This window comes from Gobius niger, assembly GCF_951799975.1.
Source record: "Gobius niger genome assembly, chromosome: 7".
NCBI classification, from domain to species: Eukaryota; Metazoa; Chordata; class Actinopteri; order Gobiiformes; family Gobiidae; genus Gobius; species Gobius niger.
In genome coordinates this window covers 18,577,817-18,704,235 of record NC_136858.1, presented here as the reverse complement: position 1 = coordinate 18,704,235, position 126,419 = coordinate 18,577,817, and the positions used below count along the sequence as shown (strand labels likewise).

The window sequence follows — 126,419 nt, the reverse complement described above, 5'->3', positions numbered from 1 at the left end:
GCTCTGCTCGAGAAGCTTCTGCTCTTGGTCCTGTAGCTGCTTCTGCTGCTCCAGCTGCTTGACTCTGATCTCCTGCATTTCTCTACGCAGAACAGTCATCGATGCTCCATTCACCTTAACCTGCTGCTGTACCTTGGTCATCTCTGAGCGAGAGGGGGTGTTTTTGGCCAGAAGCGACATGGTGGTCAGAGACGTGGAGGGACCAGCCACTGAAACAATAACTTTATTAGAATGACCTAAAATTCAACACAGAATTTTAAGAGATTAGCAGATTGAGAGAAACGTTATTGATCCATAAATTCATGCCAAATTATTTTATTACTGGACTCTACCTTTATGTAATTTTTCACTTACCTTGCACAGTGCCAATTATGCGCCCAGTGAGTTCAGCGCCTGGTAGCTTTTTCTTTAAAATGGGAACAATTTTCTCATCAAAATACTCCATGGCCATGGAGGAGATGTCTCGCAGCTCTTGTAGGACTTCATGTGCCCGCTGAGGAGCACGAGTGGAGTTAACGTACCTCAGCACTCGATAAATCTCATCTATGACCTGTTGGTAAGTTACAGAAAAAGATGAAACATTATGGAAACAAACCAAGAACAACTAATAGTTTCCTTATTACACTATGATAGCACTTGAATGATTTGTTGTATTGTACATGTTTAAATAAGACCTTAATTACGCGGGATAAAAGACTGCATGCAATGCAATTATGTTTTAAGTAAATCAGCAGTGTGCCAGAGCAGTAATGCCCCTTTACGGGTCTTGGCCTATCTATAGCCTGTCTCTCAATTGGAGTCAGATTTCACCCAAGCTGATCTGGTTGTCTTAAAGGTTTCCGTTTTCTCCCACTGGGTTGTTGAGTTTTTTCTTGCAGGAGATGGAAATATCCATCTGCTGCTTCACTGCAGACTGTTCATTTGGACAATACATTTGTTTGTCTCTCACTCTCACAGTTTGATGTCTGTGTTATAACTGGTTTCCAAATTGGTGCCATTTGCAAATTAGAAATATTTGTGCTGCTCTATGAAGTACTGCTGTTGTGGTATTTGTTTGTGGTCTTTAAAGGGTCTATTCTTAAGGTGCTTTTATTTATCTAGATTTGAACATTCACTATTTATGTCAATGTGTTTGATGACAACTAAATCCTATTCTGCACATCTTTTTGTTTGTGTGTTCTTGCTTTATGCAAGAAAACACTGAAAAACTTAAAGTATGTCTCTCATTAAAGGGTCTAGCTGCAAGTTGGCCATTGTATACTCACTACTGCCATCTCAGGTCATACTTGCAACTGCAACTTTTATATTAAGCTCGTGCACTGTGGCAATTTGGACCCGAAGTAACCAGTTTTAGAGTGACAGTGCAGGATTTTAGAGGCAGTTGTGGTGAACAGGTCTGGGTTCATACTGCACCTTAGGACATGGCAGGAACATGTAGGGGGAGGAAAATACTTAGTTTAAACATTTTTAAACCCTGTATAGTCCCTTTAAACATGGTCAATGGGTTCTGATCAAATACCACACTGTTACTTTAATTATTCTATCAATATTAGAAACTAGAATGTAAGAACTGTTGGGTCTAATAATGTCTTAATTACAGAAAATGTCTTTATTTGTTATTTATAATATAATTTTTATCAGTCCATCATTCAGAACCTAAATGCTCCAAATGCAAACAGAACACTAACCTTTCCAGGTATGAAGCAACAGAGGTTGGAGTCCACATATTTCATAAAGGTCATGTTGAGAAGAGAGAGCCGAGTCTCCACAGCGGCCAGGATGTCTGCATGACGCGCCAAAGAGTGATTCCTTCTCTCTGACTCCCGTCTGCATAAATCAAAATCCGTCTGATTATCAAGATGTGTTGATTATTATTGTAGTACAATCCAGTTGTTGTCAACCTGGGGGTCAGACCCCACGTGGATCAGCAGATTATATGGGAGGCATATTCAAATTCACATTTTGCATTAGCGATTACATTAGCGATCTCGGGGGCGGTGCTGTGGCGATTATTGATTTGAACGTCTCAAAAAATGTTGGACCTCTCCAATAATGTTTTTAATTGCCCTTAGACCGCTTCTAACACCTAGAAGAGGAGATTTGAATTGGGCCTGAAATGTATTAAAATAGATGACTCAAGGCCAGGCTTCTTAATCAGGGTTGTACAACAGCATGTTTAAAGCAAGCAGGGACAGACCCACTAGTAAAACTACCATTGATAATGTCAAGAACAAATGGTGCTATAAGGCTTCTTAAAGAAGTCGAGGTGGGATTGCATCAGATGGTGAACCAGAGGGTTCCATAGGACTCGCTAATTCACTCAAAAAGGGCAGACTATAAACACACATATATTATATATATATACATTGCTTCCAAATTTTTTAACCGTTTATTGCATCCATTCTTCCCTACACCCATGAAATAATCTCTGGCTGCTATACTACTGCAAAGCATGATCGTTCCATCCCCATGTTCAACAGTAGATAGACTAACATAAGTGTTTTCATGAAATTCTGTGCCCTTGTGGTGGGAAAAAAGCGTATGTTTGACAGAAAAAATAAATCATGTTCGCTTTGTAAACACTGGTGTGTCTACCTAGCCATGAGTTCTTTGAGGCAATTGGACAAATACCTTCAAGTTCCATTTCTGTCCTGAAAATGGTTCCATGATGATAAACTAAAATGACATAGTTCAGTGTTGGGCTCACTTATCTCTGATTGGATTATTAGCTCTAGAAGTAAAGCTAAAGTGTAAATGCAAACACATTTACTGAATGAATACATTCATAAATCAGCAAAATCAATGTTTTATTTGACTAGATTTACTTCAAATGCTCCACGAGTGCTTGACGTGGGTAATGTTACATTTTTGTTGCCCATGAGCAATACAAATTGTACAAATTGTTAATTGGGAAGATTAAAGATGCATCATTCATAAGTCTTTATTTTCAACACTGTCCACTTACCGGGGCAACTGGGCTTTGACCTGCCTCTGGCACAGACTGTGGTATCTCTCCACCTTCAAGAAGCCCTGGTTCAGCACGCGCTGACAGATCATGTCCAAGCGTTTACACACCTAGCCAATGGACACGCAACAAAACTGTCACAAACTATTGCACAGAAATAGATTCACTTCCTAAAACTAGAACTGCAGCAGATAGTTAACATGATTGCGTATGTTGCATAGTACACACACGTCGCACACATAATATTATTGGCAATTTGGCATAATCTTTGTAGGTCAAAATAGAGATGACACGTAACAGTAAAATCCATCTCAATATTGCACCGACAGCTTTGGGTAACGTTGAGCGCAGAACATGACCCCCCCCTGGACTAAAACTGTGAGGCACATATTTCCAACCAACACCGTAACCCTCACATAATAAGCAAGGGCTATATTTCAACCCGAGCAGCATCAAAATGCACCGGTGCCAAGTACTCTGCCACATATCTTACTGTCCCGGGCGCATAAACTAATGTAAGTGTCTGTAATTAGCATTAGCTTTGTTCCCTGCAGCTTGTTGTGTCTCTTACCGAGCGCAGAAGGCTGATTTCATCGTAAGACAGGAAGTTGAGAATCGTCTCTATGGCCACAATAGGCAACCCTAACAGTGGGTTATTTTGGTGAGATGAATCCGCGGGAGAACCGCACTGTCTGGTCGAAACCGAGTTCGAGTCCAACGACCCAACACATCCATCAACCCTATCCACCATGGCAGCCATCTTGGTTTGCTAAGGAGGAGGCGGAAGTGACGTTAAGGGAGCTGCAGTCCTCTGTAGCAAGCAGGCAACAAGGTGTGCAGATGTTGCATTAAAATATATTCTCTGCTATTTTTGAAGATAGCTCAACCATAAATCATTTCATATATAGTATTTTTTTTCCCATTAAATATTTATTTACAAGTAAAAGTTTCTGAAGTCACCATTGCATTTCTACCTTTTTTTTTAAGTCATGTCAAACGTGTAATAAACTCACTGTCACATGTAATGGATGGACAGGCAGTCTGGAGTTTGGATGCGGCAGCCAGGGCGAGCAAGGGAGCAATGTAACTTAAATATTTGTCAAAGAAAACAACTCAACTTCAACATAACCAAACGTAGGACTCAAAATAACTCAAAATAATCACTAATACACATGGGTTTGTGGTAAGCAGTAGTTTTTTTTAATCCGAGTATGCAAACAAACAAGACAGCCGCAGAGGAACCCCTATCCAACAGGGACTGGTCAAGAACTGAAGCTCCAACAAGGACTGGATGCTTTACACAGTCTTGCCCTGTCTGCAGAGGGACGCCCATCATACCTGCCTGTCCTGTCCGTCCATGGGAGTGGATCGCTCCTCCTTTGTTTCTCCCCGAGGTCTCTCTTCTCTCCCACTCGATTTTTGAGTTTTTACTTGCCGTGTAGGTCCTGTGAGGTAACTCCTGTTGTGATATAGAGCTGAACAAAGCAATTGATTGATTGATATGAGGCCTACTTGCTGCCTCTCCTGCTCTACTGGTAAAAAAAAACAACATAGGTCCACCCAGGTGCGCACTGTGCTCCCTGCACCACTTCCCCATATCCCTTAGGTGCCCAACGGTCTACATCCATGGCTACTCTACAGAACAAGTACACCATTGATTTCAAGCTAATAACAATAAAATGCTTCACCTTCATTTATGGAGGCACATCACTTTCATATATTCCGGGAATGTCCCTCACTGCAACATTTAATGAGGTGTTTAAGGTCGAAATCATGAATGACCACAAGTCTACTTGGGTTTAGCTACAAACTTGGTTAGGAGGGGGGGATATACGGCTGTTGAAGGCACTTTTAGCAGCCAGCAAGAAATCCATAACTAGGAGATGGCTGAATTTCACTCCACTGTCACTTGATTGGTATGGAACAATTCTGGAAATATTAAAAATGGAAAAATTAACACATTCTTTAAGAACACAAATAGATACATTTGCCTGTTTCCTCCGGGTACTCCGATTTCCCATTCTACTAAAAACATGTTCAATAGGCCAGGATGAATGATGTGTGAATGAATGATAGTGGTAAGAGAGACCGTTGGCGCAGATGTGTGCAGTCGCAACAGCGCTTCAGTCAGCCTCCCCCGGGGGAAACTGAACACCACAATGTGTGGCGTGAATGTAAAATTGTCTCATCTGTGAAAGGCGCTATACAAATAAAGTTATTCTTCTTCTTCTACAATTTTGTAATATTGTAATCCTTTTCCAATGAAAGTATTAAGTAAAAAATGTTTCATCCCTGGAACCCACCAAGTGCTAGCATAACCTGGAGTCTTCCATTTCTGATCATAGACATCAGATTTGCTGCAGCGTCAATTAACGTTTATCTGCTCAGCCTGCATTACCGGGAGACGCCACTTTAAAATACTACGTTTGAGCTGACAGTGATTGTTAGTATCTAAATACAGTAGTAGAAATAAAAAAATAAAAAGGTTCAGCGATGTATTCTATTATAAATGGAAATTAATAGGCGAGGCGATTGTAAACTGTTGAGATAGCACTATATTGTTTGGAGCATACATTTGGAAAACAGAATATATATAAAAAAGCATAATTTAGTTTTGTGCAGATTTAATGTTAAGTATTAGGACATAAGAAATACACTTAAATAAAGGAACTGTCTCTATATTTGATATTGTTTTTAACAATGGTAACCTCTTGACAAATAAGGCTTTCAAGAGCCTTTTGATATGGTAATGTTCTCATCCATTTGTGGCTCATGACTATGGGCCGCTTGAGGACTGTAGCATGCCCCAGTAGAGGGCGAGGACCCTTCGAGCCACTGACCAAACTTGACTGAAAGAGGAGTGCGGGGAACCCAGAACTTTTCATTTTGTTGATTTAGTCCATATCTGTAGAGTCCAGCTCACTGAGAAATCTTTGGCATTTGCTCATGAGCACTTTAATGGCCTCGGTCACCAGGACGTCCGGTTGTAGGATGCCAGTTGACTCAACTGTAACTGCAAAACAGAATATGAATGACTTTATTATACAGCCTAATTCTTGCTTTAGTGATGCATTTATTTTTTGGTGTTTTCCTGCTTTACACATTAACACCAAGTCACTTTCCTCCAATTTTGATCTATTTTAGATCAGCCTGATTTTATCTCGATTTAGGCCTTGTGGCACTTGGGAGATCAAATAGTCTGAGATGAAAGTTTGTGTGAAAGAGTTGAGAACCACTGCTTAATTCATGCATGACCTCCTCAGGACTTCATAAATTAATAAATCATAAATTCATGTGAGGTGATAAGACTTCATGGTCCCCAGGACCAAAAGTAAGCAGTGGGGTGATCGTTCCTTCTCAGTGGCTGGTCCGAGGCTCTGGAACTCTCTGCCTGTTGAGTTACGAGCCATCACTGACCTGACACTGTTTAAAGCGAGGCTGAAAACATACTTGTTTAAAGCCGCTTTTGACTGCTAATTGCACATGCGTAATGTATATGTATTTTCTTAAATATTTTGTGCTAAAATTGTTTTTATTATATTGCACTTATGGAAAGCACTTTGGTTCAGCGGGTGCTGTTGTAAAGCGCAATACAAATAAAGGTTGATTGATTGATTCATGATGAAATACTCATGAATTAAAATGGTTAATTCAAGTTATTAATGATAATGAGTAATACATCACGATCGCTGCACTTTGTGCAGAAGAAACAGTGGCAAGGCCAAACTTTGGATAAACTTGTTACTAAAAGAGTTCTTCTTATTATTATTCATCATGAGTTCATTACGAATGTGCCCCTTAAACTGAAGCGTTGGAACTTTGGTAACTTAACTTGCATAAACTTACTAGTTACTAATTCATGTACCCTCATTATAAACGTTGAGTGCACATGCTCTTGAGCATCCTGGTTATTATCAGGGTTTTAAGTATCTTGGTTTTGGTGTCTATGTAATACAATATCCTGATTTCAGTGTCCTGAATAAGTCAGTAGGTTATGAGAAACCAAGATACATTCCCTGGAATATTCCGACAGAGCACTCAGGTCACTGTGCCATTTAACGCAGTATCCTGATTGTGATTGTGGTTTCTCTGAGAGCATGTTAACATAATATCCAGCATATTGTCATAACCGAGACTATAAGTCATTCCGGAGTATACGGTAACTACCCGGATACGTACATTCATACGCATGCAAACACACTCAGTATTTATATTTTGCCAGTGTAGAAACACCCATTCATAGATAATGTCATGTGGTAAGATACGTACAGATAAAGTGGTCTCGTATTCGTCCAAGTTTCACCAAGTTCTTCAAATCATCATGTCGAAGCACCTCTCTGCTGCATGTGTCCAGGCGGCTGTTTACAACTTTGGCGACCTTTTGTCCTTTTTGGATAAAAATATACAAACAAAGTTAAAATCAATTTATTTTACTCCAACTTTCCCCCAAAAAAGTCAAAAAAGAAATGTAAAGAAATCAAATGCAGACCTCTGTCTTACCATTGTGCTCCTCAAGCTCTATGACACCTCTGGGAAAGCAGCGCTGAATTCGCTCAGCCTTCTCCCCTTCTACTTGTTCCAGTAATGTAACCTCTGGAAGCAGTCTGTAGCTGGCTGTGGCCACAGGAGAGAACTTGGCGTGGTCTTTACCTGCACATCATCACATGTTCTAGGACTATGTAGAAGTGCAAATGTTTACATTTTTACAGACAGTGAAGGGTACTTTCCACACATTTTGTTATGTTACAGCGTCATTACACATTGTTCATATTTGTTCTTTTCTCATCAATCTACACGCAATACCCCATAATGACAGTGAAAAAAGTTTTCTAGAAATCTTACAAATTTATGAAAAATAAAACTGAAATATTGCATGTGCTGAAGTATTGTGCTGAAGTATTTACACCGTTTGCTCTGACACTCTGGAGCATCCTTTTTCCAATGATCGTCCTTGAGATGCTTCCACAAACTGACCAGAGTCCACCTGTACTAAAATAAATGGATTGGACTTGATTTGTAAAGACACACATCTCTGTAAAGTCCCACAGCTGACAGAGCATGTCAGAGCCCTGAAGTCAAAGGAACTGTCTGACTAAGAGACAGGTTTGTATCGAGGCAAAGATCTGGGGAAGGTACAGAAAAAATGTTGAAGCATTGAGGGTCCCGAAGAGCGCAGCAGCCTCCATCATTAATGGAAGAAGTTCAGAACCACCAGGACTCTTCCTAGAGCTGGGCTCGTCCAAATGGAGCCGTTGGGGGAGGAGGGCCTTGGTCAGGGAGGTGACCAAGAACCCGGTTGTCACTCTGACAGAGTTCCAGCGTTATTCTGAGGAAATGGGAGAACCTACAGACTGTCCAGCTTAACCAGGAGAAAACTGAAATGTTAATCATTGGCCCTGAGGTCCAGAGAGAGAGACTTTTGCCCAACTACAGTCACGGTCAATTAGTCCTTCCTCACAGGTGAAGAACCTGGGTGTGATTTTTGACTCTGAGCTGGCATTTATTCCACACATTAAGAATATCACAAAGATAGGTTTTTTCCATCTAAAGAACATAGCCAGAGTCCGCCCCATTCTCTCTCGGGCCAACACGGAGACGCTCATGCATGCTTTTATCACCAGTCGTATAGACTACTGTAATGCCCTGCTTTCTGGTCTTTCCAAAAAGAATATCTCAGGTTTACAGCTTTCACAAAATTCAGCAGCTCGTGTCCTGTCGAAGACCAGGAGGCGGGACCACATTACACCGGTTTTAGAATCGCTGCATTGGTTCCCCGTGTGTTTCAGGATCGATTTTAAAGTTCTTTTAATGGTTTTTAAATCTCTTAATGGTGTTGGTCCTTCTTATCTTTCAGAACTGCTTTTACCCTACGAACCTTCACGGCCCCTTCGCTCCTCCGGCAGGGGTCTCCTAGTTATTCCTAAAGTCAACAAAAAGACTCATGGTGAGGCGTCTTTCCAATATTACGGCCCTCGCCTCTGGAACGACCTGCCGGAGGAGCGAAGGGCTGCAGAGAACGTTCATGTTTTTAAGAGCAGGCTCAAGACCCACCTTTTTAGCTTAGCCTTTAACTGACTAATCTATTTATTTAATCCTAATATATAAAATGTATATATATGGGAGGTTGTCCCAGGTACATTGTTTTAAATGTTGTAATCTGTAAACCACTTTGTGATACCTTACGGTATGAAAAGCACTTTATAAATAAAGTTTGATTGATTGATTGATTGATTGATTGATTGATTGACCCATCTCTGCAGCACTTTACCACGGAGATGGCCTCATTCCAAAATGTATTAAAATTGCTTTTTTTTCCCTCATGAATCTACACATAGCGTCCAATTAATTTAATGTAGCACTGGTGGACTCCAGGAGAGTTGAAGAAACATCTCAAGGATGATCAGTGGAAAAAGGAGGCTCCAAAGCTCAGTTTGAGTGTCATTGTAAAGAAGATATATATACTTATGCACACGCAATATTTCTATTTTTTTTAATAGTCTATTTTTTTAATACATTTGTAAAACATTCTAAAAAACCTTTTTCACTTTGACATTATGGCATAATGTGTGTAGACCGAAAGAGAAAAATGCCAAATTCAATCAATTTTGGAAAGAACAAAATGTGGGGAAAAGTTGGGGTGTGTAGACTTTCACCATCTGTATGAGCCTCTCACCAATGCCTTTGACACAGTGCATGACAATGTCCAGCTCCTGGCCTGGCCTCAGCTGGGCAATCAGGATATCATCATCTACTGGCCCAATCCCTGCATCTGCAAAGACATCTGCCTGGTTCCCGATGGGCACCCACTTCAAGTCTCTGGAATAAACTGAGAGGAAAAGAGTCATGTTTGTGGAAGTTGAATGATGTGCTATTAACAGCCTGTATGCAATCTTCTGTCAGAAAATAATACATTTTGAATGTGTCATGCATGCATGGCCCAGCAGAGGGCACAGCGTCATACATTGCAATTGGCGGCACAGTGGCAGTGATACAGTCTGTGCTCCACAGCAAGACTGTACAATAGGCCAGGATGAATGATGTGTATGTGTGCCTGTGCGTGTGTTTCTGTTAGTCTATCCCAGGGGAGACAGTGGCTACATACAGGTACTGTAAACTCATTAAAATATATCATTAAAAAATGCATTTCTGTTGTTCAACTTAAACTGTGAAACTAATATATGATGGACTCAGTACATGCAAAGTGAGATATGTATAGCCTTTATTAGTTATAATTTTGATTATTATGGCTCAGCTTGTAAAAGCCCCAAATTAAAAATTAGAATATTTTGAAAAATGGACTGTAAGCCACAATCATCAAACATATAACAAACACAGGCTTGACATATGTCACTTTGCATGTCATGAGTCTATATCATATACTAATGATAAATAAATTAACTTTTGAACTAATTTTCACCTGTTCGTAGCTCACAACTACTGTGTATGGAGTGAATGAAGTACAAATCCCCTAAAACAGTGTGAAGCGCTTTGGGTGACTTGTGTCATGTCATTTGCTGTACAAATAAGTTTCCATTCCAACTATTTTCAGAAGTAAACATGGTTTGAAACACAGCAGTCAACGGGATAGACACAAAAACCTAACTATTTTAAGAAGGAAATTAGCCGGTTTTAAGGGTGATGGACTTTTATGGAGCAGTGATGTCTTTACAGAGAAATGGGCCCCGTGGAGTCCAGCGGTGAACACTGAGGAGTAGCTTCATTCACACCGACTTCAAAACACATGCACATGTTGTTTTCATCCCTGTTCCCATCTACTTAAATGCAGAATGACATTTGTAGAGCATCGATGACGTGTTAGTCGCATACGACCTGGCCGTTACGTCTGAAGTCACACTACAAAACATCAGATCGATACCTATCCGGTTTAAGACCACAGATCCAAAGGGTCTGGGTCGCATTTGAAAATAAGAAAGACCTGTGTTGTTAAGTCGGTTTTGGGTCACTGCAGTCTGAACTTAGACCCCTGGACGGGTCTCTTACCGTTTTATTTGCATTCCCTTATAATTTGACTATATTGATAATTTATATTTCATGTTACCATGACACTAAAGAAAATTACAAGCTTCCCTCGGACCTATTCAGATTAAATTATGTTGCCCTTCTCTACGGTTAGATGTACTCCCAATGCCCCCACGTACCCATGTGGTGCAGGTAGAGCTCGCGGGGATCCGAAGAGTCTTTGCTGGCCCTGGGGTTGCGGCTGCATTTCACCTTTAGCTGAAGCTGGATTGTGTCAATCTCAGAGCCCTCTTCTGCGGCAGTCTCTTCACCTAAATATAATTTAACTTACTCAGCATCAACTACATAATTTAAAAATGTTATGGGCAATAACAAAGTTATCAAATCATACGTTTATTGGAACTTACCTGAGTTCCTGAACTCAAACAGCCGTGGGTCAGCTCTGATGGGAATCAGCCCAAGTCTGTGAGCCAGGACCTCATCCTGGACAATGGACGTGTTATTGTAGATGAACACCTTCTCTATAGCCATAGTTGGGACCTGACAACCCAGTGACTCAAGTCAATACAGCAAGTACTTGTGATGTGATACAGTGTGGTATAATCATAGTTAAAAGCAAGACCTCTGCCAGGAGGATTCTTCTGAATGCGTTCGCGATGGCTGCATCAATGCCCACCATATCAAACTCCATATTGTTCTTATCCAGTTGAACGACATCAATGCTGAAGTTCTGCACAGAAGCAAATGTTGTTGTTTTTTGTCACACACAAAACCCTTTTTTTATTCTATACATTGTGACTGTATCAATATTACCTTTTTGAATCTGCCCAAGTTCCAAGTATCATCGTAGCCGGGATAGTTGCCCGGAAAATCCGTTGTGTGTACCTTAAGCCAATGCAAACACACACATTTAACAAAACCTAAAGCTCAACTATCTGACAACACGAGTGTTGTCAGATGCAGTGTACTGCATAGTATCATATACGGTTGCTAAAAGGGACTACGGATATTTTCTGACAAGCATGTACAGTTGTACTTTCCTTAGATACTGGTGTCGCACACTTCACTATATTCACTTACATTTTTTACCCCAAATTCCTCTAAAATCACCCGACTTCGGATTTCTTCCACGTTCTTCGTAGAGGCCGCCATGACACTTGAAGCCCCGCCCACAGCGTTTAACTTCTTCTTTCGTTTATTGGCGGGTGGCCACCAAATGCTTAGGTGCATACCGCCATCTACCGCCAGAGAGGGAGAGAGGGAGGGAGGGAGGGAGGGAGAGAGAGAGAGAGGGAGGGAGAGAGAGAGAGAAGAGAGACAGACCAAGATACCATTCAACCTTTTCCTTCCTGCCTTTCCTTTTAAAGCCTTCCATCCTGACAGATTTTTTAATACTACACTAATGTCTCCCTTTCCTGTCTGAGTCTGCCATGCACGTTGAGCTGCTTGCCTCTCCTTTACCCACTGGAGTCCTCATCGGGTAACTTTACAGGTCTTCACTTCCACTTCCACTTTAGATTATTACACATTTTTCTAACAGTCTAAAATGTTATGTTATTTTATGGTAATTTTTCTTTGATGGGATCAAGTGATGGGACCGACCCAGTGATTGGAGAGACTAACCTTCAAGAATCATCCCAAAACTGCTGCTGTAAATGAGCAACTTTAAGACTGGCACATAGTTGAATGATGAATGGCCAGCTCCTTTCAGAGCTGCACAAATAATGAGGTCAACATTAGGAATGCGGTGACAACATAAAAGTAATACTTTTAATATTCATAGTTTATATGTTTGCGTGTACACATTTGCACACAGCCCTTTTTGTACTTAGCCTACAAACAACACCTAACATGGCACAGTTTTTATCTAGCCAATGGAGCCGATGAAAGTTGAACTCCCAGACGCACATTCACAAGGAACTTACTTCACACAAGTCTTTTATAAGTATTATTAGAATGGACCCAAACTCTAGCAGCGGGCATCAACCCATACTCTGATGTAATCAATACACTTTTTTGAAGAAAAAAAGAAAACACTCAAAAGAAAAACAATGTAATTAAGAGAAAAATACAAAGTCCTGAAATGTAGGTGCTTCATACATTTTTACACAATCAAGGGGGAAAAACACACACATTTTCAAAAAATGTGACCTCGCTGGGCTGCACATTCAAGTAGAGGCTTTGACAGGCTGGCATGGGGCTAGTCATTCACAGTGTTTGGAGATACATCAGTCCACAGCAGTAGTGGTACGGACACAGCAGGCTGGGGGCCGCAGGGAGCTAAGCATTCTCTTCCTTCTCTGACAGGACACACTCTGTCTGGACGTGTTTGTGTTCTGCCGGGACAGTTTTGCTGCGCGACTGGCCGTCTCTTTGATCTGCAGTTCCAGGTGCTTCTGGATTGCCACGCCCAGCTCCTCAGGGTCCACAGAAGCTCCATACACCTCCCATGTCATACCCTCCGCATCCCACTTCACCTCTTTAACAGGGGACTTGGAGCCAGCCTTTTGTGCAGGGTCTTGACTCGTCTTCTTTGACTCGTGGCAGATCTCCTCGGAGAGACATACCTGGGGGAATACATGACAATTGCTCCCCTCTGTCTGCACAGCCACATCCCTCTGGCTGCTGCTGGTAGTAAGGGTTCCTACATCACGGGTTCGGGCCATCAGATCACACGTCATGTGGGACTGGGGCAATGCACTTGTCCAAGAGTAACCCAGCTGGCAGCAGCAGGACAAATGTTTAGCATTCAACCCTGTGTCGCTTAAGGATGACATAAGGTGAGGAAGGTTCAGGTGGATTGGTCCCTCAGGCCCTGTCAGTGGGGGCAGTATCTGGGAGGGGGCTGGGATTGGTTGTGGGTGGCAGTAAGCTGCAAAGGTGTCCTCTAAATTAGGAGGATGGAAATGAGAGGCATAACACTGGGCACTATCACATAGAGAGCCTTCGGTGACTGCGATCTCAGGCCCCTGAAACAGCTGGGGTGCAGTGCCATCTGAGCATAAAGGACCTCGGCAAACAGTAGTGACCATATTACACTGCTGCAGCTGCATGGGCCTTTTACAAACCAGCAGTGGCGACTGAGCACTGCCATCTACAAGTGTGCATGAACTCTGAACTAATGTACACGTGACAGGGGCAGGTGTGCCAGAGTCAGAAACCCGTGTGCTTGTGTCCCCTCCTGAACGGCCTTTAGGCAAGCACAGTGAAGGACTTCTGGTAACTGGCAGAGAGGTTTCTCTTAGACCCTGGTCTGTCCTGCAGCATGGGGCATCATCACTGGGACTCTGGGTCTCAGGTTCTTTGCGACCTTCCTCGGGTGACTCCTCTTTGGTTGTACAGCAGTTTTGATGAAGGCTCTCACAGACTGAACTCAGCTCTGGTGATGGAGCCTGGGACAGACATCCCTCTGCACCATAAGCCCTTCCCTGAGACTCAGTGGTACTGTTATCAGCCATGGGTCACCTGGAAACACACACATCACAGCACACAACAAGGCTTCAGGTTTACAAGATTATTCTTTGTTACATGCATTAGGAAGCTATTTTTTGCTTGCATTTAAAATAAAAATCCTCCCCTCATAAAAGTATGTTGCAATAGTCATTTGTGAAACTTGTGCCATATTATATTTGTTGATGTTGTGTATGTTCAACCTAAATACTCGATATGTGACAAAGGTAAACCCTTTGATAAAAAATAGCTATCATCCCTTTAGCAAGTAACATTTTGAGATCTAATCCCTCTTTCTAAGCATGACCTGGCCATACTGATGATACGTAGGTGCCATTTCAAACAGAGGCAAAATGTAAAAACTTACAGACAATTTTATGACAAATGTTGGGGGGAAATATGTTTGGACAGGCATAGCAGGCCTAAACCAGATGATGATGATGATGAAGAGGAGGAGGAGGAGGAGGATGATGATGATGATGATGATGATGATGATGATGATGATGATGATGAAGATGATGATGAAGATGGCAGCTACAGGTGATTTCCATGGATTTAGCCTATCAGCTCTCTTGGCTATATAGCACAAATTGGACGTCATGTCAAAAAGACAAAACTCTCTATGAAAAGAGAGGAACTACAAAATTAAATAGGCCAAAAATATAAAGGTCCAAATGCTTCCAACTCCTGCTCGTTTGGTTGCAGAGTGTCTGACCGTAAAGGCCTACCTTAGAGAGGACTTCCAGTCGGTTTAGTGCGCTCTTCACGGGACTGTCCACAGGTTAGAGCCGTTGTCCGCTACCAAATGAAGCGCCCGATCCCATTCCTGATGCCTACAGCCACGAAGCAAAACACAAGATGGACGAGGCCGTGAGATAATCCGCTGCATGTGATTACAGTCACTTCTTCAAATCCCTGCCCGGAGCAGTGGAGCAGAGCGGCAGAGATGCTCAGCAGCTGGAGAGGAGGAAGAGGAGGAAGAGGGGGCAGACGGGGGCTAGCATCGCCTGAACACAGGCATTGTGTGCGATTTACAAAAAGTGGTGATCAGTGTCTCTAGCATTCACTGATTCTTTCACTGCTTCTTTTCACCTATTAGCATTAATCTATTGAGTCAATAGATCAAATCACGCTCAGCACTGCGGCCCCGCCCACACTCACATCAGCCCGGTTTCTATAGCAACAGCCTTCCACAGGCCATGGAGATGAGTTCAGTGCATGGGCCTGTCATGAGGGCTGGAGAGAGAGAGTGAGTGGGTGTGAACCACAGCCACTGTGTTTTCCTTTCAAGTTCAACATTACATAAATTATAATCTAAGGATCTGCCCAGTCTAATCTGTTTCTTCCCTCGGTTCCCAGATGTTACCCCCCAGCACACCACATGCATTCCACTGTTTGCCTAATCCCTGAATCATTGTTTTGCTCAAAATAGAGGCGGGTTTTGAAAAGCTGAAGTCTCTTCAGTCTTGGACTTTAGGTGAAGATAAATTGGAAAATTGTCGTTGTTTACGTCAAGTTTGGTCTTGAACTGACACTTCAATTTGTGTTCTAATACTTCTGTAATGCACAGACCGTAGGCCTATAACCATAGTCATAGACATTTACATTAAATATTTGATTTTATCACAGTAAATATAGGCTAGTTTGTGTGTTACTGCTGACGAAACACGGGTTTCCTTTGCATCAAGAAAGTGTAGTAGCCCATGTAGCCTGCAAGTATCTATTAAGAGTAAGACAATTCTTCCCTTTACTTGCCAAGCTCCTGATGAATAGCAGGAATGGACTGGTATCAGAACTTGCCCGTGTAACAACCACTTTCCCAAGTTAATACATGCAGCTGATTTGGAAGAAATCTGCTTTTAAAAATGAGCCAGCATATCAAAATGTTTGAATCTGAGTAACCATGAGCATATTCAAGGATTTAACCCTGACCCTATCAAAGCAGCCTAATGCTCATCTTATATACTTCTGAATTGAGATAAGGTCAATAGGTTGCATTCACATGGCATCACAACCGGACATTCGACAGAGCCGATAGTTTAAAATTGAGGTGGAGCAACTGCAAATTCCAAGATGGTAACTATGGTAACTGTCGAAAGGCAAAAGATTTTGTCTTACATTTTGGTAATATGTCCGTCATCCCTGGGAGGATCCACATGAAACAAAAACTGTCTCAAAGTTCACTGTCTTCTCTGTCAGCACAAATAAATTGACATCCAATTATTTTCTCCAAAATGTGTCCAAAAGAGGTGACAATATTTACAAAAATGAGCATGATGTTTGCCAGAAGAAAGGCCTTTCAGCCCTAAAAATAATGTGGATGAGTGAATCCAATCACTACCAAATAATTTGTTTCAATGTTTGTCAATTTTCTTTTTGGAGATTTCCTACAAAAAACGGTGTCTCTCTCAGAGTTGTATTGTACTCTGCCCTCCATGTGAAATTATGACATCACATTGTGTGACTTGAACACAACCGATTATACATACACAAAAATCAGGAGAGAACAAGGCCAGACTCTTGAGATCAAAGGAAGCCCTTTTTCAGCAGCAACAGATGTCATCAGCTGTTTATTGTGTGGTTCACTGATGTAAAACAATAGTGGTGCATTTTAAAAATGTGAAATTAAAAGTATAAAAGCTCAAGAACTCCATGAACATGTGTATTACATCAACCCTCGCGCTGTACAGATGAGGCTAATACCGTTGTACAACTCGTATTTACATCCACATGTGGCTCAGCTCCCCATCCCATGTTTGAAACTGCTGTCCAGACCCGTTTCCACCAAGTACTGTATATGAGAATCACAGCCAGCAAAATGTGGAAATTCTTTTCCATCTTGAGGTGATTGTTCACATATTTTCTGCAAGATTTGTTTTTTGGTGATTCTAACAGCCACAATGGGATAAAACAAAAATGTTAAGACACAGTAAGAGGTCTCCAGAGAGCTTCCTCTTCTGATGACAGTAGTACGATTTGTATATCTAGCCTGCGTCTACACTTGGTAGAAACTAGGCTTAACTGGGGGCTTAACCTTTTCCAACTCAAGCTTCCTATTGGTTTATCACAGTCAAAGCTCCTTGAATGAGTCCAGTAACAGCAGTCGTAATCTTGACGAGGCCTTGGTCCTGATCTTTTCTCTATAGGACATAAATTACTGTCGATCGTGTGACGTGGACAGACGTAGAAAGGTTCACAACACCGGCAGCGCCCACCAGGGGTCACTCTTCACACATCTCATAGGAGACAGTCTTAACCCTTGCCCTTTCCCAAGTCCTTTGTCATGCTGCTGTGAACACCATGTTGCTCTTGTCCACATTGTGGCGCAAGAGCGCAGTTTCATGCTCTAGTCTGTGCGAGGGGCGCTCTCAGCTCCAGCTCGTGCTCTGCAGGTCTTGGCGGAGCCAGGAGGGCAGCGGCTGACCCAGTCGGTTCAACAGACGAAGTAACTCCACATTATGTTCACGGTAGTATTCTGTGAGATAGGCACGAGTCTGCAAAAACAAAACAGAATGCAATTATGTGTTTCTCCCTCAATAACACAACAGCTAAAGGTCAAACCATACAAACACACAAAAAACTGCAATCATTTTTTTGTAAGGTCAAGGTGAATTTTATTGTCCCCGTAGGGAAATTTGTCCTCTGCATTTGGCCCATCCTTTAATGCCACTGGGGCAACTCGTCAGGAAGTGGGCCACCTCTAGATGAAGAGCCAGGCAGACCTGGCTGGAGGAGGGCATGTTCATGTATAGTGCATGTTTATGGTTAATTGGGGAAACCAGAGGAAACCCATCCAGACATGGTGAGAGAACCATGCAAACTCCACACAGCACTAACGGGTCAGCTACCGTGCCAGTTCCTGGATAAAGTCTAAATACAAATCTGCCCTCTTCACGGTCAAGATCTGGTTTTAGGGTTGGAATTGGGTTTAGGGTTCTTTGTCGCTTTGTGCAACAAGCTAAAAGCCAAATATCAATATATAGTACCCAAACAAACCAGATTTTAAATGTTTTGAGCCTGAAACTATTATACATGCGGTCGGGTGATCGGGGAAAAGCTTAGAAACCCACTCACTCACACACTACAAAAAAGAAATCAAGCCCGACCCGAGCCCGAGTAATTAAAGGGACTATACAGCGTTTAAAAGTGTTAAAATTAAGTATCTTCCTCCCCCTACATCACCACAACTGCCTCGAACATCCTGCACCATCCCTCAAAAAGGTGTTACTAAGTGCTCATGCACGAGCTTAATATAAAACCTGCAGCTACACGTAAGACCTGAGGTGGCAGTAGTGCATTCAGCAGCAGCACCGTGTGTGAAAGGTACGTGCCCATACCTGGGCAGGCCGAGAGATGTGCGCGGTGTGGGGGCAGGTTAAGCGCCCGAGCCGCAGCTCAATGTCTCTGTCTCCCCTTTTCCGTCTCTCTCTCCTCCTCCTCCACCTTGTTGTTAATAAACAACGCCCAGCATTTACAAAAGCCTACTTTTTACGCAGTAACAGGAACCAAACTGCTTATTTATCCACACTGTCCTGAGAGAAAGAGTGAATAGCAATGTTCTCTGCGTATCAAAGCTTAAAACGTGACAAAACAGCCAGCACGTGCGCCCAACCCCCGCACCAGCTCCCTCCTGGACTCCTCTATTTTATATTGAGTATTACCACATTTTGTATCTAATAGATTAAGCCTATAGCATAGATTTGTATTAGAGATTAGAATGACAAATAAAAATAAATAAAACTTGAAGCCCAACCCGACGCAAACCTGACTGTCATGCGTGGGTTGGGCTCGGGTCTAAAATCTAACCTCTACACTACATTCATTCTGGCCTGTTGTACATGTTTTTAAAAGGTAGGAGACACTGGAGGAAACCTAGACACAGGGAGAACATGCTAACTCCACACGGAGACGCCCCTTCCGGCTGGGATCGAACCCAGGACCTTCTAGCTGTCAAAGTACAAGCGCAAACTGCTGTATCACCGGCCAATTCCCAATTTTGATACATTTGTTGGGGCCACGGTTTTGGAATGGAGGCTGCTGCCCGACTACAGCACGCGCACAACACACCCTCAGTCATCCTGACCTATTGCACATGTTTTTAGTGGTAGGGGAGTACCCGAAGAGAACCTACACAGACATGGGGACACCATGTACAGAAAGGCTTGCCACTCATTTGACACTTGTGGAGTGCTGTATTAAAAACCAACAAAAACAAACTTTCATTAAAGTAATAGCTCAGGATTGACATGTTGTGTAACCTACCTCAGTGCTCATTTCAGCATATTTCCTGCCTTTACTTTTGCCCAGACATTTAGCTCGACCCCCATCCAGTCGCTGGCACCAGAAACCTTTTGAGTCGTCATACCTGCAACCAAAGCAGTGTGGTCACGAAATGAGACACACATTTCAAATGCAGTGTTTGTAGTTGACTGGACATGTGCGACTTACATGAGCGCCTGGGTATAGTTGAAGACAGGAGTGACACCAAGAAACCTCTGGACTCCCTCCATCACCATGGCAGGGTTGGACCGCAGCAGAGCCCCATCCACAATGTGTAACTTCAGGAAGAGAACAAGAAAACATTGTGTTGACAAGGCTTCTCTCAAGCCTTTACTATGTAATATCCAATCCAGGCAGCCTCACTACTCCACTGTGGTCTCCCTTTACACATAGTTTTTTCTCTCAATAATAAATATAGTAAAAAACTCAAAATCTACTGTTCCCAGATTATTATGCAACTCATAGTTTCAATACATTTTAAAGCTTGTAATTAACTGAAAATGGTCATTTGTTGAATTTGCAGCATTAGGAGGTCATATTTACTGAAATCAAAAGCTATTTCAATCATAAACATCTGAACAGGTCAAGTTATATTTTAACACAGGAGCCCTTCTTTGATAAGAGCTTAACAATTCTTAAATCCATTAAACTTGTGAGTTTTTGGAGAGTTTCTGCATCATAGAAGAAAGTGGTCAGTCAGAAACTCCTAAGGAGCCTAAAGGGGCCGACCAGCTCTCTCCCCGTGATTCTGGCCCAAAACATGACTCCGCCCCCTCGTTACTGACGTCACAGCCTTGTTGGGACATGGTGGCCATTCACCAACCATCCACTACTCCACTGATCTGACCATCCAGGGTCACACGGCCTCATCAGTGAACAAGACGGTTTGAAAATGAGTCTCCATGTATTTCTGAGCCACTGCAGCCGTTTCTGCTCGTCAGCTTCAATGAACAGTTTAGGGGAGGCCCGGATAGAAGGTTTATGCACAACTGCAGCCTCTGGAGGTGGAGGGTCCTACACTTTGATGTTCGGGAGACTCCAGAGGCACCAGTAGCATCAAATACCTGTTTGCTGCTTTTCTCTTAATCTGATGTATTTTTCTGACTTTAACCGTCCTCATTGTGCCTTTATCTGCACAAACCCGAGTGTGTCTGAATCAGCCACAAATCTCTTAACAGTACGATGATCACGCTAAATCTTTCATGAAATATCAAAGGTTTTCATACCTAGTCCAAGGCATTTAACTATTTCAAGCTTTTCTTCCGCAGAGATCCATTTTCTTTCCCATATTGCTTGAAAAAGGGGGTCTGCTTAATAATTGTTGTTTTTTAACCTTTAGGACACTGAAATATATATCATTTGCATAATAATTTGGAACGCAGTGTGTATATATATATATATATATATATGTATTTCTTCTTTGAATGCATATAATGAGAGATTAATTCATGACGGATTTCTTTACTCTCTTCAATAACATTACTTAAGTTTTGCAAAAATTAGGGGCCAAAAAATATTAACTAAAATCGCAAATCTACAGAATTAATCGCGATAAATTATTGCCTTTATGAAATGCCTAAAGTCACCAGACAAGAATTTACTTTGGCAAAGAAAAAGGCAAAAACATCTCTCTAAAGCTCAATGCTCTCCATCTGTGAGCCTTCGCTTGCTGTGGTGGTCCTTGCCGAGTGTCACCAGTTCATAACACTAAAAAGCACTTGAGCTCAAAAGTGAGGACACATACAAAACCTACAAACGATATATATTTTACATAATGTCACATCCAATTAGAGCGTACAATGCATCAGTACAGTTGCATTAGGAATAGAAATTATTATTAGCATAAATAATAATTTACATTTGATCATCTAATGATTGTAGGGTCTACTGAAACTTCAAGCTCTTCTGACATCATGTGGTCACATGGTGCAGCTATGCATTTGGTGTTAACAGGTCTCTATGGTAATGGCTGACTCGTTTGGTCCAGGAGCTTTGTGAAGGACACAAACAGTGATGAATGTGTGATACTCGTTCCCTCCGTGCGCGGCAGCTGTGAGGTCGGAGCCTGCCAGTAAGCAGCAGCTGACCTTGGGGCAGGCGAGTGCGGAGGCTCAGCGCGGCCAAAGCAAAAGGTGTTATTGTGTCCCGCAGCGGCGAGTCTAAATGAATACGCGGTTTGTGCTTGACGAGGCCCTACCGCTGTGGAGTTTACAGACTTCATCTGGTGCAGAGAGTTTCATTAATGTCGCTGAAACTGACTCCCTCCCTCTGTCAGCCCAGCGTGCCCGTTTTGGCGTCTACCGCATGGAGAGAAACGTGACAGTCATTCTAATACGAATGAAATACGTACACAGAAGCGTGTGCGATATTTAGCTGTAGTTTTTACTTGGTTTGCTTTGCCGTGTCACTAGAGCTGCCCAGAGCTCAGCAGAGCCCCATCATTTTTACAGAGGAGGAATATTCACGCTTGGATTGATTTATTTTAACGTGTTAATTGTATCATTTTAACGCAATTCGTTAATGTAATAATTTTCCCGGCCCAAGTAAAAATAAAACGTCGCTGCAGGGAAAACTCACAAATGAGATAATGTTAAAAGATTTCTCCCGTTTAACTTTGGCTAAAGACCATCAGCCAGTGCAGCTACCTGAGAGGGTTGGTAGTACTGCAGCCAGCGCTCAAGGTGAGTGGCATAGACCCCAGGGTTAAGGCAGCGTCGCTGAAGGGCCAGCAAGTCCCTGGGGGCCGAGGCACTCGCCGTCACCACTGCATGGAATGTGTTGTTGAGGGCTGCGGGGTCCTGATGCGCCCTCTGATGCTGTCAAGTTCAAAACAATTAATCAAACACAAAGAAAACATTTGGTTTTCAGCCTGAAGAGAAGCTGTTACCTGATACCAGGAGTGAGCTCTGTCTGCCGGATGAATGAGCACGACCAGGATTTTAGCTCTGGGCAGGAGGGCAGCTGCTCTCTTAGGTGCTACCTCGGTATCAAAATAGTTGGCGCTCTTCTCAAACATGAAGTCAGTACTCACATTAGAGGGTAAGGGGAAGAAGTCCATGTACCTGTTAAGGTTTTTTCAATTATTGACAATATTTTAAGAATCTGATAAACAATCCAGTTTAAGTTTGGCCATTCCATAGGTATGCTGAACTTTCTCCTAGATATGAATGTCGTCTGAATGCTCCTCACCAGTCAATGCCATTGTTGTAGTTGGCTCCACTGAAGAACTGGATCTCCTCAAAGGTAGTGGGACTGGAAAAAGAGCTGGTGATCGCTGGATGAAGGGTTAGGAATGAATGAAGTGCTGTAGTGCCTAGAAGAAAACAAATGTTAGCACAGTTGTTTCAGAGATCCATGTAATTAAACAAAGACTTTTTTTCAAAAGCAGAGAATCTGAATTCTGGACAAGACTAGAATTAAAAGCAGAGGCAGGTCTTTTTGTATTTGATGAAAATGCTTATTTTATCTTTTGTCAGTTGAATAAGAAATATTTCACTTTGATTAGAATAGATTTATATCATGTGTTGGCCAGGTCACTATTGTAAATAAGGTCAAATATAAACAAAAGAATTACAGACTGAACCAGCTTTACCTGTTTTTTGTGGTCCAATTATGAGGAACCGTGGCAGCCTGTCACACGTCTTCTCTTTTGACCAGATGTCTTTGTGCCGTTTGTCGTGACATGGGTTCTATAAACGTACAGAGCAAAGTCAGAGAAAGTAGTCCAAGTTCCTTCAGAGAGTGTCCTGAGCACATGCTCTGACCTGCCATAGGGGATCTCGCTCTTCAGGGAAGATCTGGAAATATTTCTCAGCAAGAAGGGTCGGAGGCAGAGTCTGTAGCTTTAGGTTGGTCCAACATTGTACAAACTTTACTAGTGATTCAAATGTGTACAAGCCGAGGCGATCATTTCCGTAGTTGGAGAGGTGCGTCATGAAAATGCTAATCTGTGATGACGAAAACCAGACAAGTTTCAAAAAAACTGGCCATTAGAGAAATTACTCACGTTATCATTTACGGTATATATATATATAATACTAATACAAGATACTTCTAATTTAAATTTAACATTTATTATATATTCAAAAAAGTTGCTGAAAGATTTCTTACAGGGTTGAGCAGAACCGTGAGGAAGAGTTCTCCTCCTCTGATGCTCCTGTCCAACTCCTTTGAACCTCCAGGATACTCGTTATAAAAGATGGTGTGAGTGAACAACCCACATGTTTGCCGAGGCAGCACCTGAATTACAAGACATTGGCCTTCATGATAATTAACACATTCATCTTACTAACCCCCATTAGAACAGACATGTTTAACAATCACATTATCATTATACTTAGAGTACTTTAATATGTTCAGCTCTAGAAAGTCCTTGCGATAAAAAAAAAGACGTTAAGCACAAGCTTCTAAGAGCAGCCTGTTTCAGTGATCACTACTAACAAGTTCCAATACTGATTATGTAATAACAAATTCCCCGTAATCCTTTCGCTTTGGCAGAGCATCCTCTTTTATGAGTGATGGTCCTCAAACCGCTTTTAATCGGGACCCCCAGTATAACAGGGTTTCTACAGGAAGCAGAAAGTCCAATTTAATGTTTTATAATGCCATGTTTAATGCCCAAATACTGTATTTCAATACCACAATCGCAAAACATCTGTGCATATTTTGTTTCTCAAGATTTGCAAACATTTCATCAAACAGAGGAATGAGGGGATTTTGTGCTATTTAAAACCAAATTTAGCACAACCAGCAACTTTTGAGCAACGATTTTGTTGAATTTCTGCCAAAACTGCAAATGAATGTGGATTTTCGACAAAAATATCATTTAATGCCAGTTTAATTTAATGCATTTAATGGCTTTTAATGCTTTTTAATGCCATGCAGAAGCCATGTGAAACAATCGCTTGAGGACTTTGGGACTCCCAAAAGGCAAAGGCTACAGTCAAACTACATACAACATATGCTTGTGTTTGTTGCCAATAATGAGTGGATCACTTTGTTTGAGCAGATTTCAGGTCTGGTTTAAGATAAATTGTGTGTTAATTCTCATATCTTCTGATTATCTTGCTCGCAACCTGCTGAGAACCACAGTCATTTTGGTGCCTTTTCAGCTACAATAAACCATTTTAAAAACGGTTTTATTGTAGCTTGATTTTGATTAGTATATAAAACATTTAGAAACAATGGGACTTGAGACTTGACTTGGACTTGTGGGCCAGAGACAGAGACTCTGTGCACGGAGGGAGCGCACGGAGCAGTTGGGAAGAGACGAGTATCACGAGTGTGCATCTCTGATGTCAACATTATTATTAGTATACAAACAAGTAATGACATAAAATGTATTAATTTTGCTTCTGATTCGATGCTGTGACATCACTTGCTCAATTTCTGTAATCAAAAGGTGCAGCTGCAGCCCTGGAAACTTCATCCACTGTCCTAGCCATTAGTATGAGACTGGTTTGTGAGTGAGTGATTTGCCACATTTACATCAAATTGTTGGGCAGCTGTGGCTACATACTTGGCTTCCCCCGAGTGAGGAGTGAATTTATAATGTGGTACTTCAATGCTTCAATGGATTTGAGGAGCTTGTCAACAAGATTATAAAAAAACGAAGAAAAAAAGCTTCTCTGAAATAAAATAATATCTGTAATGGCATTTTGGAGGATCTGATAGTTGTGAGTTGGTTTTCTCATTTATTAACTTATTATTTAGTTATGCACAGTTCGAGACGAGGGTAACTGTATATAACTGACAAACCTGGATTCCATTGTGTATAAAGCCGCGGCGGTATCGAGCAGGCCGCAGGTGGGGGTACTCCTCAGTGCTAGTCACCTTAATGCCCCACACAGACTTCCATGCATCATAGAGCTGGCTGTGAACAGGATACACGCCTGAATGATGAGGCGCTACAGCATATCCCATGTCTGTGGGTATACCATGTTCCTGAGGACAAAAAGGTTACATACATTTGTTTGCCTCAACAAACATCATTCCGATTGATTAATCTTCCGCTTAATTTCCAATCATTGGGTTAGTTCAAACCTGGGCAAAGACTTTGTTGAGCCTCATCTGCTCTGCAAGCACACTGACATTATGAAACAGGTGTGGCTGCATATGACTCCACATGTGAGGGAACCACCAGAAATCCATCCTGTGCTCCAGCAGCATGTCGTCTCCTCGATCCTCCTCATCAGTGCCTGCACCACAAACATATGTCATCAAACGTGAGGAAACAAAAGTGTCAATGGAAAACCAGGACCAGGTTCTACCTGTGTGGTAGAATTTTCCAGAAAATCCCAAGTTGAAGGTGAAATTTGGAACCAACGCACGCAGCTTATTTTGAGTGTTGAGTAATGCCTGTGTAACGCAGATGAATAAACAACAGCTTATTTTAGGTCATAGTTTCAACCAACACACAAACATTTACCCACCTCCACATCTGACACTTTCATCCGTGTTCCTTCTTTACCCACAAATATATCATCCACGTCAACAAGAATGTGGCGGTCTAAAGAGAGACAGAGTCTCCTCCCAGTCAGATAGGCAATGGCGTCCACAAACACCAGTTTATGCAGCCAGTAGCTTAAATTGTTTCCAAAAAGAACTCTCTGGATTCCATCGTGCAGGCCCAGGTCCTGCACAACTGTGGCATGGACCGGCCTTGTTGGACTCGGTACAAAGTGTGCCATAGACATTGAGGATTTCGTACTGGCCACAAGCACTGGCTCGTATGTGGAGTGGTTAGACTGGAAGATGGTCCAGTCGTCTCCAGGTAAGGGGCCCTGCTCTACCTGGTTAGGCTTGGTTATGTAGAGCAGAGGAGCACTGGGATTAATGCGGTAGTCCCTGAGTCCCAAGTGTGAATGCAAAAAAAGAGGGAATCCTTTGAGCTGTGCACTCAAAAGAGAGTTTTCATTTGCCTTATAGAAGCCAATAACTCCTACACCATACTCAGAGCAGTATTTGTCCAAGAGATCCCTATTCCATGCATCTAAATTGACATATTTCAAAAGATTTTCATAGATGATGAGAGCATAGCGGCCCTGATTTTGCGCTGTGAGTGTTGGCATGCCCCCCTTTCCAGGAGCTATCTCAGTCTGATATCGAAAACGGCTTGACTCCAGGGTGGCGATAATCTCCTGGCCAAGTTGAGAGTAGATGCTTTCCACAAACACCAGAATTACTGGCTCTGTCCGGGAGTTATCCACTGCCTTGACTGACCGCTGTTGGCCCTGGCGCCCGGGAATAAATAGGGGGGCCCTCTGGACCCCTGGGGCCCAAGCTGCTGCTCCTGTGCTTGAGCCAGGGGCCATCCCAGCAGCTCCACAGTCACTGAATGGTAATGGAGGTGCCTCTTTGATTTTGGGGTTGTTGGAAATGTAATAAGCCAAGAAGGCCATGGACAGTAGGCAGAAGATGATGAGAGCAAGGATGAGGCGATGGAGCTCCAGCTGGCGAACACCACGCAGCAGCTTCCACAGCCCCAGGCCAGCAGCCGCCATGGTGACTGCCAGCCAGCGAGCAGCTGTGAGCACAGGCAGGGCGGAGCCGGGACAGAGAGGCGGGCCCAGAGCAGGACAGAGCAGGGGACACCAGCACTTGACTACACTGAGAAGCATCCATTTACACTAGGTCACCATGGCCAGCATCATAAGGTCCACCCAACAGCAACACCTCTGCACAAAGAAAGGAACAGAGGCATTGCAGACATGTCAACAATATGTTAGTTTAAGCTGAGGGGCGCCTGGATTGTCGGGGAGACCGGGCGGTTCACTGAAAGTCGGAGTCTCACGTTTCTTTAAAATAGCTTGGGAATAAAATTATTCTCAAAGTTTGTGAAAGTATTTCTATATCCCACACACATCACACAGACAGACTCATCATCAGAGCAGAATAAACTGTTTCTAAATGATAAAAGTTTACAGCTTAATCTTGGAATGGATATATAGAACGTGATTATGCAGTTAGGTGGTTTCTTCTTTATGAATGGGCAACGTGTGTGTGTCTTGTGGATGTGTGGTGTTTCGAGAATACGCTCTTCAGGAGATTAAATTTGATTAAGTCGGAGGCATCTCAGAAACGACTAACGGGCATGCCCCGCTCGCAAAACTGCACCCGCTTGGCTCATCTTACTCACACCTATTGAACGTGCGGAGAAGTCTCAGGCAGACAGTGGTCTGATATCTCTGAACACGTCCATCTGTTTGAAGAGCCTCTCTGCTGCTGTAGGGATTAGCTCCCAAACGTCTTTCGTATAATCTGGGACATCCTACCGAAGAACACCTAAAAGGAGAAAAACAGGGAAAAATGTATGATAATTTGGAAAGATGTAGACTAAATCAAATTAAAGATGTTTTTAGGCAACATGAAACATTACAAATGATCGTATTTAGAATCTTTTTGGCAGGCTGTGTTTTTAAAGGTTGGTGGATAATGGGGTATTTGGAGGAAACCCATAAGGATACTAGGAGAACATGCAAACTCCTTACAGAAGCACTCCACCTAGCCGGAAATCAAATCAACTCCCTGCAGTGAGGCGCGATAATGCACCACGATACCGTCTGAGCCCTGTACTATTAGCGATGGTGACACTAGGGCCCGGCTGAAACCTCCAGAACCGAAAGTGATAGAGACTTCCCTTTTATTGCATTGGAAAGAGCTCAGTCAGAGCAATTTAAGTAATTGAATTTGATGTCATTTTTGAAAATCTCTCACATAGCCTCTACTTAAACATTTAAGTATAGGCTATGAGAGAGATTTTTAAAAATGACATAAAATTCAATACTTAAAATATTGGCCTACATATCGGCTATCGGCCATGCAAACCCCCTTCATATCGGGATCAGTATCGGACCACGAAAATCCATACAGGTCGGGCCCTAGTAGGGTCTGTAGAAACTTCCTTTCTGTAGCGGTATTAGAGGTTAGAGTTCAGGGTGATCAGGTCTCACTATCTCAGGGTGATTGTTGCACTATCTCAGGGTAACAATCACCACATTACACATTATTCTTGTTATTATGTTTCACTGAAGTTCAATTCATATTTCAAATACAGTGCAAGTCCGAAAAGAAGGAATAGGGACGCAGTTTAGCATACACAAGCTTAGATAAATGTATTATTCACAGGCACCTTCCTTGTGTTTGCACTAACCCTGCATCTGTAAACTTTGTACCATATCTATTTTGGGGCATAAAGTCATTAACCAGCCAACAACGATGCAAGACAAAAAGACAAGCAAGGAACTAGCCGAGGAAACAAATTGTACAACGTTAAGCTCATCGCTGACCATTATAAAGTGCCTAATGGAGGGACACTGCACACCTGTTCAAGATCCTCCACGTCAGGCAGGCTGCAGACTGTTTATCTGTGAGGGACTGGCTGCACAACACAGCAGCTGACGCACAAGGTGGAGAGGGCCATTCAGCGGGCTCCTGCTCTTGATAGGATGAGGGGCTATACTTTTCCCCCGAGGCATTGATACAACACGGAGGTCATGTCATACACTGTCGTTACACGAGAATCAGTTAATGGTGTTTCTAAAGGTTTTAGCGGGTATGCTAACTATGTAGCTTCTTGTTGCTCAAATGCATGTAGCGACACTGTTGTCTCAAATAGCGTAGCTTAAGGTGCACCAAGAAACATTAAAACAAATGCCAACAACAGAGTGCACGTTTTTACTTAATCAGACCCATGTCTGGTTAAAGGGAGCGAGTTAGCCGCTCCGCCACAGGCGCAAACCTGGAGCTGCATTGGTTTTCCATGAGCGGAGTAGCTGCAGCGGCTAAGCGTAAACAACGGCCACTCTCATTAAAACACTGATGAAGAAGCAGCAAACAACAAATTCACAATATAATCAATGTATGTACTACCAGAACACTCCAAATATCCGGACTCTATCCAAGGAGCCCAGACTTGCTTTTTAGAAAAAGTTGAGAGCTTCGTAGCTGCTTACACCGCCATCTTGGTTCTGCTGTGGCACTGAACCCTCAGGACGAAACCAAACCCAGCTCCTGGCGGGGGTGCTCCAGCTGTACACCCCCAGCTGTACCACTGCTTTAATTGCCCTAAAAATAATAAGAAACAAACAAATACAAAAAATACATACATCATATGTATATACATGTGATGTATATATATACACACATATACATACATGTATATATAATATGTATACATATATATACGTATGTATGTATACATATTACATACGTATATATATATATATATATATATATATATATATATATATATATATATATATATATATATATATATATATATATATATATATATATATATATATATATATATACACATATATATACACATATATATATACATATATATACACATATTTATATATATATACATATACATACATATATATGCTTTTATTGTTTTCAATAAAAGCTTTACTCACATGTTTTTGTCTCACTCCCATTTCTTCTTGTTGCATATTGAAGTTCTACTTGGAACCTTGGAATCCAACCATGCAAAATGTGAATTTTTGCTATTTTTCAAAGGTCTGAAACCTTTGATATGTATGATGAGAGGCCCTCATCATGGCTGCACAGGGCCTTGAGCTCCAGAGCAATGGAGCACCAGATTTACCACACCAGACAAGACCCCAGGTGTAGACTGTGCAAGGATGCTGGAAAAGCTTTCATGGAGCGCTAAAATCAAGCGACTGGCATACACAGGAACATGTGCAAAGTATAGGCTGGAAACCAACCCTGGAAACCCAAGGTCAAAGTGGGAAACACCTCCGAAGATGGTAGAGAATGACTGAGCCAAGATGCTGTGAGACTTCCAGATACAGACGGACAGAATAGTAATGGCGAACCACCCGGACACGGTGGTGGTGGTGGAGGGCAGAGAAAAGCCGTTGTGGTTGACATAGAAATACCAAGTGATTGCAATATCAGGAAAAAGGAACACAAGAAGGTCGGGAAATATAATAATCGTGGTCATGGGAGCATTCGGAGCAGTGACCCCCTAACTGGGGGAGTAGATCCAAGCAAATATATCAGACATCTCTGTCTAGAAAGTGCAATTATACTATTGGTATTGATGGTTTAACAAAAACTAAAACTTTGTCCATTTGTGTTTTCAATTGTTTTATTAAGTAGCTTCTACACATGTATTGCTTCAGTCTATTTTCTTACTCAGTATCAGAACTTTTTGCAATTAGCACATACTGTGGTTTATCAATCAAGCTACACTCTGAGGAATACAAAAATATCACAGTACATTTCTACCAAAAAACCTTTATCTGTGAGGCCCAGAGCCAAAGTGAGAAGAGGTGGAGCAACAGCTGCCGATGGAATATCACCATGTCTGGAGGATATAAAGCACCACGTCTCCAGGAGAATTAGTCCAATGCCTTTTGTTAGCTGCAACAGCTTTTTATCCCAGGTATGTGGCTCCACAAATGCTAAAAAGATACGCTTCTCCAAAACTCAACAGCTTTGTGTTAAAATGGGAAAAATACAAATTATGGGGCACCACTACACAACTTCTAGATGACACAAAATAAAAACGGTATTCTAGTCCCTGCGCAGACATGGAGTTAAATAGCAGCAACCTGATTGAATCGCATGTCAGGAACAACTATAAAAATGCAACAAACAACTGAAACATGGTTGAGTTTAGTGAGACGATCTTTGTACAATGCACAAACGTTAACTTGGCAATTATTGTATTAAGTAAATCATTAAAGTTAGGTGGATTTTTCATTTGCTCTCTAGCAAAAATAGTTTGAACTGAATTTATGCCAATACAAATTTAAGGGGTGTCCTATATTAGTCATTATGCTTGCATTTGGAGAAACCAACACTGGGTGTGCAACAGGCCATAATACTTAGGTTTAGATGTACAAACCCATTTAGAAAGAAAATTCTAATGGATAATTATTATAATGGCACTATCTTCATGGAAAGGTCTCCACTGAAATAATCATCCTCTCATCTTTGTTTTCAAGTTATGGCTGTGTTCACCTTCAACCTCACCTCAGGGATCTAGACAGAAATCACGGTCCAACAGAAGTACACTATAACCAATTTACGTTTTTCATTTCTTTAACAATCTTGAATACATATTATAAAAAAAGAGTTTAAACAAAATACTGATGAATGGGCAGTACAGATGTTTTTGCAGGAAACATTTCCTTATTTTCTCCCAGGCTGCAAAAATTCGAATCCATTGTTCTGACCAGTGGTGAGAAATGGACCGGAATGTTGCAGAACCATACATAGTGACAGGTGATCTCAACATAAAAGTGAGCTGCAGAGGGAAAACCTAAAAATATTAAAATTGTCAACACCATGGCTGTGTTTCCAGTTCTACACAACCAATGGACAAATTATTCAACAAAATATTAGAGTGAACAGTTCCAGATTCACTTCAACATAAAGAAAGCATGACAAAACAAAATACAAGACCAGTACGAGGAGGGACATAAAAGTGGACAGACACAGAAATTAATACACTTCTTATGAGTCAGAGAGAACGCAACAAACATTAGGACTTATGTGCAGTGTGGAGATAGTTGTTGGGAAGCCTGCTGCACAGCTCCCCAGCTCTGAAGGCCAGACAGTTCACGAGTCTCTGCTCAGGGGGAAAATGTGGTCATCTCTAGTGAAATGCGTTGCCACAGCTCCTTGGTCTGTTTGCCTCTTTTGAGATTCTGGAGCACATCATTAAACTGCATGACTCCCACGGGTGTGAGGCAGAACGCTCCCCGAGCACTGCGGATAATGTTGACAAAGTCATCGTAATCTGCAGGTGTCAGGTGGATGAGCCGATGGTGGATGTACTGCAGACACATACATGAAAAACGTGTTATAACCACAAATCAGGTTTGACCCATGTTACAGCAAACACCTAACCAGACAGGTACTGTTTATCATCCTTAATACTCAAAATGTCAAGAGGAATAGATGTTCACTTGTCGACTTTTTCTCTTAAAGTATAAGTATTTGGCTCAATGCACAATGTGGCTACGCTACTTTCGCTAACGTGTTGTGAGCGTCCAATTCATTTCCGACGGAGATTAGTTTAGACCCATTCGAACATTCATTCTTTAAGATTACGTGGTAGACAGAGTTCCTGGTAGATGATCATTTACTGTGTGTTTAGAGCTTGATGTAAGACGTAAACAAAGGACAGGTCTGTGTTTATAAAAGGTAGGATAATTTATCTTGAAGCTAAAGACTATCATGCAACAATAAATTTAATTTAAAAAAATAACTAAATAAAATAAAACTATAAACACTATTATCTTTAGACAGATTTGTTCATATTTATATAAACAAACGCACCATTTTAAATTTTTATCAATTCATCAAATTAACATGAGCCTTTAGCTTCAAGACAAACTTGCCGGCTTTTATAAACGCAGACCTGAAGTATTTACATCTTACAGCAAGCTCTTAATATGTAGTAAGTGATAATCTACCAGGAACTCACTGTTCACTGTGAAATCTTTAGAAGATATTGTCATTCAAACGGGTCTAATAAGCATATAATTCCCTTAAATGAACCGTTATTTGAGAGGAAATAAACAGAAAGTGCTGGCGTTCAGGTCAGCAGAACTAGCGTAGCGACATCATGCAATATGAGACAATTAGTTTAAATCCACCAATTTACACCAAAGCAACAGCTTAGGCATATGAACCCCTTTCCTTTATCAATAAGTTGTTTGTCAGAGGTAATATACCATTCTTCTTTAACAACAACTACATATTTTATAGAATGCATGTGTCATGGGTTGACTACAGCGTATATTTGCACTTCCCTTGCCCATCTCCAACCACAGATTTTCAATAGTACCTGGAGGTATGCTTGTTGGCAACGCTGGACAAGCTGGTGGAAGGCAGGAGTTCTGAGGTGAGCATGGATGTGAGCAGGGTTTAGCCTCTGCAGAGCCTCCATGATAATTTCCTGCAGGACAAACGGACTAAGGACTCCTTTTGCTGCTCCAACGCAGAACTGGTACACGTAGTTGACCCCTTGGAAGGACAAATGCAGTTGATAAAATGCAGTGGGCAGAAGTGTTTTACACAACTCCAAAAAAAGACATAACAGAACGGAGACTGCCACTCGGCAAGGAGACAGTCGATGTAATATGGGGACACACTGTAAATAGATGAAGACTACAGACCCATCTGTAGCTCAAACCACACTCATTATGAAAGAGCTGAGAGACAGACCTGGATTGGTACACACATCTCTGATATAAAGGGCTATTATTTACCTAATCGTGCAGCCAGTCCCAATAGCCATTTGACATCTTCAGTGTAAGGGGGGCTGCGTGAGAAGTTGTTTGGATGATCATTATGGGCTCTTCTTCCAAGCATTTCCAATGCCAGCATACCTTAAGATACCAATGAAGGGCGTTTATGTCATGTATAGTCAAATAAATGTTAATCAACTCAGTGAAAAAATGTGAGGTGTCCTACCAACTCTGTAGGCTGAGTGGAGGTAGTGTAGACCTTGCTGGCTGATCGGTTGGCTGTGCTGCTCCTCCTCAGTGGGAAATGGACTATTGACTAATGAGCTTGGCTGTGATGAGAGGGAGGGCATGGAGGCTCCCTGCATAGTCTGAATTGCGGTGCCTGTATGGACACTGCCCACTAAAGAACGATAAGCATCATGAAAAAAAGATCAACTTCAAATACATGCATGTGACTTACCAGTACTAGATAAGCACCAGGTATAGCACTGACCTGCCACAGTGGTGCTGAGGGGCAAACCCGTCTCTGTGTGGTACGGATGCACTGCAATCTGAGTCATGGACGGGACTGGGACCCCAGGAAATGTCACTGCAGTTGCAGCGATTGGAGGAGGGGGGCCCGTTGCTACAGAGAACGGGTACTGAGCACCGATGAAGGCAGGATGCATTCCCTGAAGAGAAAAAAAAAGAAATCAACTAAATAAAAAAAAAAAACTTTCAAAAACACAGAGCTGTAGTTAGTTCTCAAAGCACTAAAACTGTGCCACTTGGAAGAGACTTATTTTTATGGTGAGAGAAGTAGACAGTCTCCAAAATCATTTCAGCATGAATTTGCAGACCATCTAGAGCTGTGGGGCCCAAAGTGCGGCCCAGAGGCCAAGTGTATTGTATCTATGTTTTGTAGGATTCTTATGATTTTTTTTCGTCCATAATGGTGCTAAAGAAAGCAGCTTTTTAAACATAACCAGCAGCTAGCCAATGAGCTAAAGACATTTGAGACCTACACATTTCTTCTTCTGAAACACTTCTGAAACACACCTGCTGCGCAGTGGAGGCGTCACAAGAGGCGCAACAGGAAACAAAAAAGTGACAAACAAGGGGGGCTAATGGATGTTCACTGGAGAATAAAACTGCTTTGAAACCTGTACAGCACTTTGGGGCAGGGATGACCGTTTCGCAAATGTGCTTTATAAAAAAAAAACAACAACAACCATGATCTTGTTGAGAGGACTGCACAATTGCAAAACATTAATGTTAAAAAAATTAACTAATTTTCATACCTGTGGAAAAGCTGCTCCAGAAACCGGGAAAACAGCTGGCCGTGGGACATGCTGCAGGGGGTGTCCCATGTACTGAGGAGTGCAGACAGTTGGAAGGTGGGCCTGAAGGGTGGTGTAAGGGTGCAGGCCTTGGCCATGAGGATGGGCTATGGCTTGGCCCGGCATAGCGTGAGGCTGGTAGATGGTGGAACCCACGGAGATAACAGGTACTACAGCAGTAGCAGTGACAGACGCAGTGACAGTGGCAACGCCCGGGGCATCTATGTTAGCACCATTGTCAAGGACACAGCTGACTTCTGGGGCACGTCTGCCTGAACCCCCATTAGCTCCACAGCGGCTGGATGCTTCACGCTGTTGCCCAGAACTTCCACCAACTGACTGCTCGTATAGCCAGTACCACTGATGGGCCACTTCGAACAGCACCTCCGGGTACACTCCACCACCCTTTGCTGCTTCTTCCACTGCCATACAGGCTTTCTCCAGCATGACATTGTCCTGAGGCAAAGGATGGAAACAATTTTGTTCATTTTTTTTTTTTTTCATATAGCAACCTGATTGGATATATATACGGTATTAATTCAAACAAGACAATTTCCAAATGACTAAACCTAGAGTGGCAAATACTTACACAAATCTATCAATTATTAAAAATATATTATGAGGACCAAAAGGTGCCTTTATGACAAAGTTAGCATAACGGAACATTTGACAAAAATTTCAAAGGTATCCTGACCAGCTTTAGTGTTGAAAGTTACCTGTTCTTTGCACTGCACCAGGGCTCTCTGAATTTCATTTGGATTGAGGGCATGAGCGTGGGGCAGACAACTAAGAGCCAGCTCTGCTGCTGCTCGGACCATGTTCGGGTCTCTGGCCCTGGAGGCTCGGTCTGCCAAGGAGGCCACCTCTGGTGGTGTTAGGTGACCGTCCCAACACTCCACCAATATGTTGAGGGCGGCACTGCCAATCTCCATGGCCTGGCCTGAGAGCAAATTATGCAACACAATTTAAATCATAAGAAATATATTTCAATACATTTCCAATGATTTTAATATCAATTTCACATTTACACCACACTTGTGAGCGCTCACCAGTGATCCAGGAGACATGTGAGGAGTAAGTTCTTGACAGCCAGTTAGGTGACACAAAGTTATGGAGGCCAAGTGCATACAAGCCAATCTCAAAAGCACAGAGGTGCAGGTTCCTGTGAGGACCCTGGTGACCCCCGCTCGCTGAAGGCTGTGTGAAAATGGATGTGGATGAATTCCCTCCAGCTTTTATCAACACCGTCTTAGCCAGCTCAAAGTAGAAATGAGCAGCAGCCTCTGATGGCTGGTTGGGAACATGAGGAGCATGACATTCAGGCCGGCGCCCTTTATACCTAAATGACAGGTTGTTTTTTATCATTATTTAAGCACATTTGTGATGAATAATGTGATATTGTATATAATAAATTGCTGCGCTCACCTGCTTGTGTCTGTGTTTTTAGCCCTGGCCCCTCCCCCTGCCCTGCGGGAGCCACTAGAGGAAGATGAACCCAAAGAGTCTGAAGAGGAGCTGCTAATGCTGTCACTGTCCTGGCCCCTGCCCCAGGACGCTGCAGCCCAGCCCCCGCGCATAGGTCTGCGGCTCAGTGTGGGCGAGCTGTCAGACGTCGTCTCTGGTGCACTGCTGTCAATACTTGCCATTCCTGTCAAATTAGATGTCAAGTCACAGTCAGCAGCTCAGCACAAAAGCGTTAAATTCAAACTGTTGTTTACCTGTATGCTTCTTCTTCTGTCGGACAGGTGACCCCCAGCAGCGCTGGTTGTAGCCATAGCGGGCTCCTAAGGCCAAGCGGCTTGGGACGGTGGTCTCCAATTTGAATAAAGCTACCTCATTCTGCTGCTCGCTAGACGCAGAAGGTCCATCTGTAATTAAAATAGAGCAGAAAACTATATTGATGTACAACATGAAGTAAATCACAAAGAGGGGCAGAGGCCAATGAAATCGGAATCTGGTCAGACACCACTGGGCGAATAGTTTATTTGCTTTCGCTTATTTCTTGAAAAAAATTATTATTATTATTATTATTATTATTATTATTATTATTATTATTATTATTATTATTATTATTATTATTATTATTATTATTATTATTATTATTATTATTATTATTATTATTATTATTATTATTATTATTATTATTATTATTATTATTATTACTAGCTCATTAATAAAACAATAGTGTATACAGTATACATTTTTTGAGAGGCATATGCGTTTGATATAGAGTATGCATGTATAGATGTGCAGACAGGGATCTCATTAGCAAGTCTGTGAAAACATGCTCATCACACACTGTCCCTAAACTGTCCCTAGGTCAGCACTAATGAAAGGGCTAAATAAAATGAAGCTTTTTTTCCCCCTCTAGTTACAAAATAAATTGTAGTGTAGAGTGTAGTTTTCACAAGTGCAGTCTACTTAATAAATAAATGGTAAATGGTCACATTTATATAGCTCTTTTACACCTGCTTTACATCAAGGAACCACTCACCCATTCAAACACCAATGTATGCAATGTACACTGGAGGCAAGGCGGGTAAAGTGTCTAGCCCAATGACACAACAACAGTGTGCACCTACGGGATTCGAACAGCTGACCCTCCGGTCACAAGACAGTGTCATTAGTGTTCGAACACTGAACACGTGCAGATGCAATGTCTCTCATACACTTAAATAAGTATGATGCTAGTCATATCAGAGATATGAAGTCTCTCTTGCATAAGAACATAATAGTGAAGGGTGGTGTGTGTCAGTCACCGTTCTCTTTGGCCTCAGCAGGATTCTCTCCAGATATGGTGCTCTGCATTTGGTTGAGCTCTTGACGATTATTCATATCATCAGGAGCAATGCTGACAGCAGTGGTCTGGTTACTTGTAGAGGCCGGCAGAGGGGCAGAAGATGAGGGAGTGTGTTTAGAGAGTCCCCCAGAAGCTGCGCCCACTCCTCCATGGCCCGTGGTGGCATGCTTGGAAGGGCTCCGTTGACTGCTCGCTGCAGGTTTACTTGAGTAGAAGGAGCTCAGAGTTTGGGGCTTGTGAGTTTGACTTTCTCGGTCCAGAAGCTTATCCAGGATCTAGATGGAAAAAAAAAGAACCTTGTTCAGACAGTGTTATTTTTTATTAAAAGGTGCATTATGGTGCTTTTTGTGACATAAGGCTGTGTTGGGTGGTTAGACTGTACTTTAGGTTTTCTGGTGAGAGGGTCAGCAGTGAAAACCTACCAGATACTATAGGAACAACTGATCCTGAGCATCATAGAGGCCACTGTGATGGACAGTAAAAGCACCATGCTAACCACCCATACAGCCGCGGGGTCACTAAAAGGTTTTTTGGTTTTTCACATAAAAAGTTCAATAATGCACCATTGGATCATAAAGTGAATGGCTACCTTTTTCAGCTTGCTCTGGTCATCTTTGTACGTAATCATGAGGGCTAATGCCAAGTCTCCTTTCACTCTTCGAGTTCCTTCACAGAGAAGAGGATGCTCTGCCTCGCTCACTGTTGTCTTCATACCTGCTCAATCAAAAAAAAAAAAATCAATCAATACCTGCCTTCAAAAACGACAGCGAGAGTTCAGATTTAATTTACACTTTCAAATGTGAACTTAGACAGACACAAGTACAGTTTCTATTTTATGTTATGATACTTTGTTGATTTTATTGTTATAACCACATCCACAATGTCAGCACAATCTAGTCCCAGAAATCTAGTTTTTGTTAAAGTGGCTATTTTAAGACCTGATATTAATAATTATAGTAATAATAATGCAGCATAGTTTTATGGCACTTTTCTTGGATACTCAGACACTTTGCATCGCATTGTTCCCATCACTAACCACTCACTCACTCACATGTTAAAATGTAGTCATGTGTGACAATATTTTATTTTACTCTTTAGAGCCTGAGGCATGAACTATTCAATTACTTTACTTTCTATAAAGCCATAAAAGGAGAGTAAATTTACCAAGTGCAGCAACAGCAGCTTCAAAACCCAGTTCCTCATCTCCAGGCATCTCATTGTTACGATTGCGACTTGGTGGACGTGAGCCTGTTGGTGACACAACTGAACAAAACGGAGCAGAATGGATTTATAATGACATATCTTTACAATAATTAGTTTTACCTGGGTTTACACCTTACCAGGTGTACACAAGACGTCAAAAATGAAGCTGGCCAACATTAGCGGCAGCACAGGTCGATAATCGCAGAAGTTGCCATCTCTGAGCTGCTCCGCACGCTCTCTGATAGCCGTCATCTCCACCAGGCCCAAAGGAATTTTCTTTAGCAGAGCCACAATCTCAGACTCTTGGTAGGCCAGCTTGACCTGTCACCACATCACCACAAAGGAAACTTGTAAAGATCTCAATAATGGTTACACTTTCAGTGCTTGTTGTTGTTTTCTTTAAATTTTTGATAATACTACAGCAACTTCAACAAGGACAGATACACATCACTTGTATAGAGTTCTTAACCAATTTATAATCCACCAGAAGACCATTTTCTTTCAGTGCAATGAGAGCTTATGCTTAAGCCTATCAAACATTGCCTGTATTCTAAACAAGTACGGAATAACATGCAAACAAATATCTGTTAACTGCTGATGAGGATAGGGCAAACCTCCAAGGCTTTGGTGGATGCCGGGGGCCTCTGCAACTCCAGGGAGAACATGCCAGTGCAGAAGGCCAGGTTGTGTAGCTCCAGCCTTTCACTGAGCACAGTGAGAAGAAAAGCAGTTTTTGACAGAGTGTTGGTGGCAGTCTGTGTCTGACGGCTGGTGGACACCTTGCTCTTTTTACCCTGAAAAACATACAATACCGTAATCACAATTTTATTATTATGTATTATTATTATTAAACAAGAGAACAGTAATGATGTTTGGTGCATGCTTGATACAGATCAAACACCTGCCGCAACAACAGTGTTGCTAAAGAAGTTGGAATCTTGTGCTGTCTGAGGCGTGGTGTGCTATGATTACACCGAGCGCTTGCTCCTCATCTTTACATTAAAGGGACTATACGGAGTTTAAAAATGTTAAAATTATGTATTTTCCTCCCCCCACATGTTCCAGCCATGTCCTAATGTGTAAAAGCCCAGACCTATTCGCCACAACTGCCTCTTAAATCCTGCACTGTCATTCAAAAAGGCGTTAATTTGGGTCCGAAGTGCCGTCATGCATGCACGAGCTTAATATAAAAGCTGCAGTTACGTATAAGGCCTGAAATGGCAGTAGTGAGTATAAAATCACGAACTTGCATCTAGCCCCTTTAACATTGCGCGTAGCCTCCTGCATCTTAGTATCTTATCTTAAACAAACAGCTAGCTTATGAACTAGAGACATTTGAGACCTACACATTTATTCTCCTGAAACACTGAAGAGGCATCAAGAGCCCCCACACCTGCAGCACAGTGGAGGCGTCACAAGACGCGCGCTACAGGAAACAAGGAAGGGACAGAGGAGGAGGTATCCGGGCAAGACTCGCAGCTAACATGCCTTCTGTCTCTACTATGTTCTGGCTAATGGACGTTCACTGGAGAATAAAACCGATTAACTGCTAAGCTCTTCCCAGAACATGGTGAAAGACTGTTGTGGAGCTGACCAGGACACCCGCCCTGAAACGGGGATAAACCCAGGAGGCGCTGCACCGTTTGAGGATCAGAGGAAACTGAAGGCAGCCAGCCAGGTTTCCTCTGGGTGCTACAGTTTCCTCTACCTCCAAGTACATGCTGGTCAAGTTTGCCCACACTGGTGGTGTGGCTCAGTCACAGCGGCTCAGAACTAACACCTGAACACAACTGTGTTTGGTACGGTTGTACAATGACAAATAAAGCACTTACGTACTTACTTAAGCGCTCACAAGTCAAACTACAAACTATTTATCCCACTGTTAAACACTGTCCATCTCCCAAAGATATCGATGGTCCAGCTCTGACACTAGTATTAAAGAGCGTACGGAAAAATCCACACCACAGAAACGCAGGATCACTGGGTGGTTTTATCAAATAAACATAGGAAATAGGGCTGAAAAGTCTCGTACCAATACACACTTCCGGTTCTTCGCTCTGATACAAACAAACAACCATGTGCTCGAGGAGGCAGCAGAACTGATAAGTGCAAAATGCGTTTGTGTGTGTTATTCACCACTTAGTATATTGATAATATTAATAATATTAAATGTATGACTTTATTTGTTTATTTATGGACATGTTTTTATTGGAGGATCCACCCCATGAGAAGCATCATCTCGTTTTCAAGGGGGCCCTCAGGATCATCTTCAGAACATCGAGGACTCTCAGGGCGGGGAAGAACAGGGCAGGGATGTGTCTATGGCAGAAGAGACGCTGATCTGACCGTGAGACACACAACTCCTCCAGCGCGTCTATCATTATCAGCTATTCTGAGGTCGGATTTTTTTTTGTGTGCGCGCACTGCATAGATTTTCTGTGCGCAGACAACATGGGAGCTGCGCGCAATTGCGCATGTGCACGGCTTAGAGGGAACAGTCACCTGGAGTATAAAATACAGGAGCAATTTGTGTTCCTACCTTGGTCTGTGGCTGCTCCACCTTCAGGTCTGGAGGGTTAGCTAGCAAGTCTCTGGCCAACTCCACTGCCAGCCTGCAGGCCTCATTACTGTACCCATGGGCATGAAGAGCCTCAGCACAGGCAAACACCACCTGCATACCATTAAAGGAAGACATATTGAATAAAAACTCACTAGTTAAATTAATTCATGAAATTAAATCAATAGTCTTTTCATAGATTTTTACCTCCATGCGACCTTCCTGCTCCAGAGGTTTTATTCCTGCAAAGATGTCCGGCTCATCATCCTGGTGGCCTTCTACAAGCTGTCTGTCAGCTCCCTCTTCAGAGGCTGCACTTAGGTAGTACGCCTGATAGTCATCGTCGCCCACAGCAGGATCCTCTCCGCCCTCTGCCCCCCTGCCTCCACTTGCCCCTGCCTCTTTAGGATCTCCAGAAGACTTGGGGCCGATAGCAACAGCACCTGGTTTCTCCAGAGAAGTGGATGCAGCAGACTGGGCACTTCCAGCAGGATCTTCATCTTCTTTCCTAACATTTACGGGTCCAGGCTCAGTCTCCGTCTCTGTAGCACTCGACCCCACCAGCAAAACTGTCTCTCCAGCAGTGAAAGAAGGGATCTCAGGAGCAGGCAGTGTAGCTGGGCTGTGACGTTTTGAATCAAACATCTTGTTTGATCCTGAGCTGCTCTTGCGGGGCTCTCGAAGCAGGGGGCTGGGGGAGGGAAGCATCTCAGGAGGTGGAGGCAAGAACTCAAATGTGTTGCTGGCCTCTGCTCCAAGTGCCAGGCTGCAGCCATCATCTAGACTGAGCTCAGCCATGTCTGGCTCTAGTGAACTGTCCTCACTGCTGGTTCTACGCTTGTTGGTGCAGTGTTTCCCTCCACCTAATCCACCACTACTTCCAGATAAAGCCCCTTTTCCACCTCCACCTTGAGAGATCTTGAGCTTGCCTCCAGAAGAGCTTGCACCTTTGTACATGACCTTTCCTCCAGCGTCATCTAAAGTAAGTGCCATACCGCCACTGAGACGCACCAGCATCCCCCCGCCCCCACTTACCGACAGTCCTTTCCTTTTACTCAACACACTCTCTTTTGGACGCACTGCTACCTCCTGTTGGGATGACTGGCCACATACACGCACAGCTCCTCCTTCAAACTTGGCTCCACCTGCTTCCTGCGAATCCCCTGCAGTACCTGCTACTGCTTTGGCTCCTCTATGGTTGTGAAGTGCTCTGGACCAACAGAAGGTGGCGCTCTTCTTGTCAGTGCTGCAGTAAGTAATTCCCTCCAGTGGGTAAGCCACTTCCCAGTTGAAATAACAGGATTCCAGTGCAGGTTTGAAGCCTTGGAACAACTTGTCTAAGGATTTCCGGTGCTGACCTCGCTTCACGATTTCAATGACTTTTAAATGCCAGAGTTTCAGTTGGCTGGCCATTTCCATTCGCCTGAGAAAAAACATTGACAATAATGAACAAGGGTCAAAACTGTATGCAAGCCTGGCCACCAAAAATGACTAAACATGACAAAATATCAACAAATAAGCCTTTGCTATGGCTGATGCCTTTATCTCTGAGTGCAGTATTAAGTTTGGTTAATATAGAAGTGACTAAAAGCACGCAAACACTGGGATTTGTTGCTTTGGGTTTAGTTTTTAAAGACAGCAATTAAAGTAGCACATAAACTACAGAACATTTTAGAATGTGGCAAGAGGCAGATACCTGCACGGGCTCATGGTAGGGTCTAGAACTGCAAGTCTCCATAGCACTACCATCTCATCACACATGCTGGCACAGGCATGAGCTGCCACCTCTGACTGGCCATTACTGCGGCCAGTGTGGCCACTTGCACTGCTGTGCGATGCCGAAGTGCGAACGCTGTACCACCAGCTGATTATCTAAGGGAAAAAGAATTGCAAGTCACATGAAAACAAGTATATGTTACGCCGGTATTACAGAAATGTGCTTTCCAAAGATAAAGGGGTAAACTAAAGTTATCTGATGGAAGCAGTATAAGAGTTTCACCTGTTCGTAGGTGAGGCACTGCTCCGTGAGGATCTCCAGCAGAGGAGCAGCATTGCTGTCTCGTCTCTTGAACATCTCCCTAACAATGGAGAGGAGATTCCAGATGCCTTCAGGTTCACGGCCCCGAAGAGGGCGTAGTAGACAAGCCCACTCTGCAGCGGCTGGGGGCTCAGTGGATGACAGGTACATGGAGTTCACGTCACTGTGAGACACATTTGACACTTGATTTAAGACTTCTACATTAGCAATTCTGCCAATCATTTACACTTCTGTACCTTTGAACAACATTTTAACAACATTAGGCTTTTATGCTTAACACTGTATCTAATTTCTTTTTTTGTTTTTATATGTTCTACAATAGTGTATAGCTTTTATTTGAATTTTTGCTAGAAAACAGATCAATAAAATACATATATAAAATAAAAGTGCGCTTTAAAGCATTTCAAGTATTGTTGTGTACCTAAAGACGACAGGTGAAGGCCCACAAAACTTGTGGAGGGTCTTTTTGATATTGTCACTGAGGGTTGACTCATCCAGGTACCAGGTGCTTTGGTCTGAGGCCGAGGGTCCCGCAGTGGGATCTGCACACAATATAAAACATCATACAACTCCTCCAACCCCTGCTGGGTGGCAAGTATTTGGAAACCTGGCCAAAACCTGCATACTTATGGCACTGGCGGAATATCCAATGTATTTTACTAGTTTACAGAGTTTACAGAGCTCCCCGTTCTCTTCGCACTGTGCTTGGATTTGAGATTTTGCGATTCAAAAGTAGTGACTTTAATCAATGGTGTATTATGTTACATTTTATGTGGAGAAAAATAGTTGATATTTGTGTGTATTTGACCTTGTAGTGACCCAGCAGCTGAATGAGTGGTTAGCATGGCGACTTCACTGTGGCCTCTACAGACCACCAAGTAAAGGTGCCATATTAACCATCTATACAGCCGCTGGATCACTACAAGGTCAAATACGCACAAATATGCACAAATATCAACTTTTTTTTCCACATAAAAAGTTGCATAATGCATCATTATGGGATAAACCAAATAATTTTCATTTCAAACAGAAAACAGCATGGCCTTATGCGCAGACAGTTTCATTCACTGTGATGCTGACAATCACCACCACAAGTTGTAATTGGGGAAAAGTGGTGTAATATATAGTGGTGCATATATATAAAACAACACAAACACACATACCAGGAGCCCCACACACAGTATTGATGGCTGTTGACTGGGAGGACAGCAGCTCATCAAGCAGCCGCTGAGCTGTAGGCAGGATCTATGAAATAAAGACTTGCAGTCAAAAAGATGCTTCCATCATCGACTGAGTTTTCTATGTGCACTTATGGTGGCTTACCTGCTGTGGTAGCTCGCTGATGAGGTACTGGGCAAATTTCTGGAGCTGGTCCCTTTGTAGTCTGGACAAAGACTCTGACACTGGGGCTCTCAGGCAGACTGCAGAGGCCTACACAAATAGCAAATACTAAAACCAAATCCACATATGGTAAGAGGTAAAAAGAAAGAGAGGGTCTTACATTATGAATCCTGAAGAGACACAGTGCCACCACGTGGGCACACCACTTGGCCCCAGCACCACAGGTACAACTGCAAGAAGTGATCCGGCAGCGGTCGAACATGACAGCCACATTATAGGCTCCTTTATTTTGTCCTGTTTGACTAGACACTACTGTTGCACTCAGGTGGAAACCTGTCCAACAAACATAAATAAATTAAATGCTACTAAGTACTTTTCATTACCTCAGCATCTTTAATGAGTCACCTTCGAACAAATATTAACCTACAGTATTTGAGAGCTCTATATATTTTTAACAGTGATATCACTACATCAATGCGGGGCAGCGGAGTGCACACATATTCTCGCACCGCCGTTTCCCTAATATGCTCCCCCTATAGTCACAGAACATAGGCCTTAAGACGTCAAGAGACACTCCAAAATACAGGTACAACCAGGGAGGAGAGATTCTTAGGGATTTAGATGACATTTCCTGCATTCTGGTGCATTTTAAATGATGAATAATATTTTCTGTTGTCTTTTTGCCGTTGTCTATATATGGGTAATTTGCTCAAATTAAGAATTATATGTGAGATTTCAAATAGGAGGGGTTTTCTCTGAGAGCATTTTTAGAGCTCACAATGGTCTGGGGAACATTGCAGAAACAATGGGTTCAGGAAGTATACATTAATTTATTCCAATGTTGAAATCTGATGATTTTCAATCTTTAATAATCTAGACTCCGGCCTATCTAAACATTGTAAACTTCGGTTTCATGGGTGTTTACATTTACAGGATTACAATTTAAGTGCAATTTCTATAGTTTGTACCAACAGAAAATAGATGCGCATTACTTTAGTATCAGGCTGCTGTAATAAAACAACTTGTCAAGAGATTTCCAAACTTTCAGAAGCTGCAGTATCAAAAACGCAGGTCACAGTTACATGTTTGTCACGTGAAATATACCAAAACACGCCTAAAGAGACACTCTGCTCCCCCACTGCTCATGCTCATACTAGGGCGTCTCATTAGTTCTTTGCTTAGTGAGGTGACTGTACTGTAGCCCCTTTAATGGTCAATAATAAATTAATAACATTAGCGGCTCAAACACTAACGCTTTAGAAGCGCTTTAAGTGCATTTTTACCTGTACCAGATTGTTGTAACAAGCAATAAGTTGGGAAAAGAATTGGTGTGCGGGTCACTTGAATCCCTGCCCTGACCGCGGGCACTTCAAAATGAAGCGCAGTCTGCGCGCACTCACACCGCCCACTCCACCAACAGTGAGTCCAGTCCACGTTAACATAGGGAGCGGTCACTCGCTTTAGCTTCAAAGGTAGCTAAAATTTTTAGCCGAGAGCCCAATGCCTCAATCTCACACACCAACTCACTTCTGATTGGCTGATAGCCCTGGTCCAATGTATTTACTGCAGTAAAGTGTTGCTAAATGCACTATACCGACATTACTTTTATTTATTCATGTTTAACGGATTCTAGGTGACAGACTTTTTTTTACCAAATTGGTCAAAATGATGGAAACTCGTCACGGCGACGAAGAACTTTAACCCTATCTCCACAATCTGCATATCTGGGTAGGCAAGTTTGCTTGGTGGAGAGCCGATTTTCTTCATTGTGAAAAAGATCAAGGGTCGAACCTGCCAATTTTAGCCCACAGTAAAGCACGACTTCCTAAAAATGCCAGCGCTGTATATACATGACCTAACTGAGTGTTCAGTTTGGAAATTTTGAACAAACTGATGGTATTTCTCACATTTTTCGAGTACTTTAACAGGCCTCTCTGATCGCTGATTTGCGTAATAATGTTTCTCAAAATCATCTTAAGGGCCAGAGTTTCTAGGCTGGAGGGCCGGATTCGGCCCCCGGGCCTGACATTGCCTACTGCTGATGTATATACAGTAGATCTTCAGAGAAGCTGTTGTAGGTAGTCGAAGGCAAACATAAACATAGACGCAGCAGGTCTGAACTGAATTAATAGTTATTCTTGCTCCTGTACTGAAGTTGGTAGAACGACACACTCACCTATCTGCAGAGGGTCTTTGACGGCTCTGATTCGATACAGCTGCTCTCCACGCTGGAATTCATCCGGACTCCCATTGGCCAGGCAGGAGTACAACCTAACACATATAACACAAATATAGACTACTATTGTAAACTGAAAATATAGAATGTCAGGAGGAATTGTATTTAAATTACACAGATGAGTAAAGGGACATATATGAACGTCAAATATAGTCGTACCCTATTTTGTGAAACTGTGAAATAAGCAAGACATTAAGAAAAATATTCCGTTTTAACTACTGAACATCAGTTTTTCTGAGTTCATTTAAAATTGGAGACACAAACATAAAGAACAGACAAGGTAACCTTTCTATTGTTTCTTAAAATCAACATTGCCATTAGAACAATCGTAACAGAAAAATAGAAAGGTTGCAATTACAGAGGAATCTCCTCTCCAGGAACACACTCTTGACTCGTACTATTAAAGGCCTACCTGATGTCCTCTTCATTTTCAGGGAAGCTCCAATAGGCAATGCGTAGCTGGAGTTGTTCAGGCACCGGGGGGTAGACCTTCTCCACCACTTCAAAAGGAATGTGGAAGGCTACCTGTTTGGCTGATAGCTCTACCAACGGAATCACCTGACCATCTGAGACAGATACACAGTGCACATTTGTCAGCAACAACAACAACAGAGGTTTGACACTTTCTGCACAAATCCAGACACATGTGTTCAAAAAGGGGCAATTGAGTTTGCACTGATGCAATGCGTTTTAGTCTGAGATCTAAATAAACATCCCTGAAAGTTTACCTTTAATCTTGACAGTGGGGGAGTTGGGTCCTGCAGATTGTTTCCTCCAGCCCCTCCAGTTTTGACACAGGCTCTCAGCTTCAGAGATGAACGAGCACAGGGAGTCCTCCTCGAACCGGTCCGAGTCTTCAAAGGAGAACCTCTCCCCATCCTCCCACTCGGCGAACATCAGTTCCATTACATCCACTTCTGAATGCCCCCACCGCGTGCTGTCTTGCTCAGTCTAAAATTGAGGAAAACTCTCCAACTCCAGGGCAGATTGTAGACTGGGGGAGGGGCCGCAACAACAAGCCAAACACAGCTGAGAGCTTAGCTTGGGCCCTCAATCACAACTACATGTTAAACCCCGATCAGATCAGCGACTGTGACACTCACGCGCACGTGTCGAGATGTCAAAATGTATGTGTCGACGCTCGCGATGCTTTTTACAGCCCTCTAGCAGACATTTAAACAAGGAGAAACTTTCCTCCACCGTCCTGGTTCAAATGAGGCACTCCACAGAGGGGCCTATAGTTGGTTAGTGTCCGACAGCTCTTGCTCCCTCTCTCAAACCCTGTTGCTCACACACACACACACACACACACACACAAAAGAAAAAATCAACCAAACTCCGTTCCCGTATTCACCTTTCCTAACACTCACTGGGACATTTGCAAAGATGTGTGTGAGGTTTTCTCGTGGAAATTTTGCTGGAACTAGCACAATAACGCTGTATGTTGAAGGCTAGTGCCCATAACTGCAGCGCTAACTAACATAAAGACAGTTACAAACAATTGTCATTCATCGTATTATACAATTTTGAGGTATATTATTATCGACAGGCATTATAACGATGTTCAGTTAAATCGAAGTCATATTCTAGGGTACTCTTGGTCGCGTGAGGTCTTAGCGAATAAAGACTAGCACCCAAAGCTAGCTAACTCCACGGAGGCTGACACTAGCTAGCGATAATAGATGTTTGTTTACATCGGAAAATCCACGATGCAGAACAGCGACAAGTTGAAACACACAGACACGCGCTAAAATGTAAACAGTACTGGCTTTGCACTAGCAACATCCAGTCATTCCGATATATTACTCATCCGAACTATGTTTTCTGCTCTTTATATTAATACTGGGGGTTATAGTGCCGTTTGCTGAGGGACAAATCCGCCTCCACCAGACTTGCCTCCGTAGTGTCCCTGCGTGTCGCTATCATCAAAGCTCCACACGCCACACGTTGAACTCGGAAAGCATTTTTGTGCCTTTGTCAAGTGTGTCGGGCTCGATCAGGTCGTTATCTTCAGTCTGCCGGGGAAAGATGGCTTACCTTCCCCGTTGCTCCTCCTCGATCAGCTGATTATGACTTCCGGTTGCTGACACCAGCGGCTCCTGTGGCGGTGCGCTGATGCCAACAGTCCGCATGGTAACAGCCCTGCACCTCTTATTGGCCACCCGGCATGTATGACAAATGCTAGACCTATTGATCATATGCCACCGTTTGTCTTATCTGGAAATAAAATATTGGCTAGAACATCTTTTTCATATGGCTGTTTCTCAAAATAGCGTGTCTAAATTGGGCCTTTCATTCTCTTCTTCACCTCATTTCGGTCAGAAGCAGCCTACAACAGAGTATTGTCTCTTGGGTCCAGACATTTTTCAGAGGGTTGGGTGGCCTTGTGGTGGTGGTACAGGGTACTATCTCCCACTACAGGGTGATAGTACCCTGTAGTGGTAAATGCTCGGGTGGCATCAGGGCCGGCTAAAGTATTAAAGTACAATTTGAAGTGAGAATTTTACACTTACATCACCCCATGAATGCTATGCAACCGGATAAGTTGCCCTGGGGGACCCATGTGAAACCTTCTTGCCCCGGGCCGCAGCATGTCTGCTGACAGCCCTGCTTACAGATAAGTTTGATAAGCTTCTGACAATGCTTCACTGTAGTCAAATGAATTCAGTCTACCCAGAAGCAAGGCTGCCAATTTGCATCGAAATCCTTGCAACCCAGAGGTGCCCAAACAATCAATCAATGAACATTTATTTATAAAGCCCTTTACAACACGCAAGGTTATCAAAGTTTTACAGTAAAATCAGACAGAATGGGAATACAAACAATTAAGCGAACATCAATATGTATCAACAATAATTTAAAATGAGATAAAGTGACACTACATTACCGAGGATTAAAAGCCAGTCTGAATCAATAGGCATTTTTAAAGCCCGCCTTACAAACTAGTCAGTGATGGTGCCCATGTCAGGGGGCAGCTTGTTCCAGAGTCTGGGCCTAGCAACTGAAAAGGCCCAATCTGGCTCTTGACTCTCTCTCCGTGATTTTTTATTTATTTATTTTTTTGCATAGCCATGATCCTCCCCTTGCCAGAATGGGCTCAAATGGTGCTTTTTTATTTTAAAATTTCATTCTATTTATTTATTTAATCCAAAAGTTAGATTAAAATATATACAACAAAACTGCTAAGTAATGCAGTTTGAATGAAAACGAGCAGAGAGAAGAGAAATCTTATGATGTCTGCCCCCTAACTTTACACTCAGTCTGTCTCTTATTTTATCTTTTTTTTACAATATTTGTAATTACCATCAAGCGAGTTCCAAATATATTCTAGTGTATTTTGCAATGGGAAAAAGTTGAGCAGAATTAAGTTCAAGTTATAGTTGGTGCAGCCTTCTAACGCTATTTGGGTTACTCATGTGGCCCCTTGTAAAAATCTACTGCCCACCCCTGCTCCAACCCGCCAAAACAACCCCTTTCAATCACATATACACTTTATTCATGTGAATGGAGTGTCTTCCCAAGGATATAACAGTAGTATGAACAAGCCTGAATAGGATTCAAACTACCAACCCTCTGGTTATAAGATAACAAGCTGCTCTATCACCTGAGCCACTGTGGAACTTCTTGGAACTTATTCTATAGAACAGAGACATACAGTCCTACAGTCACAACTTTCATATTTTCAGTGTCTAAATAACACTTCAACAATAGTATAAAAATATATTAGGCACCTGAGGTCCTCTGCAGTATCTGCAAGGGTAGTACATTTGTTATCATTATAGTTGTAAAGTATGTTACATATCAAAGCGCTGTCCAGTAGTTCATTATTCAGACATGATCTGGTGGGGATGAGCTGCCATTTCTGCAGTTTGCATTTTGTAACAATGGCCTCTCCAAACAGACCGAACAACAATCCACGAGGCAAGATGAAGTGTCTTGCCAATTGAGTTGAAACTGGAAGCCTCCAGCAGGCAGGTAATCCATCTAGTTTTCCAGGACTTAGGGCTTGTTCACTACTTTGGCAATCCATCGTAGAAATCTACTCACTCGGGTGTACACTCCAGGAAAGGCAGGATTTCCACAGCCGTGGCCCCAGGAGATAACTCCTGCGAGAACCCAACGTCCCCCATGGCCTTGACACACCAAGGGCCCACCACTGTCCCCTTGACAACTGTCCACACGCCTGTGTTCAGACAGACTACCTGCACACAGCATGCGGCTGGTGAAGCGGGCCCCATACCGCTTCTTACATGTCCAGGAGGGAAGGAGAGGAACCCAGGCCTGCTTCAATGTGCGAGAGTACTCCGAGTCTGCGGGGAACATAAGACATAGCTTTATTTCAATGGGTTAAAGTCACTCACTCTTTTTCCTTTGTCCTTTTGCTTTGATTATATGACAAACCTACAAGTGCACTTTTGGTAACTTGTGTTCATGTAAACAATCAAGTCAAACCACACCCTTTTATTTTATCATTTTGTTTCTTGTATCACTACTTCCCCTTGTTCTTCTACAAACTGCATTCTTGTGTTTTTAGTTCTTTCAAAAATTATTGTGATTTTGTTTTACAGGGCGAGAAGGTCCCAGGTTCAATCCCCAGTCGGGGCCTTTCTGTGTGTGGCAAACATGAGTTTGCATGTTTTTCCCCCTACCTCCAAAAACATGCTGGGCACGCAGAGGCTCAAGGCTCAGTATCTGATCTACACAATTTCGTTGTACAATTGTATAATGACAATAAAGTTCATCTCTGTCTTACAGCGACCTGTACATGCCTGTGCCTACTTGTTTTTTGTATACATGTGCATGCAAAATGTGTTTGAGTCCTGCAGAGGGCGCCATATACGAGCTCGCGTTTTAGTTACCTTATTATTAATCTGAAATCTCTCAAATCGTTCAGGCAACATAAACAGAAGTTTTGGCTTTTAAGTTTTAACATTCATTCAACTGACCACACAGTTGGAACAATTGTCCTTGTGCAACAAAAAGTGATTTTGACTCTTTTTTGTCAGTAACAACTGTATTTTACTGTATTAAACTGTGCTGTATTTTATAAATGATTTTATTATTTGCTTTAGAGATGATTGAGGACCCTCTTGAAAACCAGATGGCGATGGATCTTAAATAAATAAATAAACTATAAATGAGGAGTACAATTCTTAAGGCTAGGTCCAGACGACTATACCATATAAACCTTTAGTTGTCATAAATGCAGTTCACAACTATTGATACCTGTATATCCCCAGCCTGTAATGACGCACGAGGCTGGTCTTTTGTCCCATTTGTGGCTTGATTCTGGCAGACACACGGCACTAGTGTGAGGGTTGAACGCCACACAATTGCCCTTAGTGCCTTTGAGACGCACAAGAGCAATATCGTAGTCCCAGGCCTGGCTCTGGTACTTCCTGTGGATGATGATGCGTTCGGGGCTCAGGGTGCGTTCAAAGTCATCCTGTTCTTGGGTGTGATAGTCGCCAAGGCGTAACAAATACCGACTGGGGTCCGTGCCAAACCTACCATCAAACAAAAGCAGATGTATAGTATTCCACAGGGCTCTGAATCACTCGACATGCACTAACTAATTAATTAACTAATTTACTGGATTCCACAAAATACTTGACAATGTTGATTTTGATTCTGAGGTGGCAGGGTTGTGAAACTTTATTGTGCTACCTCTTGAAGCAGTGTGCAGCAGACAGAGCCCAGCAGGAGTTGATTAGGGAAGCCCCACACAGAGGATGATTCCCTTTGGACTGAGACCTGTGCCACAAAGAGACCTGCCATGGCCACTCGCCCCTGCAAAACAACACATCTTAATACATACACATTCGAAATGCAGTGAAAACAGCAGTCTTTAGTCCAACATAAGCTGTGTGTTATAAAGAACCCTACCAAAAATGTGTCCTATGTTCCAGGTCCTGTGTTAATAGTTTAATATTTAGACATTTCAAATTAAACAGTCTGCCTTCCAGTACCATCAAGTTGAGTAGAAAACACACTGTGACCTTTGATGGTAGCAATACTATTACCTGAGGGACTTGGCTCCCCCGATGATGCGACGGAGACGGCGTTTCTTGCTCAGACTCAGACCACACATTTGTTGTGATACGCTGCTGTCATGCAGTGGCTCCAGGTTATACTGGCAGATGACCCCAGCGTCTTCACTATGGCGACAATTGTTTCCCCCCTGGCCCTCAAACTGACATTGGCCCAACGACATCTCCACCCCTGAGCAGTGCACATTGTCCAAGTGGATGGGGCCCTGGCCAGGTCCGAAGTACGCCAACGACCGAGCCTTAGCGGTACCCCTTAAAAAGAAGAGCATTCTTAGATTCAACTAAAACACATTGTTGAAGAATGGACCAGCATTAAGACACAAAATAAGAGAGCAATGAGAAACATTAAGACTCTAGCCAAGAGGATACAGTACATTTCTTAATAAAGTTCGTTTGCACATAGCTGCACGCTGACACTCACTTGAATCCAAGTTGTCTGCACACTACAGCAGCACTGACGTCATTCCACCCATCATCACATACACTGCCCCATTGGCCATTCATGAACACTTCCACTCTGCCCTCCTCTGGACTCTCTCCTGCCACAAGTCGCACCGGGAAGCCTGTAAGCAGATGGAACAAAGGGATGACAAGCCTTGGGTCGGGAACATGAGAAATGGACATAGTTTTTGCAGAGCGCATGATGCAACACTCTGCACAGAGACAGACAGGTGCACAGCTGTCTCTGTCCTGGTAGAGGCAGTGAACACTGAATGATGCGGACCGAAGCCTCTTTAATTCGTGTCATGTCATCAGAGTATACGATACACCTATGATGGCAAAACCGTATAGGGTATTGCAAGCCGATATATTATCTCAGCCCTGATACACAGCACAAACACATACGAACAGTGTTCAGCTGTGCCTCTCTCATGTACGTACCAACAGGAGAGGTCCTATGGGTACCAGTGGGCCTTTGACACCGGACTGTCACATCCTCACTGTGGGTGCAGTCATGCTGGCCCAGTGCAGAGTGGGAGCAGGCCAGCAGACTGCGCTCCTGGCCCGTACACCGCACCTCGTCAAGCAGGATCAGCCCACGCCCCTCTTCATATGGTCCTTCAGGGCTACTCTCTGCCGCACCACTGTGCACAAACATTTAATAACCTTAGGGTCATATGATAAAGTTATGCTGGACATTGTTGTTTCGCGCGGCAGTGACTGAACGAGAACTGTTTCTTAATGGTGATAATATTAATACATGGTTTTCACCCAATCCAAACTTTAAGCTCATAAAGAAGACAAAGGTTTGCAATGCACTAGATACCGGTAACTGTTGAAAACAGACTGAATTGGCCGTTGTTATGTTGTTGACTGACCTGAAGCCCAGCTGTTTACACACCACCTGTGTATTCAGCTCTGTCCAGTTATCATCACACACTGTTCCCCAACTTCCTCTTGCATAGATCTCCACACGACCCTCCCACGGTCCATCAGCCCCAACCAGGCGAACAGCTCCATCTACAAGAATAAACAGAAAATCATTATACATTGCCTTTATTATACAAATTACAGGTAGGTAACACTATCTTTCAAACATTCCCTGACAACCAATTTTTGGTTTTGTCTTGTTTTATAGTGGATTTATTATGCTCATACTGGTATATGGTTCCAATAATCACACGGAAAGGATTTACATTACTTTGTAGGTGCCCTCACCTGTAGCAATTACAATGGAAGCAGAACTTTTGCAGAATCCATCAAAGGAGTGACTTTACACACAAACTGTCTAATCAATTAATTAATTGATTATACACAAGCCTGAGTTGTTTAATCCACGAATACCATTTGACAACTGTTCACCTTTTGTGGGGTCATTTAAGTCCAGGGCACTAACGAAAGAGTTATTTTAGTTTTTAAGCTGCTTTATTTAATTCCCCAGCAGCAGCAGCAGCTCATTTGTTTATTGTTACAATACAACTGCTGCCAGTGGAGTGATGGGGAATGTGATTTAAAGGTGCATTATGCAGCTTTTAAAGCAAAAAAAAGTCATGTGTATTTGAACGTTCAGTGACCCCGTAGCTGTATGACTGTCCATCACAGTATAGGTGTCTTTCCACTGAACAAGTTTCGACCGCGCACACCACAGTCTTTGTGCTCACATGTTATGTATCGACTCTACCCAGTACGCGTTTGTGTTTCCACTACAGGACACAACCACAGTTGTTATGGGCGGCGCCCCCACAGACGTCCACGCTGCACAGAACGTCTTTAAAAGTTTGTAAGCTGCAATGAGAACAAATGTGAAAAAATGCTGACTTCTGGTGGGGGTAATCATTCAAAGATGTCAGGCAAATGCTTACAGGAAAGAAGCTGCTAAAAGACGATTATGAAGATAAGCAACATGCAAAAGCTGAGGTTGCGCTAACAGCGGCTAAATGCTAATATTGGCAAAATTCCATTTAAGAACAGCGGTATGATGTTGTGCAATGTTTAATCCGTATGACCTGCATGTTAATTGTGCACTTGCTCGTTTGCCAATCAAAGGCCACTTGCGCTTTGGCCACAGCCAGAGGTCTAAAAAACTAGCCCAAAAAATCTAATCACTATTATCAATTATTCTTTTCCGCATAAGAAGTTGCATAATGCACCTTTAATAGCTACCAAATATTTGCCAAAATAGTAATTTTGACTGTATGTGTGTGGTCTTAGGTTTAGCTCCCCTTAGGGTTATTTTTATTCACACGTGACATCAGAACCATACTTATTACACTGCCCTACACTTACTCTGTTGTGTAGGGCAGCCCTTACGTATATTGTGAGAGCTAGGATTCTAGAAAGGCTCTAGCAAAATTAATTGCAAGAAAATTAAAAGCGCAATTTGAATCACATAGGCTGCATTTACTTAGGTAATGTCCATAAACCTTTCTTATCCTGTCGTGGTTTAGACCTGGAAAAAAATGTATGATTCATTTGGCCGTAAATATTTCAATGTTTACTGAAATGCAAATGGTCCTGGATGTGATTTAAATGTAACATCCACTGTGATCTGAATCCAGATTAAATAGATTAACCTATTATGAATCATAAAATCTATTTTTCATAATCGATTCAACCCAGTAAAAGTCAACAATAGCATGGTGTGATTGTACTATTATAATTATGTACCTGTGTACGGGTTACAGGAGACGCCAGCCTCTTGTGTGCGCTCACAGTGGTGTGGTCCCCAGCTGCTGTGGGGACACTGCTCCAGAGTCAGCTCATTCCCAGAGCACGCAACAGCAGTGAGGTAAACTGGGCCAGAGCCCTGGCTAAAACGGGCCCCTTTCCACGCATTTGCAACTCCCCTGGCCCCCAGAGAGACAAACAAAGAAGAAGCCATCACCAATGTCACGCACAGATCTAGATTTCCTGTGCTGCGGATGTCCCAGGGCCATCTTCTAAAGCAACCTAAAGTAATAAAGTAATTTACACAGTGATTGAAACACTGAAGATGGTCGCTAAAGGGTATAGGCCTATCCCTACCCAATATTCTTAAGTCTGCTCCACACCTTGCAAAATACAAAAAAAAGATTCTCATGTCTGGGGCAAATCATTAAACTAATCTGATTAGTCAGAAAACTACACTAGAGAATGACAGCAAATATGAGTGGTTAATTGTGAAGACAGAGGACTAGAACATGGCGCAGCTCTTGGACATCAGCAGCACCAGGAAATAAGATTGTGATTCCAAGCATAGGCATAAGCTCTTACCCAATGCCCAGCTGTCTGCACACCACCTCAGCATCAGTGTCATCCCATTCATCACCACAGACAGTGCCCCAGTGCCCATCATGGTACACCTCCACATGGCCCTGGAAATGCTCCCGTCCACCCACGAGTCTCACCGGAAGGCTGTCTGAGACCCACATCCGCACGACGCACACAGCACAGACATACAAGTACACTTCAGTGTCCAAACAGTTCACAACATCCTTTTTGTTCTATTTAGTAACTGCAGATTGGAGCGATTTTTCCAAAGAGTGAACATAATCTTTCACCTTCTCCTGGATGCAATCACTTGTTTTGTCAGAATGATCCTTTTATAGCACAGTTTTTGTGTGATTAGTTAACGACATTACATACATACAGTGCTGTGTTTACCTTCAGGCTCAGCACAAGTCATCCTTGCATAGTTGCCGTGGTTGCAGTCGCCTGTGACAAACTTTTGACTCTGACACTCCATTAGAGATCTCTCGTTACCGTGGCAACCAAGACGCACATAGTGAAAGATCGAGCTCCGGCCAAAGAAGGAATGAAATAGGGCTTTTCCAAAGTCACTGTAAAAAAGAGTTAGTTCAGTCAAACAAAGTCAGAGATGATTCAGGTTGTTTTTAACTTTGGGAGAGCCTAGCCCGAATGCAATATTCATTTTGCCAAAATGCCAAAAAAATTATAATTTGCATCCGTTTATTGAGAATGAGGATAGAAGAAAGCGTACTGGGGGCCTGTTTCAGCAAAAAAAAAAAACAAAAAAAAAAAAACTGAGGCACTCCAAAAGTAGAAATATTAAAAAGCCTTTATTTAAACATGGCTAAAATTGCCAACGCGTTTCGGCTCTAGGCCTTCCTCAGGGCAAGCTCGAGATGGCTGCCTCTGTACATTAAGATATGTACAATATACTATTCTTAACAAAACCATAAAGAGAAATACAAATAATTCATACATTTTATAAAAATACTGACAAATCTAATTCTCCATTGAGGCCAGGGTACTCCATAGCTTTGAGGGTATAAATCCAAAAGGATTCCCTTTGAAGGAGTTTTTTTAATCTGTCCCCTCCTCTGATAGTATCTTGTATTTGTTCTAAGCCACAAATTTTAAGGCTTTTGCAATTCCCATGGTGAACATCTTTATAATGCATGGCCATAGGATACAGGGTGTTGCTAGTTCTTATACAAATACAAATACAAGAGACTATCAGAGGAGGGGACAGATTAAAAAAACTCCTTAAAAGGGAATCCTTTTGGATTTATACCCTCAAAGCTATGGAGTACCCTGGCCTCAATGGAGAATTAGATTTGTCAGTATTTTTGTAAAATGTATGAATTATTTGCATTTCTCTTTATGGTTTTGTAAAGAATAGTGTATTGTACATATTTTAATGTTTTGTATGATACAAACCAGGTGACTAGGAACACACCCACCTTGGACCAACCCACTTGGGACATGTGACCAATGCTGTAAGCTTATAGCTGTACAGAGGCAGCCATCTCGAGCTTGCCCTGAGGAAGGCCTAGAGCCGAACCGCATTGGCAATTTTATCTTTACTAGCCATGTTTAAATAAAGGCTTTTTAATATTTCTACTTTTGGGGTGCCTCAGTTTTTTTTGTCTTTTTTTGCTGAAACAGGATCCCTGCACTGAAGAGCACCCAAAAGACTAAACTATTTTACATCCAAGAAGCACTCCAGCCTCCCAATTTTGTCATACTGGGGCCTGTGTCTTTAGTTTTGGAAAACCAGATTAATCTTGTCTAGGGGAACTTCTTACCCAAGCCCCAGCTGTCTGCAGACCACGCTGGCATCACGGTCAGTCCAGTGTGTGTCACACACTGCCCCCCACTGGCCGTTGAGATAGACTTCCATGCGGCCAGTGTTATTGGAGAAGTCCCCAACCAGACGGGCTGCTCCTGGCACAGGAAAAGACAAAAAGAGTAGCAGATTTTAATTGTTGAACTTGTATGCCTGATTTTACAGCTAATCACAAATAGTCTGTGTACTTTTCTTTTTTCTTTTTTCTTTTTTTTTTTTACCATTTTGTGCCTTGTCAAGAAAAAAATCTGTATTAGACAATTCAACAGAGCAGACTTCACTGGGTCAGAGACGTCTGACAAATGTGCAGACAGGTACTCTTCCAGGACGATCAAAAGATGACATGAATATGAAATTATGCCCTGATGAAAAAATACTAAGATAGGCAAAGTAGTCCAAGGCACACTGACAGATAAAAGTGTTTATTCTAAGCGGGATGCCTATCTTCAAGTATGTTTTTCATCAGGGCATAATATTGTATTCAAATATATGTATTGCTTGCATTTTATGTGTCCTCTTAAGACACAAGGAGTAATACAGTAGGTCATTTATAAAGATGGTGCTAAATAGTGGCTTCAAGCTGCAAAATAAAATATATAATAACTTTATTGTCATTCAAGGTAAAGAACTGCACACTTAGAAAGACATTTCGTTGCAAATTACTCAGTATGTAAAGTGCAAAAAAGAAACAAATAAAAAGATAAATATATATATATATATATTTTTTAAAGCCTTAAATCTGACACGTAAGGAGAATGCTGTGTGAGTAAAATAAAAATTCAAGAAATGAGTCTGCTGCTGGTAAATCACCCCCTAAGGAAGTCATTTATAAATTGTGGGTGCAATCTGAAAAATTAAATCAGCTATTTTGTGAACATGTTGCACTCAATTTACCATTTGATGTTGTCTGTAATACAGTATCAGGTTCCCAAATCTGATATGTAAATAAGACAATGCTGCGTGAGTACAAAATGCATAAATGAGCCTGCTGCTGATCCACTTATACACATGCTACTCACTTTGCACATGAACAACCGCTTGGCAAATGACCCCTATGTGTACTGTTTTGGAAAGTTTCATACCCATGTAATAAAAGACAAATAGAAAGCAGAAGGTCACGGCGTACTGTTGAGCAGATCACACATTTGTGTTTGTGAAAAACAGCAGCAGTCTGTGTCCTAGCGTTACCATGGTTGCAGTCACAGTAGGCCCAGCTGATGGCCCCTGACCTCTGGCGGTAGAAGCACCAGGGCCGTGGCTCTCTGTCTGGATTCCTGCAGAAGCTGTGTGCTCCCAGACCGCCCTCTGGATATTGCTGCACATACTCAGGGAAGTCAGTCCAGCGCAGGCAGGGCAGGCCAGCCTCTGTCACTGACATGGACCCAGTGTAGAAGCCTTGAGGACTGAGGCTGCCGGAGCATGAGTGCACATCTGTGAAACGACACATGCAGGAAAGTTATGCCACACAGATAAAGCAGAGATTGAAATACAAAGGATGACAATGCCCACTGCTCATACTGGCACCCTTGACCAATGTTCAATTCACATAAACTTACAGTAAATATTTATCTAAAAATCTGAAAATATTTGGGAGTTGGTAGTTTGCAAACAAGTCCCAAATATTATTGAAGGACTCTATGAGCCAGATTCAAGATGATTCAACTTCATACCTGCCCGGTACACAGCATTCTGATGACCATTCTCCACCTAGAAACAAAATACACATTAAATGACATGTTTGAAGTTTCAGGCACATGAACATGAAACTAAAGTTGCCAAAAGGTTTCTGAAGTTTATACTGTATTAGTTTATGGGCATAATAATGGCTTTAACTGTTGATCAATAAATGGAAGACTCACTTTACGCAACATCCTCGGAGTAAATATTATGTTGCTCATGAAACTGATAATAGCCAGAGCTCCACCCAAATGTAATCACAGTACGCATTACATGTTTTGTTATCATCATCAGTGGACTTCAGACTCAAACAATTATGTACAATGTATAACGTGGCTTCAGACAATGTTTACCAGGTCCAAAAAGACGGTGAAAATCATGCTTGGGTTTAGCTGTGTGGGCTGTCATATGCATTTCCTTTACTACAGTTTATATTCAGAACAAAAACTACACTGCAAAGGACAATGCCTCCCCTGATTTGAGAGTTGCTTTATCACAAACTTATTTTTGCATGGATTTCTAACAAACAAACAAACAAGCAAACAAAAAAAAACAAAAAACAATGCCGTCACACTGGCACATAGTGCAAGGATGTGAACGGTGCTATAGCTATAGCATATGTATACAATATAAATATATATAATGCAACTTTATATGATATAAATTTGTATATAAATATACATATAATATCTTAATATATCTTATTTCAGACAAGTTTTTTAGTTACATCAGTTGAAGTTATTCCGATTATCAATATTATCAAACAGCAAGATTAGTCAGGTTGAGGTGAGACAGAAAGCGGAAATGTCTAAGATATACATATTTAATATAAACTTCATTATGACTCTGGCAGAGATTATGGAACACTTGGCCTATATTTTTGGAGTGCATCTCACTTCAGAACTCTGCCAAGAGGAGTCTAAATCTGGAGCAGTGGCACATGACAAAACCAGCTCTTGTCGGGACAGTGTTAAAATAGGTGGAAGCGCGTTTACCTCCGTCCGCACGCTCACCAGCAGCAGAAAACAGCACCAGGGCGTACGGATCCACATAAACACGTCTCGACTCCACTCCATGGCGCCCTGGGGACCATCACCCCAGCGGTCGCGCACCAGCCCCGTTCCCACAATGATCCACTGCACGCGGCCGCTAAGGAGCGAATATTAAAATGACGCGCTGCTGGCGAGGACGCACTTACCTCCCCCGCCCTCCGCACCCGAGCGCCTTGCGGAACTCTGCAGCCAACTTGACCCTTCTTGTTATGTCCGGGGACAAATTGAGGCTTATGAAGGAACAAATTAATCTAAGACATAGCCTATAATGTCTGAGACATAATTAGCTTGAGAAATTTCACAAGCACTTTCAACGATTTTCATAGAGGGTATAAAATGTATGCATTATGTAGACGGCTCCTGATATTTTCTACCAATGCACATTATAAATGTATATTGTGTACTGTCAGAAATCAGAGTCCAGATTAGCCTGTGACTCTGAGCTGCGCCGAGGTTCAGGGTGCTGTGGGATGGGCTGCTGTAGACGCTGGGGAGGAAGTGATGCCAGGAGGGAAATACTTGTGTTAATGATGGATGCACAAACAGTGGCTCAGTGCAAACACTAACTACTTCCTGTAGCCCAGACAAAACATAAAAGCACCTCTGCACGGAAACGTCATTATGATCTCGTCAACACACTGAGCAGGACAGCTAGCCAAAATATTTCACCATCACAGCAAAGGGACAACTCAGCCAGGGCAACACAACCAAAATGTTTCTGTCTGACCAAGCAAAAAATACTTATGTAGAAATACAAACAGCAGCAGCGCGACCATCGCCATAGACTTTTTCTCTTCTGACAGTGGATTTGGAAAATGTTTATGTTGTGTCACAAACTGATTTTGAAACAATTCAAGAGTCCTTTAATGTGGTGACAGCTCAACAAAAACAAAACAGACCTGTGATATAGATATGCAAGCACAGACCTGAGGTAGCATTAAGTGTGTAACTGATCACCAAAATGCACAATGTAACAGGAGTCGCAACTGTGTTTTTAAGTGTTTATTGTTCTGCATTGTCTTTTTTGGTTTCAAGACTGAAGATAAATGACACACAAACATTTTTAAACATTTCTCCACAACCTAACTCCATTAAGTCCATATTTTTAGTTCCACAGATTATGATAATACATCCATAAATCCAAGAATTCTGTCTTTTGAATGTTGACAAGTCCATCTTCAAGTCCATAACAGGAAAATGTCATGTGACTGAAACTCATCTTAAACAAAGTTTGTAAGCGCTGATGGGTGCATTAGTTCAGATCTCAGTTCTGATGTTAGGGAATCTCTTGAGCAGTGTTGTGGCCTGTTTTGGGAGCAAACGTCCTCTCACGCCAGCCACAGGTTTATTTTTCAAAGCAGCCTGGAAAAAAACACAAAAACCATACATTAAGTAGGGGACAGGGGGAAGGATTGGGCAGTGGCGAGCGTTGGGCCGCTCAGTGTTTTAGAGCTAATCAGAGAGACCAGGCTAAACTGAGTCACAGAGTGTGATGTCACTAACTGTTCATGAATGCTAGATGACAGCTGCGTGAAAACCAAACCAAAGCAAAAAGCACTAAAACATACCATCTTTTGGTTGTCAAGTGAGAGTCAGCTTTCACACTTCATAACTTCCAGGATGAATAGGCAAAATCTAAAGCAGGGGTGTCAAAGTCGTTTGGGTCGTGGGCCGCATATTTTGTAAAGGACTGTGGTGTGGCCTAATAAATAACCAACAATTTACCACATGGCTATAATATGCTGTTTATATTCTGATCTCTTATGGACATGTGTGAAATTCTTTCCTTTTTTTAATTTAAGCTGCCCCCTAGTGGCGAGAGTGGGCAAACTGGTTATTTCTTATTCTTATAAAAAATAATATCTCCGCACAGGAATGGGCTGGAGACTTTTTTTGACATGCTCAGGAATTCACGCTCCTCAAAGGGCCGCATTAAATCATCTCACGGGCCTTGACCATGTGCCTTGACACATGTGATCTAAAGCTTAAGTAGGTATGCAAATCATTGACTAAATGCCATGTGTTTTTTGGCTGGAGGTGAAAATGTCTAAAATGGCCGACTGGGGAGCAGCGTTTCATCCTTGACTTTCATCCTGGTACACAGATTTTGGTGAAGTCCCCAACTCTGAGGAGAGACTGACGAAGTGGTGAATGGTCTGTTATTGTGGATCTTATGTTTTGTTTGCAAACCCAGACAAGGAACTATTAGAACTTATGAATTCAGAGACTGTGTTTTCCTTGCTGTTTCCCTGTATCTTAGAAATGTTTTATGTGGACCATCCCTCCCCACTCTCCCCTACTAGTTAATACAAACTCAATCTGGGGCATTTATCAAACGAATAAACGTTTTTATAAATTTGCAATTAACTTTCTGTCACTTTTCTGTTTCTGTCACTGTACGATTGTCTTCACACACTCATAAATTATAGACTTTAGGCGTTTTCACCTTCTTCCTGCATGAACCACCAGGTCAAATGATACCATTCATCTCTCGCTCTCATGGCTCCTCATCAGCACCCATAATCCTGCCTCATCAGCTAACCCCCTGCATAGTTAAATCAAATACTATGTCAGATGCTTAACTTGGTAATTATTGCCTGCAAAATGCATCTAAATCCCTTTATCAGTAAAATCCTACACAGATGACCATACAATATGTAAAGCAGGGGATCAATGATGAGAAAAGTGCATAGAGTGTTGGGATTTACCTGGGCACTGTGCACACAGGAGTAGAAGGCCTGTACCTCACGGGAGCACAAACCCTCCACGAAATTGTTCTGCTTCCAACAGGCCATCATCACCGACATCTCTGTGACACACGTGGCCTCTGCAGATCAACATTACCAAGAAAAATAAATAAAAATGAAAATAAATAAGATAATAACTACGTCATCGTGGCTGGAGACGATAGGTGCAGATTCGTGCAATTGAAAGTAGGCTTTCTAGATGACATGTGCCTTATCTGAACAGGTTATTGGCTACGTATTGTTTAGTCATATTATTACAATTCTAGCCTAATTTGACAGATTATTTTCCCTTACCTCCTTTGGAGGGTTTGCGGCTGGCCACGGCATCCTTCAGGCTGAGCGGCCGGGTGGGTCGAAGCACGGGTTTGCCGTTGTGTCTGCTCATCAACCGGCTAACCTTTTCCTGGATCTGCATCGGGGGTTTGGCCATTTTAGGCACAGATGTACACCGCTTGCAGGAGGTAAAACAGAGGTCCTCGCTCAGAATCTACTGCTTAGTGGCCCAAAGATCGCTTCACACAGATCGTCCTTCAGTGCAGCGCCATGTTGTACCGTAAAGCGCAGCACTGTCGTAAACAACAACTTGCATCACTTGCGTTGGAAATTCAGCATTCTCCTTTTTTCGGTTTGTATACATGTGTATGTATGCATACATACATACATACATACATACATACATACATACATACATACATACATACATACATACATACATACATACATACATACATACATACATACATACATACATACATACATACATACATACATACATACATACATACATACATACATACATACATACATGTACATACCCTAAACATAAAGATTTTATTTTGATTTTTTTTTTACAAAAAATAGAAAAGTGAAAAGTGGGGCGTGCATAAGTATTCATACAGCATGAATGAATACTTTGTGGAACCCCCTTTTGCTGTAATAACAGCACAAGTCTTTTGGGGTCTGACTCTACAAGATTTGCACATGTAGAGACTGACATTTTAGCCCATTCCTCTTTAAAAAACAACTCCAGCTCTGTCAGATTAGAAGGAGAGCGTTTGTGAACAGCAGTTTTAGATTATTCCACAGATTTTCAATAGGATTTTGGTCAGGACTTTGACTGGGCCATTCTAACACATTAATATGTTTTTATTGAACCATTCCATTGTAGATTTAGCTTTGTGTTTAGGGTCATTGTCCTGCTGGAAGGTGAATCTCCGCCCCAGCCTCAGTTCTCTTGCTGACTCCAGCAGGTTTTCCTCCAAAATTTCTCTGTATTTGGCTCCATCCATCTTCACAACTATTCTTACAGTCTTCCCAGTCCCCGCTGAGGAAAAGCAGCCCCACATCATGATGCTCCCCCCCGTATATTTGACACTGGGGATGGTGCACTCAGGACGATGAGCAGTGTCAGATTTGCTCCATACATAACGTTTAGCATTTGGGCCAAAAAGTTCAATTTTTCTCTCATCTGACCAAAGCTCCTTCTTCCACATGGAGCTGTGTCCTCCATATGACTTCTAGCAAACTTCAAACGGGATTTCTTATGGCCTCCTTTCAGTAATGGCTTTCTTCTTCCACTCGTCCATGAAGGCCAGATTTGTGTAGATACGACTTATAGTTGTCCCATGTACAGTTTCCCCCAGCTCAGCAGCAGCACTTCACAGCTCCTCCAGAGTTATCATGGGGCACTTGGTTGCATTTCTTACCAGTGCTCTCCTTTTTCAGTCTGTTAGTTTACGTGAACAGCCGTGTCTTGGTAAGTCTGCAGTGGTGCTGTACTCTTTCCATTTCTGAATGATGGATTGAACAGTGCTCCGGGAGATGTTTAAATCTTGGGAAATCTTTGTATAACTTTTTGAAAACTTTATTTATACATTTTTGTTTATCTTTGTATAACTTAATGCTGCTCTAAGCTTCTCCACAGCTTTATCCCTGACCTCTCTGGTGCTCCTTGGCCTTCAGGATGTTGTTCAGTGACCAATACACTCCGACCATAGCTCTGAGGGCCTAAAAGAACAGCTGAAATTATACTGAGAGTAGATTACACACAGGTGGCCTCTATTTAATTAATAGGCCAAGGTGTGAACATTCTGGAGTCATTAGGAATGTTTTAAAGGCAATTTAATGCACTCAGAAAATACTGTATGAATACTTATGCACGCTCCACTTTTCACTTTTCTATTTTTTGAAAAATAACAGAATCATGTATCATTTTGCTTTCACTTCACAGTTGTCTGTTACTTGTGTGTGAACATTCTGTAAAAAAAATCAAAATAAAATCTTTATGTTTAGGGTTGTAAACATGACAAAATGTGCAAAAGCTCAAGGTGTATGAATACTTACGAGAGGCACTGTATGTATGTATGTATGTATGTATGTATGTATGTATGTATGTATGTATGTATGTATGTATGTATGTATGTATGTATGTATGTATGTATGTATGTATGTATGTATGTATGTATGTATGTATGTATGTATGTATGTATGTATGTATGTATGTATGTATGTATGTATGTATGAAGATAGTTAATTTGCAAAAAAGTGTCATTGAAAAAAAAAATCAACATATACTTGCAGCTTTGATTCTACTCTCAGACAATGCCACTCCCATCTTTAAGAGTTAAGTTGCTCTCTGAAACTGTAGCTTCATTTGTTTAAGTTATCAAAGCTGCAACGCTTTAGTTTAAGGGGCACATTCATGATGAACTAACAATGCTGTAAGTTTATGCAAAGCTCGGTTCGTTGTCCCCGTCTGTATTCTCTGCTCAAAGAATTCATCATGATCATTGTTAATTACTCATGATCATTAATGAGTTCATTGCCTTAGTTAATTGTTTTAATTCATGAGAGGCTTATTTGTTCATGAAGCCTGATGAAATCACTTTAATTAATGATATATTTATGAAACAGTATATTCATGCATGAATTATGCATAATTTCATGTGCCCTTATTATAAAGTGTTATAATGAAGGTTAAAAACACGGGTAAACATTGTCTCTTGCTATCAGCTGGTGTGTAGACACTGTGTACCCATCCCAGACCAGGCTTTTAATCAATACCCCTCTGCGAAACTTATTCCTTTCTATTCCATCCAATTAGAGGTGAGCTGATTCGTTTCAGTAAATTATCATAATATGCTACAATTTTACAAGAATCTGAACAAAAATCCCCAAACTGTATTATTTTCATACATGCTACATTCAACTTCATTTATTCCATCAGGGCGGCATGAGGCCTCTCTGTGTGGGGTTTGCATGTTCTCCCTGTGTCTGAATACAATAGAAAATACAATCATAGATAATGTAAACAGTATATTTATTGACCATGTGGAAATAGATGAAATAAGAAAAGTTGTAAAAAACTGTGGAAACAAGAAATCAACTGACTGTGAAGGTTTAGACATGATGATCATAAAAAACATAATTGAATCTATTACTGAGCCATTCACTTATATCTGTAATCTGTCTTTAACGACAGGAACTTTTCCTGAGAAAATGAAAAAAGCGAAAATTGTACCTATATACAAAAGCGGAGACAAGCATGACTTTTCAAACTACAGACCAGTGTCTTTATTGCCACAATTTTCAAAAATTTTAGAAAAAGTGGTCAGTATGGATTCAGGAAAAATCACTCCACAGCAACGGCTATAATGGAATTAACTGAAAAAATAGCAAGAGAAATAAACAGCAAAAACTATTGTGTAGGTATTTTCATTGACTTACAAAAGGCATTCGATGTAATTAATCACTCAAGACTACTTTGGAAACTAGAAAAATATGGAATCAGAGGTATCGCTCATAAATGGATCACAAGTTACTTAGAAAATAGAAAGCAATATGTACAGATAAATGATACAGCATCAGACCTGCGTGACATCAACTGCGGGGTTCCCCAAGGCTCGATACTTGGGCCATTACTGTTCATATTATACATGAATGACTTTGTAAAAGCATCGGACAAACTGCAGAGTATTTTATTTGCCGATGATACAACATTATTTTACTCAGGGAAAGATATACAGGAGATAGCAGAAGTAGTCAATGAAGAACTCAAAAAAATAAAATATTGGTTTGATCTAAATAAAGTGTCTCTCAATGTTAAAAAAAACAAACTTCATAATATTCAATGACAAAAGAAAGACAGTCGATGTATCAATAGAAATTGAAGGTATGGAAATTCAAAGGGTCCAAGAAACGAAATTTTTAGGAGTCATCATTGATGAAGACCTCAAGTGGAAGTCACATATAAACTACACAAGAGGAAAAATAGCCAAATCAATCAAGTCAAATACTCTCTAAATCAATCTGCTTTACTCACTTTATACAACACAATGATAATACCATACTTAACTTACTGTGTGGAAATTTGGGGCTCAACCTGTAAAACGTATATACAGCCGCTGTTCATTCTACAAAAACGGGCTCTGAAAACAATACATAATGTTAGATATAGAGATCCATCGAATCCACTTTTTATTAAATGTAATTTTCTAAAATTTGAGGATATAGTAGACTATAATATCCTCCAGGTTTTGTATAAAGCAAATAGAAAAATATTGCCAGTGAACATCCAAGAAATGTTTGAGAAAAGAGAAAGTCAGTATAACCTGAAAGGAACAGACATCTTTAACAAGCCCAGGTTCAACTCTAAAGCAATGGAACGAACTGTTACAGTGACAGGTATCAGTTTATGGAATAAACTCCAGAAAGAAGTGAAAAAGTCAGAAACTCTCCTGGAGTTTAAAAAACACATAAAAGCCACAATGTTAAAAAAGTATGAAGTATTTGGACATGAATAATGTGGGATATTTGATTTGAACAAGCATGAATACGATGGTTTGTTTCTTTTTGACCATTTGTAAACATTCAAGAATACGAAGGTTCTGTATTTTATATATTGAAAAACTGAATATAGAATATAAAACATCTGTTAATACTGTGAATATACATATGTATATACATAAGACTGTAAATATATGTATGTAGACATACCACAACAATGTGAAGTGTAAAGTGTGAAGTAACAAAAGGGGCAGATATTATAAGACTTGTTCTTCTCCTCTGCTCCGTTTCATTCATACTTTGTTGGCTTGGCGGTTTTATTGTGATTGTGAACATCACTTTTGAATGAAATAAATAAATAAAATGAAAAAAATGAAAATGAAATGAATAGGTTTTCTCCAGGCATGTACAATAGGCCAGGATGAATGATGTGTGCGTGAATGAATGAATGGTGGTCAGAGGTGCAGATGTGTGGAGTCGCACTTCTGTCAATCTACCTCAGGGGAAACTGTAGCTATAATATGAAGCTTACCACCACCGTGTGTGGAATGAATGACGTACAAATCCCCACATTGTGTGAAGCCGTTTTGGTGATAATTGGTTCATGTGAAAAGCGCTATACAAATAAGCTTCCTTTCCATCAGTTTCATGTAGAGGCTCTATTGCTCAGAGAAACATAAATTTGACTGTGCCAAACTGAGGATGACATTTAGGAGAATGCAAGGCAAGTCCTGACACATGGCCCGAGTCTGACAGTGATGTGTCAGCAGCACAATCTGCTCCAGTTTATTTTAATAAGATCATCTGACAGCCCCGAGCTCACACTGACTCCCTCACCCCTCACTGTGTCTGCGTGACATGGATGATATATTTAATTTCAACAATCACAATACTTAAAAGTAAAAAAAAAAATATAGCATTCAACAATCTCAACAAGTGTATAAATTTGAACTTGGGAGCTTAGATTACAGTGTAGCCCTCAGCTCTCATGACACCATAGGCCATGTCTGTCTCTACAGGCTTCTGTTCAGGGTGATTGAGTCAGGTTCAAACACATTCTCTACATTAAGGCCTGTGGAATTTCATAGTGCTCTCGATGCCAACAGTCTGTGGCTGAGTCTCTCTAGGCATGGGTCTGTCTGGGTCACATGTAAGATTTTTTTTAAGTCAAAGGTTCCCAAACCCTTCTATAAAATACAACTATAGCATTTATAAAAAATTATGGTGCAAAACATTTGAAGTCTGGTTTAATGGTGTTTGTTTGGATACTGTTTTTTGATAATTGGCTTAATTTGGCTTAATTTCACTCAAATATGCTGTTTTCAATCAAAAACATCAAATTCAGTGTCAGAAATGTAAGAAATATTTTCTCAAAATCATCTTGTCATCTGGTCAACATGTTCAATCAATCAATCAATCAATCAATCAATCAATCAATCAATCAATCAATCAATCAATCAATCAATCAATCAATCAATCAATCAGTCAATCAGTCAATCAATCAATCAATCAATCAATCAATCAATCAATCAATCAATCAATCAATCAATCAATCAATCAATCAATCAATCAATCAATCAATCAGTCAATCAATCAATCAATTGTATGTATAGTCTATTACAGGGGCGTCCCCTTTTCTTAGACTCTACAAGGCAAGGAAAAACACCCAAAGTTCAGATCAGATCTTGGTTTTATGTCTTGTGTTTTATTTTCAATTCAAAAAAATATTTACATGATGTAAAAGTTGTTACGTTCTCCGGTTTGATTTAAAGTAGGATTATACAATCAAAAAGAAGAATGAGCCCCACATTGGCCAAGTCCCATTGCTAAATCATCTTTAATGAATATGAAGGCCTTCTACTCTCACTTCTGTTCCCTCTCCAATAAAGTCCCTTTGCTGCCTCCTCCAGTAGGTTGTGAAACTTGTGCATGTTTCTTCATGCAGCTTTATGGTAATCCAAGTTTAGTTGCATTGCCTTTTTAAACCAATAGGAGCACATAGGGCTGGTAAACATTTCCCCAATAAAGAATATAAAGAAAAAAAATACAAGCATTTAGAACCTAAAACAAACACACTTACCTTTGCTGAGTGGCTCACTATACTAGAGCAATGCAAAAATATAAGCGTTCAAACCAAATATTATACTATTAATCCATTTTAAAAATGTAGTAAGTAAAGTAAAAGTATAATTCAAAATAAATGAAAGAATAAATGTAAAAATGTAAATAAACACTATTAAAAAATAAATAGCCTATGCAAATAAATTATACTTTTATACATATATATTTTTGGGTATATGAAGTTAAAAAAAAAGATCTAGTTTAATTTATTCATTTAAAGTTGTTATTTTATAATTTTTATTATTAAGTCATCTTTTCATTGGGGAGCTGGGAAAAATAACAAATAAAATCTGGGTGCACAGCGGGGTAACTTTGATACTGGACTGGTCTAACTGGGAGGTTTTTCTGTAGGCTACTCTTAGTTTGCCTGGTTTGATGTTTGAGTGCCACCTGCTGGTAGATCTGTGACTGCTCATCGTTTGGTCTGCCTCACGGTCAGTCCCGTTAAATATGAGCTGTTTCTCCGCTTGTTGAGCCTGATTTAAACAGTTAATTTGCAAATGAAATGAAATAAGCACTATAATCACATTTTGACTCCACCTGATTTTATGCTATTTTATTCATAATAAAAAACACATGAGCAATTATCATGTTTGGTATTGGCCAAGTAAATAGCTGGCTTTGCATTTTGTCCTCACTGAATGATGGTCAACTGGAAAGGCGCAGGCGCAGTTGCGATGTGCAACAGCCGGACGGTGAGCATCTTTCCTGTAGCTGTGCGCACAGTGCGCGGCACGCTGCCCCGGACCAGGGTTGGCCTGAAGCACCAGCAGTGAGGACATCCCTCGAGCAACAGCGATGACGGACCCCGGCGCAGACACAGGTGCATATCTATACCTCATACTTGATAGGAGAATTTTTAGGCCCTCCATTCTATTCTATGTGGTTGTGGCCTATGCGCTACACCTGCTCCCATTTACGCACTCCAACGGCCAGTAGGCTCTGTGCGCGGGTCTGCCACAGGCAGTCAGTATGGATGCTGAGCGAGCTAAGTAAACGTAGGGGACAGCCGTGGAGATGGAGCTGCAGGCAATCCATACACTGAGGCGTCGTGGTGACACACTGTTAATGATCGTCACCAGGCTATTTTCATTGGACTTAGGGCGGATTAGCCAAGCTGATTAGCCCGCACTGTGCTGCCTCTGTCTGCTAATGCTCATGTAGAAGAGTTTCAAGAAGGCACATGGAATTGTCATTATGTTTATTTTCATCAACCTGCCAGGATTTGATATGTACAAATACCTGTGTGTGTTGTGTGTGTGCGTGTGCGCGCGTGCGTGCACACACAGCATAGACTGTTAAATTGTCAATGGAACCTCCCCCTTCAAACTGTCCTGTGTGTGTGTGATGGACTCTAATTCTAAATGTTATATGTGATTGCAGACTCCTTGAGTGAGGCACTGAAGGCCATCACTGTGAGCATGGAGCTGATAGAGGATGAGCTGCGGCCGCATCTAGATACACTTCTGCAGGCGCTGCTGGAGAAGAGTGAGCTACACTGTTCCACAAAGGCCACACTAACATTGCACCCCCAGCCACAGCACCATTGTGTAATACAAACAAGCCAAATTTAGCCTGTTTCGCCCTTTGGATGCACTGGTAACATTTTAGTAGCATGAGTTAATTATACCGGTTCATGCCTGTTCATGTGTTCAAAGCACAATACACAAAATAATGATGAGGTAAACACTGCATGTGTCATGCAGGTTTTGCACAAGATTTTGTTTTTTTGATACAGGAAATAGTAGCAATAAGGCTACCTATCCTATGACTAAAAATAGTGCTATCTGTATTCGTCAGAGGAAGGAGCAGCTGTGGAGATCTGCCGAAGTGGAATTTTGCCCAGTCTGGCCCAGGCTTTGAGGACCAAAAGCCCTCTGAGCTGCCAGGTGACTCTGGTGGTAGCAGAAATGGCCCGTGAAGGTATTATTAAATGTTTAAATTGCAATCAATTTTTTTATAAAATGAATGAAGGACTAATAGTTACAGAGTTTTTTCCATGTGATACATATTGTTATAGTCTCGAATATAAAAGCCTCTCAAATTCCTTTCTTTGCATTAGCAACAGTAAGAGAGCCATGCATCCAGGCTGGTCTGGTGAAGGAACTGCTGCCCTATCTCCACAGTGACAACCAAGAGATGCTACTGAACACGGGGCGAGCCATTGGGCGTATCTGCTTTGACAACGGTGAGTAGAGGATGCTGCAGCCAGGCCGTAAATAGGCACCCCTCGAACACATGGCGAGAATAGATTTTTTTTAAAGAGTTGGATGATATATAATGATCTTCTTTCTCTCACAGAGAAAAAAGCTGTCCTGATTGCCTTGGATTTGAGATATTGTCATTCATATTTTTTTTTATTTTAACAACAAAGCTAAATATTGTCAATTTTATTCAGACCTGGCAACTGTGCCCTGAGCAGTCCTTCAGGTATATGTAGGTAAATCCTTAAACACAGAAACTGCACTCATTTGTTCGTTTAGTCAGTCTCTGTTTTGATCTGAGTGAGTTAACCAATCACAGTGAAGTGTGGCTACTCAGAAGCAGCAGATAACATAAGCTACCTTGTGAAACTGAAATTGTGATTTATTGGCTCTAATAAATGTGTGTTATTGTGATGTGATCATCCTCATACACTGTCCTGACCAAAATAAACCAATATATGTCAAATTAACAAATCTATGAATTTTCTGGCATATCACCATTGAGTGTGACAATAAAGCTGAGGATGATTGTTGCAGCTCAACAGCAGGAGCAGCTGGTCCAGAGCAGTGTTATCCCCCGGCTACTGTCCATCATGAGGGAGTATCCAGAGAATGACCCCCTGCTCAATGTCTGCCTACTAGCTCTGTGTAATCTCGCCGATTTGGGTATGTGCTGGATATGCAACAGCCAATGTTTCATGTATATTTTTGCATAGGTGCTTGAGTGTTTAGTATTGGAGGTGTGTGTTGCAACTGAAGATCTAGATCATAGTACATGTTTGACAAACTCAATTTGTTTGAAAGAAAAGTTAGAGGCTCAAAGACAAAGCGTAACATTACCAGAGTGTTGTTCCATGTCACCCCTGGAATAAACTGGTTAAAGTGTGAGTAAATATGCTGGAACTGAGAGCTTGTCCCTCTGTGCAGACTCTGCAAGGGAGGCTTTGGCCTCTCTGGACGTGGCAAATGTACTGACCTTCCAGCTGAAACGCTCCCCTGATGCTGAGCGTCGACATGTCATTCTAGAAATCCTTGGATCTCTAGGTGAAAGTGGTAAGGCCATATGTTTCCATGTGCACTGCAACAAAACATATTCAAGTCGAATGTTTTTTGTCTTTTTTTTACTTGATTCAGAAGTATTACTTTGTGTTTTGTGGACAGAAACTCTTAAACTGCAGTTCGCAGAGTCTGGGGTCCCAGAGGCACTATCACAGATGATCTGGACTCTACAAGGGGGGTCTGATCCCCATGACCTCTGCAGCATCAAAATTGCGTCCAACCTCATTGTTTCCCTACTGTTAGGAGGTGAGAGCATCCATGACACATTGTAAAACACCATATTTAATAATTTGAACGAATTGCTAATTAATTATTAAGGAAAACTCTAAATGAAAGTATTAAAGCTGCAAAACAGAACAATATAATCATGACGCGTAGTGACACTGGCATGAAGCAATGTTGTGACATAGTAGTATGGTTCCCTCTTGTGTAGATGAATCGATGCAGAAGTGCTTTGGGGAGGGCTCTGGAGTAGTGTATCAGGATGTGCTGCTGTGGCTGCAAAACTCCAACACTCAGCTGCAGCTGTCAGGAGCACTGGCCATCGCAAACTTCGCCCGCAATGGTGAGATCATACTCCTGCACTCATGCTTAATTATCACATGTAAACAAACATAATTGATCTTTGCTCTATAATGCAGACTCTCTAACAAAAGTATAACAAAAGAGCTCGATAATGTTTCCAAGAGCTCATGTGTTTGGCAGTTAGGTTGTAGTGCGATCCCAACATCTGAATGTGTTTTGGCTTAAGCTTAGAGGCTTAGATGGCACTTGCCTTGAAACCTTGAATCTGATAAGTTCATATTTGAGCTGCTCATTGAAGATAAGACTGGACTTTATTAATCTGACAGTGTTGTATATGCCGATGAGGATGTGTGAGGTGTCCTGGGTCTTGTCTCAGACTGTAACTGTGTGAAGATGCTGGAGCTTGGGGTGGTGCCTCACCTCTTGACTCTGCTGGAGCAGCATGTGGATGAGGGTGATGTCTCAGTGCAGCATGCCGGACTCAGTGCACTAAGAAACTTGGCCATTCCCGGTACGTATCCTGTTAACTATGAATGTTCTTTATAACATACAGATCATAAATGTGCTTTTCGGTTGCAGCCACCAACAAAGTGCGAATGCTCCAGGATGGAGTGACTGCGAGAATAAAAGGCCTGCTGCGTTCTGACATGCCCCCTGTGCAGTTCAAATTACTGGGCACATTACGCATGATGGTGGACGGACACGGTGAAGCACCATTCCTAAACATTTGATTATGTTTATCTTAATAAGCTCATTCAAAACACTTGGCTCATTTCACACATTGGTTCTGTTGGTGTCCCTCAGAGGAAGCTGCCTTGCTCATGGGCAGAGACGGTGTGCTTCTTAGTCGGGTGAAGGAGTGGTGTGAAGCAAAGGATCATGCGGGCGTAAGAGGAGAAGCCAGTCGCCTGCTGGCTGCGCTCATCCGCCACAGTCGCAGTCCTGTACGCACTTACACAGTAACATTCATGTTTTTCATTAACCTGCACATTGACTCACTCTCTTTGGCTACAGGAAGTTGTCTCTGCCGTCGCTAGAGCAGATGGGATAAAGCACCTTATTTCCATGGCCACGAGTGAACATGTCATCATGCAGAATGAAGCTCTGATGGCTCTGGCCATTGCAGCTGCCACTGATATTGGTACAGTACTCGTACACCATCACCAATCGACATCGTTTAGACAAGTAAAAAACAACCAAACTGCTTTTCATTTTGAAGCTAGTTGTCCTTCAGGATACAAACCCATAATTAGATGTTCTGTCAACTCAAGTTCTCGCTCTTCTTTAGCAGTGTCGGTCTTATGTGTAAATGCATGTGCTTTTGTGTTTGTTTAAATGTGCAGAGTCCATAATGGAACCCATTCGTGAGGCTGCACTGCTGTCCGTCCTGAAGACCATGCTGGATGACCCTGCAGGGGCCGTGGAAGTAAAATTCAACAGTTTGGGACTCATCTGCAGCTTGGCCAACTCTGGTGCGAATGAAACCACAAACATGCATGAATCAATACAATGCTATTGAACTGAAGCTTGGAGTCAAGAATAACGTTTAAAAAGATGTAGTTGCGTGGTGGTACTGTCTTAAAGGTTTTCTCTACTCATGTTTTACTCCGAATAATACCGCAAAGAATGAATGGATTACAAAACAAAATTCCCTTTTTGACTACTGATCATTGAGGGTATCTATGGTTTGTTCAGAAAAGTGTTCATAGTATTTTTTTGTCTTGTTTTTTCTTTTATTCTGTGCATTAAATAGTCAGATTCTATGTACTTGTTTTATCTGCAGGTGCAATGAAGGAGGATCTGGACTCAGTGAATATCCAGGACAGTTTAAGTCAGCTGACCAGTCACAGCAGCAGTAAGGTGGCATCACAGGCCGAAGCCTTGCTGCACACACTGGGAGACAGAAGCTGAACCAAAGGAAGAGACACAAGCACAAGGTGTAGATGCATATACTGTATGAGCTGTTTACAACTCTGCAATACCAACATGTATACAAAGCCTATTATCTTAAAAGCTCATATAATGCATACATGACTTATTAAAATAAATAAAGCATTTGTGTTGTATTACTCTATGTTGTATTGTTTTTTTTTTCTTATTTATGGTTGAACATGTATCATTGATAGTGCCTTTTTGTTGTTGTTGCAATTGATGAAAACATGCTTATTTTAGTTTTTGTATTTTCTTTTTGCACACAAACTATGTAGGTCTACAAAATACTTTTTTCTTTTTCCTGCAAACCAGTAGGTTAACGAAGAGCAATTGAAACAAGTACCTTTGTTTTGGCAATGGGAGATATTTAAAGGAGAGAATGTCATTTTTCATCAACACGAGACTCAGGGACAGTTTTTAAAACAGTCTACAATATGGCGTTGGCTATTCAAAGTCTGAAAGCACTTCCACAAGTTTTAGGCTTTGTGCTGACTTTGTTATAATGATCACAATGAGAAGGAACACATTCTCAAACAAAGTAAAGCTGATGTCACCAGGGAAAGAACAGGACGTCTGTTACAAACGTAGGCCTACCACTGTAGGACAGGGGAACAGGAATCGTCATTGTCTCACCACTCGGCCAGACTGGGAGCACAAGAGGATAAAGAGATGGAGAAGTGACTGCAGCAGCTAAAGGGTGCATGGCCAGTTCTTATGAAATATGTTTTCCTCAACATGATAGGGTAGTGGTAATGTAAATGGAGTTTTAACTGACCCCTTCTGTAAATCGTGGGGTAAAACAAAGGCCATCCCCTGAGTGCAGGTCTTTATATTCTAGCTATTAATCCTCTGATTGCTGCCATCAGCAGGAACCCAAACATCACTGGTTTACCTGTAGGCCTACAAGTCTATGCAAATCAAGTATTTAAAAAAAGAAGAAAAAATAGGAAAAATATGTTTTACACATCACAAAAATTGTAATAAGAATATTCGTGCTTTATTCCAGAAAGAGCTTGTATCTACTCCCCATGTTGTATCATATTGGACCCAATTCGTAGGTAATATTTCATGGAAAAATATATGGACACTTCCCAACAAATTTCTGATAACAAAGAAAGTAAAAGAGGTTTCGTACAAAATCATCCATAAATATTGTCCAGTTAATTCTTTTATGACCAAATTTAAAAGGGACATTGATATGAACTGCTCTTTTCGTGGAGATCATCCAGAGACAATAGAACATTTTTTTTGGACATGTTCTTATCCCAAGAAATTCTGGAAAGACTTATGTAGTTTTATAATTGGACATCTATACAAGGACTTTACATTGAAATGGGAAAACGTTAATTTTTGTTTCTTCAGAAAGCAAAAGAATGAAGATATCTATTTTGTTATTAATTTACTTATCCTTTTGTCCAAATTTTATATTCACAAATGTAAACATTCTAAGCAGAAACCCAACTTTGCACATTTTTTTAGTGATACTCTCTCATATATCAAGATTTTGGAAGGTTCTGAAAACAAAAAGGCTCTAAAAACAGTATCACAATCAGTATTTGCTCAAAATATAATATATTTGTAACTGAATAATTGTATTGTACAATTCTGTTACCCCCTGGCATACTCTGTATACTCATATACTTTTCAATAAAAATAAAAAATAAAGAAAAAAAGAAAAAAATCTAGCACTGTTACAAACTCCACTCCGACAGGGGGCGGTAAAGGTCCGCTCAGCAGTGGGCACAGGGCACAGCTGGAACCTCCGCACCATAGGCTGCATCATACTCCGCACTCACACCATAGATATAATATACCTGCTGATTCAGAAGAAGGAAGGGTAACACAAACTACCTAAACTGCTACAATAAAGTATTTGGGATCTGCAGAGAGAGAAGAAAGACAGAAGCATAATGTTTCATAGCCTACATATAATGGCCATGTAGTTTTAGCAGCACAGGACCAAGTGTCAGTGAGCTAAAGCCGAGGCTAGACTGTAATATTGTGACTCTTGTGTAGTTTTGAGGACTTCCAAGATTTACACGTACTGCCTCCATTGGGATAGTCAGTTTCTCCTAATTTTGTGAGCACACGACAGTTTCATTTTTTTTTTAAAGGTACTTGTTTCTGGTTGTCAGATGGTGACCGCTGTGACCCAGGTGCCGTGGGGTGAGGCCCCAGGGCAAGGGCCCGTGGACCTGTGGCGTCTAGAGTCTCCTCATGTGAAAGTGGAGGTGCTCACTCTGGGGGCTACACTCAGGTCTGTGCTGTGCAGAGGAAGGGACCAGCAGTGGGCTGATGTGGTGTTGGGTTATTCTGACATTCATGGTGAGAATGTCCACAACTGGAAATAAATACACTATAAACTATTGTGTAATATATCAAATTCATTCTTCATAGTCGACCATAGTCTCCAGGGTAAATTTTTTTCTCCATTTTTATCAGAATAAGTCAGATTGACTGTTGTTTTGGTCATAATTTCAACTTTAGGTTTATTTAATGTTAATTGAACGTTAAAGGCGCATTAGGCAACTTTTTATGTGGAATATAAAAGTTGATATTTTTGACTATTTGACCTTGTAGTGACCCAGCGGCTGAATGAGTCGTTGCCATGGCGCCTTTACTTTCCATCACAGTGGTCTCTAGGACGCTCCAGGATACATTGTTTGGTAGGTTATCACTGCTGACCAGAAAACCTCCTAAATAATTGATCCTGGAGCGCTGTACAGACAACCATGACCGAAAGAAAAGGTGCCATGCTGACCACTCATACAGCAAGGTCTCATACACAAGGTCAAATATGCACAAATATCAACTTTTCTTTGCACATAAAAAGTTGCATAATGCACCTTTAATGTGTGGGATAATATCTGGGGTAAGGCTTGCCATTCAAGGATTATGGTGGGTTCTGACAACATCCCAGTTGAAAAGCACTGGTCTGTATAGGCCTTTCTCAGACCCCAGTTTAGTGTTCTCCAGTTATCTACGAGAAGTCTTGCGTCCTCTTGTGGAATATGCTAAAAACTGGTTAACAATTTTAAACGTTCTATTATTTTTTACTTTAGCATTCAATAATGCCTTTTTCACATGTGTTTTCTTGTCTCAGGTTATCTCTCAGACAAGCGTTACCTGGGATCTGTGGTGGGCCGTGTGGCCAACAGAATTGCTAAAGGACGCTTCGTACTTGAAGGCGAGGAATATCAACTGGATATTAACAACGGGCCAAATGCACTTCACGGAGGACTAAAGGGATTCAACAAGGTAACTGTCACCTTTAATTCAAAACTATTATTGCTTTTAATACTGAGAAATATAAATGTCAAAATCTCCTCATTGTGGTGTAGACACAACAGATGTCGAAATGGGTAGGGCTTGGTCTTCAGTTTAAGAATTTGCTGATTGATTTGTCTCTGATCAATAACATTATTAAAGGATTTTATCTCTATGCTCTCTGTTGTGGTTTGAGTTTATAATTAGGGGTTGTCCATGCAGGCTCTATGGAAGGCCTCAGCTGTGGAAGGAGGGGTGCAGCTGAGCCACACTAGCCCTGATGGAGACCAGGGCTATCCTGGAGAGGTACAGGTCACAGTCACGTACACACTTCAGGTGAGTCCAGGTGGGCGCGAAGTGGATCCAAGCGTTCACCTCATGGTTGTAACATTGTTTCAAATGTTTCTTTTAGGGGGAAACATTCACTGCTGAGTATCAAGCAAGGTCTACCAAAACCACACCAATCAACCTTACCAACCATTCATACTTTAACCTGGCTGGACAGGTAATTTCATTGGCCTATCAGTTTCATAAGAATCAATTTATTTGTGTCAAGCCCAATGTTATAAGACAACAGCTGTGTCCTCACATGGTCTTCCAAATATTGCTGATTTGATCAAACAGAAAAAACTGTTTGGAAATCAACAATGAGACAGAAATTAAACTGTGCAAAGCACCAGCAAATGTACTGTCATTTTCCAAATGCCTAACAGACGTTATTGTCAGTGAGACTCGTGTCACGGATTATTTAATTTTTTATTGCAGCAGAAAAAAATTATAAGTATGTTGCCAGGTTTTGATAGAAAAATGTCTAATAACATTGATGGCAGTATCACCAATATTTGGACTAATCCCATCTTTTAAAGCATCTGAGAACGTACGATAATAAAACTACAAAAATGTAATAATGGATTAGATTGACCACATTCAGGTTTCAGGAAATTCAAAACACGTAAACAATAACTTTACTTATACGGCAGTAAATCAGGCAGCTGTAAATTAACTGAACTTTTCTTGTTTAAACCATGTGTTCACACCAGGGAAAGTGCCTCTGTTAACACTTTTTGGGATCTAATATTATTGATTACAATAGGAGAACATTGTTACTCGGTAAAACATTTCATTTTTCATATCTGTATCAACTGACCCTGTCCACATAAACCAAAATCTGTCACAAAGCTATCTCTGCACATATGGTATGATACTGTACGAACTAAGTTCAAATCAGTGTCTCATAAAGATGTCCAAAAGTGATGACAATAATCAAAAACAACTTTTAAAGTTGTAACTTGACAGTTGTGATTGCTAGTTTCTACAGTATTCTTTCCACTGCTTCACTTCCTACCTCCTGTTGATGTCAATGATCACATAAGCATGAAAGGGGTTTAAAGCTTTCTGTGTTTGTGTCCAGGCTGCTGATAATGTGTATGAACATGAAGTGTCCATCAGTGCCGAGTGCTACCTGCCTGTGGATGACACCTCCATCCCCACAGGTTACTAACACACACATTTAAGGTTTACATCCACAACTGCATTTTTATGCAGGTAAATTCCTATAACTACTTCAATGCCATATAAATCAATACTAGATCATGAGATGTTTTTTTTTTTTTGTTTATGTGTGATTGCCATCATTTATTGAAATGGATACAAATGCAATCTCACAGCCAAGAGTCGTCAACACAAAAGGACTTGTTAAAGTCTATTAAAACCAGTGGCGGGCCATGCCCACGCACAGTTGACACCAAGGACCAAGCTTTAAATTTCACTTTTATGCTCCCCATACAGTTAAAGTGGCCAATGCCTCACAGTACAGTACAGTACATGGACAAGAACACATAACGTTATAAAACATAGAGAAAATTATGTTTTGAGATACATTTATTCATAATAGGATCTATAATAAAAAACAAACAATTGTTTTGGCCAGCAAAGAGGGCTTTGCAGCCCATGAAACTACGCCCCTGATTAAAACTCTTTTGGACCTAAATCGGCAGCTGAAAACAATAACAATTGGTCTGAGCGTGGTTCGGTGATTTGTTCCCTGTCCTGCCACTGTACGATCTGGTAAAATATGCTATTGAGAGATCAGCGATCTCAGTCCTAAACCCTGCCCATATACTAACTGATAGTTCTGTAGCTTTTAGTGCTTACGTCAACTGTCCACCTCACTTTTTAGGTGAGGTCAAACCTGTGGAAGGGACGCCCTTTGACCTGAGAAAGCCGATTTTGCTTGGTCCAAGACTGAAGTCAGTGCCAGGCCCAGGGTTTGACCATAACTATTGTCTGTGTTCTCGTGATGAGCCCTGGGCAGAAAGGCCGGCTGCCAGGTAGGTGCTGCTCCTCTGTGTGTGCCCCTACCCTCCTTTATCTGAACACCTGTTTCTTCTCAGGGTGTATCATGCAGCTAGTGGCCGTGTCCTGGAGGTGACCACCAGCCAAGAGGGCCTTCAGTTCTACACTGCAAACTACCTGGACGGCTCCATAGTAGGGAAAGATGGGGTCAAATATGGCAAACACAGCTCTTTCTGTCTGGAAACCCAAAACTGGCCTGATGCGGTCAACCAGGTTACCACTCCTACTGTTTTGAAGTTATTCATGTGTTTCAATTAAAGTCTATTTCAGGACTTTATCGCTAGTTATTTCATGGTATATGGCTGCAGTTTGATTCAACCTCTGCTCTTTGTAGTTGCATTGTGAGGACCATAGTTCTCTCACTTGCTGTTAGTTGTGTTGTGTTACATTTTGACTTCTCACATTGTGTTGAACATTGTCTATGTTCTGTAGATTGCACACAATACGAGCGATCGCTGTTATTGTTTACTTCCGCAATTTTCGCCGGATGTTTTGGTGAATGTTAGGCATCCAGGTCTCTAGCTCGGTTTTATAGAATGATAGATCTGTTACAGCGCAAGAGAAGCAATGCTCTGTTTATGGACATTGTTTTTGCCGATCATAGGATTTTAATACATTTTTTATCAAATATGAAAACGTAAAATGCCTACCACGACATCGCGATCGCTTGTATTTCGTCATACAGTGATTTATAAAGCATCCTTCTGAACGCCATAGGAATTTAACAATGCAATGTCTAAGCCATTGTTTCCCGACCTTTACATGAGAAAAATTACAAGGCACATCATCAATCAAAAATGTCACAAAAGTATATTTATTTAAATATATAATTCAAATCTAGTCTCAATTTATTTACTCAGTGTGAAACCTGGGCCTCTTTAGAAAACAAAGCAGATATTCCTGCCGTAATAGAAGAAGGACCCTCACGACACATAATCAAGTGAAATTATATAATCTTCTACGGCACCCTGATGATTCCTCTCAGCACACTTATGTGTCGCGGCACACTGGTCTAATTTTGTCATGTCTCTGTCTCCAGACCTCGTTTCCTAACTGCCTGCTCCGTCCTGGTGAACTGTACCGTCATGTGACCCGCTACACATTCACCTGCTGCTGAGAGCCCCAGGTCAGACAATACAAGCAGTGTCATTACAAAGCAAAAAGGACGTTACTTTATAATCATCTGCAGTGTACATAATAAAGATTTGTTGAACGCTATTATTACACATGGGTTCTCTTTGTGTCACAGAAATGGCTAATGGCTTCTTAGCCTTACAGAACATACACTTGTGTGTTAATTTTAGGCCTTTGTGTACAATTGAAAGCAAAATACCAGATTATATTATGTCTTAATGATAGGCTTTCTTGTAGCAGCCCAGGGTTGTAATACTATAGTTTTCTGGACAGACATTAGACGGTTTCCACATGATGTATCAGAACTCATGCCCATATATTAGGCCTATATTTTGAGTAAAACACTGCTAAGTTAGTTAAGTTAAGTTATACTTTGTTTAAATATTCTTGTCATTTGAGTGATGTATGAGCACTCTTAGCCACACCTTGTTTCCCCTTTTAATTAGATTACCTTAACATGTGTACTTACTTATGTCATCGTCACTTTGTGATTAGATGAATTAACTTTAAACTTCTCCATTGATCCACACAAAAATAATAACTATGGTCCATTCTTCTGTCAACTCGGTTGTAAGTTTTGTCCTTTTCTTCAAAATCCCAAAAAATGACGATAACAGGTCATTAATGCCTTTTATAAAAGGCTTTACCAAACAAAGTAATGGGGACATGGTGTCAATGCAGTTGAACGTAGTGGATGAGTGTTGAGTGTTAAAGAACGTAAGTAGAGGTGAAAGAAATTATGTAAAATGGCCTCCTGGGTTGCTTGGTTATTCATTTCCAGAAGCCATGAGGTGTGTAGCACATGCAGTAGAGGAGTATTATAAGCCTATCGTTCTTGTATTTGTTGTTTTGTTTTTTATTCTGTGACTGTCCCACATCACTGACAGTAGATTTGTTGGCATTGTAGGGGGACATCCTCTACCCTTCAGTGACCTCTCTGCCCTTTTTTTATGCTACCTGTTGTGTCCATGTTCTGGCAGATACTTGATGAATGTAACACTTCCTTGTTACAGGTCATAAGCATTTCTTTACAGAGCCACTTATGAGCGCCACTATTCTTTATGCTTTAGCACCACGTCGCCACACAGACAGCATTGTGACGATGGATGTGGCAGTGGCGCACAAGCTGTTTCTTTCTTGTGAGATGGCCTGTATTGTGGCTGGTGTGGAGGCTGGTAGTTTTGCTGTGTTATTGTTAAAAAGGGATTTCCATTGTAAGTCTCCAAATATAGCCTAAAACAAAAACGCTTGTGTTAAACGGAATTTAGTTGAATAGATCCCCAAGGCTGTGTTTTGGGGCCTGTGTTATTTGTTGAACCTGATGCCTCTTGGTCAGCATCCTTTTATTTTTATCTGTGTCTTGTGAATATGTATTTTGCTTCACAAACATCTTCATATTACCTTCAGATCCTGATAAAACGATATCCCCGATCAAAAAACACCTTGGTGCTCTGGGCTCGTCGGTCGAAACCATAGACATAATACAGCCTCAGAATCCTACTGGTTGTGATCAGTCTTTGGAGGGTCACTCAGTCTAAGAAAAATGTTGTGCAAATCGGATCTTGAAATGATAATCCATTCTTCCATCTCGTATTGATCAATGTTTAGTTTTTGTAGCAAAGACTTCAGTCTGTACAAAAATCAGCTGACTCTGAACAGGTGCACTAGAACGTCACCCTCATTTTATCAGGTCTTCATTGGATTTCAGTAAAATTTTGGACTGATTAAAACATTTTGGTTGTTACTTTCTGGGCGTTAGATGGTGAGGTGTTGGTGTTGTGCCCCTTGGCCTGAAGGCGCACCCTTCGGTCCTCAGGCCAGAGTGTCACCTGAGAGTCCCAAAGACCCGTTTTAAAACTGGGGGGACCTGTCCTTTCAGGCTTTTGCCCTCAGACTCTTGAATGATGTGCCCCGTCCCTGACTCCATGGCTGGCAGCTCAAGACACTGTTGTTTAGGAAAGCTTTTTAGTGGCTAATGGTTTATAAATGTTTTTCATTTCTATTGTATTTTGTATTTTTGAAGCACTTTGTCATCTTTAATCTGTGAAAAACGCAAAATAAAGACAAAGCTTACTTACTTATTAGATGGATGGATGGATATAAAAAAGTTAAAATCTTTTAAAAATGGTTTCAAATCATGCCTTGACTGGGAAACAGGGAAAGGGGCCAGTCTCAGTTGTTTTAAATGTTAATGGGTTTGCCTCTGGGCTACAGACACTTTCAGGAATGATAACAGCGTTAGGGCAGTTGCTGCAATACTCACATCATTAATGACACTGATATGTTGATTGCAGCCTTTCATGGGTGTTTTTCCACCTGCTGCCGTTAAAATACTTGGAAGCTTCTTATGGCCCAGCTCCAGAGGTCATTTTAACATTGGAAAAATGCTTCTTCTGCATGTGGATTTCTGTTGTGAAGACACTTCACAATTAGGACTGTGCGTTTTTTGAAAAGTTTGTAATTAGCTAATTCTGGCATGTATTGCTATTGAATTTGGGATTTAGTCGAGGGTGATTTAAGAATACTGAAATACCAACTGCTCATCTGATAGGGGGCGTGCGCTTACCTCATTTTCATTCAAAACAACCCTGACCATTCCCGACTGAGTGTCAAAAAAACATTACATAACTCCACTTTAACACTCATTAAACCTCTGTTGCTAAGCTGCTATTAACTGCACCTGCCTAATCTATACAAGGCTTTACACATAAGATCCCAGGATATTTTCTATTTTTTCAAAAAACGTCCCGTTCCCGCAGCATCTGAGCAACACAAAACATCTCACCAAACAATAGCTGTGTGCAATAATTAGGACCGACCATAGTTTTTAATAGATTTGATAATAGACCATTGTGAACAAGAGCTAGGTCGACGTGCACATCCAGTCCTAAGCAGCGTGCAAAAAGTCGAAAGTTTCCAAATGAAAAAAATGGAGATGACTCTACACGGCATTTGTTCATAATAAACCATTTTTCAATCAATTTCAGCTGATGCTCCTGGACATTTTCAAAATAATCATAATAAATATAACAAACAATAAATTGCATGACAAAAGGTAATTGCATCTGGAGTCAGAAAAACTGAGTCAAATTGTTTAGCCATGCTTCCATTGTAGTTTGTGTGACAGTATGAAGAGGTAGTGATGCACTTCTAACTCACCTTACAAGTGCTTAGCATGGAGGATAACACTAGAGGGCACTGGCGGCTTATGTTAGCTGCTGTGTGTTTGTGTGTTTGGACAGGGGGGCAATCTCTCCCCTGTCCCGTCCCACACTGCTAAACTCACACAGACATGTCACTGGGCTGTTCATTTACAACTCTCATTCTGCAAAAGTGCATGACCAATACACAGGTCAATACACAGAGCCTTCGCCGGGCATTCTTTTCTTCTGCTACAGAGGTTTACCTTGAAACTCATTTGAAGTCATTGTGCCTTGGAGCTGTTCTTTGTAAAGCTCCTCATCTCAACAAGTAGCGACAGTTCACAACTACCTGTAATAGTGGATCCCCCGAGACAACTCCAAAGGGAGACCTGATTATCCACCCCTTGCGAATGACAATACAGCCATTTCCCTGTAGTAACCCCAGTGTTAGGCCTCTAGGACCCTACACTACGCATAGAGGGCCAAGTGAAGCTTACTGCCCCTCGCTAATACACAAAACTCCACATAATACACATGCAGCATGATAGGACCAACAAAAGCTGAAAAGGATGTTTATTACCTAATTGCATTAAAACCAGGGGTGAAAAAGCTATGAAAACCAAATCATTGCTGAGTTACAGTGATTGTATCGTTGTAGTTAAATGCTATTCATTGTGCAAGGATCCAAGGCAGTGCTCCCTTTAAATTATGTCTATTTTGTTATCTAACAGTGTGATACTGAAATCACACAAACACATTTCTTTTCTGTGGTACTCTACTAAATTACCCTTAATAATACATACATTCTACAGACATTTTATAACGCTATGGAAATGCATGAAAAAAGAATTTCACTGTGAGTCAAGAGTAAAATCATGATACATTTTGACATTTCACCACTGGAATATCACTTCCTGGACTCACTGTATTATCACATTTCAGTTCAGGTCTGTGCAGATGTCCTCCTGGGTCACGGCGGAGGAAGTTCTGACAGGGCAGTAATGTTGTTTTGGATGTTGCAGTAACATTTGGATGTACGGCGACACGGTAATTGCCTGGTTAGAGCACTGTGATTGGAGGTAGCGATGTGGTCAGAGCCGAACGGACCTGCTGGAACCTGTGATTTGAGACAGCAGCCACATCACGACCCATAAGTTTATGGGCCCAGTCGGAAGGCGACCCGGGTCATCGCACTGGTCGACTTGGGCCTGACACAAATGTTACACACAGATACAGTCAGTAATTCCAATAGTGCTTCATCTGTAGACCTTGTTTTGTTTTGTTGTCCTGTAGTTTAGTAAAGAAAAGTAAAGTAAGCAAAGAAATATGAAATATGTCTACAATATTTGATCCAAAGTGACTGATTGGTTAGCGCTCTGGCCTCTGATTCACTGTAAGAAAGTCCCAGGTTTGATTCCCGAACAGTGTGGTGCCAGTCAATGCAGATGTTGCATGTTCTCCCCGGGTAAGGATGGGCTTCCTCCAGGTTCTCTGGTATTCCTAAAACATGCACAATAGGCGGATCGTACAGCTGGATAGTCCTGACCTGACCTAGGAAGGCTAGGTCAAACTCAATGGATACATTTAATAGATCATAGATAACGCTTTCCATCGTCATTGAAAACTGTTGTTTCAGTCAATTGTTATGATACGGATCTGAACAGGCTTTGGAAGTGTCACACCAGAAGTCACATGTTTGTCTTCTTGTTGTCCAGTCCTTTGTTCTGGCTCCAGCGCCCTTAGATCCAACTATTGTTTTTCAACACAGAAAAGTAAATACATCTCACTGTAATTTGTTCAGTTTACAGCAAAGCCTGGATGTAATGGTTTCGCCACCACAGCCGTGAAGATTGAAGTGTAGAGAGAGAGAGACAGCAAGAGACCAGCACTGGAGAGAGGGAGAGAGGAAACGCAGAAGGGTGAGTTGGAGTCAGGTCATGGAGCTGTGTTTGTAGGGCTAACGCACTGCCTGTTCCTGCAGACACAGTGCATGTGAGAAAACCTCTGTCCACAGCTGCACCTCAGGACCACTCATTTAAGCAGCATTTCCGACTCGGCAAAAACAAGCCAGCAGAAGCTATTTCAACTATGTGTAGTATGCACAAGAATTCCTACCACTCAGACAGTGGAAAAAAGTTTATCAATAAAAATATGTCACAGAGGTGGTTTTTAAGGTCATGTGTGCATGCTATAGGCTAATAGAAAGGCTGAAACGCAGACTACACAACAGAAATGCCTTCTCCTTCATGGGTTGAACACTTGGTCTATCATTTTTGTACATTCACAGAACAAATACTGGACTGGGGGTTTGTTTTTGTTCAATAGTATTCCAGTGTGTAGCAGCAGCAGCAGCAACAGCAGCAGCAGTAGTAGTTATAATAATAATCATAACAATCATGATAAGAATAAACTATATTTATATAGCACTTTTCTAAACAGAAAGTGCTTCACAATGTAGTTTCAAATACATATCAGGACAACTTCTCTTAAATGCCTAAACTTTGTACACACTTTGTACTACTTTGTACTAGATCCCAAATGCATTTTCAACCTACAATGCAGTATGTCAATGTCATGTTATGTACTTTACTTAGTTTTGATTTTTTTTTTGCTCTTTTAACATTCACCTGCCACGGGAATACAGAGAAAAGGCCTGGGTGACTATACATGAGTCCTGCCGCTCCAAGTGTGCATTAGCCTCATTAGCATGTAGCCTGGATGTAGATGGATGGCCACCCTGTTGGGCTCAGTCAGCGAGTGATTGATCTGTTATCTACTGTTTCCCTCACAGAGCTGTGACAGGCTGCAGTCAGTGTGAGTGGGGCTGTCCTCTGCGCCCTCAGTGGGAAGCCTTTGGATTCTTTATTTATGTCTTCTTCTTTACATATTCATTCTGCTGCAGTGAAACAAAGGGTCGCTCTGCCCTTTCACCCTCGCAGCTCTAGGCTGTACTGTAGTGAGAGGGGTTCATTACGGCCTCCATTAGCTTTATCACTCTCACGGGCACATAGGGCTGCAGTGGGACTTCATACTGTATTGGTATGTTTGAGTCCATGCTGTCTGTTGGCTGGCCTTGTGTTTGGGCAGCTACACAGAACCCCGCAGCTGTCTGCAGGAGCTCGTGTACCCGTGGTAAATGGATGTGATTGACGGCGGGAGGGAGAGCTTTGATTGATAAGGACCCCCCCCTGCTATTGCAGTGACAGCTCCTGTCAGAGGGACCGCTTGTGCCATCACATGGATCATGGTGGCTCTTACGCCAGCCCACATCACAGAGTGTAAGTGCAACATTTACACAAGCAAGTCACTAAAGGGCGCCCAAAACATGCAATTTCAACAAGTCTTTGGTGTTCAAATAAATCTATAATTCTGGACCGAGCTCACAATTTCATTGTTCTAGATGACCGCCATTTCTTTGGTGAACCTTTCTAGATCGGTGTAGTTGAGACAGCTGCATGCGGTAAAAATGCACAGTGCATAAGACCTGGTGTAGAGCAATATTGAACTCAGTAATGAGACAGAGACACAAATGGACAGTGCAGAGCAGCATGCTGCTTTCTCTGGGTCTTTATTGGAACAGCTGTTTCTTCAAGGAGTGCGATATATCATTGTCAAATCACATGTATTCCACCACTTTGATTTTTGCTGATCTTTTTTATGTGGTCAGTTAAGTTGGCTCAACAGATGAGCTGAAAAGTTATGAAAGAGAAGCAAGGCATGACAGAATGCTCAGGTCCCTAAAGCTTGGCTTGGGGCGGCAGTAGGGCTGTTGGTAGAGTACTCGCCTACTGATCCACTCAACTGCTCAAATAAATAAATAAATGAATATTGAGTGCTTTGAGTGCACAGTAGAGGTAGAGAAACGCTAAATAAATGTGACCATTTGTTATGGTCCTATAATCACTCTATTTATTACTATTTGACTTCACTTGGTTTAACGTTATAGTGTGTCTTCAGATTGCTTCTTTTACCTAAAGAAGAGAATAATAATAATGCTTTAATGACTACATAATAACAAACTAATACAATACATGCCCACTGTGGGTCCACAGATAATGTCTCACCTGGACCTACAGTGCAGAGGGGAAGGGGGACGGTGGAAGGGCACTGGGCTGAGGATGCGTGGAATATCATTGGTATTCAGTTCAGGAATGATGGATCAAAGTATGTTAATGCAGCAGGTGAAGAATAGCATTATCATGATTCTGAGTGATACAATCATACAACATTTTCACTGGCAAACTCTATGAATGAACACAAACTAATCACCAACAAATCGAGAAAAAATGAGTTCAAATTAAAAAGATGGACATGTAGTACCGTTAAATATAAGCGGTCTTGAGGGGGAGGTAAATTCCCCCTGTGGAGCTACTGATGGATGTAAGTCTCCCAGGGCTTGGTTAGGGCACATGCCTGTGATGGGCAAAAGGCCTACTGGTTAGGAACACGTGTGGGGGAGATATACAGCCTCAAGAGAACTGTGGCAGTGATCCGCAGCTCCTCTACCTGCAACTCCCAAGGCTTCACAACAGTTGGCGGCAGAATGAGCCTACATGAGTGTGGACCACAACAAATACATATACTGTGATATTCTGATCAGCAGTATTTTGGAATTATGATAGATCTGTTGAGACAATATCCAGTGCACTGATCGCCCCCGATTCATTGATGCAGGCTGGCACTGACCACACATGCACCCACACTCCACTCCAGAGACATAGTGCTACTGTACATCTGGCTGCGGAGCGTCCACTTGTGACAGTAATCCGTTAAATCAATAAAGGTCCAGTTTTTATCCCAAATGACCAGAGGTAGCGTTTGTGTGTAATATTACTAAGGTGTCACTTTTCTCACTCCGTGTTTAAGTGTTGTTAAAGTTTCTTTAAGGATATTATGCACAATGATTAACTGACTGCTTGTAATCGATACTGACCGACTAATTAATAATGCAATCAAATATAGCGCGTACAAACACCGATGCGTAAAAGCTGAAAAAGCAACACATTTTGCGCATGTGTTGTCCATCTGTTTTCATAAAACACTGCGGACTACTGTATGAATACAATGGATAAGAAACAGGTCAATACGCGTATTTTCGCACTCCAAACGCACACTGACGGGACGTCCTCCCGGTGACAACTGAAGAGCCTCGAGTGGTGAATGAGGTCTAGCCAACTGATGCTAGACTAATTATATCTGATGTGATGTAAAGTGATTCTGGCCTTGCGCGCACCGCTCACTCCGCACCACAGGTAAAGCCCGTGTGAGAGTCTAGGGGAGGGCGGGATGGGTGGGGGTGTCTGCTTTTGTTCTACAAAAAAGGGGGCCTGTTCTTCGCACTGTGACCTGCCATTTTAACCGGGGGTGTAAGCCTGACGCGGGATAGATGCAAGAGAGCAAAGGCAAGTGCGCACCACGGAGCTACAGCGCAGACAGTGCACTCACTCATTGCGCACGGAGTACGACACCTGGACGCGTTCCGGACAGGGACTTTAGCGGAGAGACAGTGTGATGGATAGCAGGACCCGAAACAGGTCCTGATCGGACAGTGACGGGTATTTTTCTCTTTTGGACTCTTGGATTTGTGCAAGTTTAACTGCGGCTACAGCGGCTCTGAAGGAGTGCCTGATGATGGTCCCTGCATATAATATTCGGCATCTGTAAGTGCTGGCTCGGCCCGGTCAATATATCTTAACGATATCGCCTACTTAAAACACTTGACTAACGTCTTGCTCTTTGTTATCCGCAGGTTGATGCATTTGTTGACATTCTGCTATTACGCACAGGTACGCACTCAATTATGTCATCATTATTATTATTGTTGTTATTATTATTATTATTATTATTATTATTATTATTATTATTATTATTATTATTATTATTATTATTATTATTATTATTATTATTATTATTATACTAATAATATTGGCACTGAGAGGATGCATGCTGTTAATGTTGGATTAAATTCAATTTGGCTCCTTGTCCACCTTAACAAGACAACAATATATATATATATTTTTTAAGATTTATCCTTTCAGCTGATATTAATTAGCCTATTTATAGAATACATTAAAATAGCGTTGTTGTTTTTTTAATTGCTGTAGTTCTAATAAGCAGACAATGGTGACCGCCTACTCTTAAAAAACCCTACAGCTGTTGCTTTTGTGGGTAGATTAAAAAAGGCAAAGTGAGTTGCCAGAAAATCCTAACATTGGCTAAACTAACGCTTCATGCGCCAAAGTGCGCATTTGTTTTTTGGGTAATTTAGTAAAGTTTGCGCGGGTTGCTGAAGGACTTGCTGCTTTGATAGAACTTTGTTAGATACTCATGCGGTGCCGTCTAATTTCTGACAGGTAACCAATCAGTCCTCGCCTAATTTCACGCAGCACGTGAGCGAGCAGAGCCGGGTGACGGACCGCGTGAGCCGCAGACTTATCCGCATGTATCAGCTCTACAGCCGCACCAGCGGCAAGCATGTGCAGGTCCTGCCCAACAAGAAAATCAACGCCATGGCCGAGGACGGAGATGTGCATGGTAAGGACGCAGGTTACACGCACACTGACGGAGGTGAGGTCTATTTCACCTGATGTGACGGGATACCCGTCTGAACATGTGAGGTCTAAGAATATAACTGGATCACAGTCTGGGTCCTTTAATGGCTCCAGGACAGGAAACCCCTCCATATGATGGACTGAGGTCCACATTTATAACTGAAATGTTAACTTATTGTTTCGAACCTGGAAATATATAGGCTACATGATGCAATATTGTGCATATTGTCCTTTAGCAAACTCCTGAACACTTAAGTAATATGTGTTGTCATTTACTTTATTCCTTTTGTCTTTTTGTCTAGCAAAACTTGTAGTGGAGACTGACACTTTTGGCAGCAGAGTCCGAATCAAAGGGGCAGAAACAGGCCTCTACATCTGCATGAACAAGAAGGGCAAACTCATCGGCAAGGTACAGATTTTGATTATTGCCTTATTCATTGTTTTTTATACTTTTGCACATAGATGTGTACTCTCACAGGAGCAAGACAAATTTACCGTAAAGTGACCACTCTTTCAGACAACCTCACTACTGCACAGTATGTTGGCACTCATGTTAGGTGCACACTGATCTAAAGTTAAATCAACCCACTGTATTGCAGGACTTTAATTGTTTGATGCTAGTTTCTGCACTTTGCAGTAAGGTTGTATGATGAAAGAATGTGGCGCCCTGTGTGAGCTAACCCCACCCAGCGACTCCCTGCCTGGGCCACCATCTGCCCGGAGCCTGGTCTGGCCTGGTCCTGTGTGTCACCACTATTTATAACCACTGAGCTTTTCCACACGGTGCATCTTACACTAGCCCTCGCTGTGTATGTTTGTGTTCACCAAAAACAATTCTAAATCGCTTTACTTAATTAGTTGCTGTATAATAATTATTACCTGATATACAAACTGATTTTATTGCCACTCAAAGCAACAGGGATGAAGCATGGTTAATAGTGTTTTTCACAGCGTGTTGTTGCATAATAACCAGGCAGTGTTTCCTTACTTAATGTGTGACTATGTGAACGTTTCATGCTCATTGGTAACAAGTGGTGATGGTTTCATTAATATACTTTACATTGACAATTTTTAAAAACAAGTTTTAGGCCACGGTTAAAAACAGCTAGGAATTTCATGGTTGGGCTCCAATAGTCCCCTTTGTTGGTAATGATGGCAGCACATGTTCAGAGGTGTGCAGTGGGGTGGCCCACACAGAATTCAGGAGTCATTTGTGAATTCTCTTACAGAGGAACGGCCAGGGTCGGGACTGCATCTTCACTGAGATTGTTCTGGAGAACAACTACACAGCGCTGAGGAATGCCCACTATGAGAGCTGGTATATGGCATTTACTCGGAGAGGCCGACCCCGGAAAGGTTCCCGGACACGGCAGCATCAGCGCGAAGTCCACTTCATGAAGAGACTGCCTAAAGGTCATCAGCACCCTCAGCCGGTCCACCACCGACCGTTTGACTTCATTCATTACCCCTTCAGCTCCAGGACTAAACGCACACGATTCTCTTCCGAGCGCTGAGACCAAAGACTCCATGTCCCCACTTCACTATGGCCTTTCTACTGAGCATCACAATTTTACACTGTTGCTTTTTTACAAATGTATTGCCGGAGGAGTGAGTAGGAAAGAATATATTTTTGTATTTCGGATCACCTGTAGCTCTGAGACCAAAGACTCACATGTGCGCACTGTTCAGTTTATCAGGGACATTGACAGTTGTGCTACAGCTGGCTCAAGGGCTAAGTGCAGGTTCCCAACCCGGGGCGCACTGCTTAGTCACATTAGTGACTACTCTGTTTTGTAAAGATGTCTGATAGTGATTTTAATGTAATGCACTCAGAGTATTTCATTATAGCAATCGCCCCTAAACTCTACAGGGTTATTATGTGAATGTAACGATGTTCATACTGATGTCGTTGATTCACTGTATCCCTGAGGAGTCCCACAGTTCATTCTTTCATGTTTTAAATGTTTGAATGAAGACTATATGTAGTGATGGTGAAGTGAAAGACAGAGCATGCTGACGGCAGGCTCCCGACGAACTATTGTGGCAGCTATTCAAGTGTACAAACCTCTAACTCCCTTTTGTGCGTCACTGTTTGTATGGTGTTTTTATACTTACAAAATATATTTTTATTTTAAATGTTGTAAAGAATTAAGTATGAAATATTTATTTATATTGTGTAAAATGTACCATAGAAAACTGATATTAAAGACCTTTTTGGTATAACATTGTCTAAACCTGTCACTTGAGATTTTTTTTAAGGTAGTTGTCAAAACAGGCAAAACTAAGCATCCTACTTTAAGACATTCCCAACTATCACTCATGATTAAGCTCTATCTAAAAAAGCTCTTCATTTGGTTAAAAAACTAGACCAGTTGACAAAGGTTTCAGTCTGACCCAGCGCAGTACACGCCTGATAGTCACAGAACATGGTTGGGGTCAGAAATGATCTTTTTGGTAAGTTGTGGTAAAAGGCCTCATACTGCCCTCGTGGGGAAGTCCTATAATCATTTTCCACAAGCATTTCAGTCCAGATTGTGTGTATATCACACTACTACAGTATCTTTGTTTAGTGTCAATTCCTTTTGTGCCTTTGATATGTGTAATGAACAACTCCACAGATATGGTTTGACTGTTCACATTAGCACAAACACATACAGTAATTTCCTCAATTAAAAAATACACATTTATAAATAATAAGAAAAGGTATAGATTTCAAAAAGTGCTGTAAATTGAAACCACTATGAAGATGCTTCATCAAGAAAAACTGCTCTCTTTGAGGTTGTAAGTCTAGTTTAAAATTGATTGCAATGTTTTAAACCTTTCAGACTGTAAAATGTGAATCAACGAACTATAGGGTTAAACTATTAACAATTATTCATTTATCTATTCATTTTTTTTATTTTTTTTTATTTTTAATGTATCTGTCCGAAATATTACATGTTATGCTATAAAGCTATACACAAAAGGATCCCAATTGTCTAATAGGACCAATTCTTGTTCAATTTGTGAAATTGGGTAAATGGGAATTTGGGTAAAATCCTGTTTCAATGATTCTAAACATAGAATTTATTGCCTGATTGAGTAATTTACCAAGGCCAAGGTTGTTGTTTTAGTTATTTTATCATTTCTGTACATGTATCATGTTTTGATGTTGTAAATGTTTTGTTGTAAAACTAGAATTAAAACTAGAATTATCCTCAGACCTTCGGCTTTGGGGCCACCTAGTGGCTTGCAGAGGCTCCTGCATGTACGTGTCTTTGTTCTATGCCTATTGAAACTGCCCTTTGCATAGAACTGTGGACAACTTAAGAGAGCAGGAATTGTTCCAAAATGTGTGTGAAATGTCTGTCCAAGGTGTCCTCCCAATAACCCTTCTGCCATCGTCTTTGCCATATGTATGGAGCAATGCAGTAATGTCTTTTCCTTATGTCATGCCTCCAATTTGGTGATCCCAAGCTGTGCTGCACAAGGCTAACTTTTTGCTCAACTCAAGCTGAGTCCAGTCCAGTCCAGTCTATTGCTTCAGTTGACTGAGGGTCACCACCACCCATCTTATACCTAGTCTTATACAACAATTCAATTTGTTTTTGAATTACATTTTTTATTGCTGACTTGTATGTTCCTCTTGTACAGTAAAACATTTTTAATTATTTTTTATTGTGAATGAATTGTGAAAATAAACTTTCCTTCCTTACCCTTTGTGGCTTTGCCACCATAACAATGTTTAAGACATGTTACTGTCATACAGTTCAATGTGATGCAATGTAAATGCTGAATAATAATACACATATTGTGTTACATATTGCTTATATCATATTTCCGATACAGGGAAGTGCATAATACACTGCACATCATGATTAAACACGGTTTGTAATATGTGTGTCTTCCACATGTTTAATGTGTTAAGCTGTTTTATTTAGTAGACTAATCTGAGTTAAATTATTATGCATAGCTGAAACACTGTTGGCTATATTCTCAAAACTGACCAAACTCTTGACCCAGAGAAGTTGATGTTTTCAGATTTCTGAAGATGTTGAAGCCTTTGTTAAAGAAGTCTTTAAATGTTTTCTTATTTTCAATGTTCATGCACATCATTGTACACACACATGTTTACAATGGGTCACAGCCTCTACTGCAGTGCAGCTGCAAAGATCAAAAGAGTATTACATGGTTACCTCCTTGTCATGCCTCTTTTTTCCTTTTAACCAACCATAAATGATTTTTTTAGACATTTGTATGTTAGGGACATGGCCTGAACAACTGAGTGGTCTTCAAAAAGAAAGAAGAAAAACTATCTGCATATTGGCATTGTGTGTGGCTTTGCTCAACTGATCAAAGACCTGTGGGGGTCCTGGAGCAGTGAGCTGGGGTGTTTCGAATGGGAATGAGACCAGACTGATGCTGTTCAGGCTACGCTTAAGTATCTCATTAAATGTCACAAGGTTAATCGACTTTTGATTGTCAAGACATAGGCCTGTTTTAGTAATTCATCAACGTCAATAATGCTTGTTCTGCTCTTTACATCAGCACCATGGTCACATATCTCAAATAGAGCATAAGCTTGGACAATCTTGAGTTTCTTGAGTCAATAAAATGAAATTAGGAAAGTCAAAGAAGAGACATAAGCTAAAATATGAAGAAAAGTGTATTTTTGTGAGTGATTAATTTAAATATGACGACTTTAACAACATGGGCGTACAGAGAAGGAGATGAGCGCTATATCATTTTTGTTTGAAGGAAAGTAGCCTAATTAGAGCTAAACGCCTATCTGAAAAAAAAAAAAACAAACAAATGATAATATGCCTAATATCTAATAAAAAAAACATGCATTGGTTTTATATAGGCTAGTGCTTTTCTGGGCTCCCAAAAACGCTTTACATTGCATTAATTCACTCACTTCATACCTCATAGTGGTAAGGTATTGTAGCCACAGCTGCCCTGAGGTAGATTGACAAAGATGAGGCTGCCAATCTGTACCAAAATACAAATACAAGTTTACACAACAACAACAACAACAACAACAACAACAACAACAACAACAACAACAACAACAACAACAACAACAACAACAACAACAACAACAACAACAACAACAACAACAACAACAACAACAACAACAACAACAACTACTACTACTACTACTACTACTACTAGGCTACTACTACTACTACTACTACTACTACTACTACTACTACTACTACTACTACTACTAAAAAGGCTTCAAATTAACTTTACAATCATAGGTACGTCATTACGTTCTGTACGTGGCAACGCAACGTGTGTGCGTAATGAGTCCGATGACAAACCTTGCCCCATTATTTAGGTACCAAAACCATATTATTAGCGTTTTTTTGGTACTAATGAACTGTTTGCTGAAATGAGCCACCGCCGAGAGCAGCTGCAGTGGTTGTGGACAGTGGTGGTGGATCGCTATGCACTTGGCTCAATTGCCAGAGGACGTGTTTTATCACATTCTTGGTTATTTGGACTGCAGATCCCTCAGCCGCTTCTCTCAAGTTTGTAAAGCGATCTACAGCTTTGTTAACCGTGACATTGTGTGGAGGAACATTGCCAAAGAGTTTTTGAACACTGGCATTAGTGGAAATGGAACAGATCGGTGAGTTTTGTTGGAGTGTCTTCAATGCACTACTAGCAAGCTAACTAGCTAGCAAGCACACTAGCTGCTCCTACTTCTAGTTTTGTTTACTCTCAGGAGTGGGCTGAGTTTTTATGGTTTTATCCAGTGGGCGGGAATTATCTGTAGTTAAAATGTGCTGACTCGTCACAAGCTCATGTTTCAGTTAGGCTAATGCACATGGTGATAATTTCTAAATAATCATGGTTAGCTTTGTTAAGCAACTCCTTAGAGCTGCTAGTTACAAACACTGACTGACAGCATTGTGGAATAGCACATCTGGTTTTATTAACTACAAATCATTGTGTCTTTTCTGTTACAGATACCCCAAAATTCCTCTCAAAGAGAGGGTGAGTACAGCCCAGAACTGGGCTCATGGTGTTTGCAGAAAGGACATCCCCTTAAAATGGAGAAAAAAGTGAGACATCTTGAAAAAACTATTTAGGGCATTTCATGTGTTACAGGCGGTCCTATCTGTGAAATCAACCTAAAACATGCACAGTGACAGTAGGATAATCCTCCAGAGGTGTACTGACCTTGCACCTAGCTCAAGTGGTCAGTGCTCCTGACATGCTTACATACCTCTAGGTACTCCAACACCACAAGAGCAGAATTATTAAAAATATAAAAATAGTTATAAATCAATGTAAGCAGACAGTTGCCATTAGTTAAGGCTCTTTGAGAAACTTCTCACACAGGCTTGTAAAGCGCAATATAAGTGTAAGCCATTTTTACCATCATAATCGTCGTCGTCGTCGTCGTCATCATCATCATCATCATCATCATCATCATCATCATCATCATCATCATCATCAATCAAAATAATGGTCCAATATTTTGCTTTTTATTTTATACTAGATCTGACTTATATTTTCCTGCAATGGTATAAAACATACAATGAGGGACTGTCCATTATCAAATATCCTTTTATTACTATATAATGCCATACAGTAAAGTTTGACACAGAGGCTTAGAGGAGATCGGTGATTGCCATTACGGTTGTATTTTAACAATGTTAAAAGTAATGTTTTTCTGGTCCCCAGCCTGTTACCCTGGCTGCAGATGGATGGGAATATACTCTTTCTGTCTCAGGCTGCAGAGATCCGAGCTCATCGTATTCATCAAGAAGGAAAAAAGACTCTGGGCCAGCCATTTCAAGTCTTCTCTGGTCACAATGATGATGTGTGTCGTTTTGTTCTTAACAACTCGTATTTAATCAGCAGTGGAAGGTGAGTCACGATAGAGTGCTTGTTTAGTGTCATCTCCTGCCCTTAACAAATACAGTTTAGCTCACAGCTAACAGACTGAGAAATGCCTTTTATATCTGAGAGTAACCGTTCATATCACAGAGTGGCCCATGAGGGTGTTCTGAGACTTGAGCTCAGTGTTTGTATTTTGTAATTGGTTGAAGCAAAATGTATACATAAAGTGCATTGCATACAAAATGTTTAAATTGTGGCTGTATGGTACGTTCCCTGTGTTTTTTTTAGCGATGGAACGATTGTGGTCCACAGCAGGAGAAGTCGCTCTCAGACCAAGCTGCCTGGGCACAGCCAGGAAATCAACTGTCTGGATTCCAGAGATGAACTCATTATCAGTGGATCCAGAGATGCAACTGTAAAGGTCAGAGAGCACAGAGCCCAGGAAACTCTAACTTTAGTCCAATCACAAACCCCTTATCAAACTTGGGGGCCTAATGACAATATTGACTTCTGAGTCAACAAACCACAGCATCACACTTTGATAGTATAATATAAGGAGGCAACTGTATATCATTAAATGCACTGTTATATAAATAAAAGTATTATTACTGAGTAAAATGCTCAAATGAAACTGTCCGGGTGGAAGTTTGATAAACTTGGCATAGCAAGACCCCTCCCTACACGTTTAATCAGTTTCACCTTCTGGTGAGGCAGTGAACAAGAATGGAGTAAAACAATCAGACATGTGAGGGACAGTGCACTAGTCAAGCTCGACAAAAAAGTGAAGTTACATAATTATGTCACTGCTATAATAAAAAGCGAAACTTAATCTTTACCTGGTCATTTTAGGCTGAACTGATACCGCAGTTCAGCATCCTGCCTTCATTTCATTTCATTTCATTTATTTATTCATTTGAGCAGAAAAAGTATGCCATCATTTACAGAAAGAAAAAATACAAAACAAGACTTTGTGCTCAAAAGGAGTAGGAAGAAGTTCAAAGAACTTATAGTAAACCTACCCCTTATCTCTCATTCAAGTAATCATCACATTAATTTTCCGCTAGACTCATGCATTCGTCTTCCTTTATAGAATATTCTTTGCCAATACACTTTTATGAAATTGAACTAGCATGTAAACATTTCTATTTTGTTGTGTCAAGCCAAGCGGTCTCGTGATTTTGCTGTGACCTGTCTTGGCTGATTCACGCAGATTACACAGGATGTCTTCTACTGGTAGAATCCAAACTGGGGCTGAACGATATGGACAAAATTTCATATCTTGATATTCATGCCAGATATCTCGATATCGATATGATACGATATAACTATGGGTCAAAACCAAGCAGAAAAATAAAAACATCATAAGAAAGAGTGCAGTTTTATTGATGAAAATCTATATTGTTTGTATCTTGCTTTTTCGATTTTGTTTTGAATGTTCATATCTCAATTTCAATACGATGACGATATATCTTTCAGCCCTAATCCAAACTGGTGTCAATCAGCCGTCACAGCATCATCACGTGACCACTCTGAGGAAGACAGCAGTGAGTGAGCTGTCTAAACTGTCTAGTATTGCAAACCACACTGGTCGGAGAAAAAAGAAATCTCAGAAATATTATCACTATAACAAGTTTATTATTGATGGTTTTTATATTGGAGCAGCAGCAACTGATGAATTTCCCATGTTGATTAATAAAGTATTCTGATTCTGATTCTAAATGAACCTAGCTTGTCCACACTGTGATATCTTAATGCTCATGCTTATGTCTGTATTGCTGTTTCAGGTTTGGACTTTGACGTCAAGCTCTCCAAGAGGAACATTTTCCACATTCGACAGAGTTTGGTCCATTGCCATTGACCCTTCTGTCAGGTAAGGTTTTGTTCACTATAACTTTGGCATTCAGATTAGCACAAGTTGGTTTGGAGAATGCTGCTCCATGGCACAGTGTGGGTGTATTACTCTATTGACAGACCAGTTTTGGTTGGAATGTCACCATTTGCTCACAGCATAAGGCCAAACCAAGAGACTTAAGGAATTTGGCTTGCTCTACCACAAGGCTTGTGTCTCTGCGAGAGACAAACGCCTTGTGCTGGGTGTCACTGGCAGAACAATTGATGAACACAGGCACTAATTAAAATTATCCTGAAGCCTAATGAATGCACAGACCGATGAGCCATTTAGTCAAAAATAGTAATATTCTTTAAATCCTCCTTTGGGTGCAATTTATCAAGACAGTTGCTAAATAGCGAGTGGACGCTGGAAAATAGAATAAAGGTTTTTGTGAATGCGTTGCCCCTAACTTACCATTTGACAGTGCGTTTATTTCAGAATTAAGGCTCCAAATCTGCTTTGCAAATGAGAGAAGGCTGCCTGAGTAAAAAAAACTAAAAAAGCAAATATGATGGTTCTGCTGCTCAACTGTTGCATGTGCTACAGGTTTTGCGCTTGGGAAATGACCCCTTGGTGTTTTGACTGCTCTGTTTTATTGCATTCAGTGTCTGCTCATATTGCTGAAAATTAGTATATAAATAGTTTGACAAATATTTTGTGTGTTTCCTTGACAGTAAACTCCAATGTGATTTAGTTCTACAGCTCAAGAGCTGAACCTGGACTGCACATTTAGAGATAGAAACTTCCGTCAGGCTTTTTTGTTTTTTTTTGGCTTGGTTGCTTTTTATAAATACAACCAGAGTCTTAATTATTCTTAATGCACTTCAAGTCACAGGAGGGCAGCAGAGGGACTAGGATTCTTTCTGTAATTAACAACTTTAAGCCATTTTGTCACTAACCAGTAGGTTGTAATCTACCGCCCTGTAGATCTCTGCCTGAATTCATAAATTATAACAGCTAAATAAATGCCAGTTGTTTTGCCTTTTTCCTGTAATGACAATGAATGCCCACATTAGACAGATTTTAATTTGCATCTCAGCCTGAGCTCGAGGTGATTTTGGCTGAAAAAGCTTGATGACCACTGGTTTACTGTATCAGATTGTCCCGCCCCCCGGGTTGATGTCATAAAAATATCTGAATAGGTCTGACATTGCCAATGTGTTAAAGTGATCTATTAAACTTAATTTATTGATCTAACAGTTTTGTATTTTAAATGCTTTGTTTAGTTAAGCTATTTATTTAGATAATTCTTCAGTTGTATAACTTTGTTTCACACCAACCACAATATGAGTCGTCATTTGCATCGATGTCGTGGGGATGTTGTACCTGATGATGCGTTATGAATATTGCATTTTTAACATTTGACATTTATTTCTGTATTTAGATTTTCCTTGGATTATTATTTGTGATATTATGCGTTCCCATGAGAGCACCATGACGCAGACGGTAATCAGTAATCTGTGTTTATTTCACGGTGAATCCTCTGACGGTCATCAGTGGATTGTTGTGGCTGTTCTTAAAGGCCAAGGTTGCTGACGTGACTGCCCACTCACTGCTCCAGCAGTGCTTTTCTTATGCTCCATTTTCACTATTTTAAATTCTACGTGATTTGGCGAATCTGCATTTGAATAATTAAACTGAAACAGCAGTTTGATATATAATTGTAAATTGAATGTGTACATAAATATAATTTATGCACAATACACAATATAATATAATATAATATAATTTCCATTAGTTATCCCCTCTATATTATTTAGTGACGCACTTGGTAGAGCAGGTTTTCTCAGGATCGCAAGGTCGGGGGTTCGAATCCCAGCTCCTGAAGATGCACACTGTTGTCGTGTCCTTGAGCAAGACACTTCACCATCCGTGCCTCCAGTATCTGCGTACATTGGTGTATGAAAGGGAGTGTGAATGGGTGACTGGTTCCTTGCTGTAAAGCGCATTTGTAAACGTCTTACCATTTTATTTTGCTGCAAAGTGTCCATAATGATCCTGAAGAAAGCAGCTTTTTAAAAGGACAGAGCGTGTGAGCTAAAGACATTTGAGACCGACAAATTTCTTCTGAAACACTGAAGAGGCACCAAGAGCCCCCACACGTGCAGCACAGTGGAAAAGGCGCTACAGGAAACAAAAATGGGACAATTGAGGAGGTATCCGGACAAGACTCACAGCTAAGCCACACATGCCTTCTATCCCAACTAGTGTTCTGGCTAATGGACGTTCACTGAAGAATAAAACAGATTAACTGCTAAGCTCTTCCCAGAAGATGGTGAAAGACTGTTGTGGAGTGGAGGGAGCTGCGCAAGAGGAAGGAGGAGGTGGAGGAGCTGACCAGTGCAGGACACCACGCTCTGAGACAGGGACAAACCCAGTAGGCGCTGCACCGTTTCAGAGGATCAGAGGAAACATAAGGCAACCAGCCAGGTTTCCTATGTGTGCTAGGGTTTCCCCGACCTCCAAAAACATGCTGGTCAGTGCGGCTCAGTTGCAGCAGCTCAGGACTAACACCTGAACACAATTTTGTTGTACGGTTGTACAATGACAAATAAAGCACTCACTTACTTACTTACTTACTTACTTACCGGTACTTACTTACTTACTTACTTACTTTGTTACTTAGTTACTTAGTTACTTAGTTAGTTTGTTACTTAGTTAGTTAGTTACTTCCTCACTTTGGGCCTAATGAAGCACGATGTATAAGTTGAGAACATTTACCATTTATGTGCACACACACACGCACTCCTATACCAGTGTACACAGAAACTGAAGGTGGGTCTTTCCCTCAGACATAGCAACAGTGTGTCCTGGCCGGAGAGGAAATTGAGACGCCAGCATTAAGGATTAGCTACTGCAATCACTGGAGTCAGCCGAGTTTTCAAGGTGTCTGTTGCTTGGAGTGATCTCATGTTTCCCCGTTCCTTCCACATTTCTCAGTAAAAATCTACTCTTCACTGTATCAACATAAATCGATATTTCAATTGCACACAGCAATATATTGACATTGTCAAGAATATTATATATAATAATGCGCTGAATATCACCTTGATATTTTACAAGTTGGTGGTGTTGGCATGAGACAGTGGTTTCTTCATCTACAGTACTTTGTCTACATTTGCACTTAATGTAGATTAAATGGCAGTCTAACACAAATGTGTGTCATATTGCCAAACATCGTGTTCGTGTGGGTCATATGAACTGATGCATTATCATCTTGAATTTTGATTTACATACCCACATTTATAGGGATTATTCTGTACTCTATAATCATTCTGTGTAGCGTAAATAATTGAAAACTCTATCATGGGTTTTCGGGTAGTTGGAAGATATTAATCTCATCATGGACTAACAAATTTAACACTAACAATTTGTTACTCAGTTTGTAATTTTGATATGGCTATTCTTCTAGCAAACCTATTAAATATTTGGATACGCAAATAAATTAGCCGTTAAATTTTTGTGTTTTAACATTCTTGTGACAGAATCACTAAATCAAATCTGATGTTTGTATTTTTCATCTAGGAGAAAACTATTATAATTCCTAATGACCCAAGATATGACAACAAAGTGATAGTGAGGGAAGGAGACACTGTGCTGTAGTCCAACAAAATCCTCAGACTTCATATTTGTTTAACTATTTGCTCTTACAATCTCATAAAGCATAGTGACTGGACTGAGAAGGAACGGGGCCCGAACCCACTGAAGGGAGAAGACCCCCAGAGCAAGCTGGGGGTGGGTTTGGAATTGTTTTGTCTAGAACTCCTCAAGCACAACTACAAAGACATTGCTGGGGCCAAAAGCGCTTTTCAACATTTCCAAAAGAAGAAAATGATTGTTGGATAAACCATCCCAAATTTGCTTCTTTCTCACAACCTCCAGGGAGGGTGACCTCTGACCCTAGTATCAAAGTACAGGGAGACGACATAAGAGCCACCCAGTGCTCAGACTGCATCGCCGCCACTGGCCACACTCCACTTTCCCCCATCCCCTCCACCTCTCACCAATAGAAAGACTAGAGCCATGTCCGAGCCATTCCCGCTGCTCTGGAGTCAAGAATTCACTTAGTTAGAAAAAGGAAGAATGGAACAGGGCTCCAACAATGCAGCAATAAGGGTCCGAATTTGCATTCCCACACACTAAATACAGGCCGGGCCCACAGAGCCAGAGGAGCTCCACCACAGGAGGCAGGAATAATCACAGGTCTCTCCGAACCCCCTCATTACACGCACACACCTCACATTCCACTCAGCGGACCACGGACCAGCAGCCACTCACACGTCCGGCACAAACCCCGAGACAGGTGTTCATGCAGACACTTTACAATGTACCAGTAGACCACTAGAAGACAACTGTAGGAACATAACCATTTCAAATGTCTATTGTCTATGGCATCTTGACTTTTAGTATTGGTTTTAATTACAATATGTTAAAAAATAGATAAATATATATATATATTTGGCTTACCATATATATAGTACCATATATCTCTAAACCACAGTCCATTAAAAATAAAGAGAAATTTTGTTTTCAAAAGCGTGGCTCCTACATTTCTGTTGACAGTGTGCTGTAATGTGTGAGATGCAGTGAGATTCTGAACTTGAGAAATTTCACAATCAAAAAATGAACTACTGTTTTGCTTTGAAATGGGATTTGTAAGTTATACTCTCACTTGTACACCGAACATAATAAAGATTTACATTGATCATAGGTGCGTACAACTGATAAAGCTCAAGTGAGGTCAAGTGATGCTCACAACTTCTTGATGTTTGTTATTTATGTATTCCTACCATTTGTCGCGTAACCAGCGTTAACTTTTCATTTGTTCCACTGCTCATTTGGCTGCAGAGGTGTGTTTCCTCCCTGTATTTGGGTAAATTCCATATTTTTCATACTGACGTTCTAGAATTTGATCATGTCCAAATCTGAACATGGCAGTTCTTCTGAAGGAACATGTTCATTGCAAATGCTCTACTGCAAACAATATACTGCCACTGGATGAGATGTTATCCTCTCACTAAAGTTGAATCATGCTATTGTATGATAAATATACAAATTGCCGAGCTTATAACAGGTTATAACTGGTTTGTTTCGAATGACTGCTTACTCAGCATATGGGGTGCTTGAAGAATATATTGTGACCCTGCACACAGCACGCACATAAACACCACTAAAAGAAGCTGGGGGGGCAGTGGGAAAACAGGGGCCACCAGTGTGTACCCATGCAGAACAGTGAGAATGTATGTGATGGGAATCTGCACGTTTGTGTCCATTCAGAGGCTTTATCTGAAAAAGCTCATGTGGTGTCTTTAAACTCTAACGCATACCAGTAGATCGGGATCAAGTACAATGATCACAGATTAGTGCAACAAATTGACCAAGCTTTTTGAGAAGCTTGACTCCGCTACATTAAAAAAAAAAAAAAGACTTATTAGTGTTTAACTATTTTATATAAGGCATATTGTTCTTCAGTTGTCAGACATGCAATGATGTTGGTTTAAATTATTCCTAGTCCATTTCCAAATGTTTGTGTAACCCTGGCACTTCAGCTCTATCATACACACCCTCTTAAAGAGGTTACTCAAATGAGAGCAGGGGTTAGCTGTCTGCTAATGATGAGTCCTGACCTAACTGCTATAATCTCACTACAAGCCAGTCTTCAGAGGAACAAGGTGACTTCAGTGGAGAGCCTCTTTTATTGTGGGACATGTCCTCCAAACTACCTCTGCTAGCGACTGGCCCACTGATGAGTGAGTAATGGAGAGTAATAGGGTGCAGATATTGAGTGTGAGCGTAACCCTATTGTATCTTGTCAGAGAGGGCAGAGGTCACGTGCATACGCAGCATACGCAGCCCATGCCTGGCTGACCCATTTGGGCCAGAAATGAGTTTACCCAACACTAATTACTTGGAGCTTGCGAATGGACCACATTACTGACCAGGTCTGACAGCTGTCTTAGTGCTATAGTCCCATCCCGTAGCAGTCCACTGCAGCCCTGCCCTGCTGACGCCCACCACACCGATCTAGGCGCTCTGCTATCTGTTGTAAAATATCGAATTTTGGTGATTTGGCATTTAATTTACCCTCACTCTTAAGTCAATGATTTATGTAGTTGGCTGCTTTATTGTTGTGACAGAGTCCTAACACTCTGACCAGGGTTGCCATCCCACCTCTCACTCCCATCCCCAACCCCGTGCGCTTCTCAGGACCCCCAGCTGTCTCCGGGAACGCCAGTCGGCATCACACACACCTCCAGTTAAAGAAAAGCTGTCACTACAATCAACGGAGTGACTGACTTTACGTGCACTGATCTCACTACTTCATAGTTTACCTCAAAGACTGCTGTGGTGTTTATGTGGACTGGCTCTTGAGCTTTCTTAGAGAGAATAGATTATTCACTATCCACTATAAATACTGCCGACATGGAATATATATTTATTTGTTGTTTGTTTATGTAACCAAGAAAGTCCCAGAGATTTCAGAATCTCATTTTAGGGGAGTCCAAGTCCCGGAGGAGAACTTATTGTACATATGTTTTTTAGTTGTAGGGCACACCAGATTATATATTATATTATATTATATTATATTATATTATATTATATTATATTATATTATATTATATTATATTATATTATATTATATTATATTATATTATATTATATTATATTATTATTAATATTGGCTCCACTATTTGTAAAAAAAAAAAAATTTAAATAATGAATTAGCAATATTTTTGCTGTTATACACATCATCCTTCTCACTGAAATGATCTGGTATCTTCTTTAGAGTTTGGCCTCATTACTTTGTTCAATACATTATGTTGCTTTAATTTTTCCATAATTTTCTATTATAGCAATTTGTATAGTGGTCGTTAATTCTTTTTTATATGTTTTGTATTCAATCTCACTATTGGGAGTCTGTTTTTTATACAGTTTGTTTTTCTTTTGGCATGCTCTTATAATGACTTACTTTTAGAGATTATTTTAGAAAGCTCCCATTGACACCATTTGTTATAAAGTGACAAATAAGTGTTCAAAAAAGAATCAGCTTCATTCACATCAGCCACATAAACAGAGCAGTCTTGCTTTGAAAGTTTGCTTCTGAATCCTAAATTGTTTACTCAGTTTTGACTCTGAAGTATGTGGGCTGATTTAAGCTCTCATATTTTATAGCCTACAACTCAGAGAAGGTAAAAACAGGCAAGTGATCGCTGATGTTTTAATAAGCCACTTTGGATCATTTGTGATGATATAGATCATATTGAGGAAACCTATGCAGACATGTTGCGGACTGGATGACCCCATTGGGCTCACATTCAAACCTGGGACCTTCTTGCTGTTTTTTAATGGAGAGAATCTCTATTTGCACCTTTTTGAAGCTCTGATGCCCTGTCAGTCAGGTTGTTCTGGACCCGGCAGCGACATCGCTATCCGCCGCTTAAGACTAAAGAACTATCAGCTGCTTATGCAAAAAATATGAACAGATGTCACTTAATAATCTAGCAGGGCTTTTACTCAGGCTGAGCTCTGCATTTCCTCATCATTATCATTGGGACATGTGTTCGCAATAACTTTTATAAATACTTTTCGAGCCCTTTATGGTGTCTCTCTTTCTGTCTACAGCTCTTTTGCCGTGGGCACTGCTTGTTGTCGGACCCCGTCTCCTCTTCACCTCTGGAATATAGAAAGGTAAGAAAATCCTTGGTAACATGAACTGAACCAAACCCTCTGTGAACTAGTGTAATAGTGGGAACAGACGGGGTGGAAACCTTCAGTAAATAATGGAATACGGAAAAAAAGAAACACTGGGTCAATTCACTTTCTATGATCAATCAATCAAACTTTATTTATAAAGCTCTTTTTGTACAAAACAATGTACTGTGATTATCTGATTGCACTTGTACAAAACAAGTGCTTTACAGATCAAAATCCCTTAACTTCCCCACACTTCCACCATCCCCCAAGCTATGTATGATCCCCCACACATATGAAATACACCAACACAATCACATTTATAGACACACACTTGCACACATCCTCATGCACCCACAAGAAATACAGTGTAAATCAAATCCAATCAAACTATATTTATAAAGAGCTTTTCATATCAAAAAGTATCACCAAGTGCTTTACAGATTACAACATTTAAAACAATACCCTTGGCACACCCTCCTAGCCCTCCGAATATATACAAATGCTCCACACACACACTCAAACATAGACATGAGACTGGATAAAATGAGGCTGAGCGCAGACGAACCAGGTGAGCAAACTCCATCAGAGGAGCGGTCTGCACTGGGACAGACAGGGTGCCCGTACACAGTACTCCAGTGGTCGGGCAATAATTTCAGCCGGTCGCCAGGTAATTTGAAGGCATGTTTTCTATGCAGTTTGAATGGAAAACATGCGCTTCGGGCGTCTGGAAACCGTTATGGATCGAGATTAAGTATTCTACTTAAAAAAAGATATATGTTGTAGCTTCTTAGGGATGTTTCGCAAGAACCAAGTTGTGTTGTTTTAGTTTGACTTCACAAGTTAATACATTTGTTCTTCCTTACAATTGCACATACTCACTGTCCTGGTTGAGGGTTGAATGATAGACATCTGTGTGTCTTCATCCTTGGGACTTGGTTTAATTTTACAATGTCAGCTAATATGGCTTCTTAACATTCCTGCCATGAATAGGCCAGCTCAAATGCCTGTTTGTTCTACAAATTGCAGTGGCATTGTCTTATAGCAGAAAAATGTGTGTGACAATTTAAAGGTGCTTATTGTAGTGGCATGCCAACCTCTTTGTTGGACAGAACCACATTCCTGCTGCCCTCACAGGGGTCTCTTAATTGGCTGATGTGCAGAGGCCCACACTTGGGCCCTCAGTTTGTTTTAGGACTCAAAACCTCTGCAGGGGCTCTTTCTTTACCTGTCTGCTGGCTTTTGACAAGAAGACCCGTCAGAGCATCCCCAGGCTCCATCAGTCATCCCATCACAAAACAGTCACTGTGTTTCTTTGGCCTGGCTGCGGGCTAAGTGCCATTTTTTCCAATGGCAGGTTGTGTGTGTGGCCTCAAGCCAGTGTGTGTCCTGTAGAGACGCCCAACAAGCTTACTTCAGGGGTAGTCCTGACTTGGTGTGTCACACAGCCAGCAACCCTTTTTACCTTGAATGAGTCTGTGCCCCCCTCGGCCCACAGTCTGATCATCTTCTCAAATCACTCTGTCTAACCCGGCCCAATTATAAGGACATCTAATGAGACTCACCAGGCTGCTCTCCGCACTCACTCTGTTTACACGCACAGCTTAGATGGGCTTCACTTATGACTCTATTAGGCTGTATAACAAAGCTTTGTCCCAGTTTGTATGCTCGCACTCACCAAAACAAGGCTACTGGGGCATTTTTGCATTTTGATTACAGTTGGTCAATGGTCATTTCAAATCTTATCTCAAAACATATCTGTTCAATTTGGCATTTAACCTCATTTAGTGTCAGTCTTAGCACTTTGGGTGTCTTGAAAAAAAAAAAAATCCAAGAAATGACATCACACAATATTTACTCAAACAAAATAAGCTGTATGGCAACAAGATGGCCACAACAGACTGTCATCTATCTGAAATTAAGCAGATACAAACTACCCGACCAAAAAAAAAAATCTCCACCGAGATTTAACTGTTTTGATCTGTGGCGGCTGCAGTTGGTCAAGTCTTGGTTCAGAAACACTATGTGCCCAAAGAATGAGATGAGCTGGCGACCTGAAAATCCCGAATGACCAGGTTATTCCATTATTGGATTCTTCTTCCCTGATGGTAAACGACAGGGGTGCCAAACCAGATCCTAAGTTGACTGCGAGGGGTGTAGGAAAAGAGAAAAGGACAGGATTTTGTGATCACAATGCTAATGCACACTTGGCAAAATCGGTGCATCACTGTGACTATTTGCGCATAGTCGTGGCGTCCAGAGCTTCCGCGGGGGCTCGCACCTCTCACACTCTGAGCTCCTTCTGCCCCCTGTCTAGCAGCCTCATTTTTCTGTTACTGGACCTTATTTGGCTTTTATCTGACATAAACAGCGTGTGCATTTAGATCGTTTCTTTTCGCTCATGATGTGGCAACGTGACTTTTAGGAGTCACGTTGCTGAACCGGGAGTGAAATAAACTGAGCGTCATCTCAATAAGAAGACTTGTAGTAAGGTTTGTTACTGCAGGCTGTAAATGATGTGTGTGGGTTTACTTGACTCTGAACTGGTAGATATCGGGAGGTTGGCTACTTGAAAAGTAGACCTTGGGACAAAAAATGCACCCCTGGTATAGCGTAGAGGCATATTATAAGTCAATTCTGGGATTCATCGGGCTCACATTGTGAAAAAGTGGTTCAGGGAGCGTGAGACATCATTTTCACCTATGGATTGGCCGCCACAAAGTCCAGATCTTAACCCTATTGAGGATCTTTGGGATGTGCTGGGGAAGGCTTTGCACAGGGTCACACTCTCCCATCATTAATGCAAGACCTTGAAAAGATACAACACGTGACGGCAAATCTGATTGCACAGGCTCGTTTAAGTTTTCTGATGCCGCCAACGAGGGCGTAGGTCCCAGACTGATATCCCTCTGTATAAAAAAATAGAGAGGGGTATCATTCTGGTTACACCAGGCTTACAAACTAGAGCTTAAAATTACTCACTTTAACCCTGAATAAAATACTAAAACTAAATGCATCCATTGTCGAAGTGTAGGATCTAATCACTGCTGCTGGAGCAGGTTGAAAGAAACGGACGTTTTATAGAAACTGTAGAATTAGCGAGTGCGGCTAATGTTAGCTTAGCGGCTCCCATTTGTTTACATGTATCAGTTGGCATTGGATATTAAGCTGCTTAAAGTTCTCAACAAAATTAAATGATATCTAAGCCAACTGATTGGCAGTGAAATAAACCAATCAGCAATTAGCAGACTGACGACAGATGTAGTTCAATTCACAAAATATGAACTGAATATAAACTAACGAGAACGCGGAGGCAAAATCCTCCACTACATCATTATCATCATCATAGTTTTGGCTAATAACTTCTGCACGTGTCAATTTTGATTGAACTACAACATAGCGACGCAGCGAATTATGTAACCTTGTCAATTCTCTGTGACGCTCGTGATTGGTTCAGCCAATCAGCCACTTGTTTACCGTGTGTGTCCAGACCCACGTTCTTTCGTGCAGAAAAGAATTGGCTGTGGTTTACCAGCCTAACAGTCACGAGTTTACCGGTTATATGTTCTTGCCTTAGCTTAGACGAGTTAATGTGTACCTGTCTGGTTTTAGTGCGTGCCCTCAGTCACACAAAAAAACAAAGACGTTGTTAGCATATAGCCTCTCCGAGCATATTCCTGTGGACCCAAACGGGGGTGTTTAGTTAGAAGCAACCAAGCTCTTCCACGTTTTCCCTATTTAAATACAATTACGTGAGTAGTTACACGATCCAAGTATAGTCACACAAAATGAAACATGTCGATTTTGTAAGCAGATACAGTTTGTTTAAAAGGGGAATTTATTCCCCCCGTGGTATCAAAATCGGTATAGAGAATTGAGTTTTATTTTCAGTATTGAAATCGAGTTGGAAATTTTAGTATCGTGCCAACCCTATAATGCAATTTGCTCAAGACTCATTTCAGTAATGATGAGTACAGCCAGACTCTTCTGCTTTTATTGCACTTCTTACACTGAGATTTAATTATCTTGCATTAATATTTCAAATTCCCAAATGTGTTTAATTTCTCACTCTCTTTACTAATTTGGAACTATACGGAATTATTTTTTACAAAATCTATCTTGTGATCTGTTCAGGTCTGCACCACTGGTGGTTTGAGTTTTCAGGTTTTACATTTACCGACAACGAATAAACTCAGCAGGAACATTAAATGTTTGCTTCTAGACATTTGCAAGACCCCATAAAAGGCGAGTTATAGTTACTGGACTGATATATGTTACCTGGTTTACGTGAGCTAAGCTTGTCTTCAGAATGCTATGTTTGACCCGAACAACAATAATGTTCTACCCCACACAGACTGGACCTCATTGGACAGGCTTCATCATGAGACTCTTGTCCTGATAAAGCTTTCACCCAATCAGGTGTCCTGTGGGGAGAGCTGCAATGTAATAAGAAGACCCCCTGTGGTCAGGCAGGGGGATTACCAGCTCTAGACTAGGGATTGAGCTGCAGGGTAAAGGGGTGGGCACCAGTTTGAACACATGGCAGCACAGTCGCCAAGGCCATAGAGCCTCTCTAAATGGTTGCTATGGGGCCGGTATCAAATGGTCCTCAGCTCTACACAGTCACGCTCATGAAGAGTATTAAACTGCAACAAAGAGACAGTTATTCTGCAATAATGTGCCCTGCTGACTGGAGGTTATTCTCCAATAATCAAGAGACTAACTGGACAAAGCTGTGATCACAAGGCCATGGTCCTGTGTCGGGCCAGACTGTGAGTGACACATTAACCCCACCTCACACAAAGCGACCGAATGAGGAAAGACCCGTTATCCCAAGAAAAGCCCACTACATCATTGAAGCTGGGACTTTTTTGTGACATTTTGTGGTGCAATACGGGGTATCTTAACTTTTTATGATTTAATGTAATGAGATGGAGCTCCTGCGCTGAATAGTGGGTCAAAAGTGTCAGAAATTCTACCAGGACTGCAGAGGGCAGCTCGCTACTTGATCACATCTGTCCCACAAATACAATCCTATGTAATGTTTGGCTAAATTACAAATATTGTAGTCATCAATAATACCAAATCACAATTATTTCTCATATTGTAATAAGTCACCGTGGCAGGCACACTTATTTGAGTGCACTCGGAAGTTGTCTTCCAAGGCTAACTTTAATTCAGTAGTCTGCTTTGCTTACTATTGCTAGAGGCTGAGAAGGTTACTATCCCAGCCACTGCTCTCACATTGAATCATATTAACCCTCAACCCCACCTTGGAAAAAAATTGCGTTGTTGGAGCTTCGACACAAAAATGCGCTTGGAACTTAACAAAACTATTGATTAAAAAAAAAAAATAATTCTGTCGCAAAGTTCTATAGTGCATGTTCCGAAAACACAAAAAATGAAATTCTTCTAAAATTTCAAATGCGAAATTGGAAATTTCTGTTCTGGCTGTTGTGGCCAGATGTTTGTGAAATATGAAGTAAAGGATTTTAGTAAAAAACAAGCGTTGTGGGAGCGGGGGGGGGGGGGAATCTAAATGACATTATTTTAGATCACCAAAAAATACACTCCCTGGGAAATTTTCACTCTATGGAATGAAAAAATAAAAAATGTAGGAGTTGCACAAACAATAAGACTGTGCTTGGGTGTGATAGAGGGTTAAGAGAAATGCACTGTGACCAGCTTGCACCCTCTGTGGACCAGTTTTTGTAAGCTGACACAACTCATCATTGTGGCTGATGTTATTATTTTAAAATATGTTGTATATTGTCTTTAGGCTGGAGCACGTTTGCACCCTTGGCTCAAATTTTCGACGAGGTGCAGGAGTGCTGGATATTGTTTTCGAGTCTCCCTTTCAGCTCTTGACGTGTGGCTATGACACCTTCATCCGCCTGTGGGACCTCCGTCTCACATCCAGGTCTGGTAAATCCTCATTTGCTATGTTAATGTTGGGACTGAGGAGTTGGAAAACTCTTTTTGCATTGCATCAGCTCCAAGCTTGTTTGGTTCTTTACAAAAAACTAAGCAAACAAAAAATATTTTAATAAATAAAATATTTAAAAAAAAATTCAGTTCAAATCAGTCAAAATTCAGTTGCACAAAAATATATATTTTTTTTTGTTTGTTTAGATTTAGGCCTAGCTTATTATGTAAGACGCAGATTACTTCTGATGTTGCATTAAAATACAGAGATTGCATCTCAGAAAACAAATATAATACAAATATAGGGTCTTAAATCATAAATCAAAAAACGGATTAAAGATTGAGGAGAAGAGTGTCTATATGGGCTGTACTATGTTCTCAGGGGGCAAATTTGTATTTTATTTTACATAAATGTCCATGTGCTTGAATGTTGTTTGCGGCTGAACACTGGTGGCACCATTCCTACAACACTTAAAGAATCCAGTGTAAAAAAATTGATGTCTTCTACTACGGTCCTGCCATTTTAGCTTAACACTGCTCTGTGTGGATTTGGCAGTAGGTGGAAGTCAAGACAGCTCAAACATTCTGTCGTGTAAATTAATATTTATGTCCTACTACAACTGACAAAGAAACTAAGAGGGGTATGTATATTTTATTATTATGTATTTATATTTTTATATATTTTTTTAGAATCCTACTCAAATGTTGTTTGAAGTTAACTAACACAATAGTTATAATATTAAAACTGGCAGAGACTTCCAGTAGGTGTGACCTGGGACTGAAGACAATACTTTCACAGCTCTCAGTTTGAGGGGACCAGTGAAGTAAGACAAATTTAATGTGATTAGCGCATAGCTCTGGGGGTTTAGCTCAGGGCAGACTGGCAAAGGGGGTCGCTCTTAAGATATTAATAATTGATTTGGTGGAAGTTAACTAGTCTGAGGAGGCACAAGGTCAAACCTGAATGTAAGCCTATTACATACGTTGTACGTGTGGGGCTGCTCATTGCATAAAAATACTATAAAAATGACATTAAATTGGTGAATAGTCGCCACTTTATACTACTTTTCTACCTCCACTGGGCCCTCAAAGTACTTTACATCTATCCACTCCAATATCTTGCACATTCATACATCGGTGCATACACCAGGGGCAAAGGGAATGAAGTGTGTTGCCCAAGGATGCAACTGCAGTGGGATCGATCCACCGACCTTTGGATCAGTAGACACACACTCCAGAGATCACCTTTAGCTAGAAATGGAGAAATGAAGCTGACAGAAACCAGAGAGAGAGTAGTAACAGTAACTCAAATCATATTTATTCTGTTATTAAATGCAATCCAGAACAAAAACAAAAGTGAGAAGACAATGTGAGATACTATATTACTATTCTCAAGTAAACACACAAATGACAATAAATCACCTCAGTATAAAGCAGAATTGAGAGGGAGGATGCTGAATTAAACCAACTCCCTCTATTGCCTTGGTTCAGTAAAAATGTATAACTCTGATCATTGCTTTGTATTTATTTAATAGGTTTTGATCCCATAATGGCTTGTGGTGTGTAAGTGTGAGTCCAGACATATCTGCTCCCCTGCTGTGTTCCCTCAGTGCTCCTTCATCACTTATGGATGAGGCTGTGCTAATGGAGGATCAATGACATTGACAATTAAAGTTTTTTTCTGTAAATATAAGCAGTTGCTGGAGATTCATGTTTATATGCAGCTCCTCAGTCAAATGTCAAGACATGAATGAACAGATCATTTTGGTGGAGAAGGCGTTGGATGAGTTGGACATTCTGGTTTTAGAAACTTAAATTATACTCGACCAACCCTTACATTTTTTTCTTTCTACATTTCTACATTGGTCCTTACACTGTTTCGGAACTAACAATGTGTCTTTTTTTGTGGCTAAAAAAATAACTAAAAAATCAAACTGAAATGAATAAGCTGGTTTGCTGCTGTCGCTGCTTAAACATTTCATCTGATTCAAATGTTACCAATAAAAAAATCTGACTAACATCATTTGGCAATCCTTTTTGAAGTTAAGCTAAATGCTCAGTTGTTTTGTGAACCATTTGGCTGAGGTTTAGATGGTTCATTATTGTACATGAGTGTTTAATAATGCTTGTCTCTGCAGGAAGTGTGTGATGGAGTGGGAGGAGCCTCACGACAGTACACTGTACTGCCTGCAGACTGATGGTAACCATATGATGGCCAGCGGCTCCTCCTACTATGGGGTAGTGCGTTTATGGGACAAACGGCAGAGCCAGTGTTTACAGGTCAGTTCTTATCCTGCCGTCACATATTGGACTTCACTGTTTTAAATTAGCAATCCACAAAGCTGTTTAAAAAGAAAACTTCATAACTTCTCTAAGTGCTTATCCGAGTGTGCAGTTGTTCTGCTCGTCTGTGACCCGTGGGTCGTTGTGTGCAGGTGTATGAGCTGAGTGCGCAGCGTGCCAGCAGCCCGGTCTACTGCCTCCGCTTCAACAGCTCTCACCTGTTTGCTGCCCTGGCCACCAGCCTGCACTCACTGGACTTCAGACACAGCCAGAGCTCCAGCCCCTGACACCTCAAACTCAGAGACTTTTAGAGAAAATAAAGTACCAAACAAGAGGTGTACAGTCTGATTCCTAACATCTATGGGGATCACCCAAGGGACTCAAGTCTATAAGAAGAAAGATTTTAACTTTTTATCACAAATATTCACTATTTTTGGAAAATATATTTGTTTTGACCTAAATAATGAATATTTGCAATTTGCCTCATGAAATTTTAAATTTTTTACCACTTTTCAGATTAAACAAGTGTGAATGTGTAATGTTCTTACTTTTTGCCCTTTTCTTCTCACCTTATCACCAGGCCAACAGGGACTAAACCAGTTGGGGTGGGGGGTTTGGGGCACCCACGAGCCAGAGTTAATGACCTTATACTGCCCCCTGCCGGTTTTTTAGGGCAGACCAATAAGAGTGCAATAACCTTTTCAAAATTTAGTCAGTGCATCAGCCGGAACAAAGAGTTTCAGACCAGTTTTAAATCATTATCTCAATTATCATTTATGAATGATCTCTTAATTGAGATCAAATTGAAACAGTTTTACCCTGAAGTTTTGTAAACTTTTCTAAGCATTTTTGGAATTTGCAAATCTACATCTCAGTTCATGCGCCGGTGTGTTCCCAACTGTAAAGAGTGGATTCAGCAAAGCCCTTTGAAGTTTTGAGGTGCTTTTAGTGTCCTGACAGAGAAATCTTATTTCTGTTTAGGTTTACGCAAACTGACCCTCGCACCTGCACAGGGACCAAGCCACAAACGTCAACGTCTAATCCAGCTCTTTACACACGCATACATGTGTTAATATACATGTTTTAGTATGGTACAAAACATAGCCAGTAATTATTTACCAAAGAGTAAAATGTGGTAAAGTTGGGATATTTTATTTTTTGTTTTTGGTGCTGAAATTATAGGAACACTTATACACATTGGTAAATATGTTTGCAAGCATAGTGATTGAACAGGAGCAGTCGAATAAGCATATGGTAATAGTTTACTCAAAAGTAATCAGCCCGACACCCAAACACCTGAATGGTTGTGTCGTGAAACCAAAAGAGGGGCAGGTGGTCACCCGAGTTGCCGGCTACATAGGCCTACTGTAGTTACATGTCTCTTTTTTTCCCCCGTACCCATCACAGGAGTCATGTCAACCCACCACGCACACACACCCCACACACCCCACACTTGGCAGACAAACACAACAGAGAGAGTGGCCTTTGCACATCAGTCAGTGGATACCTGTGTCACTGTGGAGTTTGAGGTCTAATCCTATTGTCCCTGGAAAGGATTAGTCTGTGTGGAGCAGTGGGCCTGTGCCTGGGAGCTGGAGAAAGGCCAGATTAAGGAGATTAGTGTGTATCCTCCTGACTTGTCAAACTGGGATGTAAGAGCCCATTGACTTTCTGAGGAACCCTGAATGAGTAGAGGCGAAGAGGTGTCCAAAGAAGAAGTCATGAAAGGCCGTGAACAAGCACAAATTCCTCCAAGAACAATGAGTCTCCTCTGTTGGCTGAATGTTCCAAAGCTCCGCTGCTCGAATAGACCAGCCCCAGAAACCTGCAAGTGGGAACAGAGCCACCCGCTCAGATCTGCACACCCCCGGGCACGTCTTTGTTGAGGGACTGGTTTTAGCAGCAAAACCATTACCATAGAAACTGTACAAGAAATTCCTCAAATCACAATCATTCATATAGGACATATCTTACTGATAGATAATTGTTTTAAGTTCATAAATAGTAGGTAATATATATTAAAAACAAACAAACTGCGGCCCGTGGACTGGATCCGGTCCCCCAAGCAATGTTTTCCCGACCCTTGACACTCTCTCCACAATTTAATGTTTTGGTAAATTTCCACACTGAATTGCCTAACGGTGTATCAGAGGCACCATGACTGTTCCCTGCCAGAGTGGACTCAAATGGCTCTATATGTTTAATTTTATTTATTTAAAAAGTGACATTAATTTAAACAACATACAGTGCCTCTCGTGAGTATTCATACACCTTGAACTTTTGCACATTTTGTCATGTTTACAACCCTAAACATAAAGATTTTATTTTTATTTTTTTACTGAACGTTCACACACAAGTAACAACTGTGAAGTGAAAGCGAAATGATACATGATTCTGTTATTTTTCAAAAAATAGAAAAGTGAAAAGTGGGGCTTGCATAAGTATTCATACAGCATGCATGAATACTTTGTGGAACCCCCTTTTGCTGTAATAACAGCAGAAAGTCTTTTGGGGTTTGACTCTACAAGATTTGCACATGTAGAGACTGACATTTTATCCCATTCATCTTTAAAAAACAACTCCAGCTCTGTCACATTAGAAGGAGAGCGTTTGTGAACAGCAGTTTTCAGACCTTTCCACAGATTTTCAATAGGATTTAGGTCAGGACTTTGACTGGGCCATTCTAACACATTAATATGTTTTTATTGAACCATTCCATTGAAGATTTAGCTTTGTGCTCCGGGTCATTGTCCTGCTGGAAGGTGAATCTCCGCCCCAGCCTCAGTTCTCTTGCTGACTCCAGCAGGTTTTCCTCCAAAATGTCCCTGTATTTGGCTCCATCCATCATCACAACTATTCTTACAGTCTCCCCAGTCCCCGCTGAGGAAAAGCAGCCCCACATCATGATGCTCCCCCCCGTATATTTGACACTGGGGATGGTGCACTCAGGACGATGAGCAGTCAGATTTGCTCCATACATAACGTTTTGCATTTGGGCCAAAAAGTTACATTTTTCTCTCATCTGACCAAAGCTCCTTCTTCCACATGGAGTTGTGTCCTCCATATGACTTCTAGCAAACTTCAAACGGGATTTCTTATGGCCTCCTTTCAATAATGGCTTTCTTCTTCCACTCGTCCATGAAGGCCAGATTTGTGTAGAGTACGACTTATAGTTGTCCCATGTACAGTTTCCCCCAGCTCAGCGGCAGGACTTCGCAGTTCCTCCAGAGTTATCATGGGGCACTTGGTTGCATTTCTGACCAGTGTTCTCCTTGTTCGCTCTGATATTTTAGATGGGTGACCTTGTCTTGGTAAGTCTGCAGTGGTGCTATACTCTTTCCATTTCCGAACAATGGATTGAACAGTGCTCCGGGAGATGTTCAAATCTTGGGAAATCTTTGTATAACTTAAGGCTGCTTTAAACTTCTCCACAACTTTATCCCTGACCTCTCTGGTGAGCTCCTTGACCTTCATTATGCTGTTCAGTGACCAACACACTCCGACCACACTATTTAACCGTTAGGCCAAGGTGTGACCATTCTGGAGTCATTAGGAATGTTTTAAAGGCAATTTAATGCACTCAGAAAATGCTGTATGAATACTTATGCAAGCCCCACTTTTCACTTTTCTATTTTTTGAAAATCAACAGAATCATGTATCATTTTGCTTTAACTTCACAGTTGTCGGTTACTTGTGTGTGAACGTTCAGTAAAAAAATAAAAATACAATCTTTATGTTTAGGGTTGTAAACATGACAAAATGTGCAAAAGTTCAAGGTGTATGAATACCTACGAGAGGCACTGTAACTGCTAAGTCAATGCCGTTTGAGTGAAGGAACAGAGAAGAACGATCTTATATCTGCCCTATCTACTTTACACATCACTTTCTTTTTACAATATTTACAATTATCATCAAGCAAGTTCAAGAGATCATTTAGTGCATTTTGCAATGGGAGAAAGTTGAGCAGAATTAAGTTCATGTTATGGATGGATGATGTTGTAAAGGTGATGGACAAAATTCCACTTTGGTGGACACTAAGTTTTCGGATTTGTACTATTGTTAATGTGGCCCTCTAACTTAAGATTCTAGACTGTAGAGCAGGGATGTCCAAACTTTTTTCATCAGGGGCCACATATTTGAAGAGTATTGAGCATGGAGGGCCGCAGATTAGTGGTCAGTGCAGACAAACATTCAACTGGGTTGAAGGTTTAACAATGAATGATAAAACTTGCAGTAAAAAGTATCATCTCAACCCAATTCAACAAGAAGCCTCAGGGCCACCAAAAATTGGGCTGAGGGCCGCATTTGGCCCTCGGGCTGCACTTGGGGCACCCCTTCTAAAGAAACACAACCAGTCTTTGGTGGGTGTGGGTTTACTCTCGGAGACGCCTCGCGCCTGCTCACGTTTTGGTGATCATGGGCGGAGGGATGAATGATACGAACACCTTTGACACAGAAACATATTTCAGACCAGGATCTTAGGGAGAAACGTAATACTACCGGCTGGATATTTGAGGGGACTTGTAGCCAATGCCTGCGCTCATAACGATCACGTGCACAAATGAGCGAATTGCAGACGTGACTGCGTCATGTGACTGTTGACTCGCCTTGTTTTGTTTTGGTTGTTTCGAGGCAGAGGCCATTGATCCATAAGGCAGAGGCCCTTTTCTTTCAGAATGTAACCGGAACTATTCAGTTAGCCGCTTACAATTATCTTTATTTTACGGTCAAAATTTTAAATTATCAAAATGAAGATTAGCGCTGATCAACAAAGCGTTACCAGTATACCCACAGTACTAAAGGTAATCCGCTGATTTAGCCTGATGAAGTTGGATTAGCATGAATTAGCTTGTTTATCAAAGTTAAGAGCTAATCATAAAGTTCTTATTTACAGCTGCCTTTTAGTTATGAATGGAGAGAGTTAGCGTTTGTTCATGAAGTTGTTACCGTTTAACTTTTGTGAACGGATTATTGACTTTGCACGGCCTTTTTGTTAAGAACTTTCAAAACTTTATCGCTTCCTGGTTTTGAGGCTTTGTTGTTGTTGAGAAGTGCATTCCAGACTTTCTTTTCTGCTCAACTTTCATTGAACTTTTATAGCAAGTGCAAAGTTTGTAAAATAAAGATCTCAAATTGTTTAATATATTGTAATGCTGCATGTCCTGTACATTTATGTTACAGAACAGTGTATTTTGTGGTGTTGCAGGTGGTAATTTGTCAGGGGCCCCACAACCAAAGCTATGTGTGTCAGTCAGGCCACTGCTGTGAAGAGGGACAGTGCTGCAGCTACTATTATGAACTCTGGTGTAAGTCTCATTGATAATATTATAAAGACAAAGAATGTGCCACCTCTTGGAAGATATTTGTGTTGTATAATACCTGTGTGGTGATGTCAAATGGTTACTCAGCTCTGTCCGCTTTTTGCTCTATTCTTACAGGGTTCTGGCTGGTGTGGGCTCTCATACTTATTCTGACAGCTTGCTGCGTGTGTCATCATTTCCATTCCAAGCAGCGCTTTCAGCAGCAGCGAAGGCAAAATGAAATCAATCTCATTGCATACAGAGAGGCGCACAACAACTCCCAGCTGCCCATCTACCTCCGTGAGTTTTGTGATACAAACCTACGTTTTGACTCATCAGCAGATGTACAGAAGAAAGTGTAGAATTTACAAGAAAAATGTATTTTATTGGCTGCACTCTCACACTGCTATTTGCTCTCATGGTCAATGTAATGTTTGATTAAACACATTTATGAGGCTCCTTGATGTAATAGTTGCAGTGATAATAATACTTGTACACACTTGTATTGCTCTTTACGCTGGAAAATACCAATGCAGAGTATGCAGAACTGTTTAAAATGCTTGAATACTGCACACTGTTGCATCTTTGGGTAATGATAAAGTTTGCATATTTGATTTCACTGTGTTTTTTTTTTTTACAGGGTTTTTGCCTACCTATCTGTTGCCAGCCTATGAAGAAGTAGGGAACCGACCTGCCACTCCCCCCCCTCCCTATTCAGAGAGCACACTTTCCAATGGTACCCCCTCTGAGAACCAGGCAGCAGTGGACTTACCAGAGACCTCTAGTGCTTCTAACCCAGAAGCTACACAAAGGCACACTTACAGAGCCAGCCCCAAAGACCACTCCCCCAGCCGATACCGGCGCTTCACTGGGGACTCAGGGATCGAGGTGTGTGATGGCCATGAGCTGTGGGAGAGTGTTTTAGAGAAAGAAGAAGAAGTCCAGCCTGAGGAGCCGTGTGAGGACTTGTGACAGTGGACAGACACCACAGGCTCATCATTCATTCTAGTCGCTCAGTCAACTAAGCTGCTAACAGCATTCAGGGTTAAAAGACAATGTAGCTTTCTGTTTACTATGTTCAAGTTTGCCTGTAGCATATGTTTTGTTTTTGTATTCTTTACACATCATTTTCACTATCAACATTGTTTGCTCAATAATTTGATCTCTAAAGGGAATAAATGTATGAGCTTGGCAGACCTTGACCATGTGCTGTGATAAAAGACTTTGAAAATGCCAAAGCAAATCCTGTTGTGCCTAAAGATGATTACTGTATTCAAGCTGTTGTAAAACTGGTTGTATTTGGAGACTATTCCCAGTTGTGTATTTTTAGTTTAGGGGTCTATTCAGGTGGAAATTAGTTATAAGTTTATAATATTGTTATATAACCTTTTCTACTCTGTATCACGATGTCTTCAATAGACCATGGAGCGTTGTGTTTTTATTGAAAGGTTTTTGGCCCATAGGCTTTATTGGATAGGATGAAAGGGAGGGAAGAGCGGGGAGCTACTGCACATTCTGTAAATTGTCAGAGTTGGGATTTAAACTCACGATGCTGAGGCGGCAGCCTTATCCGCTCATGATCGGCCTTGTCTTTTCAGGTAAATGCTGTAAACTGAATGCATTATTCTGAGTGTGCCACGCCATCTGGGTTTCATAGCTTTCACTTCATGACCTGCGACAAAATGAGTATGTGACACAATAAAGGGAATCTTTTTTTGTAATAAAAACAGTCATCTGTTGAATGTACTTATGCAGTCCATTATTGCAGCTTCACACACTGTGACATCTGTAATCTTAATTAAATACTCATTTATTTTATTAAACAAAAATGCAGACAGTATTAACAGAAAAAAGCAGTAAGAATAAAGCTATTCATTTGAACATTGCTTTGCAAAGGTGCTCTACAAATTAGAATTAGTATATGTTAAATATATCAGACCCTTCACATTCCTACTGTTTCCACCATTTCACTATGTTGCTTCAGTCTTTGTGACTTTTGAAAGAGTTCGGCTCTCGTGTTTGTCCCAGCATGGGCGGGGCTGGGTCCTGACCCAATATTTGGCAGGCTGCAGTACTACACCAAACTTGCCCTCTAGGTTGGGCAGGGGGTCTCCGGGACGCACAGCCAGAGTGAACCGCTGGAGCACAGTGGCCAGGAACAGAAACAGTTCCATCTTGGCCAAAGCCTCCCCCAAACACACCCTGAGCCCCGCTCCAAAGGGCAAATAACTGGGAGAGGGAATGACTAGTCCACTGCCATCACTGTTCAGGAAGCGTTCTGTGGGCAACAAGACACGAGCATTATAGTGAATTTACATTTTTATGAAGACCTACAAGAATGGCGTTGATTTATCAGTTATAACGTACCAGGCTCAAAGCTGTCAGGGCTGGTCCACTCTTTTGGGTCGTGATGCAGAGACCAGAGGTTAACCACCACTCGGGTGCCTTTTTTCACACTGAAGTCTCCAAGGCTGTGAATGAGACCGTGACATAGAAGTTTGTGTATTATTTACAGCAAAATGTATTAAACAATTGGACAGGGTCTTCACACAAATGACTTCTGGTGTGAGAGGTTTGCATAGTAATGATACAAATAGTGGGTCATGAACCTTGTGTCAGTGAGTGCCACGTGTGGAATGAGCAGAGGGGCCACTGGACGGATCCGCAGCACCTCTCTAATGGTGGCCTCCAGGTATGGCAAATTGCCCCGGTCCTTGAGCTGAGGTGCCCTCTCCAGCCCCACCCTCTGATCCATCTCCTCCTGGATTCGTTTCTGCACCTGCATACAGGACGTACAGGCTCGTCTCAACGAATAAATGATTAAAATAAAACTAAGTGCGACTGGTGCCCTGGATGAACTGCTTCACCTGTGGGTAATGGATGAGGTATGCCACAGCCCACTTCAGCACAGTGGTGGTAGTCTCCACTCCAGCCCCGAAAATGTCCCCCACCGTCATAAGCACATGGTCATCAC

At 41.4% G+C, this 126,419-nt stretch overlaps 12 protein-coding genes across 15 annotated transcripts in view; 4 read left to right on the top strand and 8 right to left on the bottom strand.

The window, feature by feature from the left end:
• Nucleotides 1-3,734, bottom strand: part of fbxo28 (F-box protein 28) — a 4,633-nt gene extending 899 nt beyond the window's left edge. The window contains exons 1-5 of the mRNA XM_079560498.1: nt 3,537-3,734; nt 2,966-3,075; nt 1,689-1,827; nt 355-550; nt 1-209 (exon numbers count right to left, since the gene is read on the bottom strand). The exon at nt 1-209 is cut by the window's left edge and continues 899 nt beyond it. Of these exons, the coding sequence (XP_079416624.1) occupies nt 1-209; nt 355-550; nt 1,689-1,827; nt 2,966-3,075; nt 3,537-3,725 (843 nt within the window). The 5' untranslated portion in view covers nt 3,726-3,734. The remainder of the gene's footprint in view (nt 210-354; nt 551-1,688; nt 1,828-2,965; nt 3,076-3,536) is intronic.
• Nucleotides 3,735-5,789: 2,055 nt separating this feature from the next.
• Nucleotides 5,790-12,130, bottom strand: polr1c (RNA polymerase I and III subunit C). The gene is made up of 9 exons (XM_079560500.1): nt 12,026-12,130; nt 11,759-11,830; nt 11,568-11,675; nt 11,353-11,485; nt 11,125-11,256; nt 9,639-9,791; nt 7,466-7,615; nt 7,235-7,351; nt 5,790-5,978 (listed from the first exon to the last, which is right to left on the bottom strand). Exons 1-9 carry the CDS (start codon nt 12,095-12,097, stop codon nt 5,860-5,862), a joined length of 1,056 nt encoding a protein of 351 aa, XP_079416626.1. The 5' UTR covers nt 12,098-12,130; the 3' UTR covers nt 5,790-5,859.
• A 566-nt stretch (nt 12,131-12,696) lies between these two features.
• On the bottom strand, nt 12,697-15,539 carry LOC306965906 (uncharacterized protein). Its single transcript, XM_079560493.1, has 2 exons — nt 15,124-15,539; nt 12,697-14,410 (listed from the first exon to the last, which is right to left on the bottom strand). The coding sequence occupies exon 2, from the start codon at nt 14,401-14,403 to the stop codon at nt 13,174-13,176; it is 1,230 nt and encodes a 409-aa protein (XP_079416619.1). The 5' UTR covers nt 14,404-14,410; nt 15,124-15,539; the 3' UTR covers nt 12,697-13,173.
• Nucleotides 15,540-16,914: 1,375 nt separating this feature from the next.
• ndst2a (N-deacetylase/N-sulfotransferase (heparan glucosaminyl) 2a) lies at nt 16,915-29,653 on the bottom strand. Of its 2 annotated transcripts, none has more exons than XM_079560471.1 (15): nt 29,546-29,653; nt 27,809-27,958; nt 26,107-27,349; nt 25,945-26,032; nt 25,718-25,872; nt 25,433-25,618; nt 23,786-23,914; nt 23,440-23,622; nt 23,268-23,364; nt 22,865-22,988; nt 22,563-22,737; nt 22,321-22,491; nt 19,844-19,953; nt 19,658-19,760; nt 16,915-17,889 (listed from the first exon to the last, which is right to left on the bottom strand). In XM_079560471.1, exons 3-15 carry the CDS (start codon nt 27,292-27,294, stop codon nt 17,764-17,766), a joined length of 2,835 nt encoding a protein of 944 aa, XP_079416597.1. In that variant the 5' UTR covers nt 27,295-27,349; nt 27,809-27,958; nt 29,546-29,653; the 3' UTR covers nt 16,915-17,763. The 2 variants fall into 2 exon arrangements, with proteins under 2 accessions (XP_079416597.1, XP_079416596.1); XM_079560470.1 differs by having other exon boundaries at nt 26,107-27,351; nt 27,813-27,958.
• A 1,132-nt stretch (nt 29,654-30,785) lies between these two features.
• zswim8 (zinc finger, SWIM-type containing 8) lies at nt 30,786-49,481 on the bottom strand. Its single transcript, XM_079560463.1, has 27 exons — nt 49,300-49,481; nt 48,132-48,684; nt 47,816-47,969; nt 47,344-47,438; nt 45,328-45,500; nt 45,150-45,257; nt 44,990-45,071; nt 44,248-44,368; nt 43,788-43,989; nt 43,485-43,660; nt 41,996-43,211; nt 41,771-41,902; nt 39,846-40,025; nt 39,369-39,552; nt 39,193-39,291; nt 38,618-38,742; nt 37,988-38,303; nt 36,947-37,096; nt 36,654-36,876; nt 36,278-36,567; nt 35,945-36,168; nt 35,190-35,684; nt 34,403-34,580; nt 34,136-34,309; nt 33,931-34,050; nt 33,507-33,685; nt 30,786-32,490 (listed from the first exon to the last, which is right to left on the bottom strand). The coding sequence occupies exons 2-27, from the start codon at nt 48,307-48,309 to the stop codon at nt 32,287-32,289; spliced, it is 5,778 nt and encodes a 1,925-aa protein (XP_079416589.1). The 5' UTR covers nt 48,310-48,684; nt 49,300-49,481; the 3' UTR covers nt 30,786-32,286.
• Nucleotides 49,482-51,113: 1,632 nt separating this feature from the next.
• On the bottom strand, nt 51,114-61,785 carry LOC306965894 (neurotrypsin). Its single transcript, XM_079560472.1, has 14 exons — nt 61,638-61,785; nt 60,636-60,672; nt 60,154-60,396; nt 58,925-59,063; nt 57,537-57,712; nt 57,147-57,291; nt 56,562-56,740; nt 54,773-54,914; nt 54,336-54,538; nt 53,875-54,016; nt 53,427-53,705; nt 53,071-53,193; nt 52,630-52,910; nt 51,114-51,713 (listed from the first exon to the last, which is right to left on the bottom strand). Exons 1-14 carry the CDS (start codon nt 61,716-61,718, stop codon nt 51,403-51,405), a joined length of 2,481 nt encoding a protein of 826 aa, XP_079416598.1. The 5' UTR covers nt 61,719-61,785; the 3' UTR covers nt 51,114-51,402.
• A 964-nt stretch (nt 61,786-62,749) lies between these two features.
• chchd1 (coiled-coil-helix-coiled-coil-helix domain containing 1) lies at nt 62,750-65,011 on the bottom strand. Its single transcript, XM_079560514.1, has 3 exons — nt 64,736-65,011; nt 64,403-64,521; nt 62,750-63,056 (listed from the first exon to the last, which is right to left on the bottom strand). The coding sequence occupies exons 1-3, from the start codon at nt 64,869-64,871 to the stop codon at nt 62,952-62,954; spliced, it is 360 nt and encodes a 119-aa protein (XP_079416640.1). The 5' UTR covers nt 64,872-65,011; the 3' UTR covers nt 62,750-62,951.
• A 6,995-nt stretch (nt 65,012-72,006) lies between these two features.
• On the top strand, nt 72,007-77,209 carry LOC306965900 (rap1 GTPase-GDP dissociation stimulator 1). Its single transcript, XM_079560482.1, has 14 exons — nt 72,007-72,170; nt 72,731-72,835; nt 73,148-73,270; nt 73,410-73,535; nt 74,089-74,217; nt 74,479-74,604; nt 74,713-74,856; nt 75,044-75,175; nt 75,512-75,646; nt 75,715-75,840; nt 75,940-76,079; nt 76,150-76,276; nt 76,479-76,607; nt 76,919-77,209. The coding sequence occupies exons 1-14, from the start codon at nt 72,146-72,148 to the stop codon at nt 77,044-77,046; spliced, it is 1,695 nt and encodes a 564-aa protein (XP_079416608.1). The 5' UTR covers nt 72,007-72,145; the 3' UTR covers nt 77,047-77,209.
• Nucleotides 77,210-78,897: 1,688 nt separating this feature from the next.
• On the top strand, nt 78,898-84,011 carry galm (galactose mutarotase). Its single transcript, XM_079560501.1, has 9 exons — nt 78,898-78,904; nt 79,203-79,392; nt 80,171-80,325; nt 80,557-80,670; nt 80,747-80,839; nt 81,746-81,827; nt 82,514-82,664; nt 82,728-82,902; nt 83,729-84,011. Exons 2-9 carry the CDS (start codon nt 79,203-79,205, stop codon nt 83,804-83,806), a joined length of 1,038 nt encoding a protein of 345 aa, XP_079416627.1. The 5' UTR covers nt 78,898-78,904; the 3' UTR covers nt 83,807-84,011.
• Nucleotides 84,012-92,264: 8,253 nt separating this feature from the next.
• On the top strand, nt 92,265-95,722 carry fgf8a (fibroblast growth factor 8a). 2 transcript variants are annotated; one of them, XM_079560507.1, is made up of 5 exons: nt 92,265-92,626; nt 92,716-92,752; nt 93,320-93,500; nt 93,820-93,926; nt 94,747-95,722. In XM_079560507.1, the coding sequence occupies exons 1-5, from the start codon at nt 92,595-92,597 to the stop codon at nt 95,029-95,031; spliced, it is 642 nt and encodes a 213-aa protein (XP_079416633.1). In that variant the 5' UTR covers nt 92,265-92,594; the 3' UTR covers nt 95,032-95,722. The 2 variants fall into 2 exon arrangements, with proteins under 2 accessions (XP_079416633.1, XP_079416634.1); XM_079560508.1 differs by having other exon boundaries at nt 92,266-92,626; nt 93,353-93,500.
• Nucleotides 95,723-98,846: 3,124 nt separating this feature from the next.
• On the top strand, nt 98,847-124,776 carry fbxw4 (F-box and WD repeat domain containing 4). Of its 2 annotated transcripts, XM_079560495.1 has the most exons (11): nt 98,847-99,134; nt 99,475-99,570; nt 100,196-100,381; nt 100,643-100,775; nt 102,139-102,224; nt 109,869-109,934; nt 115,717-115,857; nt 118,001-118,142; nt 123,352-123,451; nt 123,584-123,745; nt 124,086-124,776. In XM_079560495.1, exons 1-11 carry the CDS (start codon nt 98,950-98,952, stop codon nt 124,415-124,417), a joined length of 1,629 nt encoding a protein of 542 aa, XP_079416621.1. In that variant the 5' UTR covers nt 98,847-98,949; the 3' UTR covers nt 124,418-124,776. The 2 variants fall into 2 exon arrangements, with proteins under 2 accessions (XP_079416621.1, XP_079416620.1); XM_079560494.1 differs by lacking the exons at nt 123,352-123,451; nt 123,584-123,745; nt 124,086-124,776 and adding an exon at nt 118,298-118,663 and having other exon boundaries at nt 98,848-99,134.
• A 639-nt stretch (nt 124,777-125,415) lies between these two features.
• The window catches only part of cyp17a1 (cytochrome P450, family 17, subfamily A, polypeptide 1), a gene marked incomplete at its 3' end in the record, with an annotated part of 4,763 nt that continues 3,759 nt past the window's right edge, over nt 125,416-126,419 (bottom strand). Inside the window, exons 5-8 of the mRNA XM_079559386.1 lie at nt 126,313-126,419; nt 126,055-126,224; nt 125,813-125,916; nt 125,416-125,723 (exon numbers count right to left, since the gene is read on the bottom strand). The exon at nt 126,313-126,419 is cut by the window's right edge and continues 112 nt beyond it. Coding sequence (XP_079415512.1) covers nt 125,416-125,723; nt 125,813-125,916; nt 126,055-126,224; nt 126,313-126,419 — 689 coding nt within the window. The remainder of the gene's footprint in view (nt 125,724-125,812; nt 125,917-126,054; nt 126,225-126,312) is intronic.

What these genes read in the sequence shown, in the direction of transcription:
- polr1c (XM_079560500.1), bottom strand. Translation starts at nt 12,097, where the DNA reads ATGGCGGCCTCTACGAAGAACGTGGAAGAAATCCGAAGTCGGGTGATT. An exon ending in GAAGAATCCTCCTGGCAGAG is followed by an intron (nt 11,486 to 11,567) that starts GTCTTGCTTTTA and finishes CTGGGTTGTCAG; the next exon opens with GTCCCAACTATGGCTATAGA. An exon ending in GTTTGAGTTCAGGAACTCAG is followed by an intron (nt 11,257 to 11,352) that starts GTAAGTTCCAAT and finishes AATTATATTTAG; the next exon opens with GTGAAGAGACTGCCGCAGAA.
- LOC306965906 (XM_079560493.1), bottom strand. Translation starts at nt 14,403, where the DNA reads ATGGCTGATAACAGTACCACTGAGTCTCAGGGAAGGGCTTATGGTGCA.
- ndst2a (XM_079560471.1), bottom strand. Translation starts at nt 27,294, where the DNA reads ATGCTTCTCAGTGTAGTCAAGTGCTGGTGTCCCCTGCTCTGTCCTGCT. An exon ending in TGAAAGTGTCAGATGTGGAG is followed by an intron (nt 26,033 to 26,106) that starts GTGGGTAAATGT and finishes TGCGTTACACAG; the next exon opens with GCATTACTCAACACTCAAAA. An exon ending in TCACGGTTCTGCTCAACCCT is followed by an intron (nt 23,623 to 23,785) that starts GTAAGAAATCTT and finishes TCGTCATCACAG; the next exon opens with ATTAGCATTTTCATGACGCA.
- zswim8 (XM_079560463.1), bottom strand. Translation starts at nt 48,309, where the DNA reads ATGGAACTGATGTTCGCCGAGTGGGAGGATGGGGAGAGGTTCTCCTTT. An exon ending in CCTACCATGAGCCCGTGCAG is followed by an intron (nt 43,212 to 43,484) that starts GTATCTGCCTCT and finishes GTTTTTTCTCAG; the next exon opens with GCGAATGGAAATGGCCAGCC. An exon ending in CCACTCAGCCTACAGAGTTG is followed by an intron (nt 34,051 to 34,135) that starts GTAGGACACCTC and finishes TGGTATCTTAAG; the next exon opens with GTATGCTGGCATTGGAAATG.
- LOC306965894 (XM_079560472.1), bottom strand. Translation starts at nt 61,718, where the DNA reads ATGGAGTGGAGTCGAGACGTGTTTATGTGGATCCGTACGCCCTGGTGC. An exon ending in CTACTGTGACTGCAACCATG is followed by an intron (nt 59,064 to 60,153) that starts GTAACGCTAGGA and finishes TTCCTGTGCCAG; the next exon opens with GAGCAGCCCGTCTGGTTGGG. An exon ending in GACTTGTGCTGAGCCTGAAG is followed by an intron (nt 57,292 to 57,536) that starts GTAAACACAGCA and finishes TGTGGGTCTCAG; the next exon opens with ACAGCCTTCCGGTGAGACTC.
- chchd1 (XM_079560514.1), bottom strand. Translation starts at nt 64,871, where the DNA reads ATGGCCAAACCCCCGATGCAGATCCAGGAAAAGGTTAGCCGGTTGATG. An exon ending in CCGCAAACCCTCCAAAGGAG is followed by an intron (nt 64,522 to 64,735) that starts GTAAGGGAAAAT and finishes GTTGATCTGCAG; the next exon opens with AGGCCACGTGTGTCACAGAG. An exon ending in CCTGTGTGCACAGTGCCCAG is followed by an intron (nt 63,057 to 64,402) that starts GTAAATCCCAAC and finishes GTTTTTTTCCAG; the next exon opens with GCTGCTTTGAAAAATAAACC.
- LOC306965900 (XM_079560482.1), top strand. Translation starts at nt 72,146, where the DNA reads ATGACGGACCCCGGCGCAGACACAG. An exon ending in GGACCCCGGCGCAGACACAG is followed by an intron (nt 72,171 to 72,730) that starts GTGCATATCTAT and finishes ATGTGATTGCAG; the next exon opens with ACTCCTTGAGTGAGGCACTG. An exon ending in AAGAAACTTGGCCATTCCCG is followed by an intron (nt 75,647 to 75,714) that starts GTACGTATCCTG and finishes TTTCGGTTGCAG; the next exon opens with CCACCAACAAAGTGCGAATG.
- galm (XM_079560501.1), top strand. Translation starts at nt 79,203, where the DNA reads ATGGTGACCGCTGTGACCCAGGTGCCGTGGGGTGAGGCCCCAGGGCAA. An exon ending in ACTTTAACCTGGCTGGACAG is followed by an intron (nt 80,840 to 81,745) that starts GTAATTTCATTG and finishes GTTTGTGTCCAG; the next exon opens with GCTGCTGATAATGTGTATGA. An exon ending in GCAGAAAGGCCGGCTGCCAG is followed by an intron (nt 82,665 to 82,727) that starts GTAGGTGCTGCT and finishes GTTTCTTCTCAG; the next exon opens with GGTGTATCATGCAGCTAGTG.
- fgf8a (XM_079560507.1), top strand. Translation starts at nt 92,595, where the DNA reads ATGATGGTCCCTGCATATAATATTCGGCATCT. An exon ending in CATTCTGCTATTACGCACAG is followed by an intron (nt 92,753 to 93,319) that starts GTACGCACTCAA and finishes AATTTCTGACAG; the next exon opens with GTAACCAATCAGTCCTCGCC. An exon ending in CGAGGACGGAGATGTGCATG is followed by an intron (nt 93,501 to 93,819) that starts GTAAGGACGCAG and finishes CTTTTTGTCTAG; the next exon opens with CAAAACTTGTAGTGGAGACT.
- fbxw4 (XM_079560495.1), top strand. Translation starts at nt 98,950, where the DNA reads ATGCACTTGGCTCAATTGCCAGAGGACGTGTTTTATCACATTCTTGGT. An exon ending in GGCAGAGCCAGTGTTTACAG is followed by an intron (nt 118,143 to 123,351) that starts GTCAGTTCTTAT and finishes GTGGTGTTGCAG; the next exon opens with GTGGTAATTTGTCAGGGGCC. An exon ending in CCAGCTGCCCATCTACCTCC is followed by an intron (nt 123,746 to 124,085) that starts GTGAGTTTTGTG and finishes TTTTTTTTACAG; the next exon opens with GGTTTTTGCCTACCTATCTG.